General features: G+C 38.0%; 2 protein-coding genes and 1 pseudogene across 2 annotated transcripts; all 3 read right to left on the minus strand.

Moving 5' to 3' along the window:
- Nucleotides 1-3,295: 3,295 nt before the first annotated feature.
- On the minus strand, nt 3,296-66,950 carry LOC136144080 (olfactory receptor 5J3-like). Its single transcript, XM_065901753.1, has 4 exons — nt 66,944-66,950; nt 57,818-58,746; nt 4,939-4,995; nt 3,296-3,652 (listed from the first exon to the last, which is right to left on the minus strand). The coding sequence occupies exons 1-4, from the start codon at nt 66,948-66,950 to the stop codon at nt 3,296-3,298; spliced, it is 1,350 nt and encodes a 449-aa protein (XP_065757825.1).
- A 23,135-nt stretch (nt 66,951-90,085) lies between these two features.
- On the minus strand, nt 90,086-91,372 carry LOC136144151 (olfactory receptor 5J3-like). Its single transcript, XM_065901852.1, has 2 exons — nt 91,363-91,372; nt 90,086-91,047 (listed from the first exon to the last, which is right to left on the minus strand). Exons 1-2 carry the CDS (start codon nt 91,370-91,372, stop codon nt 90,086-90,088), a joined length of 972 nt encoding a protein of 323 aa, XP_065757924.1.
- Nucleotides 91,373-110,453: 19,081 nt separating this feature from the next.
- On the minus strand, nt 110,454-119,077 carry LOC136144222 (olfactory receptor 5J3-like; annotated as a pseudogene).
- Nucleotides 119,078-144,179: the final 25,102 nt, after the last annotated feature.

Below are 144,179 nucleotides of genomic sequence, written 5' to 3' on the forward strand. Positions count from 1 at the left end.
TTCCTGGCCCAGGGATCGAACCTGTGTCCCCTGCACTGGCAGGTGAATTCTTAACCACTGAACCACCAGGGAAGTCCCATGCCCTTGATTCTAAATCTGTGGTCACAAAGTGTTTGTTTCCCTATGGTACTCGACAGTGAATTCTAGGGATCAGAGAAGGATCTCTCCTTTTCTATGTGAATGTGTTTGCATTCTGGTTTATCAGTCATTTCTAAAAGGAATTTCTTACTTGAGGCTTGAACCTGTACTGACAGAGTTCAAGCGCAGTTCTTGGACTCGTGGTGACTTTCCCTCTCCCCTTGCTATAATTCAGACGAGATGCAGCTACGTGGAAAGAGCCTGTCAGAAAGAGCTGAGCATCTCTCACTACATAGAGAGCAACAGCAGTAATTTTCATCATGACCATCACCATCATAATAGGTTAATAGGGCACGAATACATTAAGGACAAATGTGAGCCATAAATATAAGAATAATAATTTAAAAGAAATAAGATCATTCATTTTAACTCTACTCCCTACTCTCTTGAGCTTTGCTGAATTTATACAACCAAACAAGCAGCAGGCAGACACCCAGTTGAATATGGTTACCAGAAAAAACTCCCTGCCTTTACCTTGTGATTGGCTGAGCGTCTCCTGAGGGCCGAGAGCTTTTTAAGCAGCTGGTGCAAATGGATGCCTTTCTGAAATTAACCAGTTGATGAATGTCACAAGCAGCAGGCTCCATTCTAGGGTTGGGCCAGGCTGTGCTCAAAGTGCCTGTTTCCCTCACAGCCTCCAGGGCCTGTGACCAAGGAGGAGATGGATGGTCCAGCGTGGGTGGAGTGGGATGGGGGTCCGGGGCAGTTTGAAGGGAATTGTGAGATGCTCACCCCTTGCGGGCAGGTGCGTCTCTCTCCTGTACATCCTTGGATCTATGCAATCCCTGCTGAGACCACAATTTCTGGATATTGGTTCACATAAGGTCTCAGTCCAGGAGGTTTATGTGTATGGTATAACGGCCGTGTCTTGGCTCAGGTACTTTGTGAACGTGTGTGGTTTTACCCACCCTGGGTTTGAGTTTTCTTATCTCCTTATGGAGAAAATAAGACCTGCTTCCCCTGTGCCTTGAATGATGCATATGCTTCGCGCCACCTGGAATGTGCTGCCTGTGTATGCGTGCTTAGCTGCTCAGTTGTCTGACTCTTTGAGACCCTATGGACTGGAGCCCATCAGGCTCCTCCGTCCATGGGATTCTCCAGGAAAGAATACTGGAGTGGTTGCCATTCCCTTCTCCAGGGGATTTTCCCGACCCAGGATCAAATCCATGTCTCCTGCCTTGCAGGTGGATTCTTTACCATCTGAGCCATCAGGGGAGCCCTGGAATGTACTGGGTACTCAGTAAGTGGTCGGTCACTGATGATGATGGTGGTATTGCTTAGCATTATTACTACTGTTATTGAAGAAGTTGAGGTCAGATAACTTCAGCTATCACAGACCGAAAGTGCTATTGGCAGAGACCTTCTTTTTGGATTCATGTCCTCATGTGTGCCTTTTTAAAAGATGGATTCACGTTTTGCATATGCTGAGGTATTAGCAATGCATTTTAGTCACATATCTCAGTGTATTTAATTCCTTCTTGACATGAAAGAGGTGAGAGGTTATAAGACTAGCTTTATTTATATCATGATTTTGCCAAAGGTTGGACCCATGCCTGAGAGCCACTAAAATGAGTCTGGTATAAAGCTATATTTTAAAAATGAGTCTGGTAACTGTGTGTTCCTAGAATTAGCCATTGAAATGGGATCTACACAGGTAATGCTCTGTAGTCCTGGTTGTTCTGTCCTTACAGAGCAACTGGGTTGGACCAGGAGGCTGGGCTGGTCCTAGATCTCCCACCCTCTACTAGGTTTTGGCTAAGTCTCTCTTTGGACCTCAGTCTCCTCATTTGCAAAATGAGAGGGTTGCATTTTATAGGTGACAGACACTAGGAATGAGAAAGAAGAGTGCTTAGAAGAACAGAGAGAGATGAGTCCAGGCCAAAGTTGCTAAAGAGAGAAGCACAGGGCTGGTAAATCTGTTATGAAGAGTAATTCCTGGTCCCCAGAGGACTGGCACTCGGGAAACTAGACTCAACATCTCCGAGCCCACCTTGGGAATGTCATAGCCCACTGCCGGGTAGGCAAAGCTGTGTGTAGCCTAAAGAGGCAAAGGTTTCATAAGGCTAAACAGCCACAAGGAGAGGGAATTAGATTTCAAAGCCTTTGCGTTTGGCCCACTGTTTAGCCACAAGCTGCACCTGTCTTCCTCTTTCTATTAACACAGGCTGCCCCTCAAACACCTATTGACTGTTCCTTAATGGCCAGCAAGTCAGCCAACCTGTTAGTACTAACTACTGTTCACAGCCCAAGAATTTGTGCAATAAGTTGTATTCTTCTTAGGGGTTGTTAGCATGAATATCCCAAGGCCAATTGTTGAACCTGGCAAGGTAATCTTTTAAGTGCTTACTTACTATTCTGGCCACAAGGCTCTGTTGCCTAGAAGAATCCTTAATGAAAATAGTTACATAAACAAAGAGTTGATCAACGTAGGCATAGTTTTAGGAACACTGCTGGACATCAGCTGGTTGGTGGACATTTGTTATGACAAATCGGTCCATCTAGGACTCCCCTGTTCTTTCAGCTCTTGACCCCGGCCGTGGTGCACTTATGATGTGCCCTGGACCTCTTCCCAAGTTCAAGTCCTCTGTATGTTGCTCAGTGATAGGGGAGTAGGAGTCCTGAATCAGAAAACCTGGTTCCTATGCCTGCCCTGCTGTTTTCCTGCTGTGTGACATTGGGCAATCAGATATTGCCTCTGAGCCTCAGCTGTCTCATCTACAAAATGAGTAAGAAACAATACTCTTCCAGGCTGGTTGTGACGGTCCATCAGTGTTACCTGCTGGGGGGGAAAAAAACAGCACATTGCAAACTATAGGGCTCTGTGACACCGTGAGTTCTGTGAGGTCTGGTTGGTGATTCTCTCTCTCTCTCTTTTTTTGTATGTATAATATCTCATACAGTGATTCGCAACCACAGAAGAATTATCCTGAGAGCTTTTAAAGAATACCAAGGCCTGGGCTCCACTCCCAGATATTCTTACTTAATTGGTTTCGGGTGGAGCCCCGGCACTGGTATTTTTAAAAGTTCCCAGGTGATTCTAATGTGTCAGCCAAGGTTGAGATCTACATTTGGCTCATAGCTGGAGGCTCAGTTCTGGTGGATGAATGAATGATTCACATTCTGACTTCCTCTCCCTGCCCCTGTGGAGGAGGGTGTTTTACACCGGATGGAAGGGTGCTTCCTGTGTCGGGTTGCACTCAGGTGCCTGGCTATTTCTGGAACTGCTCTGTGACAGCATCTGGATGGTTATGCTCAGAAGATGCCCACAATGACTAACGTGCCGGTGGGCAGCACCCCTGGAGCCCAGGGTGGGGATAGCCTTGCAGCTGCTGCACTTGGCCACTGGGGCTAGCATCTTTACATGGCGGCTGGCCAGGTGGGGGATAGAGGGGCCAGGGGCGGAAGTGAGCTGGGATTCCCTGGCCTCTGATCTACTCTGGTCAATTAAGTCAGGCCAGCCTTCGGCTGTGTTAAATGCTTTAGGAAGTTCCTGGAGTCTTTCCCATTGTTTACCCTGTGGAGACACTTCCGTCAGGGTTTTTTTAATAGAACAGTCCAACATGAAATTAATTTCCTGGGTGAGTTGGTAGTGAAGCACACTGGTGTTACAACTCCAACTTAAGATTTTTCACTTCAGCTTTTGATCCTACTTCCTTCCAGGAAGTATTCTTTTCTAGAATTCAATCAGCCTTAGAGTGTATGTGTATGTGTCTTTGTCTTTTTCTTTCTTTTATATACAAAATTCACCATGATTCAATACATCAGATTTCCTGCACATAGACGTGTAGGAATTCCTTCTTTTCCCGCCTCCCCGGCAGTCATTTTCCCTGGAATTCCTTTCTGATCCTCTCAGAAGTTTCCTTCGGAACTCCAGTAGCCTTCTTTTTACAGCACTTCCCATGTTCTTGTGTTTTTACCTTGTAAGCACGTTAAAGAAAAAGGGGACACAGTGAAAGCAGAGGCGGAGTTGAGCTTAAATTCCAGCCTTCCCACTTGTTTGCGAGAACTCTGACAAGTTACTTAACTTCTCTGAACCTCAGTTTCTAAAATCAAGCCAATGATGCCTGACTCTCAGGTCTCGGGACTATTGTGGGAATAAATGCAGAAAGATAAATTGTGGAAATAAATGGAATAAGATAAATAATGTGACAAAGGCAATACCTGGAGCAGAATGGTTCAGGTATTTATTATTGCGGGCAGGATTTGTGTGTGTGTGTGTGTCTGTCTGTCTCCTCGGCACACTCCTTTGCCCATTAGAAGTACTCTACAAACATTCACTGATTGGGGTTGGATGAAGCGACCTGGGGATCCAAATCCTAGGACGTTGGCAAGGAAGCTGCTTTATTTACCCCAGCTCCTTGTTAAAGATAAATACACCTCCTACAGTTTTGTTTGTTTTTAAGTGATACTCAGTGCCCTTTATACACATCAACATGCGGCAGAGTATTGTCACCAGATGGAATCATTTGGATTCATTACTAAAAGCTGCTTCATGAAGCTGAGCTAGTTCAGAGAGGAACCAGGGCCCCAGCTATAAGGGGAGGGCCTGACCAGTGTTGACTAAATGTCACACCTCTCACCTCTGCTGACTTACTGATATAATATGATCCATAGCATGGCAGAAGCACTGTCACCCACAAAACACGAGGACACAGAGGTTCAGACAAGTTAGGAAATTTGCTCAAGTACCCAAAACAAGGCGCAGGGGATTCTTGGCTCTAAAATCCAGGTACTGGCTGTTACATTACATTGGATTTTGAATCAGAGGACTTGTGATGGAATTGTGGTTCTGCCACTCACCACCTGGGTGGCCTTGGGAGTGCCACTTAATCTTTCTGAGGCTCCAATTTCCTCCACCTAAAGGGAGATTGGCCCTCTAGGTGATGGCCGTCTGTGACCGTCTCTGCTAGTCTCTGCAGCCCTCTAGTGGTGCTTTGCAGGTCACGGAGTGGTGCCTTACCTTTCATCACCACAGTCACAAAGGGCTGATGCAGACTCCCAGGGCTCCTGGGAGTCAGACACCCTGTTGGTATTCACTTATGACCAAGACAAATGGGGTTCAGATGAGCCTTAGAGATAGAGATGAACAGCCTGGTTCCCAGAAGACATTATTTTTTAAAAACTTTTGGTCCTATTGGTTCTATGCTGCACCTAGAATTCTCACTCTTGAATGATAAAGAATGAAAATCTCAAATATGGATTGAAATTTTAAGTTTAAAATTATTTATGGAATAGATATACTCCTGACCTTGTTTGCAGTCTGCTGACTCTAATATCATCAGGCACATGCTATCATCTCTACGTTGTTGTTCTGGGAGCCCTATTTGGATCCTTTCTTTCACTCATATTCCCACATCTAGTTCTTCAATAAACCCTTCATCTCTACCTACAAGGTAAATCTCAAAGTTGACATTTCTCCCATCTTCACTGTCTGCTGCAGCACATCACCCCCTTGACACCTAGATGACAGCCACGGCCTCTTAATTGGTCTTTGGTGTCCACTCTTTCCCTTCTAATCCATCCTCCACAGTGATCATTCAGAAGAGAAGAGCAGATTGTACCACCCCCTTGCTTAAGTTCCTCTAATGGTTTTGCCTTACGTGTATGGTCAGATCCAAATGCCTTACCACGGCCTACCAGGCACTTGCTGGTCCCACCCTGCCACTCTTGCCAGCCTCCTTTTTGTCTGATTGCTCCTCACTCACCTCATGTTGCTCTGGCCACCCTGGCCTTCCCTCTTCCCTAAGATTCCAAAGTCCTTCTCATCTCAGGACCTACCGGTTCTTTTTTATTAACTACTTTTATTTTTGGTTGCACAGGTCTTTGTTGCCGTGAACGGGGTTTCTCTAGTTGTGGCAAGTGGGAGTGAATGGGCTGCTCATTATGGCGGCTTCTCTTGCTGCGAAGCACAGGCTCTAGACACACAGGCTTCAGTAGTTGCAGCACATGAGTTCAGTAGTTAACCGCTCATGGGCTCTAGAGTGCAGGTTCAATAGCTGTGGTGCAGGGGCTTAGTTGCCCCACAGCATATGCAATCTTCCTGGACCAGGGATTGAACCCATGTCCCCTACACTGGCAGGTGGATTCTTATCTACTGTACCAGCAGGGGAAGTCCTCAGGATTGATTCTGACCTTTCTGCCTGAAATGCTTTTCTCTTAGAGCTTGGCCTGTCTTCCTCTTTTTCATTACCAGTATCACCTCCTCTTGCAATCGTGACTCCTCTAAGGGGCCATCCCTAGTCTAACTGGAGTAGTACCATAGTCACACTGCTATTTTTAACATACTTTTCTAGCCTTTACTCATGTATGATATTATTTATTTGTTTAGGAGTTATCAGAACCCTTCACCGTAGAATATAACCTCCTTTAGGGCAGAAAATGTATTTCTCTTGTTCATCGCTGATTCTCTGGAGCCTTAAATTGTACCTGAAACATGCTTTTGTCATCCAGAAGAAAACATTTTTCTGATCATGGCACTTTGGTTGCATTCTCTAGTCTTAGTTGAACACAGTGCTCAAGAAAACCTGTAGGTGTGATTTATTTCCCCCTCTCATGGGTTGGGGTATAAAGAAACAGAATGCAAATAAAATGCTGTTTTGGGCCAGCAGAGATGGAGGCAATGAGAGAAAGTATATATATGTGTTGGGTGGTGAGTGGGTGTGTATTGACATGTGCCCGCATGTGTGTTGGAGAGCAGGATTTCATTTTATAGTTGAGCATGGTAAATGATTTTCAGTTGCATTTTCTATGATTCTGAGCCCAACTTAGTGGAAATAAAGCAGCAGGTGGCAGCAGGAGAGTATTACTACATTTTCTTAGCACTTAAAAGCACTTTTCCAGTGGATGAGAGGCTTTACAAAATGGACAATTAGACACAGCCCCTGCACAAAGAGCTTGCAATCTATAGATGGATCGGTTGTCATTATATAAAAGTCTGTATCTTCATTACCAAAAACACATGTGCTGAATGTCCTTCTTTGCAAGACGTTAGGCAAAGTCTGCAGAGTCTTCAACCAGGGTGGGCCTTGCATTGTGGAGATTACAGTAGAAAACAAAAAATAAAGGAAATATAGATGGTTGCATGAGCCCTGAACAAGTTAAGAAGTGATCATGTATTGCAATTATTTGTCTACTTGTTTTACAGTTTATTGCTTCCTCCTTCAGACTAAAAGCCCCTTGAAGGCAGGGACTTTTTTCTTTTTTATTCTTGAGGGCAGGTCTTTTGTATCTTGGAATCCTGAAACACTTAGCAAAGAGCCTATCACAAAAATGAAGCTTAATGAATGTTTGTTGAAAGCATGAAAAGAAGAGTTTAAAAAAACAAGACAGAAAAAAACCCCGGTATATGTTACTATGTAGAAAGAAATTAGGAGCATGTCTTGTATAAAATATTTGAGTTGCATGCTCTTAATCCTAGTTTATGGTCATATTCATCTTTCTTCATTTTCTGCTCTTCAAGAAAAGTTAAGAATCCTTCCACGCCTCACTTCAGTGGAATATTAGCCATTGAGAGCTCTTTAGACCAGGAAATCTGATTGAATGGGTGAGCTTACTATTCAGAGAAAACTCTTAAGACATATTCCCATTAAGTTGATTAGCATTGCCCACTATTTTTATAGCTGAAAAGCATCTCTGTGGACCTAGAGACCATGTTCTGTGTTTTATAATCTCCAACATCTTAGGCTCTGTATTGTCACCCAAGCAATGAAAGGCAAGAGCCATGTCTTACAACTCAGTTCCAGAGCTTCTCTTGAGATGAAGAGAAGCTCACCATGCCACCAACCTTTTCCATGCCAGCTCACCGCCCCTGCCCCACAACAGAGGGGACCTGGAGCAATTTCTCCCTCCTAGGGTGGCAGGATGGTGGGATGGGAAGAAGACTGGTAGGCACCAAAAAGTGGAAAGGCACAAAGGAGGAGCACCCCAGGACAGAGCCAGCTGCGGCACAGGGGCAGGGAGGAGGAGAGCTCTGTGGAGAAGGGACTTGCAGTGTCTTAGGCAGGTTAATACAGGGAGGTCAGTTTTCTCCAGGTCAGACTAGCTGAGCCTGTGCATGCAAGTTAGATCTCAGATGAGGTTAGGGTTATGTTGGAGTTCCTTCCTAAGCATAAATTCTAAGGAGAAATCATTCTTATATATCTTCTCTATGTATCAAATCCAGTATCTGCCACTAGTCCAGGGATTTCCCAATCTTTATTTCCTTTAACAGAGGGAAAGTCTTTCCTTCTACACTGATAGATTAAAAGTTTTAAATGGAAGCCGCACATTTGTGTGAATGAATGTCAACGTATACCTGATAGTCAGTTCCTTTCCTGTTTTGTTTGAGGGGAGGGGAGAAAACCATAGAAAAGTAGGTGCTGGAGACCAGCCAAGGGTTTTTTTTTTTTCCCTTCATTCTCATGCAGAGAAGAGAAGCTGCTGGACCAACTTTACAAGGATCGATATAGGCATTTTAGCAGCTTCTAATCTCTGTTTTTCCAATGATCTGTTCCATGTTTATGATAACCTCTAAAAAGTAATATAAATGTACTCTGAATTATAGATGACTGTCTTAAAGACTGAATATGGCCTCCTATTTTTTATATCCCAGTTTGTGTCTGTTTCTGATCATATTCCTGCCACATGAAGGACAAATAACATCTCCACCTCATCTGTAGATGAAAGTTTTGTACTGGTTCAAGAAAGTGAAACTGCTGGGAGAATTGTCATCACTATTGTGTGACAGAGAATAGAAATGTCAAACTTGAAAGAATCTGTGCATGTCAGTGAGTACAGCATGTGTATGGTATCAATATTTTAAGTGTTTTACTTGTATTCTTTGTTCATACCAACATGCTGCAGTTCAACAGGAAGAAATAAATGTGCAATAAGTAATTTTTTGCTTAAAAGATTTTTAAAAAATTACAATGTTTTATTTGGAAGGGGTGCACCCTTAAATTGAGTCACTCACCCATCAGAGAGTAAAGAATCTGCCTGCAAGGCAGGAGAACTGGGTTCGATTCCTGGGTTGGGATGATCCCCTGGAGAAGGGAACAACTACCCACTCCAATATTCTGGCTTGGAGAATTCCATGGACAGAGAAGCCTGGCAGGCTACAGTCCATGGGGTTGCAAAGAGTCAGGCATGACTGAGTGACTTTCACTTCATTTCACCCAAAAACAAATTTATGGTTAAATGAGCTCTTTTTTTTTTTTTTTTTAAATTATCAGCAATGATATGACAATGATTTAAATGCACATCCATTGTGCACAAAATCAAAAGAATCAAGTCAATAAGATGTTACATTTTTATCAATAAACCCTGCATTGGTGATTTTGCTTAAACAAAATAGTATTACATGTCACATTAACTTAATGAGGTCAATCTGAATTTTATTGTTGTGCCTATATTTAATTTGTAAATTGATTTGGTTTTATGGTTGCTTACATAAGAACTGTACGTATAAGGAGTGGAGTTTACGTTTAGTTTCATGATTGTACCTGTTTACACTTTATCCCTTTTTACCTGTTTTACTCCTTCCCCACCCGTTCCTCTGCCCCTTCTGTCTGGTAGCCACTATGCTATTCTCTCTATGTGTCTTGCTTTGTTTATTGTTTGTTTTTTCTGTTCCACATATGAGTGAAATCTTGTGGTATTTGTCTTTCTCCATCTCAATCAGCTAATTATTTTTGAAAGTGAATGTTATACTTTATGACATTTATAAAATAAATGTTATATTTTATCATACAGATAATTTAACACTTATTCCACTTGGATCACATATCTTTGAATATAGTTCTTTTCAGTTTTATTAGCCATTAACAGCAAATATCTAAAACTTAGATCTTAGAGACAGTATGTCAGAAAGTACTAAATCAAAAATTTCCAAATCAGAACAAACTTGTGGTTGCTGAGGGGGAGCGGGTTTTGGAGAGGGATGGATTGGGAGGTTGGGGTTAGCAGATGCAAACCATTATATATAGAATGCATAAACAACAAGGTCTCACTATATAGCACAGGGAACTCTATTCAAGATCCCATGATAAACCATAATGGAAAAGAATATGAAAAAGTTTATTCAGATATGTGTGTGTGTGTATGAATCAATCACCTTGCTATACACAGAAACTAATACAACATTGTAAATCAACTATAGTTCAGCAAAATAATTATTTTAAGTCTCTAAATCAATAAGGCATATTCAATGATGTTGCTGCACTAAAAATAACTCATTATTGTAAATTTTATAAATATTTGAGAGTGAGCATGAAGGCTTTTGCTCTTAATACTTAAAAAAAACTATTTAAAAGGTTTAATTTTAAAAACTTTTGATATTGGAGTATAGGTATCCATCAGCTAATTTTTTAATGCTTTCAGTTTCTCTCTTCCTATTCACTCATAAGCTCACTCCAATCATTTTTCTACCCTGACTATTCTATCAAACCTTTCTCTTGTCAAGATCACTAGTGACTTTCACATGGCTGGACTCAATGGGCGCATCTCAGCCTGCATCTCCCTTGACTTATCTGCAGCATCTGACATTACTGGTCATTTTTTCCTCCTGGAAACACTTTGCACACTTGGTTTCATGGTCAACACACTTTTAGTTTTCTTTCTATCTCACTGTCTGCTCCTTCTCAATTACTTTGGCTCATTCCTCCTCTCCCTCCAAACCTCTTAAATTTGGCACACTTCAAGGTTCAGGTTTTGTACAACTACTCTTCTGATTTCCCTGGTGTATCATCTAGGCTTTTAAAAAAAAATTAGGTGTAATTTATATATAACATTACCTAGTGTTACAGTTTTTAAATTTCACCCAAATGCTGTTGAATTTCTATAACCCAGGCTATGGAAAAAAAAAAAGGTGTATGTTATTATGTGTGTGTGTGTTTTTTTTTCCCCCCTCTCATTTGGCTAAAGCCCAGGCCTTTCTCTTGAGCTTGAAGATTTTATACCCAAATGGCTACCTAACTTCTCCACTTGTTATCTGTGCACAAGTGTCACAAATGTAACAATACTGAGCATCAGACCTTACGTGGTAAATGCTGTTCTGCACTGCCCACATCCCCCTTCAGGACTGAGGCCCACAGAAAGGTCTGTATGAGAATTACTCTCTGCTGAAAGGAGCTGTCTTGCCTATGGTAACACCCTTATTGGGGGTAGCTCCCATCCAACACCTGAGAGGCCTGGTCCCCTCGCCTCAACTGGAGACAAGGCTTATGAGTCTTTCCAGCTCCACATGCATCAACTGGAACCTCTGTCAAAGCTGGATCATAGCAACTTCTCTGTCTGCCCGTTTCTACTTCTCTCATCCTCTTTACCAGGCGTATTCCAGAGAGCAGTCTTGGGCACAGTAATCTGTCTCACATCTGCTTCCTGGGGAACATGCCTCAGATAGTGAATACTGAGAATGGTCCTTATATATTGATAATTGCCTTAAATGTAAATGGATTTTGGCTGGAACATTTAATCCATTTACATGTATGCACTTCCACTTACCACATCACTCCACATGATCCTCCAGTTGTATGTAATCATTTTATATTGTCAGGTTAATCATCTTCCCTTTATGACTTGCAGTTGTAATGATCTTTTATTTTTTTGTCTAGCTATTGATTATGAAACTGATAAACATCTTTTATTATTGTGATTATGTAACTATTATGTAAATCACTCATGATTGGTCAACAGAAAAATAATAGAATTCCATATCACCCAAACTACCATTTAATAGAAAAACCTGTAATCACTTAAAAAAATCTAGATGCGTATCAGAATCATCTTGGAGATTTTTGAAAAATACAAATGCCCAGGTGTTGCTTTTTCCCTCCAGAGCTCCAGATATGTTTCCAATGAGCAGCCATGTTTAAAAACAACTCTATGAGAATGGTCCTAGGGAACAGAATTTTAAAAAAGCGTTTTGGAACTGGATCACCAGCCTATTGACTGGAAATGAAAGCCTCATCACTAGCAGTGGATGGGATACTCATAGTTCTTGGTTTTCTGTTGTGTTTTTAAAATAATGTAGTGTCTTATTATCATCAATTTTTCTATTGACGATTGAGAGGGATGTTGATACAACAATATTGGATTTATATGTTTATCCATTCAGTTATTTCATTTTTTTCATGTTCTGCTATTAAGTACATGCACATATAGGCTTGGTATAGCTTCTTGAGAATTAACCTTTTTATCATTATAAATAATCTTGTCTGTATATTTTATCCTGAGTAAGAATTTTGTTTCTTTGTATACTTTGCTTCACTTTGGTTAGGTCAGCAATTTATATATGTCTGTTCTCAGTTATTCAGTTATTTCCAACCCCTTGTGACCCTATGGACTGCAGCCCATATGAGTCAATAAACTTTGTTTTCAGTCTCAACCATATTTGCAATAGGTTTCTTTTCTCCTCCCTTGTTCAGAACCCCATTTAGTTATATCTTTTCTGAAGCTTCTTAAGACAAAATTTGTTGTTACCTCTGGCAATCATACTGAGCTTGGAATCCATTGAGCACATATTGCATGTATTCTAATTTTATTGAGCATGATTGCATGTATTTTTTTTACTTGTAGATTGGCTGCTCTTGGGTTAGTCATCAGTTGTCCAAAATAGGTAGAAGGTGGGATCATGTGATAATATGACTGTCCAGGGATGTTCCTTGATTATGGAATATCCATATGGATATTCTATATGGATGTACCACTATGGTACATGTATGTACCACTATGGATGTGCCATGAATGTACCACTCCCTTGATGAAAATTAGAGAACATATACACCATTGATGAAAAAATGTAAGGTAAGCCTAAAATATAAGATAGTCCTCCTGATATTTTTAAGGTTTATCCCTGTTGTTGCATATATCTCTGGTTCATATTTTTTTTAAGTTGCATTGTATGGATATACTATAATTTATCCATTTTCTATAGATATACATATGGAACCCTATTGCTTTTCAAACTGATATTTAAAATGTTTATTTATACTGTCATCAGATAAAATTGTGAGGTCATGCTTCTAGGAAAATTACTATATCTATAAATTTCTCTTCCTCTTTCTTTCTCCCTTCCCTCCCTTTCTTTCTCTCCTTCCCTTCTTCTCATGATTTCAGTCAGGATACCTCTTGAATATCCAAATAGTTTTATTTGTTTGATGTCATTTGAAGCTGATTAATCTTTCCCCATCAGAAATACACTTGGAAAAAAAAATACACTTGGTAGTTCAAAATAAAATAATTAAGGGTATCCTGTAACATGAGAGACTTTGCAAATTTTTTTTTCTAATTGAGTGTTGCAAGAAATAAAAATATATCCATAAAATGCTTGTACACAAATATTTATAGTAGTTTATTCATAATAGACTCAACTGGAACTGATCCAAATTTCTATCAACAAAGTGAATGAATAAACATGTCATGGTATATTTCTAAAATGGAATACTAATTGTATTAGTATATGTAAAATAGCAGTTATTGATGCACAGAATCTCAAAAATTTTGATCATATTTGGAAGATCCATATTTACATATCCACCTTCGATAGGTTGTGAAAGTAAGAGAAGGCATAAAGGGGAGTAGGTTGGGGTAAGGTGTAAGGCCTGGCTATGTTAAAATGGAAATTACAGTCTCTTTGAGGTGGGAACATCTGAGATAAGATCTTAATGAGAATGAGAAAGACTGGAGACAGAGGTAGGAAACAGATTATGTACAGTTCTACAACCTATGGAAAGAAATATACTTTAATAATCAATTTGATGGGGTATCATGTATATATTCTATATAAATATATATAAATTAATATTTTATTTATAAATTTATATCAATACACTATATATTTATAAATATATTAACAATTATACAAATTATATATGTATAGTTTACTTATTATATGTTAGGGCAATATATATTATATGTAGAATAATACATAAATACATTTGCTATTAATTTATATATCATATATTGGGATATAACATATATTACATCAGTTCAGTTACTTAGTCATGTCCAGCTCTTTGCGATTCCATGGACTGTACCATGCCAAGCTTCCCTGTCCATCACCAACTCCTGGTGATGCCATCCAACCATCTCATCCTCTGTCATCTCCTTCTCCTCCTGCCTTCAATCTTTCCCAGCATCAGGTTCTTTTCCATTGAGTAAGTTCTTTGCATCAGGGGACCAAAGTATTGGAGTTTCAGCTTCAGCATCAGTCCTTCCAATAAATATTCAGGACTGATTTCCTTTAGGATGGACTGGTTGGATCTCCTTGCAGTCCACAGGACTCTCAAGAGTCTTCAGCACAGTTCAAAAGCATCAATTCTTTGGCGATCAGCTTTCTTTATAGTCCAACTCTCACACCCATAGATGGCCACTGGAAAAACCATAGCTTTGCCTAGACAAATTTTTGTTGGCAAAGTAATGTCTCTGCTTTTTAATATGCTGTCTAGGTTGGTCATAGCTTTTCTTCCAAGGAGCAAGTATCTTTTAATTTCATGGCTGCAGTCACCATCTGCAGTGATTTTGGAGCCCCCCAAAATAAAGTCTCTCACTGTTTCCATTGTTTCCCATCTATTTGCCATGAAGTGATGGGACCAGATGCCATGATCTTAGTTTTGTGAATGTTGAATTTTAAGCCAACTTTTTCACTCTCCTCTTCCACTTTGATCAAGAGGCTCTTCAGTTCCTCTTCGCTTTCTGCCATAAGGGTGGTGTCATCTGTATATATGAGGTTATTGATATTTCTCCCAGCAATCTTGATTCCAGCTTGTGCTTCATCCAGCCCAGCATTTCCCTTGATGTACTCTGCATACGTGCTGCGGTTCATGGGGTCGCAAAAGATTGGACACGACTGAGCAACTGAACTGAACTGAACTCTGCATTTAAGTTAAATAAACAGGTTGACAATATACAGTCTTGACGTACTCCTTTCCCAATTTGAAACCAGTTTGTTGTTCCATATTCCGTTCTAACTGGTGCTTCTTGACCTGCATACAGATTTCTCAGGAGGCAGGTAAGGTGGTCTGGAATTCCTGTCTCTTTAATAATTTTCCACAGTTTGTTGTGATCCACACAGTCAAAAGGTTTGGTGTAGTCCATAAAACAAAAGTAGACATTTTCCTGGAACTCTCTTGCTTTTTTGATGATCCAGAGGATGTTGGCAATTTGATCTCTGGTTCTTCTGCCTTTTCCAAATCCAACTTGAACATCTGGAATTTCACGGTTCATGTACTGCTGAAGCTGGGTTGGAGAATTTTGAGTATTACTTTGCTAGTATGTGAGATGAGTGCAATTGTGTGGTAGTTCATACCTTCTTTGGCATTGTCTTTCTTTGGGACTGGAATGAAAACTGCACCTTTTCCAGTCCTGTGGCCACTGCTGAGTTTTCTAAATTTGCTGGCATATGAGTGCAGCACTTTCACAGCATCATCTTTTAGGACTTGAAATAGTTCAACTGGAATTCCATTGCCTCCACTAGCTTTGTTTGTAGTGATGCTTCCTAAGGCCCACTTGACTTCACACTCCAGGATGTCTGGCTCTAGGTGAATGATCATACCATCGTGATTATCTGGGTCATGAAAGATCTTTTTTGTATAGTTCTTCTGTGTATTCTTGCCACCTCTTCTTTTTTTTTTTTGAATTTAAAAATGCTACTTAGTAAATAATGACAAATGTTGATTTAAGTGTATTACAAAATCTTTATGTCTAAGAAAAATAATATTAAACAACTAAATATTAAAAATTCTGATAGTTAAATAACATTTCAAGAGATGTATCTATTGTATTGATAATTAGCATAATATTTGTTTGTTTGTTTAAAAATTTTTTTTTATTATTTGGAGGCTAATTACTTCACAACATTTCAGTGGCTTTTGTCATACATTGACATGCATCAGCCATAGAGTTACACGTATTCCCCATCCCGATCCCCCCTCCCACCTCCCTCTCCACCCGATTCCTCTGGGTCTTCCCAGCCCACCAGGCCCGAACACTTGTCTCATGCATCCCACCTGGGCTAGTGATCTGTTTCACCATAGATAATATACATGCTGTTCTTTCGAAACATCCCACCCTCACCTTCTCCCACAGAGTTCAAAAGTCTGTTCTGTACTTCTGTGTCTCTTTTTCTGTTTTGCATATAGGGTTATCATTACCATCTTTCTAAATTCCATATATATGTGTTAGTATGCTGTAATGTTCTTTATCTTTCTGGCTTACTTCACTCTGTACAATGGGCTCCAGTTTCATCCATCTCATTAGAACTGATTCAAATGAATTCTTTTTAACAGCTGAGTAATATTCCATGGTGTATATGTACCAGAGCTTCCTTATCCATTCATCTGCTGATGTTGCCACCTCTTCTTAATACCTTCTGCTTCTGTTAGGTCCATGCCATTTCTATCCTTTATTAGAACAGATCTGATCTATATATTTATGAGTTTGTTTGTTTTTGAAGTATAGTTGACCTACAAGGCTATGTTAGTTCTTGGTTCACAATGTAGTAATTCGGTATTTCTATACATTTCAAAATGACCACCCTGATCAGTCTAGTTACCATTTGTAACCATACAAAGATATTACATACCTATCAACTGTATTCCCCTCACTACACATTTCATACCTTGGCTCATTGATTTTGTAACTGAAAGTTTGTACCTCTTAGTCCCCCTCAGTTATTTTTCTCTTCCCCTCATTCATCTCCTCTCTGGCAACCACCTTTTTAAAATCTCTGTGTCTATAACTCTGTTTCTATTTTGTTATGCTTGATCATTTGTTTTGCTTTTTTGGATTCCACATATAAGTGAAATTCATATAGAGTTTGTTTTTTGTCTGACTTATTTTACTAAGCACAGTACAGTGTAGGTCCTTTGTGTTGTCACAACTGGTAATATTTCATTTTTTTTTAAGCCTCTTCATTTTTAAAATATATTCCATTGAATATATAAGCCACATCTTTTATTAATGAGCACTTCGGTTGCTTCCATATCTTGGCAATTGTAAATAATGCTGCAATGAACATAGGGGTGCATGTATCTTTTCTAATTAGCATTTTTATTTGCTTTGTATATATACTCAGCAATAGAATTGCTGGATCATATGTTGAAAGTGAAGTTAAAGTGAAAGTCACTCAGTTGTGTCCAACTCTTTGAGACTCCATGGACTATACAGTTCATGGAATTCTCCAGGCCAGAGTACTGGAGTGGGTAGCTTTTCCCTTCTCCATAGGGCCTTCCCAACCCAAGGACTGAACTCAGGTCTCCCACATTGAAGTCAGATTCTGGACTTTCCTGGAGGCTCAGATGGTAAAGAATTTGCCTGTAATACAGGAGACCAAGTTTCATTCTCTGGGTCAGGAGGATCCCCTGGAGAAGGGAATGGCAACCCACTCCAGTATTCTGGCCTGGAGAATTCCATGGACAGAGGAGCCTGGCAGATTATACTCCATGAGGTCACAAAGTCAGACACTACTGAGTGACTAACACACACACACACACACACATAGTAGTTTTATTTTTAATTTTTTGAGGAATCTCCATACTGTTTTCCATAGTGGCTGCACCAATTTACATTCCCACCAACAGTACACAAGTGTTCCCTTTTCTCTACATTCTTGCCAACACTTGTTATTATTGTCTTTTTGATAAGAGCCATTCTTACAGGTGTAAGAATGGGGGATTGATGCAGGTTCAACCCCTGGATTAATGAGATCCCCTGGAGAAGGAAATGGCAACCCACTCCAGTATTCTTGCCTGGAATATCCTATGGACAGAGGCGCCTGGTGGATTATAGTACACGGGGTCTCAAAGAGTCAGACACAACTGAAGTGACTTAGCACGATGTAATTATTGATAGGTATATACTTTTGCCTTTTTGTTAATTGTTTTTGGGTTATTTTGCAATTCTTTTTTGTTTTCTTTTGTGATTTCATGACAACTTTTAGTGTTATGTTTGGTTTCTTTCTCTTTTGAGAATGAATCTATTATTTTGGTTTGTGCTTACCATGAGGTTTATGTGTAGCAATCTCTATTCATATGTGATTATTTTAAGTTGGTAATCTTTTAAATTCAAACATATCTTAACAACCCTATCTTTAACTTTTGCCATTTTAATTACAATGTGTCTTTTCTTTTTTGTTGTTGTTACAATGTGTCTTGATGTGGTCCTTTGTGGGTTGATCCTGTTTGAGACTCTGCTTCCTGAACCTAGATAATCTGTTTCCTTTCCCAGGTTAGGAAACTCTTCAGCTGTTATGTCTTCACATATGTTCTCTACCCCTTTTTCTGTCTCTCCTCCTTCTGGGACTCCTACAACAGGAATGTTAGTATGCTTGATGTCATCCTAGAGGTCTCTTAAACTGTCTTCATTTTTGTTTTTCTTTTTTCGGTTCAGCTTCAATGATTTCCACTATTCGGCCTTCTAGTTTATTGATTTGTTCCTCTGTATCATCTAATCTACTGTTGATTCCTTCTAGTGTATTTTTAAATTTCATTTATTGTATTCATCACCTCTTTTTGGCTTTCCTTATATTTTCTAACTCTTTGTTTAAAAATTCTAACTTCTCATTCTGTTCATTCAGTTTTCTCTCATGGTCTTTGAGTGTCTTTTTGATTATTACCTAAAGTTTTTATCCAATAGATTTTTTATCTCCAATTTACTTAGTTGCTCTGGAATTTTATCTTGTTTCTTTGGAACATACTTTTCTATTGCCTCCTTTTGTCTAACTTACTGTTTTTACTTCTATGCTTTTGTTAAGTTGGTTATGTTTCTCAGTTTTGGAGTAGTGGCCTTATGGAGGAAATGAACAGTGTACACCCTTTTGTTTTCTAAAGACTTATGCTCAGGGTGTCATCTATGTGGGTTGCGTGGTTCCTTCTGTTGTGGTGGACTGAGTACGATGCATGTGCTGGTAGATGTGGCTGACCCCCATTCCAGTTAGTTGCAAGGCCTTGCCTTTTCAAAGCCTGCCAGCTACTGGTAGATGGGTCCAGGTCCTAGCATGGCTGGTCGCATGTCCAGGGGAGTTCAGTTCTGGTTTTGTGCTATTAGTGGGTCAGGCTAAGTGATGAGGAAGCTGGCTATGGGGCCCTGGAGGGTCCTAGGACTAGTGCTGGCCAATTGGTCTGCAGAGGCAGGTCCCAGAGCAACTGGCTACATTTCCAGGGATCTTGGACTTACTGTTGACCCACTATGGGTGGACTGATGGGGTCTAGAGTGTCCTGAAGCCTGATCATCGATGGGGGTGGGTTCAGAGTCTCTGGCTTCAGGGTTTTTGGAGTCCTGGAGTTGGTGTTGACCCACAGGTGGGCAGGGCCAGCGCCTATGGGGGTCCCACTACTAGTGCCAACCCACTGGTGAGTGGCTCAGTCCCTGCCTGACAAACCTGGCCGTATGACCTCAGTGGTCCTGAGGTGGTGTCTGCACGTGAGTGGGTGAGGCCAGGTTCCAGGGCCAGGGCTGACCCACTGATGGGTGGAGCTGGGTTCTGGATTCTCTGGCTATAGAGCTCTGGTGTCTCAGAGTTGGTATTGGCCGATAGGTAGACAGATTGGGGCCTAGTAGGTCCCAGGGCTATTGCTCACCTCCTGGTGGGTAAGGCTGGGCCTCAGGGGATAGTGTCAGCCCTCTGGTGGTTGAATCTGGGTGTTAGGTCCTCTGGTGGGTAGAACTAGGTCCCAGGGTAGCTGAGGACTCAGGGCACCCTATTGCAGCTAGCTTAGTGATGGATAGGCTGTCTCCCTGACCAGTTATCTGCTTGCTCTGGGGTGTTCCAGGACTGGTACCAACCATCTAGTGGACAGGGCCAGGTTCTGGCACTAATTAGCTAGAAGGAGGATTCCAAATTGTCCTTCCAGTACCAGTCTCTTCATGGTGGAATGAGCTCCTCAAAAAGGCTGCTGCCAGCAACTGTGTCCTTAAGGTGAGTCCCTGTAGCCTCCTACCTTTCCAGGAGGCCCTCCAAGATCAAGTGGGTTTGACCAAGGTTCCTTTCTAATTACTCCTTCTGCCCTGGGTCTCAGAGTTTGTGAGATTTTGTGTGTTTTAAGGGTTGGGTCTATTTCCTGCAGCCTTCTAGCTCTCCCCAAAGTAAGCCTTATTGGCCTTCAAAGTCAAATGTTCTAGGTGCTTGTCTTCCTGGGGCAGGACCCCTAGGCCGGGGAGCCTGATGTGGACCTCAGAAGAACCTCTGAAGTTGAAATTATTCTCCCATTTATGGTCACCTTCCCAGGGGTTTAGGTCTTGACAACACTGTATCTCCACCCTCTTGCATGACTCATTGTGATTCCTTCTTTATATCTTTAGTTGTAGAAGATCTTTTCTACAGTTTTTAGGTGTTTCTCATCTATACTTGCTCTGTACTTAGTTGTAATTTGGGTGTGCTGATAAAAGGAGGTGAGATCAATATTTACTGTCTTCCTATTCCACCATCTTTTAAATTGGATGCTGAAAATAATAAATTTTATATTCTTGATTTCTATATTTTGAGTTTTTCAAAAACTGTTTGATTTTTTTTCTGTCCATCAGCTTAGTTAGTTTCAAGGCCTATTATTTTAGGACAGATCTACAGGAGTCTTTCTCTTTTTTCTTTATTTTAATTGGAGGTTAATTACTTTGCAATATTGTAGTGGTTTTTGCCATACATTGACATGAATCTACCATGGGTGTACATGTGTTCCCCTTCCTGAACCCCCCTCCTCCTCTTTCCCCATCCCATCCCTCAGGGTCGTCCTAGTGCACCAGCCCTGAGCACCCTGTCTCATGCATCGAACCTGGACTGGCGATCTGTTTCACATATGATAATATACAAGTTTCAGTGCTCTTCTCTCAAATCATCACCCCCTCGCCCTCTCCCACAGAGTCCAAAAGACTGTTCTATACATCTGTGTCTCTTTTGTCGTCTCGCATATAGGGTCATCATTACCATCTTTCTAAATTCAATATATGTATGTTAATGTACTATATTGGTGTTTTTCTTTCTGACTACTTCACTCTGTATAATAGGCTCCAGTTTCATCCACCTTACTAGAACTGATTCAAATGCATTCTTTTTAATGGCTGAATAATATTCCATGGTGTATATGTACCACAGCTTTCTTATCCATTCGTCTGCCAATGGACATCTAGGTTGTTCCATGCCCTGGCTGTTATAAACATGTGATGAACATTGGGGTGCACGTGTCTCTTTCAATTCTGTTTTCCTTGGTGTATGCCCAGCAGTGGGATTGCTGGGTCATATGGCAGGTCTATTTCCAATTTTTTAAGGAATCTCCACACTGTTCTCCATAGAGGAGTCTTTCTCTAGGACTAATTTTGCAATACTCCCAAGGTATGGATATTCTTGTATCTCTACTGACTACTCTGTTGTTCAGTGTATCTATACTTCAGATGGTAAAAATCGGAATGACATCTGGCCCTGGGAAAACTTTAGTTTACATTCCTTTTAGTAGTGCCTGTGTGCTCAGTCATGTCCAACACTTTGCGACGACCCTACGGACTGTAGCCCACAAGGCTTCTCTGTCCATGGTGTTTTCCAGCCTAGAGTACTGGAGTGGGTTGCCATTTACTTCTCCAGGGGATCTTGCCAACCCAGGGATCAAACCCATGTCTTCTGCATTGGCAGGCAGATTCTTTACCACTTGTGCCACCTTGGAAGTCCACAATCCTTTTTATCCCTCTAATAATTGGTCTTCCCCAAGAGTTACTCTTGCCCAGCTTCATGAAGTTTTACCCTATACATGTACAAATTTGTATTCAGTCAGACTTGAAAGGAAATGCTAATGCAAATTTCTGAAATTCATTCTCTGTTCTCTCTCTCTTTTGAATATCTTGTCCCCACAAATTCTAACCTTCTTAAGTTTCTTGTATAATACTTCTATGTCTCTTCAAATGAGTGAGATAACTAGTCTTTGTTTGGATTCTTTCTCCTTGTACTGTGATTGAGAAATTACCTCCTGGCAGGAAACTTTGGAATGGTAGAACCTATCTTTTTTGTTTTCCTTCTTTCAGGGATCTCAGACCTGCACTGCCTCATGTCCAATGTCTGAAAATGGTTGTTTCCTGTGTTTTATGACTGCATACCCTCTTACTCATTCATGTCTGGAAGAGAGATTCCAGGAGTATATTTTATTTTATTGTAAGAAAAATAAGACGTTAGGGAAGGTTGTTTCCTTTTGGTGGGTGAGGGGTGGTGGGCAGAGGAGTGATGTGATTTATGATTGATATTTTCAAAATATTATTTTGATTACCTTATAGAAAATTGAGTGACATAAGAATGGAATCAGAAAAAACAGTGAAGAATATTGCAGAAATCTGAGTAAGGAGTATGTCACTTTCTGTCTATCTCTACAAGGATTAAATCATGTTTGCTGTAGCCGCTGACTTTAAACACCACCTTAAAGGAGTTAAGGATGAAGAGTAGAAATGAGATACTTTGTGCTCTGGGAAAAACTGACAAAATAGATCTTCAGAGAGTTAGATATTTTCAGGAGAAGATTTTATAAACCCATTTTTTGTATCTCCTCATATCTAGGAAAGCACTAAAACCCTTCATGGTGAGGTCTGCTCCAAGTGACTGGCAGTAACCTTCACAAGACTAGCAGAGACTTTCTGCAAAAATGTCTTGATTGCATGTACTCCTCCTTCACCAAAATCATATATATACTGATCTTGCCCCTGTATCTTTGGAGCAGTTTCTCAGAGCTATCTGAGATGTTGTCTTCCAGGCTATAGTCTTCATTTTGTCCCGAATATAACTTAACTCACAACTCTCACTTGTGCTTTTTTTTTTTTTTTTAAAGTCAGCAGCTAGTAGTTTTTAGGTCCAGGTTATGTTCAAATAGATGACATAGTCTTCAGAAATACAGAACTTAGTCAAAGATTGAATGTTAAGTGTGGTTTGGAAATTTGGTGATTGGTGGAAGAGATGAATAGAGGATCAGATAAAGGGCAGGAAAAATCAAGAATTGTTTAAAATAGTATTTTGAACATAGTGAATTTGTGATTCCTATTAGACATTGAAGAGAAGATGGCAAGTAGTCAGTCGAATCTGTACGTTTCAAGTTCAAAAGAGACCGGAGATATAAACTCCAGAGTTGTAGACATATGGGTTTTAAAGTTATGGGAATAGATAAAGTAATCCTCAGAGGGTGAGTGGTTAAAGTTACTAAAACTCGACATTCCTTCAGGAAAGGTATATGGTTGATTTCTTAGTTTATTTATAAATATTTAACTCTGGAAAATGAGAGAAGGTCAAGCAGATATTGGCCTTATGTATGTGGAATGTTCAGTGCAGATCAGGTTGGTAGTAGATATGTAGCAGATGCCAATAAGTTCAGATTCCTGGGGAAATCATTTATTAGAGTGTGGAGGCAATCACTATGAGCTGGTGGCTGTTACTATGAGCATGTTCCCAGGTAAATGATCAGAAAGACCAGGAAGAAAAATCCCTGTAGGTTGGTGGTTAGAAAATTTCATGAAAATGAATTCAGTTACAGCTGTTTGGTTGTTCACTTCAAATTATGTCACAGTGGCAAAACGATGAGAAAAAAGACACCATAGTGCACAAAACTTTGCCTTCTAATGCAGGGAGTGAGTCAGAGAGCTAAGATCCCACATGCCTTGCAGCCAAGAAACCAAAACATAAAACAGAAGCAATATTGTAACAAATTCAATAAAGACTTTAAAAATGGTCCACATCCAGAAAAAAAAAAATCTAAAAAAAAAAACAAAAACAAAAACAGTGCAAGTGCAGAAAGTGAAAAGTGAAAATGTTAGTTGCTTAGTTGTGTCCGACTCTTTGTGACCCAATGGATTGTAGCCCTCCAGTTTCCTCTTTCCATGGAATTCTCCAGGGACGAATACTGGAGTGGGTTGCCATTGTCTTCTCCAGGAGGTTTTCCCAACTCAGATCAAACTCAGGTCTCCTGCATTGCAGGCCAATTCTTTTATCATCTGAGCCACCAGGCAGAGAGCACCCTAAGCAGGCTTGTAAACTTGTGGGTTGTGTCAAATGACTTGGGTTACAAGACAGCCTGAACTGTGGAGGGAAGAGAGCAGGGTTGTCTTTGGGAGACCATCATGGCTCCTTACTGAATAGACCTTGGTGGCTCAAGCACAGGCACCTCCCTGGGCTTCTGCAGCTGCCAGAGAGTGGGAATGATTGGAGACTTGGTTCAGACCTGCATGCCTCTGCATTAGAGTGAGCTCATTGACTGCTAGTTATGCAAAAACTTCACTCCTAGCATTGCCTTCACTATATTATTTAAAGGTATTCATGAAAATGTATTTTATTATTATGCTTATAATAGATATTTATGAATAAAAAATACAAAAAGATGCTTAACACTCACAGAATCTGTGCTTCATTTCAATACTTTTCTTTCTATTCTCATTCTCTTTTCCACCTCCTCACCATTCTGTTTCTCTTCATATCTTCACAAAATACAGATCTTAATTTATACTCAATTTTATAACTTTTAAAAACTAATCTCATACCACAAACACTTTCCATAGCTTTCAATATATATTTGAATATATAATTTCCTATGGCTGCATAACATTCCATTATGGGGAAGTACTGAAGAAGGAAATGGCAACCCACTCCAGTGTTCTTGCCTGGGAAATCCCATGGACAGAGGAGCCTGGCAGGCTATAATCCATGGGGTAACAAAGAGTCAGACACAGTGACTAAACAACAAATGTGGAAGTACACATAAAAATGTATTTATGAATGTTTAGGTTGCTTCCTTGATTTTGCCATTACAGAAGTCCTATGATGAGCATCCTTTACATAATTATAGATGATCTTTTGCTAGTTTCTTCAAAGTAAATGTTTAGGTTCCATTTTTTAAACAGTTTTTTTGAGAATTCTTTTTTTGAGGAGAGTACTTTTTGTTTTGTATGGATTTTCTTTTCTTTTTTTTAGGTTTTGTTAGAATATCAACATTTGAAAAACAATGGTGTTTTATAAGCCTAAAAATAATATTGAATTTACTGATTCTTTTATAAAATCTATCTCCCTCCTGGAAAACATATAATGTAAAATCTTTGCAAGGTTTTGGTAGTCTGGAATAGATTTTATTTTTCTTAATAAGAATATTTTTCTTTTCAGAGTTTATAAGTATCTAGAAAATTTAATCAACCCATTAGTTTTAGGTCAACTTCTTTGATATATTTCCTAATTGATAAAACTGTTATTAACCTCTTTTTATATTTTATATTCAGTCAGTTCAGGCCCTCAGTCATGTCTGACTCTCTGTGACCCCATGAATCGCAGCACACCAGGCCTCCCTGTCCATTTTTAATGTTTAATAAAAATTAAGATTTATAATATTTAATATTTCCTAGAGAGTAATTTAAATGAATGCCAATTTTCTGTTTGTTTATTTAAACTTTGAGCCAATGCTGGCTTCTTTTCCAATGTATCTGTTCTAGATTTAGAGTCAGTTAACTATAGTGGAAAGAGTAGGCTTTGATGCCAGGTAGCTTTTAATCCTGGCTTTACCACTCTGTATATCTCAGTTCACTTATCAAAGTGATAAGTATTATAGTATCTGCCTCATAAATTTGGGGAGAAGAATTAAATTTGATTATTAATCCATGTAAAAATCTCTTAAGATACAATGTTCTCCCCATCTCTCTTCCTAATGCTCCCCACATACCATCTCACCAGCTCTACTGCTCACTCCTGGGTCCAGGCAACCACCATCTCTCCCCTGGACTATGCAACAGCCTCTGCACTGATCTCCTAGCTTCCACTTTTGGCTCTACTAGTCAATTCTCATAGCAGCCAGAGTGATTCTTTATAGATACAAATCCCATTGTGTCACTCCTGTCGTCAGTCTTCCAATGCTTTCTCATCACATAGAGGAAAAAAGCCTCAGACATGATCTGGTCCCTGACTACTAAGAGACTAATTCTTACCACTCTTTCTATTCTCACTTGGCTTCACTCATACCAGACTTCTTGCTGTTTTCAGCACATCCCCACTTGCTGTTCCTTCTGCCTACAACTTTTTCTCCTTCAATATTTGCATAGTTCTTTTGCTCTTGTCTTTTAATCACAGCCATGAAATTAAAAGATGCTTGCTGCTTGGAAGAAAAGCTATGACCAACCTAGACAGCTTATTAAAAAGCAGAGACATTGCTTTGCCAGCCAAGATCTGTCTAGTCAAAGCTATGGTTTTTCCAGTGGTCATGTATGGATGTGAGAGTTGGACTATAAAGAAAGCTGAGCGCCAAAGAATTGGTGCTTTTGAACTGTGGTGTTGGAGAAGACTCTTGAGAGTCCCTTGGATTGCAAGGAGATCCAACTAGTCCATCCTAAAGGAAATCAGTCCTGAATATTCATTGGAAGGACTGATGTTGAAGCTGAAACTCCAATATTTTGGCCACATGATGTGAAAAACTGACTCATTGGAAAAGACCCCAGTGCTGGGAAAGATTGAAGGTGGGAGGAGAAGGGGACAACAGAGGATGAGATGGTTGGATGGACTCGACTCAATGGACATGAGTTTGAGTAAACTCCGGAGTTGGTGATGGACAGGAAGGCCTGGCATGCTGTGGTCCATGGGGTCACAAAGAGTCGGACATGACTGAGCAACTGAACTTAACTTTGCTCTTGTCCTTCAGGCCTCTCACCACAGGCTACCTCCTTGAAGAGGCATTCCCTAATCTTTCCAACTATAATATAAGAGAATCCCTTCCTGTTCCCTTATTCTGCTTTTTCTCTGTAACAATAATCATTATGTTAACATTTAATAAAATATATAGATGTTTTTTAAACTTCTGTCTCCCCAAGTAGAATGTAAGCTCAGTGAAGCCAAGAGACTTCCTCAAGATTGTCACCCTCTAGTCTTAGGGTCCAGTACAATATCTGTCACACTGAAATGTGTTCAGTTTTTTTCTGGAATAAATGAGTGAATGAACAAGTAAATCAATCACTATACATTTTAAAAATGATTTTGGGATCCAGTGTATTTTCTTGAGCAAAGTCTAGCTTAATTCTGTTTTATCTTATTAGTCTTCCTGGGTGTGCCTCCTTTATTTTAGGAAAGCTGTTAAAATGTGTATTTTAATCTTTAAACTGAAAGTATTACTAGTTTTACTAGCTTAAGTATTATCTTCCATATCAGTTGTTTTGTCATCACCATTCTAACTGTTCTTCCAACTGGACTTTTTCTTCTTCCTAAATGAACTGACCCGCACAGTTTGTCCTTTTCAGTTTTGACCTTATGTGAATATTATGGTCATTAGAAGTACCTCAAACTCATTTATATGAATGACAGAAGAAACAGATCAATATATTAAGTGTCTTAATGTAAACTTACTTGGCAACTGAAGAGTTGTTGTTTAGTCTCTGAGTCATGTCTCTCTCTTTTGCAACCCCATGGACTGTATAGCCCACCAGGCTCATCTGTCTATGGGATTATCCCAACAAGAATACTGGAGTGGTTTCCATTTCCTTCTCCAGGGGATCTTCTCAACTCAGGAACTGAACCTGTTGTTTCCTATATTGGCAGGTTGGATCCTTTACTACTGAGTCATCTGGGAAGTCCAACTAAAGAGTAGCACTTAAAAACTGTCTGATCAACATAGAAATGAAAGCCATTCTAATGATGCTATCTTCCTGCTACCAAATTTAAGATTAAAAGTGAATTATTTCCCTCTTCAGCTTAAAATAACTTCAGGGACTTCTCATTCTCTATAACAGTAGTTCTCAAACCTCCGTGCATATCAGAGTTGCTTGGAGGACTTGTTAGAATAGATTGCTTGGTCCATGCTCAGTTTCTGACCCAGCAGGTCTAGGTGGGGTCTGAAAATCTGCGTTGCTAACAAGTTCCCAGGTAAGGCTGTTGCTGCTGGTCTGGGAACCAAACTTTGAGAACTACTGCTCTGTACTGTACAAATACCTTCACAAAGTGTGCAAATTAGGTTATCATGTTAAAAGGTGTAAGAGATTCAGGCCAGTCCAGCTGTACCATTCCCTAGCTATGTTACTTTAGGAAAGGTATGTTATTCCCTTTCAGTGTAATTGCTTCATCTGTATAATGAGGACAAGTTTCATAGTAGTGCTTTCCTCACAGATTTGTTGTAAGATTAAATGAGATAATACCTATAAAGGGTCATGCAGAGTAATCAGCCCCCAAACATTAACAGTTCTGCAGGGTCCTCTAGAAAACTGTCTCTGTTTCTTCAGCCTCAAAGTACTATGTGGAGGTCTCTCAAATACACTACTCTGTTTCACTCTTTTGTTCCTTGGGTCATGGCTCTTTACTGTTTGGTATGCCTTTGCCTTCATTCTACTTTGCCTGGTTAAGTATTACTCTTCCTTTAATACTAAAGTCTGACATCACATCTACCCAAAGCACCTCCTGAGGTTCTTAAATGGGGCTCAGTGTTCCTCTGTGTGGACTGTCAGCTCTCTGCCTTATATTGTATATTTGGGATGATGGCCCCATGACAAAGACTGTCTACTTTGCTCAGTTGACTGTCTCTGAGACAGACATGTTAACTGTCCATTGAACTATTAGAGATAGAAAACTTTCAATGATAGAGAATAGAGAAATTTCAATGATAGAAAATAGAGAGATTTCAATGATAGAAAATAGAGAAATTTCAATGATAGAGACATTTCTAGGGCTCCGTGGAAGCTCAGAGGAAGGACAGCATCTCTTACTTCCATTTACAAAAATCCACAAGAGAATGACATAAACTACCAAAAACAGACTCACTAATTCCATATTGTCTCTTTCAAACCACATTAATTAAGCTTTTTATTTTTGTCAGTTCACTGAAGCACACCTACGAGTCACCAATGACTTCCATGTAACCAAATCCAATCCCCATTTCCTAGTGCTTATTGTACTTGATTTACTTGATATAAATGATCACTCAATTTCATTTGTCCTTGGGACAATACTCTTGATTCTCCTCTTACCATATTGTCTGATTTTTCTCTGTCCTTTTGCTTCTTGCTATGGTCTGAATGCTTGTGTTCCCCCAAAATTCATATTAAAATTCACATTTTAATTAGGGGCCTTTATGAGGTGACTGGGCCATGAAGGTGGAGCCCTTATGAATGGGATTAGTAAAAGGACTTTCTAGCCTCTTCTGCCATGTGAGGCTATAACAAGAAATCTGTAATCTGGGAGAGGACCCTTACCCAACTCTGTTGGCACTCTGATCTGGGACTTTCAGCCTCCAGAACTGCAAGGAATGAACTTCTGTTGTTTATAAGCTACTGAGTCTGTGGTTCTTTGTCATTAGCAGCCTGAATGGCCTAAGACACTTTTCATCTTTTTAAGCTAAATGTTGGACTGCATAGAATTCAGTTCTCAGAATCCTTTTTTTCTTCTGTTGACACTCATACTCTATGTATTCTTATCTACTCCCAACCCTTACGTTTATGTACTGATGTATATATCATGGGTTTCCAGGTAGGAAAGAATCTGCCTGTCAACACAGGAGATGCAGGTTCAATCCCTGGGTTGTGATGATCCCCTGGAGGAGAAAGTGGCAACCCACTCCAGTATTCTTGATAGCAGTGGAGATGGTAAAATGTAGTCTGATTCTGAATATATATTCATGTTAAAGAAGTGAAGATATGCTGGTGGATTTACTGTGGAGTGTAGCAGAAAGAGCAGAGTCAAGGATGGCTTTAAGATTTATGACAGGTAAAAATAAACAATATATATATATATACACACACATACATATGTGTGTGTATATATATATATATATATATATGACAAGAGAGTCCTAAAATATATGAAACAGAACTTATAGAATGAAAGAGACAATTCAACAATAATCATTGGAAATCTCAATACTCCACTTTCAATAATGTATAACAAGACAGAAGATCAACAAGGAAACAGAAGACTTGAACAATATTGTAAAGTAACAGGAATTAGCAGACATCTATAGAACATTCCAGCTGTATTAGTTTGCTTGGATTGCCATAATAAGATACCACAGATTGGGTGGCTTAAATAACATATGTTAATTTTCTCACAGTTCTGGAAGGAAGAAGTCTAAGATCAAGGTGCCAGAAAATTGGGTTTCTAGTGAAACCTCTCCCCCTGGCTTGTATATGGCCACTTTCTCATTGTGTCCTCACTTGGCTTTTCTTCTGTGCACACATGGAGAGAGAGAGAGAGTTATAATGTATCTTCCTTCTTCTTATGGGTCTACCACACTATCAAATCAGGGCCCCATCCTTATGACCTTATTTAACATTAGTTATCTCCTTAAAATTTTTGTCTCCAGATACAGACACACTGGGGGTATGGCTTCAACATATGAATTTTAGCAGAACACAGTTCAGTCCATAATATTACCTACTAACAGCAAAATACGCATTCTTTTCAGGTGCACGTGAAACATTCTCCAGTATAGATCATATTCTAAGCCACAAAACATGCCTTAATAAATTTAATTTTTTACTGAGGTTTAGCTTGTGTAAAATATTGTGTTGTTTTCAGGTATACAGCAAAGTGATTCAGTTATACAAATATAACTTTTCAGATTTTTGTCCCATTATACGTTACTATAAGCTGTTGACTATAATACCCTGTGCGTGTGTGCGTGTGTGCTCAGTTGTGTCCGAATCTTTGCCGCCCTATGGACTGTAACCTGCCAGGTTCCTCTGTCCATGGGATGTTCCAAGAAAGAATACTGGAGTGGGTTGCCATTTCCTCCTCCATGATGTCTTTACAACCCAGGGATTGAACCAGCGTCTCCTGAATTGACAGGGAGATTCCTTAGCACTGAGCCACCTGGGAAGTCCCATATACTTTCCTATTGTTGTTGTTCAGTCCCTCAGTTGTATCCAGCTCTTTGTGACCCCATGAACTACAGCACGCCAAGCTTCTCTATCCTTCACTATCTCTGGGAGTTTGCTCAAACTTATGTCCATTGAGTTGGTGATGCCATCCAACCATCTCATTCTTTGTCGTCCCCTTCTCCTCCTGCCTTCAATTTTCCCCAGCATCATGCTCTCTTCCAACGAGCAGCTCTTCACATCAGGTGGCCAAAGTATTGGAGCTTTAGCATCAGTTCTTTCAATGAATATTCAGGGTTTTCCTGATTTCCTTCAGAATTGACTGGTTTGATAAGGGCCTTCCAAGAACCTTTTCCACCACCACAGTTTGAAAGCATCAATTCTTCAATGCTCAGCCTTCTTTATGGTCCAGCGCTCACATCTGTACATGACTACTGGAGAAACCTTGCCTGCAAAGAGAAACTTTCTCCTGCCTGGAGAAACTTTTATCTGCAAAGTGATGTCTTCACTTTTTAATATGCTGTCTGAGCTTATCATAGCTTTTCTTCCAAGGACCAAGCATCTTTTAATTTCATGGCTGTAGTCACGATCCACAGTGACTTTTGGAGTCCAAGAGAACAAGGTCTGTCACTGTTTCCATTATTTTTCCTTATCAATTTGCCATGAAGTGATGGGACTGGATGCCATGATCTTAGTTTTTTGAATGTTGAGTTTTAAGCCAGCTTTTTCACTCTCCTCTTTCACCTACATCAAGAGGCTCTTTAGTTCTTCTTCATTTTCTGCCATTAGGGTGGTGTTATCTGCATATCTGAGGTTATTGATATTTCTCCCTGCAATCTTGATTTCAGCTTGAGCTTCATCCAGTCCAGCATTTCACATGATGTGGTCTTCATAGAAGGTAAGTAAGTAGGGTGACAATATACAGCTTTGATGTATTCCTTTCCCAATTTGGAGCCAGTCTATTGTTCCATGTCTGGTTCTGACTGTTTCTTCTTGACCTGCACACAGGTTTCTCAGGAGGCAGGTAAGGTGGTCTGGTATTTCCATCTCTTGAAGAGAGTTTGTTGTGATCCACACTGTCAAAGGTTTTAGTGTAGTCAATGAAACAGAAGTAGACGTTTTTCTGGAATTCTCTCGCTTTTTCAGTGATCCAGTGGATGTCGGCAATTTGATATCTGGTTCCTCTGCCTTTTCTAAATCCAACTTCTACCTCTGAAAGTTCTTGGTTCACATACCTTTGAAGCCTAGCTTGGAGGATTTTGCTAGCATGTGAAATGAACGCAATTGTGTAGTAGTTTGAACATTCTTTGTCATTGCCCTTCTTTGGGATTGGAGTGAAAACTGACCTTTTCAAGCCCTGTGGCTTCTGCTGTTTTCCAAATTTGCTGGCATATTGAGTGCAGCACTTTCACAGTATCATCTTTTAGGATTCAAAATAGCTCAGTTGAAATTCCTTCACCTTCACTAGCTTTGTTCGTAGTAATGGTTTCTACGGACCACTTGACTTCACTCCAGGATGTCTGGCTCTAGGTGAGTCATCACACTATCACGGTTCTCCAGGCATTAAGACCTTTTTTGTACAGTTCTGTGTATTCTTGCCACCTCTTCTTAATCTCTGTTGCTTCAGTTAAGTCCCTACCTTTTCTGTCCTTTTTTGTGCCCATCTTTGCATAAAATGCTCCCTTGGTATCTCGTATATTCTTGAAGAGATCTCTTCTTTCCCATTCTATTGTTTTCCTCATTTCTTTGCATTTTTCACTTAAGTCTTTCTTATCTCTCCTTGGTATTCTTTGGAACTCTGCATTCAATGGTATATCTCTTTCTCCTTTGCCTTTTGCTTCTCTTCTTTTAGCAGTTATTTTAAGATCTCCTCTGACAACCGTTTTACCTTCTTTAATTTTTCTTGAGGATGATTTTGGTCACTGCCTCCTGTACAATGCTACAAACCTCCATCCATAGTTGTTCAGGCACTCTATCAGATCTAATTCCTTGGATTTATTTCTCACTTCCACTATATAATCACAAGGGATTTGACTTAGGTCATACCTGAATGATCTAGTGGTTTTCCCTACTTGCTTCAATTTAAGTCTGAATTTTGCAATAAGGAGCTAATGATCTGAGCCACAGTCAGCTCCTGGTCTTGTTTTTGCTGATTGTATAGTGTTTCTTCATCTTCGGCTACAAAGAATATAATTGATCTGATTTTGGTATTGATCATCTGGTGATGTCCATGTGTATAGTCATCTCTTGTGTTGTTGGAAGAGGGTGTTTGCTATTACCAATGTGTTCTCTTGGCAAGAGTCTGTTAGCCTTTGCCCTGCTTCATTTTGTACTCCAATGTCAAACTTGCCTGTTACTCCAGGTATCTCTTGACTTCCTGATTTTGCATTCCAGTTGCCTGTGATGAAAAGGACATCTTTTTGGTGTTAGTTCTAGAAAGTCTTGTAGGTCTTCATAGAACCATTAGACTTCAGCTTCTTTGGCTTTAGTGGTTGAGGGCATAGACTTGGATTACTGTGATGTTGAATGGTCTGAATGGTTTGCCTTGGAAACAAACTAACATCATTCTATTGTTTTTCAAATTGAGCCCAAGTTTTGCATTTTGGACCCTTGTTTACTAATGAGAGCTACTCCATTTCTTCTAAGGGATTCTTGCCCACAGTAGTAGATACAATGTTCATCTGAATTAAATTTACCCATTCCCATCCATTTTAGTTCACTGACTTCTAAAATGTTGATGGTCACTCTTGCCATCTTCCATTTGACCACATCCAATTTACCTTGATTCATGGACCTAACATTCCAAGCTTCCTACGCAGTATTGTTCTTCAAAGCTTCAGACTTGACTTACACCACGAGATGCATCCACAACTGGGCATCATTGCCACTTTGGCTCAGCCTCTTCATTCTTTCTGGAGCTATTTCTCCACTCTTCCCCAGTAGCATATTGGACACCTAGTGACCTGGGGGGCTTATCTTCCATCTTCATATCTTTTTTGCCTTTTTGTACTGTCCATGGGGTTCTCAAGGCAAGAATACTGAAGTGATTTCTTTTACTCTGCTGTACTTCCCTGCACTATACAGTAAATTCTTATTGTTTTATCTATTTTATATATAGTGCTGTGTACCTGTTAATCCCATACTCCTAATTTATCTTTCCCCATCTTTCCCCTTTGGTATCCATAAGGTTGTTTTCTAGGTCTGTGAGTCTGTTTCTATTTTGTAAATAAATTTATTTGTATTATTTTTTTAGATTCTACATATAAGTGATAGTATATAATATTTATCTTTCTCTGTCTAACTTACTTCATTCTGTATAGTCCATCTAGGTCCATCCATGTTGTGCAAATGGCAACATTCCATTCTTTTATGGCTGAGTAATATTCCATTGTAATACATACCACATCATCTTAAACATTCAATTCTTGATGAACAGCTAGGTTGCTTCCATGTCTTTGCTATTATAAATAGTTCCATTATGAACTTTGGGGTGTATATATCTTTTCGTAAGTTTAATAAATTTTAAAAAGGTGAGATTATGCAAAGTATATTCTCCAACTACAATCAAATGAAATTAGAAATCAATAACAGCAAGATGTTTGAGAAATTTATAAATACGTAGAAATTAAGGAACACACTTTTTTTAGCAGCTTTTTCAATGAGTTGATGCTTTTCTTAAAATTTTTATTTGTTTATTTTTGATTGCACTGGGTCTTTGTTGCTGCTTGCAGGCTTTCATTAGTTACAGTGAGAGAGGTCTGCTCTCTAGTTGTGTGTGCAGACTTCCCATTGCTCTGGGTTCTCTTGTTGTAGAGCACAGGCTTGATATGTGTGGGCTTCAGTAGCTGTGGCATGGGCTCTAGAGCATGGGCTCAGCTGTCCTGAGGCATGTGGGCTCCTCCTGGCCTGGGATTAGACCCTTGCCCCTGCATTGGCAGCTGAACTCTCAACCACTGGACCACCAGAGAAGTCCGTAAGTAACACACTTTTAAGTAACAAATGAATCAAAGAGGAACTCAAAAGTCAAGTCAAGTCAAGATGAATAAAAGTGAAGACACCAAATACAAAAAGTGATTGCCAAGGGGGAGGAGGTCAGGGGAGGGATGAGTGAAAGGTTGGAGTTAGCAGATGTAAGCTTTTATATATAGAATGGATAAACAACAAGACCCTACTATAGAGCACAGAGGACCATATTCAATATCCTATGATAAGTCATAATGGAAAAGAATATTTTAAAAAGGGTGTATATTTAACTGAATTATTTTGCTGTACAACAGTAATTAACACAACGTTGTATACCAGCTGTAGTTCAAAAAATGTTATAATACCGTGTTCATGGATTGGAAGAATCAATATTGTCAAAATGGCTATCTATTTTGGCTATCTACCCAAAGCAATCTATAGATTCAATGCAATCCCTATCAAGCTACCAACGGTATTTTTCACAGAACTAGAACAAATAATTTCACAACAAACAATTTCACAATTTCCACAATGTGGAAATACAAAAAAACCTCGAATAGCCAAAGTAATCTTGAGAAAGAAGAATGGAACTGGAGGAATCAACCTGCCTGACTTCAGACTCTACTACAAAGCCACAGTCATCAAGACAGTATGGTACTGGCACAAAGACAGAAATATAGATCAATGGAACAGAATAGAAAGCCCAGAGATAAATCCACGAACCTATGGACACCTTATCTTCGACAAAGGAGGCAAGGATATACAAGGGACAAAAGACAACCTCTTTAACAAGTGGTGCTGGGAAAACTGGTCAACCACTTGTAAAAGACTGAAACTCGAACACTTTCTAACACCATACACAAAAATAAACTCAAAATGGATTACAGATCTAAATGTAAGACCAGAAACTGTAAATCTCTTAGAGGAGAACATATGCAAAACGCTCTCCGACATAAATCACAGCAGGATCCTCTATGACCCACCTCCCACAATATTGGAAATAAAAGCAAAAATAAACAAATGGGACCTAATGAAACTTAAAAACTTCTGCACAACAAAGGAAACTATAAGCAAGGTGAAAAGACAGCCCTCAGATTAGGAGAAAATAATAGCAAATGAAGCAACAGACAAAGGATTAATCTCAAAAATATACAAGCAACTCCTGAAGCTCAATTCCAGAAAAATAAATGACCCAATCAAAAAATGGGCCAAAGAACTAAACAGACATTTCTCCAAAGAAGACATATAGATGGCTAACAAACACATGAAAAGATGCTCAACATCACTCATTATTAGAGAAATGCAAATCAAAACCACAATGAGGTACCATTACACGCCAGTCAGGATGGCTGCTATCCAAAAGTCTACAAGCAATAAATGCTGGAGAGGGTGTGGAGAAAAGGGAACCCTCTTACACTGTTGGTGGGAATGCAAACTAGTACAGCCACTATGAAAAACAGTGTGGAGATTTCTTTAAAAACTGGAATTAGAACTGCCATGTGACCCAGCAATCCCACTTCTGGGCATACACACTGAGGAAACCAGATCTGAAAGAGACACGTGCACCCCAATGTTCATCGCAGCACTGTTTATAATAGCCAGGACATGGAAGCAACCTAGATGCCCATCAGCAGATGAATGGATAAGGAAGCTGTGGTACATATACACCATGGAATATTACTCAGCCATTAAAAAGAATTCATTTGAATCAGTTCTAATGAGATGGATGAAACTGGAGCCCATTATACAGAGTGAAGTAAGCCAGAAAGATAAAGACCATTACAGCATACTAACACATATATATGGAATTTAGAAAGATGGTAATGATAACCTTATATGCAAAACAGAAAAAGAGACACAGATGTACAGAACAGACTTTTGGACTCTGTGGGAGAAGGTGAGGGTGGGATGTTTCGAAAGAACAGCATGTATATTATCTATGGTGAAGCAGATCACCAGCCCAGGTGGGATGCATGAGACAAGTGCTCGGGCCTGGTGCACTGGGAAGACCCAGAGGAGTTGGGTGGAGAGGGAGGTGGGAGAGGGAATCGGGATGGGGAATATGTGTAACTCTATGGCTGCTTCATGTCAATGTATGACAAAACCCACTGAAATGTTGTGAAGTAATTAGCCTCCAACTAATAAAAAAAATTAAAAAAAAAAAAAGGTTGTTAAGGAAAGACCTCATGCTAAATGCTTTTACCACAATAAAATATACATACATATGTAAAAAAAAAAAAGTTATAAATCCCACAAAAATCCCAAAACATAGGATTCAGTAAAACCAAAGGTAAAAGGAAATTTGAGAAAGAAAAACTTTATTCTCTTGCAATTGATTTGGAGACATGTTGAAAACAAGTGATTAAATACTGCCCAAGGGCCCATGGGATATCAGCATAGATAAGTATATTAGCATGTTTTATGAGTAGATCCTATCAAAAGGTCACTTAAAATGCTGTTCGTTGTGAAAGGAAATTGGTTGGGATGTTGCAGAACCCATGATGTTGCAGACATCATGGTGAACTCATACAATAGGCACATATCTGGAAGGCTGTCTTCCACTCCCTGAATGAAGATGAAGTTAAAGCTATCCCATGAATCTAATTTCATGAAGATGGTACTTTCTGTCCTAGGATCTTCATGGAAACCAGGCTTGGGTGTGTGAGTGGGGCGTCTGCAAGGGGACCAAAGGAGACTAAACAGAGAACATCTGGAAGAACATTTAACCTGGGATGTGTACATTTACTGGGTCATGATTTGCTCTGAAGATGTGGTAAAATCCAAAGACTAAGAAAAATTAATTTCCCTACATTCATGGAATTTATCATATCATTTCAAGAAGAAATTTCAGAATCATGAAACCCATAGTGGTCATTGAATCCTGAGGTTCAAAAATTTCTCATTCCACCCTAGAAAGTAGGTAGATTAGAACTATATTTGAGGGGAATGGCCTGTAATGTGAAGATTGAAGTTGTGGAGCTTGGAGAGAATTCCTGAAGCAATAGCTTATGGTGAGGGAGTGATTTTTAGAACATCCTGGAGCTCATGAGATTTGTTTGCTAAGTCAATTTTGATCGTCAAGGAGAAAGGAAATGTCATCAGATGACATTATTATTGGAAAATAATTGAGGAAGAACCGGTTTCGGAATGAAGATAATTAAATCATTTTGGAAATTTAAGGTGTTTTGGGATATCCAACAGCCTGAAATTGAAAACACAGGATTTATCAAGGCTTCAGGGGAAAGGCTGAAGTTAACAGCTTATAGGTCTTTGGCATGATATTAGAAGCTGAAGCCATGGTTGTCTGTGACATACATCAAGAAGGGTACTTAAAATGAGTAAAACACAGTTGAAGATGGGATCCTCACACATTTGAAAAACAGAAAAATTTGTTAAGGAAGGATCTGCAACAGACTTTCAGATGTTCACGTCTATCTCCAGAGTGGTTACAGGCACTGAAATCTCCAACTTTCTGGCATTGATTACTTTCAGTGAATTCATATCTGAAATGGGTCAGGAATCAGTGTGAACTTGAAATAAATTCCTCTGTAATGAGGGTACTGCTTTCTGTGATCTTTATCATCTCTCTAGATGAACCTCAAATTCCTCCTACCTTGGTAGCTGGTATATGACTTTATCTCCTGATATGGGAAAACCCAACTCAATATCCCAAATTAATCCAGGTATATTTGTAAAAGGAAAAGAAGGTCTCTCATATAGGACATTCTTTACAGAGTTACTCTGAGACGCTTGCCTAGTTCTTGATTAGCCAAACTAACGCAAAGGGCACAAGTTTTTAGGAGTCAAAGTTGGTTGCCTTTTAGGATTGATCACACTGATTATTTCACTTTAAAACAATTTTTTTATTGTTGTATAGTTGATTTATAATGTTGTGTTAGTTTCAGATGTACAGCAAAGCAAATCAGTTACACAGGTACATATATCCACTCTTAAAGTGAATGTTTTCCCACATAGAGTTATTACAGGATATTGAGTAGAGTTCTCTGCTATGTAGTAGATCCTTATTAGTTATCTATTTTATATATAGTAGTGTGTATATGTTAATTCCAACCTCATTTATTCCTCTTCTTCTTTCCCCTTTGGTAACCATACATATGTTTTCTACATCTGTGACTTTATTTCTATTTTGCAGGTAAGTTCATTTGTACCATATTTTAAGATTTCATATATAAATGATATCAATATGACTTTTGTCTTTCTCTGATTTACTTCACTTAGTATGATGATTTCTAGGACCCTCCAGGTTGCTACAAATGGCATGATTTTGTTCTTTTTTTTATGGCTGAGTAATATTCCGTTGTATATATGTACCACATCTTCTTTATCCATTCCTCTGTCGGTGGACATTTAAGTTGCTTCCACGTCTTGGCTATTGCAAATAGTGCATCAATGAACATTGGGGTGCACGTATCTTTATGAGTTATGATTTCCTCTAGATATATGCCCAGGAGTGGGGTTGCTAGATCATATGGTAGTTCCCTGTTTAGTTTTTTAAGGAACCTCCATACTGTTCTCAATAATGGCTGTGCCAATTTACATTCCCACCAACGGTGTAGGAGGGTTCCCTTTTCTCTACACATTCTCCAGCAATTTTTGCTTGCAGATTTTTTTTTTAAGAAGAATGGAAGTCAACACTGCTTTTATTCTTTTTTTTTTAAAGTAACTTTATTCTGGCTGTACTGGGTGTTTGTTGCTATGCAAGCTTTTCCCTAGTTGTGGCAAATGAAGGCTACTCTCTTGTGCTGTGTGGGCTTCTCATTGTGGTGGCTTCTCTTGTGGAGCATGGGGCACATGGACTTCTATAGTTGTGGCACATGGGCTCAGTAGTTGCAGCTCCTGGGCTCTGGAACACAGGCTCAACAGTTGTTGCACACGGTCTTAACTCCATGACATGTGGAATCTTTTTGGATCAAAGACTGAACCTGCATTGGCAGGTGGATTCCTTACCACTAAGTCACCAGGGGAGCCCCTGTTTGTAGATATTTTGATGATAGCCATTCTGACCAGTGTGAGATGACACCTCATTGTAGTTTTGATTTCCATTTCTCTTTAATTAGTGATGTTGAGCATCTGTTCACACTGCTTATTTTAAATATCTTAAAATATGACTTCTATTTACTTAAAGATAGGTCCTGAAAAATAATAGTAGACCTAATAATTAGAGTGCTGTCCTCAGTCGTGTCTAACTCTTTGAGACCCCATGGACTGCAGCACGCCAGGCTTCCCTGTCCATCACCAACTCTTGAAGCTTGCTCAAACTCATGTCCATTGAGTCGGTGATGCCATGCAACCACCTTATCCTCTGTCGTCCCCTTCTCCTCCTGCCTTCAATCTTTCCTAGCAGCTCTTCTTCACATCAGGTGGCTAAATTATTGGAGCTTCAGCATCAGTCCTTCCAATGAATATTCAGGACTGATTTCCTTTAGGATTGACAGGGTTGATCTCCTTGCAGTCCAAAGAACACTCAAGAGTCTTTTCCAACACCACAGTTCAAAAGCATCAATTCTTTGATGCTCAGCCTTCTTTATGGTCCAACTCTCAAGTCCATGCATGACTACTGGAAAAACCATAGCTTTGACTAGATGGACCTTTGCTGGCAATGTAATATCTCTGCTTTTTAATATGCTGTCTAGGTTGGCCATAACTTTTCTTCCAAAGAGCAAACATCTTTTAATTGTATGGCTGCAGTCACCATATGTAGTGATTTTGGAGCCCAAAAAACATAAAGTCTCTTATTGTTTTCATTGTTTCCCCATCTATTTGCCATGAAGTGATGGGAGCAGATACCATAATCTTACTTTTCTGAATGTTGAGCTTTAGCCAACTTTTTCCACTCCCCTCTTTCACTTTCATCAAGAGGCTCTTCAGTTCCTCTTCACTTTCTGCTATAAGGGTGGTGTCACCTGCATATCTGAGATTATTGGTATTTCTTCAGCAATCTTGATTCCAGCTTGTGCTTCATCCAGCCTGGCATTTCGCATGATGTACTCTGCATATAAATTAATTAAGCAGGGTGACAATATGCAGCCTTGACATACTCCTTTCCCAATTTGGAACCAGTCTGTTGTTCCATGTCCACTTCTAATTGTTGCTTTTTGACCTACATACAGATTTCTCAGGAGGCAGGTGAGGTGGTCTGGTATTCCCGTCTCTTGAAGAATTTTCCATGGTTTGTTATGATCCACACAGTCAAAGGCTTTGGAATAGTCAATAAAGCAGAAGTAGATGTTTTTCTGAAACTCTCTTGCTTTTTTGATGATCCAGTGGATGTTGACAATTTGATCTCTAGTTCCTCTGCCTTTTCTAAATCCATCTGGAATTTCACTGTTCATGTACTGTTGAAGCTGGCTTGGAGAATTTTGAGCAGTACTTTGCTAGCATGTGAGATGAGTGCAACTGTGCAGTAGTTTGAACATTCTTTGTCATTTCCTTTTTTAGGGATTGGAATGAAAACTGACCTTTCCCAGTCCTGTGGCCACTGTTGAATTTTCCAAATTTATTGGCATATTGAGTGCAGCACTTTCACAGCATCATTTTTTTTTTTTTTTCTTTACAGCATCATCTTTTAGGACTTGAAATAGCTCAACTGGAATTCCATTGCCTCCACTACCTTTGTTTGTAGTGATGCTTCCGAAGGCCCATTTCACTTTGCATTCCAGGATGTCTGGCTCAAGGTGAGTGATCACACCATTGTGGTTATCATGAAGATCTTTTTTGTATAGTTCTTCTGTGTATTCTTGCCACCTTTTCTTAATATCTTCTGCTTCTGTTAGGTCTACACCATTTCTGTCCTTTATTGTACCATTCTGTCATTTGATAATAATATATCTTTTTAAAGTACTTCGAATTATCCAAAGTTTATAAACAAAACAAGACATACTTCTTATCCTTTATTCTAAGAATTCAGGACATATGATTAATAAGTAGACAATTTTTACTAAAAATTTCAAATCTCAGCACCTCAAGGATATTAAAGTATTTATAATTCAATAGAAACTTGATACTGAAGTTAAAATTAATTCCTAAAACCAAATTCAAATGATGAAAATGCTATAAGCCTAGAGGCCTTAATTAGAAATAAATAATCTGCTTTGCCAAAATAGGAAATGCCTGTTGCATAAGCAAAGGGGGTTAAACTTCTCCATATTAATGTCAGTATATTCAGATTCATAGTCACAACTTATTTTGTTAATTTGGAAATCTACATATTCTAGGGAATATTAGGTGATTATCACTACTTGCAGAAGCTCATGTATTCTTACAGAGTTGTAATAATCTCATCCTCTTGGTTAATTGAAACAAAGTGAATCTGGAAGATCCCCTGGAAGGAGGGCATGGCAACCCACTACAGTATTGTTGCCTGAAGAATTCCATGGACAGAGGACCCTGGTGGGCTACAGTCCATGCAGTTGCAGAGTCAAACATGACTGAGCAACTAACTATCTCATTGTATATATATGTACTATCTATCTATATGTTGGCATGAAATTTGGTTTTATGATTTGTTTCTATTGTTGCTGTTGCATTTGTTTTCTGCTTTTCAATTCCATGTTTTGCTAATTTAATCTGAGCAAGCATTTTATAGCTTCTAGAGAGTAATGAGTTCCTCATCACTGGAGATAATCAAGTAGAGGCTGGACTGCCACATCGGTTGAGATGACTTTTATGGTTCCTAACAACCATTAATTTTTACTGTCATTCTTAGATGTGTATGCAGTGTAAATATGGTATCATGAAGAGTTTGAGGATTCACCATTTCTCCTGAATGGTTCAAATCAGTTACACCTGAGGAGCAGTAGACAATCCCTGGAGTCAGACATTCCTGACTGATTTCAAATCATCCTGATTTGTTATTCCCAAGACAAGCAATCCTCTGATAAACTCTTGTATATGCAAGTATCTCAGAAATTTTCTTGAGATTTGGGCATCTTAAGCACCCAGTGAACAGATCTATCTTTCTGTCTGGGCAACCCTGAAGTTCTCCCTCTGTGCTCTAAGAAGAAAGAGACTGTTATTATAAACCACTTTCTCAAACGGTGCATTTGATAAAGAATTTGCCTGCCAGTGCAGGAGACAGAAGAGGTGTGGGTTTGATTCCTGGGTTCGGGAGATCCCCTGGAGGAGGAAATGGCAACCCACTCCAGTATTCTTGCCTGGAAAATTCCATGGACAGAGGAGGCTGGCGAGCTTTAGTCCATGGGGTCTCAAAGCATTAGCCACAACTGAACAGAAACACACTCCTCAATTTAGCTTTCAAATCAGACTTCTTTTGAATGGTTGCTTACTGAAGCTCATTTGTAAAGTCTTGGTCAGGCTACCTGCCTTGTCACCATGTTGTGACTCTTTCCCTAATATGTGCAAACTTTCTGCCTTACTGCATCGCTTGTTCAGTCATACACCACCAAGTGTATGACTATTGGGTATTGATAGTGAGTACCGTTCAGTGGACAAGTCACTTCACCCCCATGGCTGTAATCGTCAACTTTAGTCATCTGCAGAGTACTGCTTCTCCCTGGAGAAATTCATGCATCTAACAATCCTTAGACATTCACACTAAAAAAGGGCTTCTAAGCCTAGGAGCAGACAACCTCTCTGTTATGAACATTCATTTATTCCACAGCATGCATTGTGTGCCTGTTTTAGAACTGTAGTACTAGAAATGAGAAGACACAATTCTCACTCTCAAGAATCTCATGAACGTGGTGTATTTTTGTTGTTGTTAATAGATATTCCAAATAGTACATTTATTTTCAGCTGTGCATTATCATCCATACTAACATGTTGATAAATAGATGAAATTATTGCTTACTCTTTTAAAAATAGCTTCCTGCCTGCTTTTTTATTTTATTTTATTTATTTTTATTGAAGTATAGTTGATTTACAGCTTTATGTTAGTTTCAGGTATACAGCATATTGATTCAATATTTTTACAGATTGTGGTTTTTCTTCAGTTGCTAAGTTGTGTCTGACTCTTTGCAGCTCCATAGACTGCAGCATGCCAGGCTCCTCTATCTTCCACTATCTTCCAGTTTCCTCAAATTCATGTCTGTTGAGTCAGTGATGCTACTTAACCATCTTATCCTCTGCCACATCCTCTCCTATGGCCGTCAGTTTTTTCCCAGCATCAGTATTTTTTCCAATGAGTCGTCTCTCTACATCATGCAGTCAGAGTACTGGCGTTTTGGCTTCAGCATTAGTCCTTCCAATGAATATTCAGGATTAATTTCCTTTAGGATTGACTGGTTTGGTCTTCTTGCAGCCCATGGGATTCTCAAGAGTCTTCTCCAGTACTACAGTTTGAAAGCATCAGTTCTTTGGTGATCAGCCTTCATTATGGTCCAACTCTCAGATCTGTACATGAGTACTGAGGAAACCATAGCTTTGACTATTTGGACCTTTGTCAGCAAAGTGATGTCTCTGCTTTTTAATACACTGTCTAGGTTTGTCATAGCTTTCCTTCCAGGGAGCAGGCGGCTTTTAATTTCATGGCTGCAGTCACCATTTGCAGTGATTTTGGAGCCCAAGAAAATAAAATCTGTCACTGCTTACACTTTACCCCCTTCTATTTGCGTGAAGTGATGGGACCAGATGCCATGATCTTAGTTTTCTGAATGCTGAGTTTCAAGCCAGATTAAATTTTTGTGGATTATACTCCATTAAAAGTTATAACAAGATAATGGCTATACCTCTCTGTGCTATGTGATATATTGCTTTTCTATTTATACATAGCAGTTTGTATCTCTTAATCCCATACAAGCTATCTCTCGCTTTCTCCCTCCATCTCCCCAAAGGTAACCACTAGCTCATTTTCTATATCTGTGAAATCTGTTTTGCTTTATACATTCATTTGTTTTATTATTTATATTCAACATATAAGTATATTCAGTATTTGTCTCTCTCTGTGTGACTTATTTCAGCAAGCGTAATATTCTCTAGGTCCATCTGTGTTGTTGCTAAAGGCAGAATTTTGTTTGTATGACTAATATTCCACTGTATATATATATACCACATCTTTATCCATTCATCAGTTGATGAACACTTGAATTGTGTACATTATTTGGCTGTTGTAAATAGTACTGCTATTGTGGGTACATGTATCTTTTTGAGTTAGTATTTTCATTTTCCCCAGATATATAGGGAATTTCTGGGTCAAGAGTGGAATTTCTAGATTTTACAGTAGCACTGTTTTCAGTTTTCTGAGGAACCTCCATTCTGTTTTCCATAGTGGCTGCAATAAATATACATTCCCACCAAAGTATACAGGGGTTAGTTTTCCCTCCATGTCCTCACCAACATTTGCTATTTGTAGACTTTTTATAATAGTCATTCTGATAGATGTGAGGTAATATCTTATTGTGGTTTTTATTTACATTTCTCTAATAATTAATTCTGTTGAACATCTTTTCATGTGCCTTTTAGCCATTTATGTATGTTTTCTTTGAAATAAATGTTTATTCAGGTCTTCTGCCCTTTTTGATTGGGCAGGTTTTTTTTATATTGAGTTGAATGAGCTGTTTATGTATTTTGGATATTAACACTGTGTCAGTCATATCATTTGTAAATATTTTCTCTCATTCTGTAGGTTGTCTTTTCATTTTGTTGATGGATTCCTTTGCTGTGCAAAAGATTTTAAGTTTAATTAGGTCCCATTTGTTTATTTTTGCATATATTTCTTTTGCTTAGGAGACAGATATAAAAAATATTGTTTTGATTTAATCAAAGAGTTTTTTGTCTGTATTTTCTTCTAGAACTGTTACGGTTTCAGGTCTTCTATTTAGGTCTTTAATCCATTTTGAGTTTATTTTCATAAATGGTTTGAGGAAATCTTATCACTTTACATGTATCTCTCTTGTTTTCCCAGGCCCACTTATTAAAGAGACTGTCTTTTCTCCATCATAGATGTGTAAATTTACTTTTGGGCTCTCCATTCTGGTCCACTGGGCTATGTGTTTGTTTTTATGCCAGTACCATGCTGTTTTTTAAATTCTATTTGTTTGTTTTTGGCTGCATTGAGTCTTCATTGCTGTGTGAGGGCTCTTCTCTAATTGCAGTGAGTGGGCGTTATTCTGTAGTTGTGGTGTGTAGGCTTCTCATTTCAGTGACTTCTCTTGTTGTGGAGCACAGGCTCTAGGGCACATGGTCTTCTGTAGTTGCAGCACATGGGCTCCGTAGTTGTGGCACACAAGCTTAGTTGCCTTATGACCTGTGAGAGCTTCCTGAACCAGGGATCAAAACCATGTCCCCTTCACTGACAGGAGAATTCTCAACCACTGGACCACCAGGGAAGCCCCCCATGCTGTTTGATTACTGTAGCTTTGTAGTACAGTCTAAAGTCAGGGAGCATGATAGCTCCAGCTTTTTTTCTTTTTTCTCAAGATTGTTTTGGCCATTTGGGGTCTTTTGTGTTCGATATGAATTTTAGGATTATAAGTTCTATAATAAATGTCATGGATATTTTGATAGGGATTATATTAAATCTGTAGAGTATTTTGGGTAGCATGGTCATTGTAATGACATTAATTCTACCAATCCAAGAGCACAGGCTATTTTTTGATTTTGTTGTATGATCTTCAATTTTTTTCATGACTGTTTTGTAGTTTTCAGAGCATAGGTCTTTCATTTCCTTACTTAAGTTATTCCTAGATATTTTATTCTTTTTGATGTAATTTTAAACAGGACTTTAAAAACATTCTTTTTCTGATAGTTTGTTATTAGTGTATAGAAAAAGCACTGTATTTCTGTTTGTTAATCTTGTATCCTGCAACTGTACTGAGTTTATTTATTCTAATAGTTTTTTGATGGATACTTGATGGAGTTTTCTATATATGGTATACAATATCATGTCATCTGCAAACAGTGACTCTTTTATGTCTTCCCTTCCAATTTGGATTCCTTTTCTTTTTTTTATCTAATCGCTATGGCTAGAACTTTCAATACTATGTTAAACAGAAGTCATGAAAATGATTGTCTTTTTCCTGAAATTAGAGAAAATGATTTCAGTTTTTTACCATTGAGTATGGGATGTTAGCTATGTGTTTGTCATAAGTGGTCTTTATTATTTGAGATATGTTTCCTTTATACCCACTTTGACGAGAGTGTTTATCATGAATAGATGTTGAATTTTTGCTTTTTCTGCATCTATTGAGGTGATCATGTGATATTTATACTTACTTTTTTAATGTGTATCATATTGATTGATTTACAAATATTGAACCATCCTTGTGTTCCTGAAATAAATCCAACTTAGTCATGGTATGTAATCCTTTTTATGTATTGTTGGATTCGATTTGTTAATATTTTGTTGAGGATTTTTGCATCTATATTCATCAAATATTGATAATATTAGACTGTAATCTTGTAGTGTCTTTGTCTGATTTTGGTATCAGGGTAATGGTGGTTTCATAGAGTAAAGTTGGGAGTGTTCCATTCATTTCAGTGTTTTGAAATTTTTGAGAAGGATAGGTATTTACCTCTTCTTTATATTTGGTAGATTTCTCCTATGAAGCTGTCCAGTACTGGACTTTTGTTTGCTGGGAGTTTTTTAAATTACAAATTCAATTTCATCACTAGTAATTAGCCTGTTCAAATCATCTGTTTCTTCTTGATTCCATCTTAGCAAGTTGTATATTTCTAGAAATTTGTCCATTTCTTTTAGGTTGTCCAGTTTGTTGGCATATAACTCTTCATAGCATTCTCATGTAACATTTTTTTTTTTTTTTAACCTCTCTAGAATTGGTTGCTATTTCTCTTTCATTTCTTATTCTGTTTATTTGGGTTCTCTATCTTTTCTTTTTGGTGAGTCTGGCTAAATGTTTATCAATTTTTTCCCCCAAAAAACTAGCTCTTGGTTTCATTGATCTTTTTCTCCTTTTTTTGTCTGTTTTATTTATTTCCTCTCTGATCTGTTCTATTCTTTTCCTTCTGCTATCTTTGGGATTTGTTTGTTCTTCTTTTCTGTTTTCTTTAGATGACTTATAACATCCTTTAGATGCTAGGTAAAGTTGTTTATTTGATATTCTTCTTGTTTCTTGATGTAGTCCTGTGTCACTATAAACTTCCCTCTTAAGACTGCTTTTTCTGCATTCCATAGATTTTGGAGTGCTGTGCTTGCACTTTCATTTATCTGAAGGTATTTTCTGATTTCCTCTTTGATTTCTTCAGTGACCCACTGGTTTTTAAATATCATGTTGTTTAGTCTTCATATGTTTGTATTTTTTCCATTTTTCTTCCTGTACTGATTTCCACTGTGGTTGGGAAAAAAGATGATCAATATACTCTCTATCCTCTTAAATTTTTTTGAGACTTCTCTTATGGGCTAGCATGTTCTTCTGGAGAACATTCCATGAGCACTTGGAAAGCATGTTATTCTACTATTTTTGGATGGACTATCCTTTAGAAATCTATTAACTCCAACTAGTCTTCTGTGTCATTTAAGACCACTGATGCCTTATTGACTTTCTGTCTGGATGATCTGGCCATTGATGTAAGTGGAATGTTAAAGTTCCCTATTACTATTGTGTTGTTGTCAATTTCTCCATTTAAGTCTGTTAATCTTTGCTTTGTATATTTAGGTGCACATTTTTGGGTGCATATATGTTAATGAGTGTAATTTCCTCTTCTTATATTGATCCTTTTGTCATTATATAACGTGATTCTTGGTCTTTTGTTAGATACTTTGTTTTTCATTATTTATTTATTTATATTTTTTGTTTCAGAAAATTTAGTTGTTTAAAAATTTTTATTTATTATTGTTGGCTTGCTAGGTCTTCCTTGTGTGCAAGTTTTGTCTAGTTGTGGAGGGTAGGGGCTGCTCTTTAGTTGTGGTGTGTGAACTTCTTATTGCGGTGGCTTCTCTTGTTGCGGAGCACAGACTCTAGGGCATGAAGTCTTCAGTAGCTGCAGTGCAGGTTCAGTAGTTGTGGTTCCTGGGCTCTAGAGCACAGGCTCAATAGTGTGGTGCACTGGCCTAGTTGCTCTGTGGCATGTGGGATCTTCCCGGATCAGGGATCTTCCCACTTCTACTGCAGTGGTAGGCAGATTCTTTACCACTGAGTCACCAGGGAAGCCCAGAAAATTTAATTTTTAATGATTTAGAAATTTAGTCATAATTAAAATTTTTTATTTTACATTGGAGTGTAGTTGATTAACAATATTGTGTTAGTTGAGACTTTGCTTTAAAGTCTATTTTGGCTCATAGAAATATTACTACCCCCACTTTTTCATCATTTTCATTTGCATGAAATATCTTTTTCCATCTCCTCACTTTCAATCAGTGTGCATCTTTAGTTTTGAAGTGAGTCTCCTGTAAGCACTATATAGATGGGTCTTATTATTATTTTTTAATCCAATTAGCCACTCTGTCTTTTGATTGGAGCATTTAGTCAATTGATATTTAAAGTGATTATTGATAGGTATGTACTCATTGACATTTTACTATGTGTTTTCCAGTTGTTTTTTTTAAAATACTTTTCCCTGTACTTCTTTTGATTTCTTTCCTTGTAGGTTTGATGATTTTCTTTAGTGATATGCTTGTGTTCCTTTCTCTTTAGTTTTTGTGCAGCTATTGTAGGTTTTTGATTTGTGATTTAATGGAGTTCATATATGTTGACCTAAAACTACATCTAGTTGTTTTAAACACATAGTCCTTAAAGTTTAAACACATTCTAGAAACTCCCATAGAGTTCCAAACAAGATGAACCCAAACAGACCCATGCCAACAGTAAACTCTGCATGTTTTACTCTCCTCCCCCTCACTTATGTATTTGGTATTATATTGTACACTTTATGTTTATCCTTTTACTGACTATTGTAGTAATAGTTGATTTTACAGTTTTTTGCCTTTTAATCTTCCTAGTAGCTTATTTAAGAAATTGATCTTTAGACTTAACTGTATTTTTGCCTGAACTAGTGTTTTTCTTCCCTTCCTATAGATTCTTTTTTTTCCCTAGCTTTTCAGCCTCTTAGACAAGATCGTTTAAAATTTTTTTTATGGTAGATTTAGTATCAGTAACCTCTTTTAGTTTTTGCTTGTCTGAGAATTTCTCTATCTCTTCTTCTATTCTAAATGATAATCTTTCTAGGCAGAGCATCCTTGGTTGCAGGGTTTTCCCTTTCAGCACTTTGAATATATCATGTCACTCCTTATGGCCTTCAAAGTTTTTGCCTAAAAGTCATCTGAAAGCCTTATGGGTTTTTCTTTTTATATGATTCTTTGATTTTCTCTTGTTGCCTTTAGAATTCTCTCTTTAGCTTTTGCTGTTCTATTTAAGCTGTCTTGGCACAGGTCCGTTTGGATTCATCTTGTTTGGAATGCTCTGTGCTTTCTGAACTTGGTTATCTTCCTTCTTCAGGTTTGTGAATTTTTTGGTCAAACTTTCATCAAATACATTTTCAACCCCTTTATCTTCCTCTTCTCCTTCTGGGACATCTATCATGTTCACATTGGTTTGCTTGATGTTGTTTCATAGATCCATTTTCATTTTAAAATATATATATATATATATTTTTTTTTGCTGCTCTGGTTGAACAATTTCCATTATTCAGATTAGGTATACATTCTTCTGTATCAATTAGTCTGTTATTAATTCCTGCTAGTGTGTTTTTCATTTAAGTTATTGTATTCTTTAGTTGTGATTGGTTTTTATATTTTCTAGTTCTTTAAAATTCTCAATTGTATTAATCTATCCTTTTCTGTAATTAAGCTAGCATGTTTATTACTAGTGCTTTGAATTCTTTATCTGGAAAATGGTTTATTTCTGTTTCATTAGTTGCTTTTCAGGGATTTTCTCCTGTTCTTCCAAATGAGCCAGATCTCTCTGTCTTATTTTATGTAATTTTCTCTTTCTCTATGAAATTAGCTGAAACAGTCACCTCGTATGGTTTTAATGCATTATGTGGGAACATCCCTATACAATCAGCATGTGTTCAGTGGCTTTGGTGGGAGAGCTGGATTTAATGTGAGCAGGAATCACATTTTTCCTTAAGGTGTGCCAGCAGCTATCATCTTGGTAGGAGGTTGTGCTGGAGATGGAGGGGTTAGAGATGGAGCCACATGTGAGCCAGGGCTTACTCTCTGTTCAGTGGCTATCACCACCCTATTGTGGGTGGGAATGGGTTCCAAGTTGCTGGAGCAGAATCTCTAGGGGTCAGGTTCAAGTCATAGGACAGGCACAGTCCACATGGCCTCCCAACATCGGTTGCACTCTGGGCTGTTGCAGTCTAGCTTCAGACAGAGATGTGCTGCCTAAGTGCCAGTAATGGCTTCCACTGCCTTGCTCAGCACTGCTTTGGGTCAGAGCCACCTCTGTTTTCTTGCAGTCATGCTTATAAGTGGGGCTGAAATGTGTGCTCAGCTCAGGCTGGGGCACATATCAGAGCAGACATGGGAAACCGGCCACTTATGCAATTTTCAGTCCATGCTCTCTGTCCTGCTTCAGGAGCAAGCAAGCATATGCACACCCCTTACAAGCAGAGTCCAGGCTTCCTCAGACTTCCAGTCTTCCTGTTAATACCTCTGGCCCTCTAAGCAGTCAAGGAGGCTCATATTCCCTGTGTGGACCCCCAGGGGGGAGGTGCCCAATATGTGGCTCAAACTACTCTTCAGGGAGGGTCTCCACATGTGCATGCACCCTTTTCCAAAGCACAGGGCTCAACCTGATCACTTCCTTTCCCTTTGTACACAATTTTGTGTGAATATTTCTTACAGCCTTGGTTGTACAGGAATCTTTATGTAAGTCTACAGTTATTTTTCAGTGAGAATTGTTCTACATGTTGACTATTTTTGATGTGTTCATGGTGGGAGATGAGTTCATTGTCCTCCAACTCGGGCATTCTTGGTCTAGTCTCCAAAAACAGTAAAACCTTTAAACTAAAATTTTGGTGTGAATATTAAAATCTCCAGGATTATATCTTGTGCTACTATCCTGAGTTATTCTGGGTTTGGGCCCCAGTTAGGTGTGTAGATGTAATAAGGGATGGTGGGTGAGCTTTTTAAAGGAATATCCATTACTTGTAATGATCTCAGGTGAGATCATTATAGTTTCAACTGAGAGGAAGATAGTTTCAGATAGGGGAGGAAGGGCTGTTTCTATTGACATGAAAGGTTAATTGAGATTTAAGGGTTCAAAGTCCTAAGATTTTCCCAAGTTCTCTGTATTTTCCCACTTTTAACTGTCAGTCATTACCAAGCCAAGGTCCTAATCAGCACATAAGACACCTAGAGAAACCATGGACTTATAATTTTCTTTGATATTATGCAATTGATAGAATCAGATTTTTGTTCTAATATTAAGCTTCACTTAATATAAGATTTAAAATAAGATTTACTGAGCATGGCCCTGCCCATCAGTCAAGACCCAGTTTCCCCCACAGTCAGTCTCTCCCGTCAGGAAACTTCCATAAGCCTCTTATCCTTACCCATCAGAGGACAAACAGAATGAAAACCACAATCCCAGAAAACTAATCAAACTGATCACATGGTCCACAGCCTTGTCTAACAATGAGACTATGAGCCACGCAGTGTAGGGCCACTGAAGACAGACGGGTCATAGTGGAGATTTCTGACAGAATATGGCCCACTGGAGAAGGGAATGGCAAACCACTTCAGTATTCTTGCCTTGAGAACCCCATGAACAGTACGAAAAGACAAAAAGATATGACACTAAAAGATGAACTCCCCAGGATGCTAGATGCCCCATATGCTACTGGAGAAGAGTGGAAAAATAACTCCAGAAAGAAAGAAGAGATGGAGCCAAAGCAAAACCAACACACAGTGTGGATTTGACTGGTGATGGAAGTAAAGTCAGATGCTGCAAAGAACAAAAATGCATCGGAATCTGAAATGTTAGGTCTGTGAATCAAGATAAATTGGAAGTGGTCAAACACGAGATGGCAAGAGTGAACATTGACATTTTAGGAATCAATGAACTAAAATGGACTGGAATGGGCAAATTTAACTCAGATGACCATTATATCTACTACTATGGGAAAGAATCCCTTAGAAGAAATGGAGTAGCCCTCATAGTCGACAAGAGAGTCTGAAATGCAGTTCTTGGGTGCAATCTCAAAAATGACAAAATGATCTCTGTTCATTTCCAAGGCATACCATTCAATATCATAGTAATCCAAGTCTATGCCCCAACCAGTAATGCTGAAGAAGCTGAATGATTCTATGGAGACCAATAAGACCTTCTGGACTAGCACCCAAAATAGATGTCCTCTTCATTATAGGGGATGGAATGCAAAAGTAGGAAGTCAAGAGGTCAAGAGATATCTGGAGTAACAATCAAAATTGGCCTTGGAGTACAAAATGAAGCAGGGCAAAGGGTAACAGAGTTTTGCCAAGAGAATGCACTTGTCTTAGTAAACACCCTCTTCCAACAACACAAGAGAAGACTACACATGGACATCACCAGAGGGTCAATACTGAAATCAGATTATATTATATTCTATATATTCTATATTCTATATATTCTATATATTATATTATATTATATTCTTTGCCGCCAAAGATGGAGAAGCTCTATACAGTCAGCAAAAACAAGACTGGGACCCGACTGTGGCTCAGATCCTAAATTCCTTATTGCAAAATTCAGACTTAAATTGAAGAAAGTAGGGAAAACCACTAGACAATTCAGGTATGACCTAAATCAAATCCCTTATGATTATACAGTGGAATGACAAATAGATTCAAGGGATTAGATCTGATATACAGAGTACCTGAAGAACTATGGACAGAGGTTTGTAGCATTGTACAGGAGGCAATGATCAAGACCATCCCCAAGAAAAATAAATGCAAAAGGCAAAATAGTTGTCTGAGGAGGCCTTACAAATAGAGAAGAAAAGAAGAGAAGCTAAAGGCAAGGGAGAAAAGGAAAGGCATATCCATAACTTGCAGAGTTCCAAAGAATAGCAAGGAGAGATAAGAACGTTTTCCTCAGTGATCAATGCAAAGAAATAGAGGAAAACAATAGAATAGGAAAGACTAGAGATTTCTTCAAAAAAATTGGAGATACCAAGGGAACATTTCATGCAAAGATGGACACAATAAAGGACAGAAATGGTCTGGACCTAACAGAAGCAGAAGATATTAAGAAAAGATGGCAAGAATACACAGAAGAACTATACAAAAAAGATCTTCATGATAACCACGATGATGTGATCACTCATCTTGAGCCAGACACCCTGGAATACAAAGTGATGTGGGCCTTCGGAAGCATCACTACAAACAAAGGTAGTGGAGGTTATGGAATTCCAGTTGAGCTATTTCAAATCCTAAAAGATAATGCTGTGAAAGTGCTGCACTCAATATGCCAATAAATTTGGAAAATTCAGCAGTGGCCACAGTACTGGAAAAGGTCCGTTTTCATTCCAATCCCCAAAAAAGGCAATGACAAAGAATGTTCAAACTACTGCACAATTGCACTTATCCCACATGCTAGCAAAGTAATGCTCAAAATTCTCCAAGCCAGCTTCAACAGTACATGAACAGTGAAATTCCAGATGGATTTAGAAAAGGCAGAGGGACTAGAGATCAAATTGCCAGCATCCATTGGATCATTGAAAAAGCAAGAGAGTTCCAGAAAAACATCTACTTCTGCTTTATTGACTATGCCAAAGTCTTTGACTGTGTGGATCACAACAAAATGGAAAATTCTTCAAGAGATGGGAATACCAGACCACCTCACCTGCCTCCTGAGAAATCGATGTAGGTCAGGAAGGAACAGTTAGAAGTGGACGTGGAGCAACAGACTGGTTTCAAATTGGGAAAGGGGTATGTCAAGGCTGCATATTGTCACTCTATTTATTTAACTTATAGCAGAGTACATCATGCAAAATGCCAGGCTGGATGAAGCACAAGCTGGATTCAGGATTGCTGGGAGAAATATCAATAACCTCAGATAAACAGATGACACCACCCTTATGGCGGAAAGCGAAGAAGACCTAAAGAGCCTTGATGAAAGTGAAAGAGGAGAGTGAAAAATTTGGCTTAAAGCTCAACATTCAGAAAACTAAGATCATGGCATCCAGTCCTATCACTTCATGGCAAGTAGATGGGGAAACAATGTAAACAGTGAGAGATTATTTTTTTGGGCTCCAGAATCACTGCAGATGGTGAATGCAGCCATGAAATTAAAAGACGTTTGCTCCTTGGAGTTTTTCCAGTAGTCATGTATGGATGGGAGAGTTGGACTATTATAAAGAAAGCTAAGCACCGAAAAATTGATGCTTTTGAGCTGGGGTGTTGGAAAAGACTCTTGAGAGTCCCTTGGACTGCAAGGAGATCCAACCAGTCCATCCTAAAGGAAATCAGTCCTGAATATTCATTGGAAGGACTGATGCTGAAGCTGATACTCCGATCCTTTGTGAAGGATGCTCCAATCCTGATGTGAAGAACTGACAAACTGGAAAACAGCCTGATGCTGGGAAAGATTAAAGGCAGGAGGAGAAGGGGTCGACAGAGGATGACATGGTTGGATGGCATCACTGACTGGATGGACATGAGTTTGAGCAAACTCGGAGTTGGTGATGAACAGGGAAGCCTGGCATGCTGCAGTCCATGGGGTCACAAAGAGTCGGACATGACTGAGAAACTGAACTGAACTGAATTGATTAAGCTTCATCAGTTTTGAGAGAAAAAAATATTTTCTGGTTGTTTGACTTTCCCTTGAACGAGAAATTTAATGCCTGAGCCTATCATTTTCTTCCTGTAAGCTTTCTGTTGTAATCAGTAGTAGTAGTCAGTAAGCGATCTTTACAATCTTCGTTCTCAGTATAAAGGTCAATTGCAGCACTAATTTGGTGCTCCAAAGCCTGGTTTTCAATAGACATTTTATTTCAGACAGTGACTGTTGATAATTTTAAGAATCTGTTTTGTTGCATACCATGAATGATCATATTTCCTATTTCCCATTGGCTATGATGTTATCAGTACTTTTAAACTCCAGCAGATCAGATACCTAATCCAAGATTTCTACCTTTGAGGGTGTGCTTCCTAGAACCACTCCTGATAGAAAATGCTGTCACAATGAGTGTTCACAGAGGAAATGAAAAACTACTTTATGTATTTCAACCTATAGGAATTTAGCATAGAAGATAAGTGATAAAATTGTTTAAAGGGCTTGAAGAGCCAAAAAAGGGGAGGGAGAGAAGATATTATTACTCTCTGTGGAAGCCTCTATCCTTCCTAATAGAGACACTTATTTCATACTTGTGGGTTTCCCTGGTAGCTCAGCTGGTAAAGAATTTGCCTGTAATGCAGGAGATCCTTATTCAATTCCTCTGTTGAGAAGGTCCTGGAGAAGGGATAGGCTATCCACTCCAGTCTTCTTGGGCTTCCCTGGTGACTCAGATGGTAAAGAATCTACCTGAAATGCAGGAGACCTGGGTTCAATCCATGGGTTGGGAAGATCCCCTGGAGAAGTGAACAGCTACCCACTCCAGTGTTCTGGCCTGGAGAATTCCCTGGACAGAGGAGCCTGGCAGGCTACAAGTCCATGTAGGCTACATTCCACACTTGTATGACCTTTTGTTTCAAAAGCAGTTGGTACAGAAAACTGCAAACTTCTGGTACCACAGGACTGTTTCTGCCACTGCAGTGCTAGTGTTGCTGCTACCAGATCCAGAAAAAGAAAATTTCTCCTTTATCCTTTTTCTTCTAATCTCCCATGTATGACTCTTACATTGGTAGAATATAAGATGGGGTCTTAGTGGCAAGGGAGCCTGAAAACTACAGTTTCCAGGCCTTCAGCCCTTGTGATGTGGGGAAAACTTTAAAGGATTGAGAGAGTATGGAGAACCAATACAAAGTATCTGACACACCTTGATTCTGCAAACTGGAAAAAGAGTGTTTGTGGAAAGAGAGGAGAGAAAGGAGTTCCTGGGAAGGTTATGAGCAACTAGCTGGATGAAGCACAAGCTGGAATCAAGATTGCCAAGAGAAATATCAATAACCTGAGATACGCAGGTGACACCACCTTTATGGCAGAAAGTGAAGAACTAAAGAGCCTCTTGATGAAAGTGAAAGAAGAGAGAGAAAAAGTTGGCTTGATGCTCAACATTCGAAAAACTAAGATCATGGCATCTGGTCCCATCACTTCGTGGCAAATAGATGGGGAAACAGTGGAAGCAGTGGCAGACTTTATTTTTTGGGCTCCAAAATCACTGCAGATGGTGATTGCAGCCATGAAATTAAAAGGCATTTACTCTTTGGAAGAAAAGTTATGATCAAGCTAGACAGCATATTAAAAAGCAGAGACATTACTTTGCCAACAAAGGTCTGTCTAGTCAAGCCTATGTTTTTCCAGTAGTCATGTATGGATGTGAGAGTTGGACTGTAAAGAAAGCTGAGTGCCGAAGAATTGATGCTTTTGAACTGTGGTGTTGGAGAAGACTCTTGAGAGTCCCTTGGACTGCAAGGAGATCCAACCAGTCCATCCTAAAGGAAATCAGTCCTGACTATTCTTTGGAAGGATTGATGCTGAAACTCCAATACTTTGGCCACCTTATGCGAAGAACTGACTCATTTGAAAAGTCCCTGATGCTGGTAATGATTGAAGGTGGGAGGAAAAGGGGACGACAGAGGATGAGGTGGTTGGATGGCATCACCAACTCAGTGGACATGAGTTTGAGTAAACTCCGGGAGTTGGTGATGGACAGGGAGGCCTGGTGTGCTGCAGTCCATGGGGTTTCAAAGAGTTGGACACAAGTGAGCAACTGAAGTGAACTGAGACAGCATATTAAAAAGCAGAGACATTACTTTGCCAACAATGGTCCATCTAGACTGAGCAACTGAACTGAATTGATATGCAGGAATTGAAGATCTGGATACAGACTTTCTAAAACTATCTATGTTATAAATACTTTGAATTTTTTTTCAGATGGCTGCATACCCTAGTTTGAAGACCATTGACCTCTAGAGAAAATATTGCCAAGGAACACATACTTCAACCAGCTTCCTCAGGGCACATTTGACCTCCTTGTTTCTCAAGCTGTAGATAATAGGGTTTAACATGGGAGTCATAACACAGAAGAGTACAGAGACTAGGATGTCCATGTCTAGGGAGTAGCCTTCTCTGGGTCTGTCATAGTTGAAGTTGGCTGTTCCATAAAAAACCACCACCACAGTGAGGTGGGATGCACAGGTAGAAAAGGCCTTGTTCCTGCCCTGAGCAGAGGGAATCCTAAGGATGGCAGAGACGATGAGTATGTAGGAGACTGCAGTAAAGAGGCAGGGGCTCAGGCCAATGATGGCGCTGGCCACATGGAGCACAAACTCATTGAGAGAGGTGTCAGAGCAGGACAGCTTCAGGAGGAATGGGATGTCACAGAGAAAGTGACTGATCTGGTTAGGCCCACACAGAGTGAGTGTGGCTGCCAGCACTGTGTGTGTCACAGAATTCACCAGCCCACATAGCCAGGACCCAGTCACCAAAAAAACACAGACCTTTACACTCATGAGGACTGGATATTGAAGAGGGTGGCAGATGGCTACATAGCGATCATAAGCCATAGCTGCCAGTAATACACATTCAGCACCAGCACATGTCACGAGGAAAAAGACCTGGGAAAGGCAGCTGTCATAGGAGATGGTCTTCTTCTCCCGGAAGAAGTTCATTAGCATAACTGGAATGGTGGTGGATGTGTAGCAGATGTCCAAGAAGCTCAAGTTGCTCAGAAAGTAATACATTGGAGTGTGGAGAGCAGAACTGATCCTGGTAGATGTTATTATGAGCGTGTTCCCAAGGAGGGTTGTCAGATAAATGACCAGGAAGATCAGGAAGAACAAGCCCTGTAGGTTGGGGTGGTTGGAAAATCCCAAGAAGATAAATTCAGTGACATCTGTTTGATTGTTCATTTCAAGTGGTGTCACAGCTACAAAATAATGAAAAAAAAGCTGTAATGAGAAATGTACAAAGAGCACCCCAGATTGGCATGTCTTGAGGGAGAACATAAGTTCTCACTCAACACATCTGGCCAGCTCAGGCCCAGGGACAATTTTTCACATGGCTGCTGGTACATGAGAATACATAGAGATTTGGATTTGGTCTAAACCTACCTACCACAAGCTGCTAGAGTAAGAGTGAGAGTTAGAGTAAGCTCATTTCTTAATGGTTCTGCAAAATCTTCATCCTAACATTATACTTAGCTCCTTTAAATACTTTTTTGGAAATATTTTATTTTTAATAAATTTTCATTGTGGAAAGATGCAGAGAAAAATAGAACCATCCACAGAATCAACGCTGCCTTATAGAGTATTCCATTTTAGTTTCATTTTCTATATATGAATCTTGATTTCTATAGGCTTGAAATGTAAAAATGCATTATATTCTACTATATAAGTGTAATTACTTTCTTTGAGCATCTAGTTTTCTTCTGTTCCTTTTGCTATTATAATATAGACACTAGCATGAACAATTTCATAAACAAGTGTCTGTGAACATCTCTCATTTCTTCAGAATAAAATTTTCTTTTTGGCATATTTTTAAATAAAATAATCTTATTTTTCTCAATAGGAACAATTATCTTTTAGGACTCATATTTTTAAAAGTAACCAATCACACACTTAGGTATTTTTCCTCATAAGAGAATCTTTAGCATTTCAAAATTTAACCTCAGTTAAATATTACATGTTTTCTGAAAAGATAATTAATACAAGTACCAATTTTCTATTAAATCGTCCATTCTAATCTCTGAACTATTGTTACGAACTTCAATTTCCATTTCATTTTTACTCTGGGAGGCAAGATAATGAAGAGTGAGCTCTTGAGACAGATAGATGTGAATTATAACCTTACATCTGCTGCTTACTAGATGCAGAGAGTGGATAAATTAACTGATCTCTCTTCCTTAGTTTCCTCATTTTTTTCTGATATCCATAGTGCCTATCTCATGGTTGTTGGAAAAAGTAACATGAGTAAGTTATATGCCTCGCACTTATTTGCTCAATGCTCTTTATCAGGTTAGAAATTCCCTTCTATCTCTACTACTGATCATTTCTATAATGATGGACATCAAATTTTGTTAAATAATTTTTCTGCCTCTTTTGAGATTATATATACATATTATATAAAATATTTAGTCTATTATTGTGGTAAATTACATTGACTAAATTTTTGAATGTTGAACTAGCCTTGCATTCCTGGAATCAATCTCAATTAATTTTAATGTGTTATCCTTTCAATATACTAATGGGTTCAATTTGCTAATATTTTGTTGAGGAGTTTTTTATCTATGTTCTGAGAAATGACATTGGTCTATAGCTTTCTTGTAATTTCTTTATCTAGTTTTGTTATCGGTTCTCAGGGTAATGCTAGCCTTATTGGATGTATTGGAAAGTGTCTCTCTTTTTTAATTTTCTAAGAGAGGGTGTATAGAATTGGTATTATTTCTTCCTTAAATGCCTGGTCAAATTCAACAGTGAAACCATATGTCACTGGGTTTTTAATTTTTGTTTGGTTTGAATTTATTTATTTTTAATGGAAAGATAATTGCTTTACAACCTTGCGTTGTTTCCTACCATACAGCAATGTGAATCAGCCATAGGTACACATATTCTTTGAAAGATTTTAAGCTACAAATTTAACCTAAAACTATTCAGATTATCTATTTTCTTTTTGAGTGAGTTGTGGTACTTTTTGGTGTCTTTCAAGAAAGTGGTGTATTTCATTTTGTTGTTGACTTTATAAGCATAGAGTTTGTAGTATTCCATAATTATCCTTTTAATATGGGGTCAGTATTGATATCTCCTCTTTTATTTTTGATATTGATAATTTAAGCCTTTTGTCTTTTTTCCTTAGTCTGGCAATGAATTTATCAATTCAAATATCTTGTCAAAGAACTAGTTTTTAGCTTCATTGATTTTCTCTGTTGTTTTCAATTTTATTGATTTCTTCTATAATCTTTGCTATTTCCTTGATTTTATTTGCTTTGGTTTAATATACTCTTGTTTTTCTACTTTCTTAAGGGAGCTTAGGTCATAATTTTAAACAAACTTTCCTAATATATTAATTAAATAGTATATAGTAAATATAAATTAAATATACATTTTGCTCTAAACTCTACTTTATTGTATCCCACAAGTTTTGATATACTGCATCTTAATTTTGTTCAAATAATTTTTTATTTCATTTAAGACTGTCTCTTTGTCCCAAGAGTTATTTAGAAGCATGTTGACTAATATCCAAATATTAAGGGATTTTCCAGATATCTTTCTATTATTTTATTCTCTTATGGTTAAAGAATATGCCTTATAACATTATTTTCAATTTGTTTTTAATAGTCAGAATATGATCTGTCTTAATAAATGTTACATGTGCACTTGAGTAGAATATATATGTTGGAATTGTGGAGTCAGGAATTTTATAAATGTTAATTAAATTAAGTTAGTTGATTGTTGTTCAGGTCATTTGTGTTATTACTGAATTTTTGCCTACTTATTATCTCAGTTAATGAGAAGGTAGTGTTGAAGTCTCCAACTGTAGTTATGCATTCATCTATATCTCATTTCAGATCTATTCTTTTTTTCCCTCATGTAATTTGAAGTTCTTTTTCAAGGATATAAGGTTAAGTCTTCTTGAAGATTTGACTGCTTTCATTATGTAATATTCCTTTTAATCTCTGATAATCTTATTTCTTTTGAAGTCTATTTTATCTGAAATTAATACAGCTACCTCATATTTAATTTGGTTTGTGTTTGCAAAGTATATCTTTCTCTAGTCTCTTACTTTTAACCCTTTTATCTCCTTATATTAAAAGTGAGTTTCTTCTGACAGTGTATAGTTGAACATTACTTTTTAAAAAATTCAGTCTGACAATATCTGCCTTTTAACTGTTGTATTTAGACCATTTCACATTTAAAGTAATTATTGATATTTTGGATCATGATATATCATCTTACTAGCCATTTTCTGTTCATTCCATTTATTCTTTATTTCTTGTTTGCTCTTTTTCTGTGTTCTATCTGCTTAATTGAGCATTTTTATGATTCTATTTTTATCTCCTTTATTTACTTATCATTTACCTCTTTGTAAAATTTTCTGGTTGTTGCCTCAGGAATTATAATATACATTGTAAATGATCCAAGTCTGGATTCATATAATATACCACTTCAATGTAGCTGTAAGACCTTATGTTTCCAATTTATCCCTTGCTTCCTTTTTGCTATTATCATCACATATTTTACTTTTACATACACTACAAACATGTACTTCATTGTTACAATTTTTGGTTTAAAGTGCCAATTTTGAGTATTAAGAATAAAATTGATTTTATTTTACTGTATTAGTTTCCTATGGTTGTCATAACAAATTGACCACAAGCTTGATGACTTGAAACAAAAGAAAAGTGTTCACTCACAGTTCTGGAGGCTCAGAAGTCTGGAATCAAAATGTCAACAGAGCTATGCTCCCTCTGAACACGCGAGAGGAGAAACCTCTCTTGACCCTTCCTAGTTCTGGTGTCTCCTGGAAATCAGTGATGCTTCTTGGCTTGTTGCTACGTCACTTCAATCTTTGCCTCTCAAAACATGACCTTCTTTTCTGTGTGTGTCTGTGTGTCCTCTCCTTTTCTTGTAAAGACACTAGTCACAGAATTTAGGGTCCACTGTAATTCAGTAAGACCTTATCTTAATTAACTTAAATACTTACACATTCAAGTGTAATTTGGAAATCAGGTCACATTATTATTGGATGAGATGTTTGGATGGCATCACTGACTCAGTGGATATGGGTTTGGGTGGACTCCAGGAGTTGGTGATGGGCAGGGAGGCCTGGCATGCTGCGGTTCATGGGGTCACAGACAGTCGGACACAACTGACTGACTGAACTGAACTGAACTGATGAGATTTTTGGTAGACATAAACTTGGGAGTGATACTATTTAACCCAGTACGTTTGCCCTCACTTAATCCACTTCTAGTACTCTTTATTTCTTTGTATAGACCCAAGTTTCTGACTTAGAAACATAATCTTTTTCCCTGAAGAACTTCATTAATCTTTCCATTAGAGTATATCTTGGTAATGTACCCCCTAAGTTGTTTTTTTTGGTCTGAAAAAATGTTTATTTTTCTTAATATTTGAAGTGTATTTTCTGGGTTGACAATTTTTCTCTTTTTTTAGGACTTTAAAGATGCCACACCATTGTCTTCTTGCTTGCATAGTTTCTGTTGAGAAGTTTGTTTTAACTCTTATTCCTGGTACTCTGTCAGGTTGAGTTTTTTCCTCTAGCTAATTCTTATTTGTCTTTCTTTGAAGAAGTTTGAATATAATATGCCTAGGGTTTTATTTTGTTTCATATGAATCCTGTTCTGTGTTCTCTGAAGGTCCAGATCCATCTTAAATTTTGGAAAGTTTTCAGCCATTGTTTCTTAAAATATATACGTTTAACCTTTCCCTTCTCGCTCTTCTTTCTGGGATTCTAATTATGTGTATGTTAGACAGTTTCATATTATGCCATATCTCTTGGATGTTCAATTATTAAAAAAAATTTTTTTTCTCCTTATATTTTCGTTTGGGTAATTTCTGCTTACTTATCTTGAAATTTAAATTCTATCTTCAACTATGTGTCAAATCTACAGATAAGCCTATTAAAGGGCATTCTTCATCATTGTTATGTTTTTATTTCTAGAATTTCTATTTTATATTTTCCTTTAGTTTCCATCTCTTTGCTAAAATTAACTGTCAGATTTTGTATATTATTTACCTTTTCCACTAAAATCTTAGCCTATTAATGATTGTTATTTTAAGTTTCTTGTGCAATAATTTTAATATTGCTTTCATTTCTGAGTCTGGTCCTAATATTTGCATTGCCTCTTCATAATGCACTTTTCCTATCTTTTTCTATGCCTCATAAATTTTTGTCGAAACCTGGACCTACCATATAGGATAATAAATATCAAAGTAAAAAAATTTAAATTTTTTGTTTGGAGATGAATATGTCTTTCCTCTTACAATACCTTGAGTGTTAGGGTTAATTTAGTGAGTGATTAAACTATGTTTGAGTTTGTGTTCCTCTAGGATACCAGTGGATTCAAATTACCCTACTCATGCATTGTATCTAGAGTATGGGCTACTGTGTCCACATTTCTGCTCCCTGATTCACTTTGGGTTTTCCCTTTTTCTGTTCTCTAGAAATTATTTTCTTCAAGATCCCCTAGGTGTATTCCACTATTATTGTTACTTGATGCTTGTTAGTGAGCTGGTGGGGAACAGAGGAGAAGTATTCTCTGATGTTATAGTTAAGCCTTAGTCTTAGGTCCTGTGAGCCTGGGTCTTGGGGGTGTTGCCTTCACAAGTGATCCTGTTCCTCCTCCAGCTGTAGTGCTGAGCCTAGCATTTATTACTGTTTTCTAAAACCCCAAACAGTAGAATTTTGCCCCTGTTCCTGTTCTAGACTGTAATAGGTTTCCATTGTGCCCTAAGGTGACAGTTTTTATTTTTCTAGTCCTTGCAGATTTCAGCATTTATTCTGTAGTAGAGATAGAAGAAATGGATCTCAAAAGTTTAGACAGTTTCTTTTTTTTTTTTCCATTTATTTATTTTAGCTGGAGGCTAATTACTTTACAATATTGTAGTGGTTTTTGCCATACATTGAAATGAATCAGCCATGGATTTACATGTATTCCCCATCCTGAATCCCCCTCCCTCTTCCCTCCTCATCCCATCCCTCTGGGTCATCCTAGTGCACCAGCCCTGAGCACTTGTCTCATGCATCAAACCTGGACTGGCAATCTGTTTCACAATTGATAATATACATGTTTCAATGCTATTCTCTCAGATCATCCCACCCTCGCCTTCTCTCACAGAGTCCAAAATTCTGTTCTATACATCTGTGACTCTCTTTCTGTCTTGCATATAGGGTTATCGTCTACTGCTCCTTTCCCCCACTCTTCACCCCCTAGCTCAGTCCTGCTGCAAATAGCATCATTAGGAAAGCTTTCTCAGAATATGTCCTGGTCTTCCTTATAAGCATCTGATAGAGATCATAGAGAAAATGCAAAAGGGTGTGCACTTTCTTAGGTCTATGGTCCTCAGGGACTTCACACTCTCATGATAGCATACATTTAGTCTCTCGCAATTCATTAAATATTTTAAGCTGAATCTTCTTACCATCTTATGAGGCAACTACTGGTTTATGTTCCAGGTTAAAAAAAAACATGAATTCTTGTGGTTGTCTATTTCTCTTCAGATTTTTTTAGTTGTTTGACTTGAGACCTCAGTTCTTAATAGGTTAAGAAATTTGCATTTCTCCTGTTTTTTGTTGTTAATGTAATGGTGGGAGAAACAAGCTTTCCAGTTCTTTAAATCTTCAAGCTGAAACTCACAAGCTATATAATTACTTTTGAGAGCTATTTGGTAGTTTCTAATAAAATTAAACATGTTTTATTCTATGACCCAATTATTCTATTCTTAGGCATATTCTCAATAAAATAGATGCATAGTTCACAAAAAACACTTGTATGAAGATATTCAAAACAGATTTTTCATAATAGCTCAAATAGTATGCCAGTAAAAAGGAGAGTACTAAATAAATTGTGACATTTCATATGGTACAATGCTACACAGATACATGAAGTAACATTAAATTTAAGAAAAAACATTTTGTTGAATGAAAGCCAGATATGAAAAAATATATAATAAATATGAAGTTCAAAAATAAGAAAAGCTAAACTATGATATTCAAATAAGAATAGTGGTTACTTCCATGGGTTGGGTGTTGTATTTCCTGGAAAGAAGAATGAAAAAATATCATGGGGGTGATTGAAGTGTTCTATATAGTTGATTTTGGTAGTTTGTATATATGTGTAAAAAATCTATCAACCTGTGCACATAGATTTGTGCATTTTATTGAATGTGGATTATAATTCAGTTTTAAGAATAAGAAAAAACATAAAAGCAAGAAGCATTTTCAATGCAATTTTTATCTCAGGATTCATCAGAACCAGATCTAAATACTTTTTAAGTCACTAAGACTTAACTATAACATTTTCCAATTTTGTGTCTCTCTACTTCTTCTCTACCACAATGATATTTCAGTACATATCACCTTTACAAATCGTATCAAATCACATTTTTGACATGTTTTATGTGGAGGCATGAATATGATTGCTGGGTACGTGAAGCTTGAACCACGGATACAAAGTCATGCTCACGATAGAAGTAAATGTATTTGTATGTGTGAGTGTATACCTATGTATATATATATATGTGCATGTCTTAATGAGAGAGATTAATGTATGAGAACACTATTCCATAGGTAACTGAATGTCAGGTTGGTGTCCCAGGTAACACTGGTGGCAGAAATCTCAAGTAAAATATACAGCAGTTGTTCTGTCTAGCCAAGACAAAGCAAGTTCTGAGAACTTGTGTTATCCTACTGGCACAGGAGAAAGAACCTGGAGATCTCTAGAGCACTAATGAACTTCTCTGAGAGCTGCATTGCTACTAGGGGAAGGAAAGTTACTGGATGCTGAGTTCTGCTAGAAGCCCTCTCACCTACAGCTGTAACCCATATCTCTAGTAATTCCTGCTAGGTTGCAAGGACAGGTGGGGCAATCCTAGTTGGTTGCTGCCAAATTCTAGAAGATTAATTCTGAAGAAGCTGGTGCTTTTTACTTCAAGTAGAACTTCATTAGCTACCCTAGAGAAGGTGGCAGGGCATTGGTTGCCTCTGGGGTACAGTCTGGGTTGTATGAAGCTGTGTCAGACCTTCCTTTCTGGACAAAGTCCTTGAGGTTAAAAATAACAAAGTCATTCTGCAACAGAGACCTCAGAAAATACCCTTCATCCCTTCGCAGGCCATCAGAGAGCCCAGATGTCTGCCTGGAAACCAGACTTTGGTATGAGAATGTGCAGAAACTATTGCAGAGTATCAACAGTGGCCCACAGACCACAATCTAGGTGAGGGAAGACTGGAACCAGGGACATCTGGAGGGTAAATAGCCTGGGTTTTAGAAAATTGTCAGTTTTGAAAAACTAGTAAAAATCTATAGATCCAGAAAATATATATATATGCCCATGTACAGAGTGTTTATACAATAGCAAATTGGGAAAACCAACCCCAGAGTCACTTACAGGCCATGTGCCTTAGATTAAAACACCTTTATTTAGTCCAAAAGAGTAGTCTGAGAACTAAAACCAAAACAAACAAAAAAAATGACATGTTGTATTAACAGAAGACATAGAGTTTTAGGGCTTGGGGAAAATTCCTGAAGCAGCAGTTCCCAGAGAAGAATATGTGTGTGAGCACTTTGAGGCTGATAGATGGTGAGGACATGGTGAAGACACCAAATCAGCTTAGGCAGGCTAGAATCATTAATTAAAAGCGGAAATAAATGATGTGCAGCAGGTATGGGGAGAGCAGACAGTGGATTAGATTTGAGTAATGTTGATTGTTAGATACCTATGTGATATCTATGGAAATGCCCAATAGACAATTGAAACTAATTTGTCCTTAGGAGACAGGCTAGAACCTCAGATACAGATTTGGGAGTCATTGTATTGAAGGTGGCTGTTGAAGCCATGGGTGTATATGAAATCAACCAAAGATAATAGATAAAGTGAGAAAAGATGACCAAGGCAGGACTCTTGTGATCCTCAATGTTTATAAGGAATGTGGTGGAAGATGTATCCAGGAAAAGATTCTAAAATGCTCACAACCCTGTGTAGGTTAGCCTTAGGTGCTGCTTCTCCTAAGTCTTATTAGTATTGATTTTCAGTAAGTCAATATTGGAATTGAGTTGGGAACTTCTGAGTACTCTTAGAAAGTTCTTGTTATTGTGTGTGTTGATAGGGAATATCAACTACACAAACGAACTTCAAGTCATTAAAAAAAAAATTAGTGATGTTCCAGGGGAGGGAGCTCAGGGTTTTTGAGGTAAGAGACAGACAGGCTTCAGGTTGGACATTTACAGTCAGCCAGCCTCCTCTTTGCATTTCCTGAGGCAAGAGATAGGTGGGCTCCAGTTGAGGAATTTATGACCAGCCCCCTCTTTGCTCCCCGAAATGGAAGTAACAACAAAAATGGTAAATAACCAGTCTTTGTTTCTTGTAAACACCTCAAGGGAATAATCATGGCAAGGACAAACAGAGGGAAAAAACCTGAGTAAAGGACAAGGGAGACACTACACACACACAGAAAGTCTCCTTGGAATCAAAAGTCAGAGGATAATTCCAGGTCAAAATGAGTCTTGCTCCTCTCAGAAGCCTTCACTTTGAGATTCATCTTAGCTGAGGTGTGCGGGCACACCCCAGGGGAGGGTCCTCAGACCAATTAAACCCCGGCGTGGTGGGGGTGGGGTGAAGTGGGAGACAAAGCAAGATGCTTGGCCTGAGGGAAGACAAAGATCTGAAAACTGCCCCTTTATAAATGATTTAAAACAATTGAGTCATTTAAAGGTACGTGGATGGACTTGGATATCTGTATTTCTAAATGAAGTGTGCTAAATAAACATTCTTTTCTTTTTTTTCTTTAAAAAAAAAAAAAAGCCCCAAAGGCCTGACTCTCTCTGAGCTTGCCCTTGTTCCTTTCCACACGTACTTTTCTTCTCAATAAATTGTTTACTTTACTCTTTATCTTCTGTCTCCTTGCCTGAATTCATTCTTGACTAGGCAGGCAAGACTAGGGACATTAGCCTTAACTGCTGGCTCCTGTGGTCCAGGGGTTAGGACTCCCAGTCTGGGAAACTAAGACCCTACTTCCAGCTACCACTTGCTGCTGCCTGCTGCAAGCTGCGGTTTTACAGCTGCACGCGAGCAGAATCATTTCTATTGCAAGCAGAGACTTTCAGTAACTAATTGACAAGAAGAACATTCAAGAGAGGAGTTAATAGAAAAGGAGTGGAGGAGTCAGGATATAACAGATGCTTCATTCTCACTATACTTTTCCTCTTACAAGTATAGAAACTTCCAGACTCCAAAAGAAAGGACTTGCAGTACATTAACAATTCAATAATGCCTTCATGGTCTTCCTGAATAGAATACTTTTATGTGTGGGTAGAAATTATCAAGAGTTCATAGTATCCCTGTGACTGCTAAGAATATAAAATAGCTTTCCTCCTTTTCTTTTTCATTTCTTTTAAAAAGTCTTCTAAAAATTCCCCAAACCCCAACCATCAGTAATATATATTTTTAAATCCTGCTATGCCAATCTCTTTTATTGATATCTAGATTTATCTATAGAAAGAAATGAAATTCCTTAGGGAAGGTGATCCCAGAAGAGTTTACTCTGGGTAACTGATGCACAGTCTATGGATATCCAATTGTAAAACTGAATTTTCAAGGGTCAAGAATTTAAAATAATATGGTTTCTGAAGTTGCATACATTGTTTTTAGTATAAAGTCCTTGAAATGTGACTTTTAATTACTTGAAGTCCCTGAGTAACATTCCTGAGGCACACTATAGATAGATAGGGAAATCAAAACCATAATAAAATTTTTTCTTGGTCTAACCAGCTAGACTAATTCCTTGTGAGGCAGGAAAATGGGGTAGGTTGTAGAGTAATGTCCAGTCCATTTTCCTAATCCCTGATACTCATGCTGTCAGTACAGAGCAGCTATATTAAATCTTCCTTCTCCTTACCATAAACACCATCAATATCTATCATTAATAAACACCATTCTACTACACCAAAGTACTACACTTTGCATGATACAACAGGTTTTTGCTCTCTCAGGATTTACATTATGTTCCATATGAATTTGTCGTTCAGTCACTAAGTCATGTCTGACTCTTTGCGGCCCCATAGACTGCAGCACACCAGGCTTCCCTTTCCTTCACCATCTCCTGGAGTTTGCTCAGACTCTTGTCCATTGAGTTGATGATGCCATCCAGTCATCTCGTTCTCTGTCATCCCCTTATCCTCCTGCCCTCAATCTTTCCTAGCATCAGAGTCTTTTCCAATGAGTTGGCTCTTTGCATCAGGTGGCCAAAGTATTGGAGCTCCAGCATCAGTCCTTCCAATGAATATTCAGGACTGATTTCCTTTAGGACCGACTGGTTAGATCTCCTTTCTGTTCAACGGACTCTCAAGAGTCTTTTCCAGCACCACAGTTTGAAAGCATCAATTTTTCAGTGCTCCACCTTCTTTATGGTCCAACTCTCACATCCTTACATGACTACTGAAAAAACCATAGCTTTGACTAAACAGACTTTTGTTGGCAAAGTGATGTCTCTGCTTTTTAATGTGTTGTCTAGGTTCGTCATAGCTTCTTTTCCAAGGAGCAAGTGTCTTTTAATTTCATGACTGCAGTCAGTGTCTACAGTGATTTTGGAGCCCAAGAAAATAAAGTCTGTCACTGTTTCCACTTTTTTTCCTATCTGTTAGCCATGAGGTGATGGGACCAGATGATATGATTTTTGTTTTTTGAATGTTGAGTTTTAAGCCAGCTTTTTCACTCTCCTCTTTGACTTTCATCAAGAGACTCTTTAGTTCTTCTTCATTTTCTGCCATTAGGGTAGTGTTATATGCATATCTGTGGTTATTGATATTTCTCCTAGCAATCTTGATTCCAGCTTGTGATTCATCCAGCCCAGCATTTTGCATGTTTACTCTGCATATGAGTTAAATAAGCAGGGTGACAATATACAGCCTTGATGTACTCCTTTCCCAACTTTGAGCCAGCCCATTGTTCCATGTACGATGCTAGCTGTTGCTTCTTGACCTGCAAACAGGTTTCTCAGGAAGCAGATGAGGTGGTTTGGTATTCCCATCTCTTGAAAAATTTTCCAGTTTGTTGTGATCCACACAGTCAAAGTCTTTAGCATAGTCAATGAGGAGGCAGTAGATGTTTTTCTGGAATTCCCTTGCTTTTTCTATGACCCAATGGATGTTAGCAGTTTAATCTCTGGTTCCTCTGCCTTTAAAGCCAGCTTGTACACGGAAGTTCTCTGTGCTCATACCGCTAAAGCCTAGCTTGAAGGATCATTCAAACCCTTTGCCTAAAGACATTTTCTACAATCATATGGAGAAGATTATATAGGAAAAATAGTTTAAGGATAAATTTTCTTAATGCTGTTTTTATACTAAAAAATATAGGGCTTTTAAAAAATCTCACATAATGCATTTTTTTTTAAATGTGCCTTTCTTTAAAGATTAAGTTTAGTATAACCTACTCAATCAAAAAACAAGATTAATACTCAGTGAGTTACTTTGAGAAGATGAAACAGTTTTACATATCTGAATTCAACCAAGGTTTCCCAAGCTGAATAGCTAGTAGAGACACACATTAGATAATAATAGCTAACACTTATTAAATGCCTATTACGTGCTAACTTTTTAACATGTATTACATCTAAACTTTGGGTGTGTGTATATATATATATATATATATATATAAATTATCTTGGTTTACATAACAACCTATAAGGCAAGCTATTTTGCCCATTTTGCAGACTAAGAAACTAAGGCCCAAAGAATATAAGTCATATAATAATAATTATTAATAACAACAAATTGCCAAATGATAATGATTATCTTATCATAAGTCAAGGCATATTAATAAGGCAAGCACAACTTTTATTAAAAATTCTAAATCTCAGGGTTTCAAGACATTTCAAGCATTTAAATTTCAATAGAAAATTGGTACTGAAATTAAACATAAATAATTTTAAAAATATAAACTGTGGAAAATAAAGACTAGAGGTCTAAAAGGGGAACTTTTTTTTTTTTGCTCTGGTAATAAATGAAATGTTCTGTTGACTAACCTTAAGGAGTTTATTTCCTCCAAGGAAGCAAAATGGGGATAGACTAAACCAGGGTAGCTGATATAATTATGAAAACTCTTACAGCATATATGGGAAGTGTCTATTCATATTTAATTGCAATATTGAAAGAAAATGATTAAAAGCAACCAAACAAAGCAATGGTTAAAATTTTTGACCATGGGCTTCCCAGGTGGCTCAGTGGTAAGAATCTGCCTGCTGATGCAGGAGACTCAGGACACCCAGTTTTGACCCCTGGGTTGGGAAGGTCTCCTGGAGAAGGAAGTGGCAACCCACTCCAGTATTCTTTTTTTGTGTGTGTATGTGTGTGTCTCTTTTTCTGTCTTGCATATATGGTTATCGTTACCATCTTTCTAAATTCCATATATATGCGTTAGTATATTGGTCTTTATCTTTCTGGCTTACTTCACTCTATAATGGGCTCCAGTTTCATCCATCTCATTAGAACTGATTCAAATGAATTCTTTTCAATGGCTGAGTAATATTCCATGGTGTATATGTACCACAGCTTCCTTATCCATTCATCTGCTGATGGGCATCTAGGTTGCTTCCATGTCCTGGCTGTTATAAACAGTGCTGTGATGAACACTGGGGTACACGTGTCTCTTTCAGATTTGGTTTCCTCAGTGTGTATGCCCAGGAGTGATATTGCTGAGTCATATGGCAGTTCTATTTCCAGTTTTTTAAGGAATCTCCACACTGTTCTCCATAGTGGCTGTACTAGTTTGCGTTCCCACCAACAGTGTAAGAGGGTTCCCTTTTCTCCACACCCTCTCCAGCATTTATTGCTTGTAGACTTTTGGATAGCAGCCATCCTGACTGGCGTGTAATGGTACCTCATTGAGGTTTTGATTTGCATTTCTCTGATAATGCCACTCCAGTATTCTTGCCTGGAGAATATCAGGGACAGAGGAGCCTGATGGGCTACAGACTCTTCATGTGTCTCAAAGAGTCAGACACAACTGAACATGCACCCATGTAAAATTTTTGAAATCTAATTTTCATGTGCCCAGTAAATTGCTCATCTACTTAAAATACACTCAACACACACACACACAGTATCAGCATGTAGGAGAATTTATCTAAAAGAAAGTCAAAGCAACTTCAGGTGCTTGTGGACAAAGTTTATTGCTGTGGAATATATGAGGTATTTTCACCTGGTCCAAATTTCTATTTGTACAGTTCCCCATAATATGGGTGCCTGGGACTAGAATGAATAATCTGAGGTCATTGTATAGGCCAGGGCTTCTCAAACTTTAATATTTATGTAAATAATCTACATTTCCAACAAGCTCCTAGGTGAAGCCATGCTGCTGGTCCAGGAACCATGCGTTAGTGGCAAGTATGAAAGTGTTAGTTGCTCAGTCGTGTCTGACTCTTTGTGATCCCATGGACTGTAGCCTGCCAGGCTGTTCTGTTCATGGAATTCTTCAGGCAAGAATACTGGAGGGGGTAGCCATTCCCTTCTCCAGGGGATCTTCCTGACCCAGAGATTGAACCAGGTCTCTTGCAATGCAGGCAGATTGTTTACCATCTGAGCCACCAGTCTAGACTGTTCCCACCTAATAGGCAGAGTTGCTGTAACCCCTAACCACTAGTTTAAAAGTCCTCTCTTAACCCATGTACCAAAAAAAAAAAAAAAAAAATTCTATATCTTATCTCAGAAACTCATTGCAGCATTAACATTTTTTTTCAACCTTTTAAATCTCATCTGTTTCTCCTAGTATAAAGGGGGAAGGGAAGACAAGTGAACTACTACCTTTTTTAGTATGTAAGGGCCTTCTAGCTATAAGATTCTACAAGCTATGAAATTCTCATTTTTCCAACAGTCTTTTCTTCATAGTGGCTAGTTTTCAATTCAAGCCAATTTAATTCCTCTATCAGGTCCAATATAGCCCTAGGTTAGGTATTATGAAGGAATCCAAAAGGGAGTAAGATTTGATTCCTGTCCTTAATGAACTTACCATTTCCTGGGAAGATAAACTATAGCATGAGGCAGAAAGCTTTGTAACATTCTGTTTACTTTTAAAATTATCATTTTACTTGGTTGGATAGCCTCTGCTTGAACAACTCCAGGAATAGTACACTCACTACTTGTTCAAAGCCCTCATTCCACCTTGAATATGAGCTCCTTGAGGTTATGGTCTGGGCTTTTCAACTCTGTGCTAAAAACTAGTTAGGGGTCACTCATAGAGTATGTAGTTAATAAATGTTTGATAAGGAAAAAAGGGCTGTAAAGAACATCTGTGGAAGTAGACATCAAAAATTTCTTTAAAGAAGTGGCATTGTCATGGGCCCTAAAGGATCTAAACAGATGAAGCTTTGAGAATGGGCATTTGGGGCAGAGAGAGCAGGGAAGCAAAGGAATGGAGGTTGAGTGCCCAAAGTTCGTTCTTTTCTTCTGAGTTGCTTTGTTTTGTTCCTCTCATGTTTGTCCCAAGTCATACATCCCTTTAAAAACAGAGAGTAAATATATAGGGCTTCCCTGGTGGCTCAGATAGTAAAAAATCTGCCTGCAATGCAGGAGACCTGAGTTCGATCCCTGAATTGGGAAGATCCCCTGGAAAAGGGAATGGCAACCCACTCCAGTATTCTTGCCTGAAAAATTCCATGGACAGAGGAAACTGGCAATCGCAAAGAGTCCATGGAGTCACAGAGTCAGACACGACTAGCAAATAACACTTTCAGAGCATGACTAAGGCTTCTTTTTCCTTATTTCCAAAACAAAGACCCAGACTGATATACCTGTGAGGTCTCTCCCATCTCAAACAACCTATAGTGATGATATAAAGATGACCTAGTTTTTGCCACCTGCTTAATTTTAGAAACCTTTCGACCAAGTTTGACTCACCAGTCAAGGCTACTCCAAAACAGGGCACAGCATTTTCCTATTCATTTGTACATATTACAAATACCATTACTGCTCTTCTCATTTAATACTTGTTGAGCATGTGCTATATGCCAAGTATTCTTCATACATTAGCTCATTAATTCTCAAAGCAACTTGAAAGTGTTAAGTCTACTATCAACCCATTTTGTCGAGAAAACTAAGGCCTTTGAGAGATCATACCAGTAGACTGAATTCAGAGCTTCAGCTTTGACCACTGAGCAGTACTCCTTCCCCATATTAATGTATGAATATTCAGGATCTGCTCACAACTCTGCTTACTGGATTCATTCCAAGCATTTCATGATAATCCACTTGGCATATTGAATTGAAATTTCACCTTTCTGCTTAAATGACATATATGAATATCAAGACCTTATATTCGTTTCTTTTAGAATCTTGTGGCTTCTTATTTCACAAAATCATCATCATGTATCTGAAAACATGGCATGATTAGGACCATGAAAATTTCATATTTCATATGACTAGGTCAAGCCCAATATATCAATGCATTTCTTAGTAGTCACCTATCTAGGAAAATTCTCTTTTAGCATTTATGAACATCTTTTCAGTTTGGTAAAGATTTTACAATGCCTGAAAGCCTCCTTGGCTCCAATATTACATAATAAAATATGTTAATAATATATATGTCCATTATTTTCTATTATTTATCTTATTTAAGGATTTCAACTTTTCTATTGTGTAACAATTATAGATACACAGGAAATTGCAAAGAAATGTACAGGGAGTCCAGTCATTACATTTTTTAAACATGAAATTACAGAACTTTAAATTTCAAATGTAACCCATGCCCTCTGAAAAACTCTACGAAAGTCAAAAGCACAGAAGATGTAAATGGGATATCTTCAACTTCACACAACACTCTGCCCACACCACTGTCAACAGTTTTACGTATGTCCTTCTAGTTCTTTGTTTATATATAATTGACCATATAAAAGAAGCCAAATTATAAATAATTCCAGCTTCCTTTTCATAGTTTTACCCAAAGTCCTATAATTGTCAATAACAGTAGCCCCAAATATAATAGTAGTTACTGTTTATGGAGTATTTATGATGTACCTGAGTGCTTTGTACACATAATTTCATGTATCAACCACAGCAATTGTATTTAGAAAGCATTTGGATTTGCAAACAAAGAAACTGATACTTAAGGTCATTCAGTTACTAAACTAGAGCCTGGAATTTAATGCAGACACCATCTGACTTTGAAGGCTACAATCTTTCCAATTTCCTGTCCTGCTGAACATTCCATGGAATAAGAGCGAGAGAGAGAACCAAAGAGGGGAAATACCTATACTTTTAAAATTTCCTGAGAATTCAGTCAAATCAGATTTAAAAATACAAAAAAACCCAAAAACAACATTAATGGTAATATCAGCAGACCAATTTCTTGGAATTCTTCAAATAAAAAGACTCAAATAATTGACTATTTACATTTCCACCCAACTGTCCCTACCCCTCAGCAACCCAAGCATGAGAGCATGAGGTGTTTATCTGGCAAGGATTTCTCAACATACATCTCTGCTTCAAATGTGATCTAGATGGTCATTTCTTACCAGTGCATTTAGTCTGAAGTTTGAGAAAAGGGTGACTCTACAGGGATCCAACAGGAAATTGCACCTGTCCACCAACCTATCTCATGGACAGCACAGAGCCATTGTTAAAATCTGAGTTCCTTCTCATGAATGTGATTGTCAGGGTGGAGAAGGGCTGGCCTCCACTGATGACCTCCCTGAGAGGGAGCCTCAGGTCCTTGACCCCACCATCATGGAGCCTCATATTCCCAGTGGCAATTGATCCCCTTGCCTGCTGAAGCTGAAAGGGGAACCAAGCCTTGGTTGGGAGTGGGGGGTGGGTACAAAGACTGCTTACAAACAACTGTGGTTAAAATCGGTGGTAAAGAAAAAATACAAAATCCAGTACTGTGGTCATGCACAGAGAGAAAGAAGAGATCAAGAAGGAGCCAAATCAAGAGGCCATTTCTGTCCCAGTGGTTCTGGTGCAAACAGCTTTCCTGGCCTAAGAAAATTAACACTATGTGGGGACATAAATGGGGCACCACAGTCCTTTGGCCTGTGGTGGTCTTTGTGTTCTCCTTTCCCGTAAGAGCAATGGTCCCAATGGGGACTGTGTGGTGACTATGGCTCAGTTCTCAACCAGAGAGCAGAAACTCTTCTTTTTATCCCAATCAATAAATCATCTCAATGACAAAAAAGTGAGATTGAAATTATCAAGGAATAACTCTGAATCTATGAGATTTCTTTTGAAAAATGGATGGTAGGGGAAGTAAATGATTCAATTTCAAGGCTTTATTACAGTTAATAAGTTGTTTGCAGCACATCTCCCAGACATCAGTGTGTTGCAACATAAAGGTAAGAACCTCTAGTTACTGAATAAAAATTTTTCTAGATATGCATTATGGAAATTTAATTATATTAATTTAAACAAGTATTTTGTGTGTACCAATTGTCACATTGTAATATATCATTGGATAAATGTGTCCCTGTGTTTCCTCCCTGAAAATTTTTCCTTTCTGTCCTGCTTGTCAAAAGTAGGGGAATAATACTTTGCATTCTATATTATTTACTATAAGCAAATTTTCCACTCCTATTATTTCACTTAAGGAATTCAAACATTCATCAGGTTTTAGAATAGATAATCCCTAAAATAATTCTACTCAATGATCATGAAAATATACCCCATATTTTATAATGTTCTCTGAAGAGGTAGGTATATTCTGACACTGGGCAGTTTTTCTCAATTGTGATAGTATGTAAGCTACTTACCACTGACTGTTGGCAAAAGCCTTGGATTTCTGGCTTTGGTGGCAGGACTTGCGGCTGTCACTGTAGTTCCTGGAGTGGAAAGGACACTCTTTGTAAAACAGGTTGTTGACTGCCGTGCCTCATAAGGTGGGTCTTGAGTATGCTCATTGCCTAATGCAAGAGTTGAAAGTCCTTTGGTCTGTCTAGAATTCATTTTTCTGGAATGGACATTTATAAATGCCTGTGGACTGACCTTTTGGGATTACCCATGTCATCAGTCTCTAAGCAGCTGTTCTGGGACTCTTCAGAGTGCAAACACAGCTCAAGGGCAAAAGCCTGACTAGAAACTGTAGAAATTAAGAGCAGTTAATTATCTTGTGGATTCATCAAAGTTATGGCACTCATCTTCTCCCAGCATGCAAAGAGGAGATAAACTTCCTAAATTTGGGAGATTTTTTTAAACTTAATTTTTTTAAATTTATTTTTTAATTGAAAGATAATTGCTTTACAGATTTTTGTTATTTTCTGTCAAACCTCAACATGAATCAGCCATAGGTATATATATGTCCCCTCCCTTTCGAACCTCCCTCCCATCTCCCTCCCCATCCCACTACTCTAGGTTGATACAGAGCCCCTGTTTGAGTTTCCTGAGCCATACAGAAAATTCCTGTTGGCTATCTATTTTACATGTAGCAACGTAAGTTTCTACGTTACTCTTCCCATACATCTCACCCTCTCCTCCACTTTCCCTATGTCCATAAGTCTATTCTCTATGTCTGTTTCTCCATTGCTGCCCTGTAAATAAATTCTTCAGAACCATTTTTCTAGATCCCATATATGTTTGTTAGAATACAATATTTATCTTTCTCTTTCTGACTCACTTCACTCTGTATAATAGGTTCTAGGTTCATCCACCTCATCAGAACTGACTCAAATACATTCCTTTTTATGGCTGAGTAATATCACATTGTGTATAGGTACCACAACTTCTTTATCCATTTATTTGTCAATGGGCATCTAGGTTGCTTCCACTTTCTAGCTATTGTAAATAGTGCTGCAATGAACAATGGGATACATGTATCTTTTTCAACCCTGGTTTCCTCAGGGTATATGCCTAGGAGTGGGATTGCTGGGTCATATGGTGGTTTTATTCCTAGTTTTTTAAGGAATCTCCATACTGTCTTCCATAGTGGCTATATCAGTTTACATTCCCACCAACAGTGCAAGAGCATTCCCTTTCCTCCACACCCTCTCTAGCCTTTATTGTTTGTAGACTTTTTGATGATGGCCATTCTGACTGGTGTGAAGTGATATCTCATTGTGGTTTTGATTTGCATTTCTCTAATAATGAGTGATGTTGAGCTTTTTTTCATGTTTGTTAGCTGTCTGTATGTTGTCTTTGGAGAAATGTCCATTTAGGTCTTTTCCCCACTTTTTGATTGGGTTGTTTGTTTTCCTGGTATTGAGTTATATGAGCTGCTTGTATATTTTGGAAATTAATCCTTTGTCAGTTGTTTCATTTGCTATTATTTTCTCCCATTCTGAGTGTTGTCTTTTCACCTTGCTTATAGTTTCCTTTGCTGTGCAAAAGCTTTTAAGTTTAATCAGGTTCCACTTGTTTACTTTTGTTTTTATTTCTGTTACTCTAGGAGGTGGGTCATAGAGGATCTTGCTTTGATTTATGTCATCAAGTGTTCTACCTATGTTTTCTTCTAAGAGTTTCTGGTCTTACATTTAGGTCTTTAATCCATTTTGAGTTTATCTTTGTGTATGGTGTTAGGAAGTGTTTTAATTTCATTCTTTTACATGTAGCTGTCCTGTTTTCCCAGCATCATTTATTGAAGAGGCTGTTTTTGCCCCACTATATATTCTTGCCTCCTTTATCAAAAAATAAGCTACCCATGGGTGCATGGGTTTATTTCTGGGCTTTCTATTTTGTTCCATTGGTCTATATTTCTGTTTTTGTGCCAGAACCATACTGTCTTGATGACTGTATCTTTGTAGTATAATCTGAGGTTAGGAAGGTTGATTCCTCCAGCTCCATTCTTCTCTCTCAAGACTGCTTTGGCTATTTGGGGTCTTTTGTGTTTCCATATGAATTGTGAAATTTTTTGTTCCAGTTCTGTGAAAAATGCCATTGGTAATTTGATAGGGATCACATTGAATCTGTAGATTGCATTTGGTAGTATAGTCATTTCCACAATATTGATTCTTATCCAGGAATGTGGAATATCTCTCCATCTGTTTTATGTCATCTTTGATTTCTTTCATCAGTGTCTTATAATTTTCTGTGTACAGTTCTTTTGTCTCCTTAGATAAGTTCATTCCTAGATATTTAATTCTTTTTGTTGCAATGGTGAATGGGATTGATTCCTTAATTTCTCTTTCTGATTTTTTATTGTTAGGATATAGAAATTCAAGTGATTTCTGTGTATTGACTTTGTATCCTGCAACTTTGCTAAATTCACTGATTAGCTCTAGTAATTTTCTGATACTATCTTTAGGACTTTCTATGTACAGTATTATGTCACCTGCAAACAGTGAGAGTTTACTTCTTCTTTTCTGATCTGCATTCCTTTAATTTTTCTTCTCTGATTGCTGTAGCTAGGACTCCCAGAACTATGTTGAATAATAGTGGTGAAAGTGACACCCTTGTCTTGTTCCTGATCTTAGGGGGAATGCTTTCAGTTTCTCAGCATTGAGAATAATATTTGCTGTAGGCTTATCATATATGTCCTTTACTATGTTGAGGTAGGTTCCTTCTATGCCCATTTTATGAAAAGTTTTAATCATAAATTGGTGCTGAATTTGTCAAAGGCTTTTTCTGCATCTATTGAGATTATCATATGGTTTTTATCTTTCAATTTATTAATATGGTGTATCACATTGATTGATTTGCATATATTGAAGATTCCTTGCATTCCTGGAATAAACCCAACACTATCATGGTGTATGAGCTTTTTGATGTGTTACTGTATTCTGTTTGCTAAAATTTTGTTGAGGATTTTTGCATCTATGTTCATCAGTGATATTGGCCCGTAGTTTTCTTTTTTGTGTGTTGTCTTTGTCTGATTTTGGTATCAGGGTGATGGTTGCCTTGTAGAATGAGTTTGGAAGTGTTCCTTTCTCTGCAATTTTTTGAAAGAGTTTTATTTAGAAGGATAGGTATTAGCTCTTCTCTAAATGTTTGATAGGATTCTCCTGTGAAGCCATCTGGTCCTGGGCTTTTGTTTTTTGGGAGATTTTTGATCACAGCTTCAATTTCAGTGCTTGTAATTGGGTTGTTCATAATTTCTATTTCTTCTGGTTCAGTCTTGGAAAATTGAACATTTCTCAGAATCTGTCATTTCTTCCAGGTTATCCATTTTATTGCTATACAGTTGTTCATAATAGTCTATTATAATCCTTTGTATTTCTGCATTGTCTGTTGTAACGTCTCCTTTTTCATTTCTAATTTTGTTGATTTGATTCTTCTCTCTCTCTTTATTCCCCCCCTGGCTAGAGGTTTATCAACTTTATCTTTTCAAAAACCCAGCTTTTAGTTTTATTAATCTTTACTATTTTTTCTTTCATTTTTTTTCATTTATTTCTGCTTTGATCTTTATTATTTTTTTCCTTCTACTAATTTTTTCTTTTGTTGTTGTTGTTCTTTTTCCAGTTGTTTTAGGTGTAAAGTTAGGCTGTCTATTTGATGTTTTTCTTGTGTCTTGAGGTAGGATTGTATCCCTCTTAGGACTGCTTCTACTGTATCCCATAAGTTTTGAGTTGTGTTTTCATTGTCATTTGTTCCTAGAAATTTTTTGATTTCCCTTTTGATTTCTTCAGTAATCTGTTGGTTATTTAGAAACATACTGTTTTAATCTCCATGTGTTTGTGTTTCTTACAGTTGCTTTTTTTTTGTAATTGATATCTAGTCTCATAGCATTTGGTTGGAGAAGATGCTTCATACGATTTCAATTTTCTTAAATTTACTGAGGTTTGATTTGTGACCCAAGATGTGGTCTATCCTGGAGAATGTTCCATGTGCACCTGAGAAGAAGGTATATTCTTCTGCATTTGGATGGAATGTCCTTAAGATATCAATGAGATCCATCTCACCTAATATATCATTTAAGACTTGTGTTTCCTTATTAATTTTCTGTTTTGATGATATGTCCATTGGTGTGAGTGGGGTGTTAAAGTCTCCTACTATTATTGTGTTACTGTCAATTTTTCCTTTTATGTCTGTTGGTGTTTGTCTTATGTATTAAGGTGCTCCTATGTTGGGTGCATGGATATTTACAATTGTATGTCTTCCTCTTGGATTGATCCCTTGATCATTATGTAGTGTCCTTCTTTATCTCTTGTAATCTTCTTTACTTCAAGGTCTATTTTGTCTGATATGAGGATTGCTACTCCAGCTTTCTTTTGCTTCCCATTTGTTTGGAATATATTTTTCCACCCTCTCACTTTCAGTCTATATGTGTCTTGAGGTCTAAAGTGGGTTTCTTGTAGACAGCATATATATGGGTCTTGTTTTTGTGTCCATTCAGCCAGTCTGTCTTTTGTTTGGAGCATTTAATCCATTTACATTTAAATTAATTATTGTCATATATGTTACTGTTGCCATTTTCTTAATTGTTTGGGGTTGATTTTATAGATCTTTTTTCTTCTCTTGTATTTCTTGATTATGTAAGTCCACTTAACATTTGCTGTAAAGCTGGTTTGGTGGTACTGAATTCTCTTAACTTTTGCTTGTCTGAAAAGCTTTATATTTCTCATCAGTTTTGAATGAGATTCTTGCTGGGTATAGTAATCTTGGTGGTAGATTTTTCCCTTCCAGTACTTTAAATATATCCTGTCATTCTCTTCTGGCCTGCAGAGCTTCTGCTGAAAGATCAGCTGTTTAGCATGTGGGGTTTCTCTGGTATGTTACTTGTTGCCTCTCCCTTGCTGCTTTTAATGTTATTTCTTTATGTTTATTCTTTGTTAGTTTGATTAGTGTCTTTGTGTCTCTTGGACTTGATTGATGATTTCCTTTTCCATATTGGGGAAGCTTTCAACTACAATCTCTTCAAAAATTTTCTCATACCCTTTCTTTTTCTCTTCTTCTGGGACCCCTATTATTTGAATGTTGGTGAATTTGATATTGTCCCAGAGGTCTCTGAGACTATCCTCAGTTCTTTTCATTCTTTTTACTTTATTTTGTTCTACAGAAGCTATTTCCACCATTTTATCTTCCAGCTCAATGATTCATTCTTCTACTTCAGATATTTTGCTATTGATCCCTTCTAGAGTATTTTTAATTTCAGTAATTGTGTTGTTTGTCTTGGCATGTTTATTCTTTAGTTCTTCTAGGTCTTTGTTAATTGATTCTTGCATTTTCTCCATTTTTCTTTCAAGGTTTTTGATTATCTTTACTATCATTATTCTGAATTCTTTATCAGGTAGTTTGCCTATTTCCTCTTCATTTATTTGGACTTCTGTGTTTCTAGTTTGCTCCTTCATTCATGTAGTATTTATCTGCATTTTCTTTTTTTTTTTAACTTAATTGTGTTTGAGGTCTTCTTTTCCTGGGCTTCAAGGTTGAATTCTTTCTTCCTTTTGCTTTCTGCCCTTTAAGGTTGGTCCATTCTAAGTTTTTGTTTGTTTGTTTTTCCTCTGATGGGCAAGGCTGAGTGAGGTGGTAATCCTGTCTGCTGATGACTGGGTTTGTATTTTCATTTTGTTTGTTTAGATGAGGCATCCTGTACAGGGTGCTATTGGTGGTTGGGTGATGCCCGGTCTTGTATTACGGTGGTTTCCTTTGTATGAGTTCTCACTATTTGACACCTCCTAGGGTTAGTTCTCTAGTAGTCTAGGGTCTTGGAGTCAGTGCTCCCACTTCAAAGGCTCAGGGCTTGATCTCTGGTCAGGAATGAAGATTCCACAAGTGGTTTGTTATGGCATTAAGTAAGATTAAAACAAATATCCAAAAATGAGAAATCAAAGATGAACCCCATACAAATGGCAGTTACAGAATCAGGCAAATAATAATTAAAATAATGGAATATACACATATACACCCATGAGCAAAGTCAAAACAGTCCAACAGAAATAAAGTATAATAGATTGACCCAGTGAACAAAGGAAATCAAAAATTATATTTACCAGTTAAAAACAAAATTAACTAAAGCACAAGCTGGAAAACAAAACTAAAGCAACGTGCCAATTGGGGAATAAAGCAATGAAAAAAAAAAAAACTGAAAAATATGTTGAGAGGAAAGGAAAGAAAGAATAGCTATGCAAAGTTAAATAGAGGTAGATGAAGAATATTTATATAGATTGAAGATTAGCTGCAAGGGGAAAAGAACAGTAGGAAAAGCAAACAAAGGAATAAGTATAGAAAAAATAATAATCGGTTTAAAAAATTAAAAAAAGAGAGAAAAAAAAAACCTCCCCAGAACTGCAAAAGCCCATTATAGAAGCAGAGGTTTATAGCAACAACAAAATACGTGACTGAGAAAAAAAAAAAAAGCTCAAAAGCTAAGTTAGATTTCATAGTGCCAACAAAATTGACAACTGCAACAGAGGTGGGGGAAAGGAAAAAGAAGAAAAAGTCCAAAAGAATCTACAGAACAAGTCAAAACATAAGAACAATAAATGTTTTTCTTGAGTCACAGCTGTCAGGTCCCTTTTCTTCGCTGGGAGTCACAGTCCACTTCACCTCCCTAGGATGCCCTTTAACACTATGCTGATCTCTGGACCTGCTGTGGGGGCAGCTCAGATTCTAATCTGCTCCTTCTCTGTGTTCTTGCCTCCAATGTCCACAGCTATCAGAACTAGCACGTTTTCTTTTGTGGGAGCTCTCAGTGACCTTTTATATATTCCACAGACACAGAGTCTGCCTAGTTGATCGTGTGGATTTAATCTGCAGCTTGTGCAGCTGGTTGGAAGGGTTTTGGATCGTCTTCCTTAGTCACACTGCCGCTGGGTTTCAATTGTGGTTTTATTTCCACCTCTGGATATGGGTCATCCACTGGGGTTTGCTCCTGAGGCTGCCCTGGAGGACTTGGGTTTGCCCATGTGAGGGCCAGGTGTGGAGCTGGTGCAGCTGCTTGAGTCTCAGGGGTTCTGGCAACACCAGGTACTCAGAGGAGTTTGCGGCTAGGGAAGTAGGAAATACAGCGCTCTATAAGAGTATGGCAACCAGTATTGGCCAATACACTCCAGTATTCTTGCCTGAAGAACCGCTCTCCCTGACAGAGAAGCCTGGCAGGACACAGTCCACAGGGTCTCAGAGTTGGATACTACCAAAGCAACCCTGAGCGCATAAGCGCAAGACTTTCTTTGCATGTGACAGTTCTGCCCCAGTGAGAGCTGAGGATGAAGGTAGCACAGCTGCTTGGCTTGTGGGGACCCTGGCAGGTGTGCAGGGACACAGACTGCCTCTGCCGCAGGAGTTATGGCCCTATCAGAGTCTTTTTTTCCGAGCTTCTTGTAGCTGGCGATCAGAAGGCCTCTTTGGTCAGTCTTGCTCTGAAGCCCCGCCCATTCAGGCACTTAGAGGGCTTCCTTCCAAGGGTCTTTCTCTGTTGTTCCACACATCAGGCACATACAGGGGTCCCCAGCCTCGGGTTCTACTCTGTAGTTCAGTGCATCAGGCATTTCATGGGCCAGCCTCTCTATTGTTCAACTGCCAATGCATGGGGGATGCATGAGGGGAGAGAGACTATGGTGATGACTCCACCCCCTACACGTGACTCAGCAGTATTACCTTGCTTCCATTAATGCCAGGCTTTCCTCCACAGGCATTTCCCACCACAATCTCCTCTTTCATATCCCCTCGATCAGTCTCTCCGCAGTCAACAGCAGCGCTTGCCCTGGGATTACTCCACAATCCCTAAACTCCAGCTCCCAGCCGCTGCGCTGTCTAGGGTATGTATGGCTGCAGAAAGGACTGTCTGATTCTCATTCCATTTAGGCTGCCACAGATCAGCTGCTTCCTTTTCAGTCCTAAATGTTTCTCCTCTGACTCACACAGTTGCCACAATGTGGGGATCGGACCCACCAAGGGCAGGTCCAGTCCTACTAACACTCCCATTTTACCCCCTAGTTCCTTCATCCTACCGAGTTTTGCCTGAATTTATATATTATTTTCTGCTGGTCAGGTACTCCTGTCTGTTCTCAGCTGGTGTTCTGCATGCCCTTCTGTGTCTGAAGACATATTCCTGATGTATCCGTGGAGAGAGATGTATTCCACGTTTACTTACTCCTCCACCATCTTGTTCTTAGCTGGGATATTTTTGAGTGAAGTTCAATACTAGAGTTCTACTAAGAAGTCATGGGTGGCAGAAGCCTATGATACTGGCTTATCCTCCTGTGGGCTTATTTGTTTGGATTCCAACAGTATGGGGAGTTTCCCCTTAGACTTGGACTCCTCATGCTGCATGACCTGCCTGTTGAATGTGTATCCGGAGCTACCGTTTTAGCAACCTATCTGTTCTCTTGGTGCTAAGCACTCCCAATTAGGTCTGCTCATCTGAGCGTGATGCATCCTTCCTTCTGTTAGTGGAAGGAGGGTCTGGAGACCCTCCTGCGGGCCTTGGTTCTTAGTAAGGATGCAAGAAGAGTCTAAGGTCTTACCCATTGCAAGAAAGTTTATTAACAATAAGGAAAGAAACAACAGGTGGCAAAGAGTTGGACAGGACTGAGCACACATGAAGAAAGAACAGAGAGAACACCTCAAGAGAGAGGTGGGCCACACCAAGGGAGGTCAATGGCCCTGCAAGGCTAGGGTACAGGGTTTTTAAAGCAGGGTCATTTGTATAATCTTCGGGGGAAGGGGTGTCATTGACTGACAGCCTTGACTGACAGCTGGTGGTGGTTTAGTCACTAAGTCGTATCCTACTCTTGCGGACCCCATGGACTGCAGCCTGCCAGACTCCTTTGTCCATGGGGTTCTCCAGGCAAGAACACTGGAGTGGGTTGCCATTTTCTTCTCTAGGAGATCTTTCTGACCCAGGAACCAAACCCAGATCTTCTGCATTGCAGGCAGATTCTTTACTGACTGAGCTACGACAGCTGCAGATTCTATAACAAGATGCTCTACTGTGCATGTCCTTCCCATAATTCAGTCTGTTATAATTAGATGTATGCATGGAATATTTATGAGCAGTTAATGAGTCCAGTGGCTGCTAAAATCCTTAGTACAGGATAGTGTGAGGTGTGCACCTACTAAAATAGGGAAAGTCTCTCGAGTTGGCTGGTGGCAGGGTTTTATAGCCTCCTGACTGTTTCTGGAGTATTGGTGGGCACTTTAGGAGCAAAGTTGGTAAATTGGCTGGTGGGATTAGGTGGCTATTGGATGGCTACCTGAAAGGACTGTCTCTGGTTGCTCTCAGCTAACTTGCATCCTTATATCTTCATATCCCCTGAGGTATTGTTATGGCATTTCTCATGACCTGGTCATGACACTGTAGATTTGGGGTCTAAAAAAGAATAAGTCAGAGTCATCAAACACCTCTGTAGGGCACAGATAGGAGAAAGACTCCAAGTCTGAAAATCTAGCAGTATTTTGTCTCACCAAAATTAGAGTAAAAAGTATCTATAGCTCAAAAACTTCCTTAGCAAGGTAAATTTTTCCACATGTGAAGTAGTTCGGTTCACTTGTGTCTGACTCTTTGTGACTCCATGGACTGCAGCATGCCAGGCTTCCCTGTCCATCACCAACTCCCAGAGCTTGCTCAGACTCATATCCATTGAGTTGGTGATGCCATCCAACCATTTCATTCTCTGTCATCCCCTTCTCCTCCTGCCTTCAATCTTTCCCAGCATCAGGGTCTTTTCAAATGAGTCAGTTCTTTGGACCAGGTGGCCAAAGTATTGGAGCTTCGGCATCGGTCCTTCCAATGAACATTCAGGGTTGATTTCATTTAGGATTGACTGATTTGATCTCCTTGCAGTCCAAGGGACTCTCAAGAGTCTTCTCTGACACCACAGTTCAAAAGCATCAATTCTTTGGTGCTCAGCCTTCTTGATGGTCCAACTCTCACATCTATACAACTACTGGAAAAACCATAGCTTGGACTAGATGGATCTTGTCAGCAAAGTAATGTCTCTGCTTTTTAATACACTGTCTAGGTTTGTTCATAGCTTTTATTCCAAGGAGCAAGTGTCTTTTAATTGCATGGCTGCAGTCACCATCTGCAGTGATTTTGAAGCCCAAGAAAATAAAGTCCGTCACTGCTTCTATTGTTTCCCTATCTATTTGCCATGAAGTGATGGGACCAGATGCCATGAACTTAGTTTTCTGAATGTTGAGTTTTAAGCCAAGTTTTTCACTCTCCTCTTTCACTTTCATCAAGAGGCTCTTCATTTTCTGCCATTAGGATGGTGTTATCTGCATATCTGAGATTATTGATATTTCTCCCGGCAATCTTGATTCCAGCTTGTGCTTCCTCCAGCCTGACATTTTGCATGGTATACTTTGCATATAAGTTAAATAAGCAGGGTAACAATAAATATCCTTGATGTAGTCCTTTCCCAATTTGGAACCAGTCTGTTGTTCCATGTCCAGTTCTAACTGTTGTTTCTTGACCTGCATACAGATTTCTCAGGAGGCAGATGAGGTGGTCTGGTGTTCCCATCTCTTGAAGAATTTTCCATAGTTTGTTGTGATCCACACAGTCAAAGGCTTTGGTGTAGTCAATGAAGCAGAAATAGGTGTTTTTCCAAAATTCTCTTGCTTTTTTAATGATCCAACAGATGTTGGCAATTTGATATCTGGTTCCTCTGCCTTTTCTAAATCCAGGTTGAGCAACTGAAATTTCATGGTTCACATACTGCTGAAGCCTAGCTTGGAGAATTTTGAGCATTACTTTGCTAGCGTGTGGGATGAGTGCAACTGTGTGGTAGTTTGGACACTCTTTGGCATTGCCTTTCCAATCTTGGGATTGGAATGAAAACTGACATTTTCCAGTCCTGTGGCCACGGCTGAGTTTGCCAAATTTGCTGGCATACTGTGTGCAGCACTTTGGCAGCATCATCTTTTAGGATCTGAAATAGTTCAACTGGATTTCCATCACCTCCACTAGGTTTGTTTGTAGTGATGCTTCCTAAGGCCCACTTGACTTCAGACTCCAGGATGTCTAGCTTTAGGTGAGTAATCACACCATCCTGGTTATCTGTGTCATGAAGATCTTTTTTGTATAGTTCTTCTGCATATTCTTGCCACCTTTTAATATTTTCTGCTTCTGTTAGGTCTATGTCATTTCTGTCCTTTATTATGTTCATTTTTGCCTGAAATAGTCCCTTGGTATCTCTAATTTTCTTGAGGAAATCTCTAGTCTTTCCCATTCTATTGTTTTCCTCTATTTCTTTGTACTGATCACTTAGAAAGGCTTTCTTGTCTCTCCTTGCTATTCTTTGGAATTCTGCATTCAGATGAGTATTTCTTTCCTTTTTGCCTTTGCTTTCACTTCTTTTCTCTCTTATTTGTAAGACCCCCTCAGACAACTATTTTTCTTTTTTGCATTTCTTTTTCTTGGGGATGATTTTTATCACTGCCTCCTGTACAGTGTTCACTGCCTCCTGTATAATGTTACAAACCTCTGTCTGTAGTTAGTTCTTCAGACACTCTATCAGATCTAATCCCTTGAAACTATTTGTCACTTCCACTGTATAATTGTAAGGGATTTGATTTAGGTCATACCTGAATGGTTAGTGGTTTTCCCTACTTTCTTCAATTTAAGTCTGAATTTTGCAATAAAGAATTCATGATCTGAGCCACAGTCAGCTTATGGTCTTGCTTTTGCTGACTGTATAGAGTTTCTTCATCTTCTACTGCAAAGAATATAATCAGTCTGATTTTGGTATTGACCATCTGGTGATGTCCATGTGTAGAGTCATCTCTTGTGTTGTTGGAAGAGGGTGTTTGCTGTGACCAGTGCATTCTCTTGGCAAAACTCTGTTAGCCTTTGCCCTACCTCATTTTGTACTCCAAGGCCAGACTTGCCTGTGAAGTAGTAATGTTGCTTATTAAAGACCTTAGAGTCATTAGGCATCTGGGAAGTGCAAGTCAAAATGATAACAGTACTTTACACATACTAGGATGGCTATAAAACAAAAAGTACATATAACATGTCGGTCAGGATGTGGAGAAATTAGAACCTACATACACTGCCCTTGATAATGTAAAATAGTGCCTCTGCTTTGAAAAAATTTAACAGTCCTTTTAAAGTTTATGATGTGATCCAGCAATACCACTCAAAACTATAGACTCTATATAAATACAAATATTTCTCCTAAAACTTGAATGTGAGTGTTCATAGCAGCATTATTCATAATAGCAAAATGTGAGAATGACTAAAATGTCTATTGAGTCAGTAAGTAAAATGTGGTATATCTGTAAAATGGAAATCATTCAATGAGAAGAAGGAATGAAGTACCACAACATGGTATGTGTATGAACTTTGAAAACGTCCCAAGAAGCCAGACACAAAAGGCATATGTTGTAGAATTTTATTTATATGAGACATCCAGAATAAGGATATCCAAGGACCCAGGAAGCAGAATAGTGGTTTTCTAGTGCTTCAAATTTGGGAGGATATGGGGAGTGACTGCTAATGTATACTAGGATTTATCTAGGAGGTTACAAAATGCTCTAAGTTATCAGTGGATTGGAGAACACACAGTATTTAGGATCACAATGTGTGAAATGCTCAGTACAGGTGTACATATTTGTTCTGGTGGAACCAGTCATCACAGTTGTCAAGAGATCATATATAAAAAGAGTGCTGTTTAAATTGTAGCTAGAATACTCAATTTTTCTCCAATTAATAAATTTTCCAGAATGAAACTGTTTAACCACTGATCTCACTAGAGAACCAGCATTCTTTAGCCAGCTTCCTCAGGACACCTTTGATCTCCTTGTTTCTCAGACTATAGATGATGGGGTTAATCATGGGGGTCCCAACACAGAAGAACACAGAGACCAGGATGTCCATATCCAGGTTATAGCCTACATTGGGTCTATCATAGTTAAAGTTGGCTGTTCCAAAGAAGATAACCACCACAGTGAGGTGGGATGCACAGGTAGAAAAGGCTTTGCTCCTGCCCTGAACAGAGGGAATGCTAAGGATGGCAGAGATGATGAGTATGTAGGACACAGCAGTAAACAAGCAGGGACTTAGGCCAATAGTGGCACTGGCCACATGGAGCACAAACTCATTGAGAGAGGTATCTGAGCAGGAGAGCTTCAGGAGGAATGGGATGTCACAGAGAAAGTGACTGATCTGGTTAGGCCCACACAGAGTAAGTGTGGCTGCCAATACTGTGTGTGTCATAGAATTCACCAGTCCACATAGCCAGGACCCAGTCACCAAACAGACACAGACCTTCACGCTCATAAGGCCTGGATATTGAAGAGGGTGGCAGATGGCTACATAGCGGTCATAAGCCATAGCTGCCAACAATACACCCTCAGTGCCAGCACAGGTCACAAGGAAGAAAATCTGGGAAAGGCAGCCCTCATAGGAGATAGTCTTCTTCTCCTGGAAGAAGTTCACCAGCATGCCTGGGACAGTGGTAGATGTGTAGCAAATGTCCAAGAAACTCAGGTTGCTGAGGAAATAATACATTGGGATGTGGAGGGCAGGACTGACCCTGATGGCCATTATTATGAGTGTGTTCCCAAAAAGAGTTGTCAGATAAATGACCAGGAAGACCAGGAAGAACAAACTCTGTAGATTGGGATGGTTGGAAAATCCCAAGAAGATGAATTCAGTGACGTCTGTTTGATTGTTCATTTCAAGTGGCACCACAGCTACAAAACAATGAAAAAAAGAAGCCATAATAGGAAACATACAAAGAGCACCCCAAATGGGCTTGAAACCTTATAGGGCCATGTGAAATAATGTTGGATATAGACAGCTTGGACTGTGGAAGGAAGTGAGCAGAAGTGTCTTCAGAGAAACTGGAACTTCTCATTTAGCAGATCTAACCAACTCAGGCCCAGGGACAACCCACACATTTGCATGGCTACCTGTGCGTGAAAATAAATGCAAACTTGGTAAAACCAACAAGCTACTAACCTCTTCATTGGAATGAACTCATTTTTCACTACTTTGGTAATACCTACCTCCTATCATTGCCCTTTTTAGTAAACACCTTAATTTTTTTCTAAGAAATATAATTTCATTACAAAAAATTAGGAAAATGTCGAAAAATATAAAGAAATTAATCACCTGCTGAATCAGAATTAGTGCTACTTTTTAGTGTACTCCATTGTAGGTTTTTTCAGTTATGTAAATCTTGAGCTTTGCTTATAGTTTTAGACTGTTAGGAGTACAATTTCCCAAATTGGAAAGAAAGAAGTAGTACTATCTATTCACAGAGGACATAATCTCATATAGAGAAAATACCAAAGAAACCACTAGAAAGGTACTAGAGCTTATAATCAAATTCAGCGAAATTAAACATGCAAAAATGTTTTGTTTCTGTACACTAAGAATGAACAACCTAAAAAGGAATTTTAAAAATCACTTCTATTTATAATATCTACAAGAATTAAGTACTTATAATAAGTCTTCCTAAAGGGTGAAAAGTCTTTTTATATCGAAACCCATAAAGCATTGCTGAACGAAATTGAAGGAGACATTAAAAATGGCAAGTCATCCCATGTTCATGGTTAAGACTTAACATTGTTAAGATGTCAGTATTCCAAAATGATCTACACATTTTACCCAATCAGTATCAAAATTCTGTTAGATTTTTCCCATAGAAATGGAAAAGCCAATCCTCAAATTCATATGAAATTTCAAAAGGCCCTGAATAGTCAATACAATCTTGGCAAAAAACAATAAAGTTGGAGTACTCACATTTCCTGACTTTGAAACTTACTACAAAGCAATGGTATTATTGTACTAGCATTAGACGGACATATAGACCAATGGAATGAATAAAGAGCCTAGAAATAAACTCATACATACATTTTAATTGATTTTCAGCAAGAGCGCCATGACCATTTAATGGGATAAAAAGTTTCTTCAACGAGTGGTTCTGGGAAAACTGAATATCCACATGCAAAAGAATGAAGTGGTCCCTTAGCTTATATAATAAACAAAATTAACTCAAAATGTTTAAAGACTAACACTTAAAAGCTAAAATTATGGTTTTTTATAAGAAAACATTGGAGGAAATCTTGATAATATCTTGCTATTGATAACTTATGTAGGAGAAATAAAAATAAAACATGTTTCATCTTTATTCTTACTAAGAATTATTATGTAAAAACACAAAATTGAATGATATGAATCTATCAAAGAAATTTCATCTGCAATTAAAAACCTTTCTAAAAAGAAATCCAGGCCCAGATTGTTTTGTGGTGAATTCTACCAAACATTTTAAGAAGAAATAATATAGTATTACAAAATCTCTTCAGCAATAAAATCAGGGAATACTTCCTAACTTGTTTTATAAGGACATAATCTTGACATGAAAATGTAGTAAGGTATTTATAAGAGAAGAAAATTATAGCTGATATCCCTCAGGAACACAGACACAAAAGTCTGAACAAAATGCCATCAAATCAAATCCAGTGATACTTAAAAAATATACAAGAGTGTGTTTTGGCTTATTACAGGAATGTAAGTAATCATCGCCATCCTCTATTAACAGAATAAAGGAGAAAAACTGTAAACATCTCAATAACTGCCGAAAAAAGCATTTGACAAAGTTCAATACCCGTTCATAATAAAAAATAAACATATAACAAACTGGGAATAAATGGAATTTCCTCAACCTGATAAGATATTTAGCTTGTATTATACTTAATAGTGACACATTCTGTGTAACACATTAAACAATAATGGCCATTCTCAGAGTTTCTATTCAAAATTGTACTAGAAGTCCTAACTAATGCAATAAGGCAAGAATAGTAAAAGGCACAAAAGTTCGAAAGATGTCAACCTACCTTTATTTACAGATGTCATGATTGTGTATGTAGAAAATCAAAAGGAATTAATGAAGTAATATTTAAGAAAATCTCAGGAAGCAAAGTCAATATACAAAGATTAATTATATTCTATAATCAATAAACTCTGGAAATATAATTTAAAACAATACTATTTGCAATAGCTTTAGTTATCAACAACTTTAGCAATAATTCGCAATAATAAGTTTAGCAAAAAATTCGCAAGATCTCTTCATTGTAAAGCACGAAATATTGCTTAGGGAAATTAGAGGCAAATATCATCCTATAGTTTCAATACAACTCAAATGAAAATTTCAGTAGTCCTTTTTGAGCAATTTACAAACTGATTCTAAAGCTTATATGGAAATTTAATGGCTCTAGAATATCTTCCAAGATAATCTTGGAAGATAAAGTTGGAGAACTTACCCTTTCATATTTCAAGAATTAATAATTATAAATAATTAAGATAGTGTGGAACTATTGTAAGGAAAGACAAACAGATCAGTGGAACATAATAGAGTTCAGAAATGGACCCATAACATACACTGGCAATTGATTTTCAGTGTAACTACCAAAGCCATTCAATATATTAAAGATTTTTCAATAAAAGGAGCTGGAGCAACTGAATATAGGTATGAAAAATGAATAGTCTTAATTCTCAGCTTGTATGAAATTGATAATCCTACTTTTTATCAAAATTAAGAACTTTTGCTCTTCAAAAAGCACTATTAAAGGTTAAAGAGCAGTATAGAGACTGGCAAAATATATTTATCTCACAAAGCAGTAACATTAAAAATATATTTTAAATGCCTATAAATCAGTAACAAAAACACAAAAAGCAAATGAACAACCCGATTGAAAATTGGGAGACATGAATACACAATTCACAAAAGACTATATCTACATAGCCAGTAACTTAAGATGCATCAACATCAGGTAAATTCAACTTAAAACAATGTGAATTAGGAGGGGTTAAAAAGGGCATCCTTGTCTGTTCCTGAACTTGTGGGGAAGTCTTGTAGCATTTTACCATTAAATATGATGTTAAGGGTAGGGTGTTTTTTGCTTTTTGCTTTTTAAAAAAATGCCCTTAACAGTTAAGGAAGTTCCATCTATACTTACTTTATTGAGAGTTTTGTTATAAATGAATGTTAAATTTTGTTGAGTTTTTCCTACATCTATTGAGATGTGTGATATTTTTTTTTTTATTATCCCACTTCTGAGATTCCAATTATGTTTATGTTTGGTACTATAAGATAGCTCTTAGATACTCTGAATATGGGGAGGGGTGATTTTTTACTTTTATTTCTCTTTGTCTTTTGGTTTGAGTAAATTCTTCAATGTATTTTCAAGTTCACAGATTCTTCAGCTGATCATCCCATAAAGGTCATTCTTTCTCTCTATGTCGCTGTGTTTATTTCTAGCATTTCTATTTTATCTTTTCTTATTGTTTCTATCTCTCTGATGATGTTACCCCAATTTTGCGTGTTGTTTACTTTTTTCATTGAATGCCTTAATCTATTAACCATTGTTATTTTAAATTCCTTGTCTGGTTTTAACATTTGTCATATCTGAGTCTGATTCTGATGTTTGTTTTTTCTCTTTAGAATGTTTTTTACCTCTTAATATGCCTCATAACTTTTTGTTTAAACTGAACAATTAAGACAGTAGAGACAGAGGTAAATTTGGGGGAGATGAGGCTTGGAGATGAGCCTTCCCTTGTGCTAGACCTTTAGTGTGGGAGTTAGAGTTAATCTATTGAGGAGCTGGCCTGACTTTGGAGTTTGTTGTTGCTATGGTTACCTTCAGTGCGCTACAGGCTTCAAATTTCTCCACTGATATCTTGTACTTAGGGTTAAGCCAGTTTGTCAGAGGTTTTATTTTTCTCAGTTGTTACTCTCCCTATCTGCTGTGTGTCTTCCTTTCACACTACTACCCCCCAGAGATAATCTTTTTCTTGATTCCACTGTAGCAATGGTATTCCACTGTTAATTTCACTCATTGTTTGTTGGGGGGTGGAGGGTGGGGAACTGGGAGTGGGGTGAGACGTGGGGGAGTGGGGAGATTTCCTGTGATGTTACACTTAAGCCTTAATCTGAGGTACTGTGAACCTGGGTCTTGGGGGTATGGCCTTCCCAAATGATCCTGCCGCTCTACCAGCTATAGTGTTGGTCCTTGCACATATTCCTGCCTCTCCCTGAGTAGTGGAATTTTTGTCCCTGTCCCTTCCCAGCTACAATGGTTTTCCACAATGTCCTAAGGTGACAGTTTTTTTGTTGCTTTTGCCTGCAGATTACAGTTTTACTTCTGTAGGAAAAAATATGGTAAATGGGTTTGGAAGAAGTTTTTGCATTCACTGCTGTTCCCTCCAACTTCTTCCTCCAGACAGCCCCATTTAGGGAAGCTTTCTCAATGCTTCTTGCTCTTCGCTGTGAGCATTTGGTGGAGTTCATGGAGGAAAGCAAGAGGGTGCAAGCTTTCCTATCTGTGGTACCTAGGGACTTCACACTCTCATGCAGGCCTACTGTTTGTCCTTTCGTGGCCAAGTCGTGTTCAAGTCTTCTGTGACCCCATGCACTGTAGCCTGCCAGGCTCCTCTATCCAAGGTATTTCCCAGGCAAACGTACTGGAGTGGGTTGCCATTTCCTTCACCAGGGGATCTTCCCAACCCAGGGATTGAACCGGAGTCTCCTCTTTATCATTGAGCCTCTAGGCCCATACTTAGTGTTTTGTAATTCTTTAAATTCACAAAGAAATTGAGTCTTATCAACTTACATGGCAACTGATGGATTCTGCCCCAGGTTAAAAAAAAAATTTGGTTCCTGTTCCTCCCTGCAAGAGTCTATGCCTCCCCAGTTTTCTGTTTAGTTGTTTACCCTGAAATTTCTATTCCCTAAAGCCTTCAAGAAAAGTCATTAATTTGCATTATGTCCAGCTTTACTGTTGTTGTTACACTGCTGGAAGCAAGAATCCAGCTCTCTAAATCTCTGAGTTGAAGTCGGAAGTCTGTATAACTGCTTTTGAAAACTATTTGGAAGTTTTTAATAAAGTCAAAAAAATAGAGAAAAACAATAGAAAGGTAATCAGTCCTGAATATTCATTGGAAGGACTGCTGCTGAAGCTCCAATACTTTGGCCACCTGATTCGAAGAACTGACTCATTGGAAAAGACTGAGAAAGATTGAAGGCAGGAGGAGAAGGGGATGACAGAGGATGAGGTGATTGGATGGCATCACTGACTTGATGGACATGAGCTTGAGCAAGCTCCGAGAGTTGGTGATGGACAGGGAAGCCTGGTGTACTGCAGTCCATGGGGTTGCAAAGAGTCAGACACGACTGAGTGACTGAACTGAACTAATAAAGTCAAGCATCCAGTTACCCTATGACCCAGAAACACCTAGGCACATTCCTAGGCACCTAGAAACATTCCTAGGCACATATCTGAGGAAAGTAGGTGCATATGCTCACATGGTTAATAGTGATCTAAGCCAATTTGTTCGTAATATTAATAATATAAACTAGACTCTGCCTATGAACAGGAGTGTGGATACAAAACTGTGGTATATTCATACGTTGGAATACTACCCAGTTATTTAAAATACTGATACATGTATAAACATTGAATGAATCTAAAATATATATTTTTTTAAATAAAGACTTAATTTGTACCATAGTAGCCATTTAAAAGAAGTTCACAAATAGTCAAAACTAATCTATGGTGATAAAATGGACATAGTAGTTACCTCTGAATAACACTGATGGGAAAGGAGTAGAAAGGAATTTTCTGAGGTGATGGAAATATTCTATATCTTAACTTGAATAGTGATTACATGTATGCATATATCTAAAAATCAGTCAACCTATAACCTTAAGGTTTGTGCATTTTATTGTGTGTGAAATATAATTCCCTTTTTAAAAATAAAATAAGAGATAAAAACAGACATTTTTCATGCAATTTTCATTTCTGACCATATCTGTCAGACCCAAATACAACCAGTCACTAAGACCACCTAAATATTTTCTTCCATTTTCTCATCTTTCTGCTTTTCCTTCTACCGAGTTACAGTTCAGAAACTTATCACATTTTATCTGAACCATTGTAACTGCCTTCAGATTGTTTCCCTGTCTACAGTCTTGTCTCTTTAGGCATACACAAGAGTAACGATGATTCACAGTGATTAATTTGGAGTGAACCTGGTTGTTAGTCCCATGGGTTTTGGACCATTGATGAAAAATAATGCTCACAGTGTGTGTGTGTGTGTGTGTGTGTGTGTGTGTGTGATTGAGGGAGGTGCTGTGTGCAAGAACAATGTCCCATATACAGGTTTGCATCCCAGGCAATATTGATGGCGGAAATCTCAAGTAAAACAGAAAGCATGGGTCTGTTCAGCTAAGGGCAAATAAACTTGTGGGATCTCTGTTGTCTTCCTGTTTATAGGAGTAAGGATCCAGAGGTCTCTGGGACCCTAGTGAACTTCCCTGAGAGCATCCCAGAAGAAGGAAGACTGCAGGATTCTGAGCTTTGCTGGCAGCCACCTCACCTACAGCCGCCTCCCTGACCCCTGGAGGTTCCTGTTAGTTGCAGATACCTGGTAAGTCAGCCCTGGCTGGTTACTACCAAGCTCCATCATTAGTTCTAAGAAATCTAGTGATTTTGCACATAAAACACAACCTCATTAGCTACCTCAGAGGAGGTGTTGGGGATGCAACTGCTTTGGGGACTAGGACTGTCTTGTGGAGGCCGTATCAGACCTGCCTCTGAGCCGGCTTCTTGGGAAAAAAACAAAAACTGAACACTCCTTCAACGAGGGTTTCAGAAAATATCCTCTCTTTCCTCATGGGCCTCAAGGGGTCCAGACATCAAGGCTGCCAGGCTTTGGTGTGAGAATAGATAGGATTGGTTGCAGAGTAGCAGCAGTGGCCCACAGACCATGTTTTAGGTGAGGGCAGACTGGAGGCAGGAGACATCTGGAAGGTAAGAGCCTGGGTTTTAGAAACTGATGAAAGTCTCTAGATCCAGAAAATGCATTTATGCCCATGCACAGAATCTTCCATATAATTCCAGTGGGGTCATATAATTGTGAAACCCATCCCCAGAGTCCTTCATCGTTCATGTGCCCTCAGTTAGAACACCTTTGGTTGTCCAAGAGAGAAGTCTGAAAACTAAAACCTTATCAGCATGAAACCGTAACTGAAGATGTAGAGTTTTGGAGGTTGGAGAAAATCCATGAAGCAGTTATTCACAGGGAAGGAGACATACTTGGAGCACTTTGAAGTTGATGGGTGGTAAGGATTCGAATCAGTTTGGACAGGCTGAGATCATTCATTAAAGTAGGAAATAAATGAGGTGCACTAGGCACGGGGAGGTGAGACAGTAGATTAGATCATTAATAGAGTAATGTTGAATGTTAGATACTTATGGGATATCCATGTGGAAGTGCCCAATAGGCAGTTGAAAATAAAGGATTTAACCTCAGGAGACGCTAAATCTGTTTAGAAACAGATTTGGGAGTCATTGTCTTGAAGGTAGCTTTTGAATCCATAGGTGTACATGAAATCAACCAAGGAGAATAGACAAAGTAAGAGAAGAAGGCTAGGGTGGGGCTCCTGTGATCCCCCCAAATTCACAGTATGATGGAAGATATATGCAAGAAGGTTTACTGATATTCAACATTCTCTCCAGATTGACTGTAGGCATCCTTTCACAGTAAAGCAATGTTAGAGTTGGGCTGACAATCTGCATGTTCTTTAAGAAAATCCTTGTGTGATATGTATGTTCTATGATTTACTTTCTCTATCAACTGCATAGGTAGATTTCATTTCATTAAAAATCAGTAATGAGCATTTTCTCTTAAGTCATAATATCAAAAAGGTAGATAACAACCTTTTTTGTAGGTAGATATCTAGGTTTATTCATAGAAAGACATCTTTCATGGAAGGAGGTCCCACAAAGAGAAAGCAATGCATCATTTGTATATAGCTAAATTACAAAAGTGAATTTTAAATGTTTAGTGATTTTTAGAAATTTTGTTTCTGAAGTTGCACATACTGCTTGCTTTAAATGTTTTACAATTATTTGAAGTCCATCCCTGAGGAGTATATTAATGGGGCAAGATATATAAATGCAGTGGAATCAGAACCATGGTGAGATTTTTTGTTTGATTTGGTCTGACAGGCTAGTCTAATTTTTTTGTGAGCTAGGACTATGGGTCAAAGAGTGATATTTATTTCATTTTCCATACTCCTGATGCTTACGTTGTATAAGGTAACAATGGTGAATCTTCATCAACATCAAAATCCATCATAAGTAGGCACCACTTCCACACTAGAGCTTATGTGACATCCCGAATCCTTGCCTCTTGGAGTTTCCATGCTATTGCACACAAACAGACAGTCTCAAACTCTCTGCTTTATGGCAATAACTTTCTACTCTTCAGTAACGATAGGTTTTATGGTATAAATAGGTTGAGGAGGAGGTTTTTAATGCTGGTTCTATATACAAAAATGTGTATCTTGAAAGAAATTTTACTGAATTTAGTTTAAAACAGGTGTATTTTTCTTTAAAGATTAAAATAAGTTCAGTATAACATACCCAATGAAAAAATAAAGCTCATTGAAGTACTTTGAAAAGAAGTAACACTTTTACATACCTGAATTTAATCGTTTTTCTAAACAAACAAGTAGACACACACATTAGCTAATAATAGCTAATGAAGTGTTTTGTTGATTAACCTTGGGGGTTTATTTAGGAAACAAAATGGGCATAATATAAACAAAGGTAATTGGTGTAATTGTGAAAACCCTTAAAGCACATAAGGAAAACATCTCTTCATATTTCTAGTAATACAAAGCAATGATGAAAAATTTAAATACCATTTTCATGTGGCCTAGTAAATTGTCCACCTACTTAAAACACATGCACACAGTTACACAATGATTAGTAAATAGACTCAAGATAAGTTTTCTAAAAGAAAATCCAGAAGATCTGGGGTGTCTATGTCAAAGTTAATTTATTGCTACGGAATATAAACTATTTTTGCTTTGGCCCTGGTTTCTTTTTGTACCCTTCCCTATTGTATAGACATGTAGGAAACCAGATGAAATATTCAGAAGTCATCAAATAGGCAAGTGCTTCTCAAATTTTATGTACATATAAATCACGTGTATTTCCATCAGGTAAGATGAATGAATTTTGCTTTCATCTCATCCTATGGTAATGATGGAAACATGACCTTGCTCTTACCTGTTCAGCTTTGGAATCCTTCCTACTAAATCGTGATTATCAGTCAAGGCTGCCTCAAAGTGAACACTGTGTTTTCTTCTCCGTTTGTCCACACTGTAAATACCATCACTATGCCTCTCATTTAATTTTTAATCATGTCCTATGTGCCAGGCACTCTTCATGAATTACTCCATGAAATTGAAAGTACTGTTAATGGCTCCAGAAGCTCAAACCTTCAAAATGTTATCCCGGTGGTCTGAATTCAGAGCCTCAGTGTTACCACTGAGTGATATTCCTTCACCTACTAATGGATCGAGGATGAGGTACTGGTTCACACTCTGTTTCCCTGTTTCATTTCAAGTATTTCTTGATGGTCCACTTGACTACTTTGACAAACACATGTTGAAGTGAAATCTCCTCACTCTTGTATTTAATTGGCCTGTTTGATATCTGCTTTTCCTTTGTCTTCTTTAGCCTTGCAACTTCTTGTTTCTCTAACTTAACTTTGCCTAGATAAGCAAGCATTTTATCATGTATAAAGAGCAATGAGATCCCATCATGGTAGCTGTTCAAGGAAAGGCTAGATTGCTACATCTCCTGCAAAGACGATTGATTGAAATCTTAAGTAAAGATCATTTACACAGTTCCTTTCAGCCCTCCGACTCCATTATTCTACCAATGTCATTACACATCTGAAAATATGACATTACCTTAACCTTGAAATTTTCATATTCCTATGACTGGGTCATACTTAAGTTATTAAGTACTCTTTCTTTTTTGCCTACCTTTTACCTGGAAAATTCATATTTCACATTTATGAACATCCTTTGGGATGATAACATTAAACGTGTCTGAGAGCCTTCCTAGCCTAACGCTATGTCAGATAGATAAGTAGATCCCATATTTTACTTAATATTTACGTTTTACATTTTAGGAAACTTTATTTTGAAATACTTAGAGAAATACAGGAAGTTACAAAGACTTACACAGGCAGGTCTCCTCATTATCTCTTTAAATTTAAAATTTTATTGGATTCTAAATTTTAAAAAAAGCACATGCTAAAAATTTCCCTGAGTCAAAGACACATCAAATGAAAATGGAATATCTTCACCTTTATACCACTACTTGCCCAGCACCACTGTCAACACTTTTGTGTGAGTTTTCTAGTCCTTTTTTTATATGCATATATGGTTGACCATATAAAAGAAGCCAGAGTACAGATAATCCCAACTTCCTTTCCATCCTTGCATAGTTTTAGCCAAAGTCTTATAATTGTCAATAACAACAGCCTAGCTACTGTTTAGGTGTACTTATGATGTACCAAGTACTGGGTAGGATGCTTAGTATACATAATCTCATGTATTTATCACAAGCTTATTTATTTTATTAGGATAGGATTTATAAAGAAGGAAACTGATGCTTAAGGTTACACAGCTACAATTATCATAGTTTGGAATTTAATCCTATCCATCTGACCGTGAAAGCCATAATCAAAAGTTCATCATACTGCTAGAGCATTCTATGGAAAGAAAAAAAAAAAAAGAGCCAAATAGGAAAAATATCCACACCTTTACAATTTCCTGACAATTCAGCACGCAGATAAAAACCCCCACAGAGACAAAAAAGTTACTGATAACATTAGCCAAACCAATTTCTTGGATTTACCCTTACAGAAAGAGTTGAGTGACTGACTTTTTAACTTTTCTACCATTATCCCTATTTCTGAACAGCCCCAGCATGAGAATAGGAGGTGTTTATCTGGCAAGGATTTCTCAACATATATTTCTGCCTCGAAAGTAATCTAGATGGTCATTTCTTAACCAGTGCATTTAGTCTTAAGTTTGAGAAGAGTGTGACTCTATAGAAATTTGATAGGAAATTGTACCTGTCCACCAGCCTATCCCATGGATAGCACAGAGCCATTGTTAAAAACCTGAGTTCCTTCTCATGAATGTGATTGTCAGAGTGGAGAATGGCTGGCCTCCACTGTTGACTTCTCCAAGAGAGGGAGCCTCAGGTCACTGGCCCAGGCTCAGTACTCCCAGTGGCATCTGATCCCTCTGCCTACTGAAGCTGAACAGGGGAACCAAGCTTGGGGTACAAAGACCACTCACAAACAACTTAGGTTGAAGTCAGTGGAAAAGAAAAACACAAAATCCAGCACTATAGTCAGGCCCAGAGAGAAAGAAGAGGTTGTGATGGAATATCTCAGCCAAATCAGGAGGACATTTCTGTGCACACAACTTTCTGACCTGAGAAAACTAACATTATTTGGGGACATAAATGTGGTGCCATGGCCTCCTGGACTGTGGTGGTCTTAGTGCTCTGCTTTCCCATAAGAGCAGTGGTTCCAGTGGAGACCAATGGCTCAGTTCCGAACAAGAGACCAGCAACTCTGCTTCATTCTTTCCCAACCTATAAATCATCTCATTGGCAAATGAGTGAGAATGAAATTATCTAGGAATCACCCTGAATTGATGAGATTTCTAAAAAGAAAGGGACTATAGGAGAAGCAAATGATTCACAAAATACAAGACTTTCTTATAGTTAATAAAGATATGTTCCTTGCAACACATCTCCCAAATGTCAGTGTGCTGCAACATAAAGATGAAAATCCCCAAGGTAGTGAACAAAAGGAGTTCCAAATATATTTTATGCAAATTTAATTACATTTTATTTAAACAAATATTTTCTGTGCCCTTAATGTCATACTATGGCATAGCCTAGGAGATATGCTTTCTCCCTGAAAATTATTTCTATCTTCTCAAATTAGAATAGGAGTAATACTACACATTATATATTATTTACCATGAACAAATTTCTCCTTCATATTATCTTACTTAAGGAATTCAAGAACCCCTCAGGCTTTCAAACAAATGATCACTAAGGTTATTTCAACTCTGGTTTTACTATTACCATTATAGACACAGACACACTAAAATGATTCTAAATTTATGTCATTACACAGATGTCATGAAACTGGTATTGAAAATATGTGTTTAATATTTTATAATATGCTTTTAAGAAGTATATATATCCTGACACTTAGCAGCATATTTCTCAACTGTGATGGTAAATGAACAACTTACCACTAACTCTTGCTGAAAGTTTTAGAAAGGACTTGCTGCTCTCTTTGTAGTTCCTGGACTGGAAAGACACTCTCTGTAAAACAGGCTGTTGACTGCCATGCATCATGAGGAGGCCTTCCATTCTAGGAGCTACCTTGAACATGTTCACTGTCTACTGCAAGAGTTGAAAATCCTTCTATGGTCTCTCTAGGAAATCATTTTTCTAGCATGGACATTTATAAACACCCGTGGACTGACCTTTTGGGAGTACCATGTAATCTTTCTCTAAGCAGCTGTTCTAGGACTCCTCAGAGTGCAGACACAAGGCAAAAGCCTGAAGAGAAACTGTAGAATGAAGAGCAATTGTTTCTCTTGTGTATTCATTAAAGTCATAACAATCATCTTTTCCCAGCATGCAATGAGACCAGCTTCTTATCTCTTTTGGGACATTTTTGGGTGCATTTTAGTGACAGATTTTTTTTTGTTAGGATGTGAGTGGTTAAAGCCTGAAAGACTGCCTTCTCCTCCTTTCCATTAGGGAAAGAAAAGAGATGCAAGGATGTAGGTTTATTCAGGTTGGGATTCTACAAGGAAATTTTGTCCACTTGTTCTGGTAGCCATGGCCTTGGATCTTAGAACTAGATTCTTCATGTTTCATGCTCAATTGAACATGTATTTGGAACTATAGTACTAACAGTGTATCTGCTCTCTTGGCATGAAATCATCCTAGTTAGTCTGCTCACTTAGACATGGTGCTTCACTTCTTTCTCACCAGCATCCTTTTGTCTTCATGTCCCCTGGTTTCTAATTCTGCCATTGCCATGACCTGGTGATGACACTATTGATGTGGCTTCTAAGGGGAAAAATGCAGAACCATCAAACAGCTCTGTAGGGCAGAGAAGGGGAGAAAGTTATATGTTTAAAAATTTTGCAGTATTTTACCTCATCAAAATTAGAATATAAACATTAGATAGAGTAAAGAGTTAAGTCTCTAAAGTTAAAAAGATCTTCTTAGGTTAAGGAAGAATCAGTACCAATTCTCAATTCTTCCAAAAAGCTGAAGAGGAGGGAGCACTTCCAAACTCATTTTTACAAGATAAACATTACTCTCATACCAGAACTAGACAAAAATATTACAAGAAAATTATAGGTCAATATCCTTCTGAGCATAGACACAAAATCCCTCAAAAAACTACTAGCAAGCCAAATTTAATAGCACAGTGCAAAGGATCATACCCCATGAACAAGTTGGATTCATTCCTGGATGCAGTGATGGTTTAATATATGCAAATCATTAAATGTGATATACCACATTATAGAATGAAGAACAAAAATTATACGATCATCTCAATGGATGTAGGAAAAGCATTTGACAAAATTCAGCACACTTTTGTGATAAAAAGTCTTAACAAACTAGACATGGAAGGAATGTACCTCAACATAATAAAAGCTGTATTGATAAGCCCACAGCTAACATATTCAACAGTGAAAAGCTGAAAGGTTTTCTTCTGAAGATCAGTAACAAGACAAGGATGCCAACTCTTATCACTTCTTTTCACTATAATACTAGAAGTCATAACCAGATCAGTTAGGCAAGAAAAAGGAAGAAAAGACATCCAAATGGGAAAAGAAGGAGTAAAATTGTCACTGTTTGAAGATTACATAATATTATACATATAAAACCCTAAAGACTTCACCAAAAAACAGAAATTATAAACAATTTAATAAAGATTCAGTGTACAGAATCAGCCTATAAAAGTTAGTTTCATATCTATATACTAATAACAAATAAAATGAAAAAGACTTTAAGAAACAATTCTATTTACAATAGCATCAAACATACCTAGCATAAATTTTGCCAAAGAGGTGAAAGATCAGTACATTAAAACTATAAAACATTGATGAAAAAATTTAAGGCACAAATGAATGGAAATATATTTATGTTTATGGATTAGAAAAGCTAATATTGCTAAAATATCCATATTATGCAAAGTGATCTACAGATTAATTACAATCCCTACCAAAATACTACTAGCATTTTTCACAGAGATAGAACAAATAATTATAAAATTTGTATGAAACCACTAAAGGTATCAAATAGCCAAAGCAATCCTGAGCAAAAAGAAGAAGCTGAAGGCATCACATTCAGTTCACTTCAGTTCAGTTCAGTTCAGTCACTCAGTTGTATCCAACTCTTTGCAACCCCATGGACTGCAGCATGCCCGGCTTCCCTGTCCACCACCAGCTCCTGGAGCCTACTCAAACTCACATCCATTGAGTCAGTGATGCCATCCAACCATCTCATCTCTATCATCCCCTTCTCCTTCTGCCTCCAGTCTTTCCCAGCATCAGGGTCTTTTCCAGTGAGTCAGTTGTTCAGCATCAGTCCTTCCAATGAATATTCAGGACTGATTTCCTTTAGGATTGACTGGTTGAATATCCTTGCAGTCCAAGGGACTCTCAAAAGTCTTCTCTGACTCCACAGTTCAAAAGCATCAATTCTTCAGCACTCAGCCTTCTTCATGGTCCAACTCTCACATCCATACGACTACTGGAAAAACCATAGCTTTGACTAGATTGATCTTTGTTGGCAAAGTGATGTCTCTGCTCTTTAATATGTTGCCTAGGTTTGTCATAGCTTTTCTTCCATGGAGCAAGTGTCTTTTAATTTCATGGCTGCAGTCACTATCTGCAGTGATTTTGGAGCCCAAGAAAATAAAATCTGTCACTATTTCCATTGTTTCCCCATGTATATGCCATTAAGTGATGGGACCAGATGCCATGATCTTAGTTTTTTGAATGTTGAGTTTTAAGCCAGCTTTTTCACTCTCCTCTTTCACTTTCCTTAAGAGGCTCTTTAGTTTTTCTTTGCTTTCTGCCATAAGGGTGGTGTTATGTGCATACCTGAGGTTATTGATATGTCTCCCAGCAATCTTCATTCCAACCTGTGCTTCATTCAGCCCCATATTTCATATGATGTACTCTGCATATAAGTTAAATAAGCAGGGTGACAATATACAGCCTTGGCGTACTCTTTCCCAATTTGGAACCAGTCCATTGGTCCATGTCTTGTTCTAATTGTTGATTCTTGATCTGCATTCAGATTTCTCAGGAGACAGGTAATGTGGTGTGGTATTCCCATCTCTTTAAGAATTTTCCAGTTTGTTGTGATCCCCACAGTCGAAGTCTTTGGCATAGTCAATAAAGCAGAAGTAGATGTTTTTCTGGAACTCTCCTGCTTTTTCTGTGATCCAGTGGATGTTGGCAGTTTGATATCTGGTTCCCCTGCCTTTTCTAAAACCAGCTTGAACATCTAGAAGTTCATGGTTCATGTATTGCTGAGGCCTGGCTTGGAGAATTTTGAGCATTACTTATCTAGTGTGTGAGATGAGTGCAAAGATGCAGTAGTTTGAACATTCTTTGGCATTGCCTTTTTTTGGGATTCGAATGAAAACTGACCTTTTCCAGTCCTGTGGCCACTGCTGAGTTTTCCAAATTTGCCAGCATATTGAGTGTAGCACTTTCACAGCATCATCTTTTAAGACTGAAAATGCTCAACTGGAATTCTATCACCTCTACTAGGTTTGTTTGCAGTGATTCTTCCTAAGGCCCACTTGACTTCAGACTCCAGGATGTCTGACTCTAAGTGAGTGATCACACTATCATGGTTATCTGGGTCATGAAGATCTTTTTTGTATAGTTCTTCCATGTATTCTTGCCGCCTTTTCTTAATGTCTTCTGCTTCTGTTAGGTCCATACCATCTCTGTCCTTTATTGTGCCCATCTTTGCATGAAATATTCCCTTGATATCTCTCATTTTCTTGAAGAGATTTCTAGTCTTTGCCATTCAATTATTTTCCTCTATTTCTTTGCATTAATCACTTAGGAAGGCTTTCTTATCTCTTCTTGCTATTCTTTGGAACTCTGCATTCAGATGGGTATAGCTTTCCTTTTCTCCTTTGCTGTTAGATTCATGAACCCCATGAACAGTATGAAAAGGCATCACATTACCTGATCTCAAAATAGGCTACACATTTGCAGTGACCAAAATAGCATGATCATAAATAAAACATATAGACCAGTGGAATGGAATAAAAAGTCCATAAATAAATCCATATGTTTATGGTCACTTTATCATTGAGATGAAGTTCCAGATGTTCAGGCTGGTTTTAGAAAAGACAGAAGAATCAGAGATCAAATTGCCAACATCCACTGAATCATCGAAAAAACAAGAGAGTTTCAGAAAAACATCTATTTCTGTTTTATTGGCTATGCCAAAGTCTTTGACTGTATGGATCACAATAAACTGTGGAAAATTCTGAAGGAGATGGGAATAGCAGACCACCTGACCTGCCTCTTGAGAAACCTGTATGCAGGTCAGGAAGCAACAGTTAGAACAAGACATGGAACAACAGACTGGTTCCAAATAGGAAAAGGAGTTCGTCAAGGCTGTATATTGTCACCCTGCTTATTTAACTTATATGCAGAGTACATCATGAGAAACGCTGGGTTGGAAGAAGCACAAGCTGGAATCAAGATTGCCAGGAGAAATATCAATAACCTTAGATATGCAGATGACACCACCCTTATGGCAGAAAGTGAAGAAGAACTAAAGAGCCTCTTGATGAAAGTGAAAGAGGAGAGTGAAAAAGTTGGCTTTAAGCTCAACATTCAGAAAACTAAGATCATGTCATCTGGTCCCACCACTTCATGGCAAATAGATGGGGAAACAGTGGCTGACTTTATTTTTGGGGTCTCTAAAATCACTGCAAAGAGTTGACTCATTGGAAAAGACCCTGATGCTGGGAGGGATTGGGGGCAGGAGGAGAAAGGGGTGACAGAGGATGAGATGGCTGGATGGCATCACCGACTCGATGGGCATGAGTTTGGGTAAATTCCAGGGGTTGGTGATGGACAGGGAGGCCTGGTGTGCTGTGATTCATGGGGTTGCAAAGAGTCAGACACAACTGAGTGACTGAAATGAACTGAACTGAAAATCACTGCAGATGGTGATTGCAGCCATGAAATTAAAAGACTCTTACTTCTTGGAAGGAAAGTTATGACCAAACTAGACAGCATATTAAAAAACAGACACATTACTTTGTCCACCAAGGTCCATCTAGTCAAGGCTATGGTTTTTCCAATAGTCATGTATGAATGTGAGAGTTGGACTGTGAAGAAAGCTGAGTGCTGAAGTATTGATGCTTTTGAACTGTGGTGTTGGAGAAGACTCTTAAGAGTCCTTTGAACTGCAAGGAGATCCAACCAGTCCATCCTAAAGGAGATCAGTCCTGGATATTCATTGGAAGGACTGATGTTGAAGCTGAAACTTCAATACTTTGGCCACCTGATCCAAAGAGCTGACTCATTGGAAAAGACCCTGATGCTGGGAGGGATTGGGGGCAGGAGGAGAAGGGTATGACAGAGGATGAGTTGGTTGGATGGCATCACCGACTCAATGGACATGGGTTTGGGTAGACTCTGGTAGTTGGTGATGAACAGGGAGACCTGGCTTGCTGCGGTTCATGGGGTCACAAGGAGTTAGACACAACTGAGCAACTGAACTGAACTGAACTGATCTTCAAGAAAGGTACCAAAACACAAAACAGAGAAGAACAATATCTTCCATAAACAGTATTAGGAAAACTTAATTATCCACATGCAGAACAATTAAATTTGACACTTACCTCACTCCATATATAAAAATCAACTAAAAAGGATTAAAAACTTAAATGTCAAACGTGAAATTGTAAACTGCAAGAAGAAAACTGGGCAAAAGTTTTTGACATTGGTTTGGGCAATGATTTTCAGATATGACCCAAATGCACAAGCAACAAAAATAAAATAGACAAATGGAATTGCATTCAGCTAAATACACTTCTGCACAACAAAGAAAACAAACAGAAGAGAGAAATCTACAGAATAAGAGAAAGTATTTTCAAGTCATATATATGACTAGGAAGCTCATACCCAAAATATATAAGGAACTCATACAACTCAGTAGTGAGAAAAAGACCTAATTAAGAAAAAGTCAAAGAGGGCTTCCCTGGTGGTCTAGTGGTTGAGATTCTGCCTGCTGGTTTGGGGGACATGAGTTCGATCCCTGCTCTGGGTGGATCCCACATGCCATGGAGCTATTGAGTTTGTGTGTCACAACTACTGAGACTGTGCTCTAGAGCCCATTAATCTCAGCACCACAACTACTAGAGCCTATGCATGTAGAGCCCTCACTCCACAACAAAAGAAGGCACTGCATATGATAAGCCTGCTCACTGCAACAAAGAGTAGCCCCCACTTGCCCTCGTTTTTCAGATTGTACCCAAGTACTGCATTTCAGCCTCTTTTGTTGACTATGAGGGCTATTTCATTTCTTTTAGGGATTCTTGCCCACAGTAGTAGATATGACAGTCATCTGAATTAAATTCATCTGTTCCCATCCATTTCAGTTCACTGATTTCCTAAAATGTTGATGCTCACTCTTGCTATCTCCTATTTGAACACTTCCAATGTATGGACCTAACATTCCAGGTTCCTATGCAATGGATATATTCAGCCTTAAAAAAACTGCCGGGAGCCAGCACATGAGATCCCACCCATGACAAGGTCATGAGAAGACCTGACAAGCAAGGCAGATCAGGATTTCAGGGATTTCGACAAGCTTCCCTGTCGCTCACCTTAAAGATGATATCTGTCTTTCTGATACTAGCTATATTAGACTACTTCCTAATTTCTGTGACACAGGTAGAAGGCCTTCCCTGATCTCTCCCCAAACAGAATCAACTTAGAACTTTAATCAATATGTCCCCTGGATGGTGGTATCCTATAAGATTATCTGGGATGAAAGGAGTGTTTCAATTTAGACCCCTCTGCTGGCATTCTAGCCTGCTCGGCAAATGTGTATTAATGCACCTGACTGCTCACAACACCTTAATCATAAACAGCATAAAGAACCTGATCACACAAAAGGCCCTAATAGGCACTGAGCCTTTCGGGGGGTGAGGAAGCCCTATTAGAGAACACAAAAATATTATTCTAAAAGTGGTTAAAGATTTAGAAAAATAGGAGTTTAGAATTGTTAATTTTAACCAGGAATGCTAAACAGGGGCTGCCTCACTGGAGCTGCAGAGTCTTTGTGTGGTAAACCTTTTAGATAAATTTAACTGATAACTTCTGCAAAGGGACTGACCTTTGTGTCAACAGGATTGTATTTCTACTCTGTTGCAACCTGCTGTACCATGAGACTGCAATCTTTTCTGTTTTCTGTTAAGCTCAAGGCAAAATGGAACAATAAAGAATAGATTACAGAAAACAGCTTTGCATTCACCTAGGTCATAAAATGTCAATAGGCCCCAAGGTCAGAAGATAATGTACAAGACTCTCATAAGCAAAGAAGTATGCAGAAAACACCCTGGTTTCATGAAGGACAAGCTGATGTAATGTTAAACTAACTCTGTGTGCTTATCTTCCCCTTAGAAATGTACTAATTAAGGTTATAAAAGCTTCGGTAAAAAATAAAGCACCACCAGACCCTGCTGCACCCCCCAGTCTGCGCGCTCTCTCTCTCTCTCTCTCACCGATGCCGTTCATCCTGAGAGTACCCCTGGATCCTGCTGAGGCTGGACCCTGGCAAAAAACAAAGAAGAAAATTGTGGCATTTTTGACACTACAGACGAACCAAGAGGACATTATGCTAAATAAGCCAGGTGCAGAAAGGCAAATACTGGCATTATCTCACTTACATGTAGAATCTAAAAAAATTGCACTTGTGGAGAGCAAAATGATGGTTACCAGAAGCTGGGGGTGAAGTGTGGTAGGGGAAATGGGGAGATATTGGTCAAAGAGTGCAAAGTTATAGTTGCGTAGTTTGGATGAGTAACTTAAGAGATCTAATGTGTTTCATTATGATTATACTTAATAATACTGTATTGAACATTGAAGATATGCTAAGAGAGTAGATTTCAGGGGCTCTTATTGCAAAAGAAATGATAACTTTATGAGGAGATGATATGTTCTTTAATTTGTTTTACTGAAGTGTAGTTGATTGTATTAATTTCTGCTGTACAGCAAAGAGGTTTGATGATTTATACATGTACATTCTTTTTCATATTCTTGTCCATTATGGGTAATCACAGGATATTGCCTATAGTTCCCTGTGCTCTACAGTAGGACCTTGTTGTGTATCCATCCTACATATATTAGTTTGCATCTACTAATCCCAAACACCCAATCCACCCCTTTCTGACCTTCTCTCTGCCTTGGCAACTAAATGTCTGTTCTCTATGTCTGTGAGTGTGTTAGTTTCATAGATAAGTTCATTCGTCTTTTTTTTTTTTTTTTAAGATTTCATATGTGATATCATATGGTATTTATCTTTCTCTTTCTGACCTACTTCACTTCACTTCTAGATTCATCCATGTTGTTGCAAATGGCATTATTTCATTCTTTTTTATGGCTGAGTAGTATTCCATTGTATATATTACCACATTTTTATGCATTCATCTGTCGATGAACATTTAGATTGTTTTCATACCTTTGTTGTTGTGAATTGTGTTGCTATGAACAGAGGGGTGCATGTTTCTTTTTTTTTTTTTTTCTTATTTATTTATTTGGCTGTGCTGGGTCTTAGTTGCAACATGCCAACTCTTAGTTGTGGCATGTGAGATCTAGTTCCCTGACCAGGGATTAAACCCAGGCCCCCTGCATTGGGAGCATGGAGTCTTAGTCCCTGGGTCACCAGGGAAGTCTCATGCATATATCTTTTTAAATTACAATTTTATCCAGATATATGCCCAGGAGTGGGATGGCTGGATCATATGGCAACTCTATTTTTAGTGTTTTGAAGAACTTCTATAGTGTTTCCATAGTGGCTACACAAATTTACATTCCCAATAACAATGTTCCCTTTTTGAGGAGATGATATGTTAATTGTAGTAATCACTTTGGGCCTCCCTGGTGGCTCAGTGGTAATGAACACAGGTTCAATCCCTGGGGTGGGAAGATACCCTGGAGAAGGAAACAGCAACTCATTTCAGCATTCTTGCCTGGGAAATCTTATGGACAGAGGAGTCTGGCAGGTTACAGTCCATGGGGTTGCAAAAGAGATACAACTTAGTGACTAATCAGCAACAACAACAGTAACCACGTCACTATGTATATTTGTATCAAATCAACATGTTGTATGCCTTAAATACACACAATTTTAAAATTGTTTAAAAAGAATTATTTAAAATGATATTTTAATAAAGAACTAGCATACAAATAAATGTGAAAAGCTGTAAAAAAGAGAAAAAGAAAAGATTTTCCAGAATGAAAAATATTGATCTATTCACTGATACAACTAGAGAATCCACCTTCTCCATCCACTTCCTCAGGGCACCCTTGATTTCTTTGTTTCTCAGGCTGTAGGTGACAGGGTTAATTGTGGGGATCACAACAGAGAAGAGCACAGAGACCAGGATGTCCAGGATATAGCCTGTATTGAGTCTATCATAGTTAAAGTTGGCTATTCCATAAAAGACCACAGGGAGGTAGGATGCACAGATAGTAAGGTCTGTTTCCTGCCCTGAGCAGAGGGAATCCTAAGGAGGGCAGAGATGATAAGCAGTAGGACACTGCAACGAATAGGCAGGGGCTCAGGCCAATGGTGACACTGGCCACATGGAGCACAGACTCACTGAGAGAGGTGTCAGAGCAGAAGAGCTTCAGGAGCAAAAGTATGTCACAGAGAAAGTGGACGATCTTGTTGAGTCCACACAGAGGGTCAGCACTGTGTGTTTCACAGAATCCTCTAGCCCACACAGTCAAGTTCCAATCAACAAAATACACACAGACCTTCAGACTCATGAGCAGCAGATATTGAAGAAGGTGGCAAATGGTTACATAGTGGTTGTAAGTCACAGTAGCCAACAAGACACCCTAAGCACCACACAGGTCACAAGGAATAAGGTCTGGGAAAGACAGCCCTCAAACAAGGTGGTCTTCTTCCCTTAGACGTTCCCCAGGATGACCAAAATGGCGGCAGATGAGTAGCAGATGTCCAAGAAACACAAGGTGGTGAGAAAATAATGCATTGGAATGCAGAGGGCAGGACTGACTCTGACAACTGTTAATGCGAATGTGTTTCCCAGAAGAGTTATGAGATAAATGATCAAGAAGGCTGGGAGGAACAACACTTATAATTCAGGATGGCTGGAACATCCTAGGAAGATAAATCCAGTGACCACACAATAATTTTTCATTTCTTTGAGTTCTTTCTCAATTGAAATGAAAATTAGGAAATAAAAAGACAACAAGATACTAGAACAAACACTGGGAGAACTAACACTTACTTATCCTTTATTACAAGATGATATCTTTTTCAGATAGTGTAGTTTGACACTTTAGGATATATGCATTCCCCCTCACTCCCCATCCTCTTTTGCTCCTGTGTTTACTTGCCATGTCTTCACTATTACCTATTAGTTTATTTGATTCCCCTACCAGTCTGTAATTTCTATTAGGCAAGGGATTTATCTCTCTCTAATCCATATGTACTCTATAAAACTTTCATTAGAATTAAGGAAGGAAAGAAAGAAATTCAGTCTTAAACACTGACATTGAGAAGCAGTAGCTGATGAAATAAACTAGAACCAAAATACTTTTCTTCTCAACCTCCTTCTTCCCTGTAAGAAGTCACAGTACCAAATTTTAAGTTTACTGGGTCTGAAACAGCTTTCATGATCTTTGCAATCTGTTGTTATTCAAGAGAATATGCTAGTCTATGCCAAAAGGGGATTTGCAGATGTCGTTAAGGTTATTAATCACCTGATTTTACAATATAAAGATTATCCTGTATATTCAAGTGTGCCTAATCTAACCACATGCATGTGTGATAATTGCTTCCGTCATGTGCAACTCTTTGTGACTCTATGGGCTGTAACCTGCCAGGCTCCTCTGTCCATGGGATTCTCCAGGCAAGAGTACTGTAGTGGGTTGCCATGTCCTCCTCCAGTGGACCTTCCCGACGAAGGGATCAAACCTGTGTCTCCTGAATTGCCGGTGAATTACCCTGAACCACCAGGGAAGCCTGAATCTAATTACATGTGTGCTTAAGATTCACAGTAGAAGGTGAATTCAGAGATTCAAATCACAAGTAGGATTCCATGTCATTGTTAGCTTGAAGATAAATGGGGCCATGTGTTAAGGAAAGGTAACAATTGGTCCTAAGATCATATGAAACTAACTTTTGCTAACAACTTGAATATATGTGAAGGTGGAATCTTCCCCCGAGTTTCCAGATAAGAACCCAGCCCAGATGACACACAGTGATTTCAACTTGACTCAGCTTCACACTGTGCCTGTACTTCAGTGAAGCAGAGGACCCAGCTGAACTATGTTGTACCAACCTTCTGTCCCACAAAAAATGTGAGATAATAAGTAACTGTTTAAACCATTATTAAATTTGTTATTAAAATAGTACCATGGAGTGTAAAAGTCAAGGATAGGATAAGCATTTTCACCTGCACACTTATGTGGTAAACCAAATAATGGCACCCCAAAAATGCTCATGCCCTCATCCCTGGAGGCTGTGAATATGTTATGTGATAAAATACACTTTACAAATATAGTGATCTTTTTTTCTATAGCTGCTGTTTATTCTTCTTGTTTAATTGAGATACAATTGACATGCAGTAGTATGTGCACAAGAGTTCCCTTATATCCTTGACAACACTAGTTATCTCTTGTCTTTTTATAATAATCATTGCAACAGGTGTGAGGTAGCATCTCATTGCGGTTTTGATTTGCATTTTCCTGATTATCAGTGGTCTTGAGCACCTTTTCATGTACCTGTTGGCCATTTGATCTCTTTGAAAAAAATGTGTATTTAGAGCCTCTGCACATTTTTAATCAAATATCATATGATATTCCTTATATGTGGAATCTAAACAAATGATACAAATGAATCTATTTACAAAACAGAAACAGTATCACAGACATAGAAAATATACTTGTGGTTACCAAAGTGGATAGCAGGGGTGATTGTTGGGGACAGATAAATTAGAAGTTACAGATTAGCATGTGCACAATACTATATATAAAATAGATAACCAACAAAGACCTACTACATAGCACAGGGAACTAGATCAATATTTTGTAATAACCTGTAAAGGGAAAAGAATCTGAAAAAGAATATTTATATATAACTGAATCACTTTGCTGTACACCAGAAACTAACATATTATAAATCAACTATATTTCAATTAAAATTAAAAAACAAAAATAATTTAAAAAATTTTTATTGGAGCATAGCTGATTTACAATGTTAGTTTCAGGTGTACAGCAAAGTGAATCACTTATACATGTATAAATATCTTTTTTTTCCAGATCCTTTATCTATAGGTGATTACAGAATATGAAGTAGAGTCCCTGTGCTTTGCAATAGATCCTCATTAGCCATCTATTTTATATATAGAAGTCTGTATATATTAATCTGAATCTCCTAATTTGCCACTTCCCCCTATGTTTCCCCTTTGGTAATAAGTTTTATTTCAAGAGCTGTGGAGTCGGTTCCTGTTTTGTAAATAAGTTCATTTGTATCATTTTTATTAGGTTCCACATATTAATATAAGTGATATCACATATTTTTCTTTCTCTGAGAAGTGGAATGCTTCTAAACTGTATATACACACCATACCTTCTTTATACACTCATCTGTTGATGGACATTTAGATTGTTTCCACATCTTGGCTATTGTATTATACAGTGCTGCAATGAATATTGCAGTGTGTGTATCTTTTCAAATTACAGTTTTCTCCAGATATATGCCCAGGAGTGGGGTTACTAGATCATACGTTAGCTTCTCTTTTAGTTTTTTAAGAAAACTCCATTTGTTCTTCATAATGGTTCTTCCAACTTATATTCCCACCACCAGTGTAGGAGTATTCTGTTTTCTCCATACCCTCTCTCGTGTTTATTGTTTATAGATTTTTTTGATGATGGCCTTCCTCACTGCTGTGAGGTGATACCTGATTTTGATTTGCATTTCTCTATAATTACTGATTTTTGGCCATCTGTATGGGCTTCCCTACTGGAGAAGGCAATGGCGACCCACTCCAGTCCTCTTGCCTGGAAAATCCCATGGACGGAGCAACCTGGTGGGCTGCAATCCATGGGGTCGCTACAAGTTGGACACGACTGAGCGACTTCAGTTTCACTTTTCACTTTCATGCATTGGAGAAGGAAATGGCAACCCACTCCAGTGTTCTTGCCTGGAGAATCCCAGGGACGGGGGAGCCTGGTGGGCTGCCATCTATGGGGTCTCATGGAGTTGGACACGACTAAAGCAACGCAGCAGCAGCAGCAGCAGCAGCAGCATGGGCTTCCCTGGTGGTTCAGTAGTAAAGAACCTGCCTGCCAAAGCAGGAGACACATGTTCAATCCCACAGGAAGATCCCCTGGAGAAGGAAATGGCAACATAGTCCAGTATTCTTGCCTGGGAAATCCCATGGTCAGAGGAGCCTGGTGGGTTACAGCCCATGGAGTTGCAAAGGAGTGGGTCACAACTTAGCAACTTTTTTCCCCCCCATTTTATTTATATTAGTTGGAGGCTAATTACAATATTGTAGTGTTTTTACCATACATTGACATGAAGCAGCCATGGATTTACATGTATTCCCCATCCCGATCCCCACTCCCACCTCCCTCTCCACCCGATCCCTCTGTGTCTTCCCAGTGCACCAGGCCCGAGCACTTGTCTCATGCATCCAACCTGGGCTGGTGATCTGTTTCACCATAGATAATATACATGTTTTGATGCTGTTCTCTCGAAACATCCCACCCTCGCCTTCTCCCATAGAGTCCAAAAGTCTATTCTGTACATCTGTGTCTCTTTTTCTGTTTTGCATATAGGGCTATCGTTACCATCTTTCTAAATTCCATATATATGCGTTAGTATATTGGTCTTCATCTTTCTGGCTTACTTCACTCTGTATAATGGGCTCCAGTTTCATCCATCTCATTAGAACTGATTCAAATGAATTCTTTTTAATGGCCGAGTAATATTCCATGGTGTATATGTACCACAGCTTCCTTATCCATTTGTCTGCTGATGGACATCTAGGTTGCTTTCATGTCCTGGCTATTATAAACAGTGCTGCGATGAACATTGGAGTGCACGTGTCTCTTTCAGATCTGGTTTCCTCGGTGTGTATGCCCAGAAGTGGGATTGCTGGGTCATATGGCAGTTCTATTTCCAGTTTTTTAAGAAATCTCCACACTGTTCTCCATAGCTGCTGTACTAGTTTGCATTCCCACCAACAGTGTAAGAGGGTTCCCTTTTCTCCACACCCTCTCCAGCATTTATTGCTTGTAGACTTTTGGATAGCAGCCATCCTGACTGGCGTGTAATGGTACCTCATTGTGGTTTTGATTTGCATTTCCCTGATCATGAGTGATGTTGAGCATCTTTTCATGTGTTTGTTAGTCATCTGTGTGTCTTCTTTGGAGAAATGTCTGTTTAGTTCTTTGGCCCATTTTTTGATTGGGTCATTTATTTTTCTGGAATTGAGTTGCAAGAGTTGCTTGTACATTTTTGAGATTAATTCTTTGTCAGTTGCTTCGTTTGCTATTATTTTCTCCTAATCTGAGGGCTGTCTTTTAACCTTGCTTATAGTTTCCTTTGCTGTGCAAAAGCTTTTAAGTTTAATTAGGTCTCATTTGTTTATTTTTGTTTTTATTTCCAATATTCTGGGAGGTGGGTCATAGAGGATCCTGCCGTGATATATGTCAGAGAGTACAACTTAGCAACTTAACAACGACAACAAATGCTTTCTTTGGAGAAATGACTGTTTAGATCTTCTGCCCATTTTTTGCTTGGGTTGTTTTTTAATATTGAGCTGCATGTGCTCTTTGTATATTTTGGAGATTAATCCCTTGTCAGTCACATAATTTGCAAATATTTTCTTCCATTATGTGGGTTGTCTTTTGGTTTTGTTTATGTTTTTCTTTGCTGTGCAAGAACTTTTAAGTTTAATTAAGTTCCATTTGTTTACTTGTGTTTTTATTTTCATCATTCTAGGTAGTGGATCAAAAAAAGATATTGCTGCAATTTATGTCAGCAAGTGTTCTGCTGTGCTTTCCTCTAACAGGTTTATAGTATCTGATCTTACATTTAAGTCTTTAACTCATTTTGAGTTTATTTTTGTGTATGGTGTTAGATAGTGTTCTTTTTTTTTTTTTTTTTGGCTGCCCAGTGAAGTGTGCAGGATCTTAATTCCTCAATCAGAGATGGAACCCATGTATTCTGTATTAGAAACTGAGGGTCTTAACATTGGACCACTAGGGAAGTACCAGGGAGTGTTCTAATTTCATTCTTTTACATATAGTTGTCCAGTTTTCTCAGCACCAGTTATTGAAAAGACTGTCTTTCCTCCATTGTATAGTCTTGCCTCTTTTGTCATAGATTAATTGACCATAGGTACATGAGCTTGTCTCTGGATTTTTTATCTTTCCCCATAGATCTATATTTCTGCTTTTGTGACAATACCATACTGTTTTGATGACTGAAGCTTTGTAGTGTAGTCTAAAGCCATGGAACCTGATTCCTCCAGCTCCATTTTCCTTTCTCAAGATTGCTTTAGCTATTTGGGGTCTCTTATGTTTCCATATAAATTTTAAAGTATTCTAGTTCTGTGGAAAATGTAATTGATAAAGATTGCATTGAATCTGTAGATTGCCTTGGATAGTATCATCCTTTTAACAGTATTAATTTTTCAAATCAAGAACATGTGCTGGGGTCCAGTCCCAGCAGGATCCAGGGGAACCCTCAGGATGAATGGCGTCAGCGAGAGAGAGACACATAGGACCGGCCTTGATAGGGCCAAGTCTGCGAGGGACGGAGGGACGGAGGGAGGGAGGGAGGGCCGATCAGAATATGCGACAGAGTCTGACAGTTGCTTTATTTTTCACCATCACCTTTATACCCTAAGTTGGTACATTTCTAAGGGGCAGATAAGCATACAGACTTAGTTTAACATTATATCAGCTTGTCCTTCATGAAACCAAGTGTTCTCTGTATATTTTTGTTTATGAGAGTCTTTTCCCATAGATTTTTTTGTACATTATATTCTGGCCTTGAGCTTAGCAGAAAACAAAAAAGTGGCAGTCTCATGATACAGCAGGTTGCAACATAATAGAAATACAATCCTGTTAACATAAAAGTCAGTCTTTTTGCAGAAGTTCTCAGCTAAATTTATCTAAAAAGTTTAGCACACAAAGACTCTGCAGCTCTGGTGAGGAAGCCCCTGTTTAGCACTCCTGGTTAAAATGAACAATTATCTTATTGTTTTTACACTAGGGCTAAACTCTTATTTTTCTAGATCTCCAATTATATTAACAATAGTTTCCACTGCACAGCCTCAGTACCTTAACATCAATCAAACGTTGATCTAATAACCAGTTTTAAAGCAGTATTTTTTGTATTCTCTAATAGGGCTTCCTCACCCCCCAAAGGGCTCTGTGCCTATTAGGGCCTTTTTTATGGTTAATCTCTATGTATAATATCTTTTGGCTTTCAGACCTGTTGACAGTTTATGGCTTGCACCTGGTATAATTTTAAGCAACTTCAGTAGCTGACCCTCTCTTTTTTGTGGTTAATCTATTTTCTTTCTATTAGGTGTCATCTCCATGGGAACTAGATAGGATTACATTTTTTACAGAGCAGAAATGCAAAGGATTGCAAAAACAGCAGATATGGCACAAAACAGGCTCTTAGTCCAGAAGTTAATTACCTGTAAGAAGTCACCAGCTAATCTCTATCTAAACTATTTTTTTATTAGGCACATTTGTGGCTATAATATTTGTGGAGTTTTTCTCACCCCGAAGAGGGACCTATGTTTAATAGTTTCTTTTGTTAGCATACTGTGCTTAGGATGTTTAGAACAATCATGAGCATTTTGTGCAATGAGAGCACACATTTATCAAACAAGCCAGAATGCCAGCAAAAGGGTTTGAATTGAAGCATTTCCTTCATTCCTGGCCTCTTCATAGGGTACCAGTGTCCAAGAGATTTATTAATTAGCTTTTAAGTTGGTCTTTATTCAGTGAAAGAGGAGCAGGAGAGCTCTCGGCAGGCAACACAAGAATCTGCAGCAGGGCAAATAAGAACAACAGCAGAAAAGGGGGAAGGATATAGCGTAGGGTAGAGGCCGAGGCCAACCTGGAGGGTCCCTTATCCTAGACGGCCTTGCCTGCCCGGTATTTTCTTCATGACCTCGTCATGGGCGGGACCACCCATAATGGCTCCTGACAATGATGTATCTTTCTATCTGTGTTACCAAATTCTTTCATCAGTACCTTATAGTTTTTTGAGTACAGGTATTTTACCTCCTTAGGTATGTTTATTCCTAGATAATTTATTCTTTTAAATGTCATTGTAAATGGGATTGTTTCTTTAATTTCTCTTTCTGATTATTTACTGTTAGTATATAGAAATGCAACAGATTTTTGTATATTAATTTTGTACCTTGAAAATTTACCAAATTTATTGATGAGCTATAATAGTTTTTCATGGCATCTTTAAGATCATCTATGTATAGTATCATGTAATCTTCAAAGAGTGACAGTTTTTCTTCTTTTCCTAGTTGTATTATTTTATCTCTTTTTCTTACCTGATTGGTGTGATTATGTTGTCCAATATTGTAGTAAATAAAAGAGTTGAGAGTGGGCATCATTTTCCTCTTTCTGATGTTAGAGGAAATGCTTTCAGGTTTTCACCATTTGAGTATTATATTAGCTTTGGGCTTTTAATATAAGCCTTTATTATGTTGAGATGTGTTCCTTCTATATGCACTTTGTTAAGAGGTTTCTTTAAATCTTAAATCTATATTGAACTTTATAAAAAATATTTTCTGTATTGATCGAGATGATCAGATGATTTTTTTTCTTCTCAGTTTTTAAAAAATTTGTTTATTACAATTGGAGGCTAATTACTTTACAATATTGTAGTGGTTTTTCGCCATACATTGACATGAATCAGCCAAGGGTGTACATGTGTTCCCCATCCTGAAAATCCCTCACTCCTCCCTCCCCATCTCATCTCTCAGGGTCATCCTAGTGCACCAGCCCTGAGCACCCTGTTTCATGCATCGAACCTGGACTGGTGATCTTTTTCACATATGATAATATACATGATTCAATGCTATTCTCTCAAATCATCCCACCCTTGCCTTCTCCCACAGAGTCCAAAATTCTGTTCTTTACATCTGTGTCTCTTGTGCTATCTCACATAAAGGGTCATTGTTATCATCTTTCTAAATTCCATATATATGTGTTAATATACTGTATTGGTATTTTTCTTTCTGACTTATTTCACTTTGTATAATAGGCTCAGTTTCATCCACCTCATTAGAACTGATTCAAACGCATTCTTTTTAATAGCTGAGTAATATTCCATTGTGTATGTGTACCACAGCTTTCTTGTCCATTCATCTGCCTATGTACATCAAGGTTGCTTCCATGTACTGGCTATTGTAAACAGTGCTGCAATGAACATTGGGGTACATGTGTCTCTTTCAATTCTGGTTTCCTTGGTGTGTATGCCCAGCAGTGGGATTGCTGGGTCATATGGCAGTTCTATTTCCAGTTTTTAAAGGAATCTCCACACTGTTCTCCATAGTAGCTGTATTAGTTTACATTTCCACCAACAGTGTAAGAGGGTTCCCTTTTCTACCCACCCTCTCCAGTATTTATTGTTTGTAGACTTTGATAGCAGCATTCTGACTGGCGTGAGATGGTACCTCATTGTGGTTTTGATTTGCATTTCTATGATAATGAGTGGTGTTGAGCATCTTTTCATGTGTTTGTTAGCCATCTGTATGTCTTCTTTGGAGAAATGTCTGTTTAGTTCTTTCACCCATTTTTTGATTGGGTCATTTGTATTTCTGGAATTGAGCTGCAGGAGCTGCTTGTATGTTTTTGAGATTAGTTCTTTGTCAGTAGCTTTGTTTGCTGTTATTTTCTCCCGTTCTGAAGGCTGTCTTTTCACCTTGCTTATAGTTTCCTTCATTGTGCAAAAGTTTTTAAGTTTAATTAGGTCCCATTTGTTTATTTTGCTTTTATTTCCATTACTCTGGGAGGTGGGTCATAGAGGACACAGCTATGATTTATGTCGGAGAGTGTTTTGCCTATGTTTTCCTCTAGGAGTTTTATAGTTTCTGGTCTTACATTTAGATCTTTAATTCATTTTGAGTTTATTTTTGTGTATGGTGTTAGAAAGTGTTCTAGTTTCATTCTTTTATAAGTGGTTGACAAGTTTTCCAGCACAACTTGTTAAAGAGATTATCTTTTCTCCATTGAATATTCTTACCTCCTTTGTCAAAGATAAGATGTCCATAGGTGCATGGATTTATCTCTTGGTGTTCTATTTTGTTCCATTGATCTATATTTCTGTCTTTGTGCCAATATCATACTGTCTTGATGACTGTTGCTTTGTAGTATGGCCTGAAGTCAGGCAGGTTGATTCCTCCAGTTCCATTCTTCTTTCTCAAGATGGCTTTGGCTATTCGAGGTTTTTTGTATTTCCATACAAATTGTGAAATTATTTGTTCTAGTTCTATGAAAAATACCGTCAGTAGCTTGATAGGGATTGTATTGAATCTATAGATTGCTTTGGGTAGTGTACTCATTTTCACTACATTGATTCTTCCAATCCATGAACATGGTATATTTCTTCATCTCTTTGTGTCATCTTTGATTTCCTTATAGTTTTCTACATATAGGTCTTTTGTTTCTTTAGGTAGATTTATTCCTAGGTATTTTATTCTTTTTGTTGTAATGGTGAATGGAATTGTTTCCTTAATTTCTCTTTCTATTTTCTCATTGTTAGTGTATAGGAATGCAAGGGATTTCTGTGTTGATTTTATATCCTGCAACTTTACTATATTCATTGATTAGCTCTAGTAATTTTCTGGTGGAGTTTTTAGGGTTTTCTAGGTAGAAATTCATGTCATCTGCAAACAGTGAGAGTTTTACTTCTTTTCCAATCTGGATTCTTTTTCTTCTCTGGTTGCTGTGGCTAAAACTTCCAAAACTATATTGAATAATAGTGGTAAGAGTGGGCATCCTTGTCTTGTTCCTGACTTTAGGGGAAATGCTTTCAATTTTTCACCATTGATTTTTTTGCTGTGGGTTTATCATATATGGCTTTTATTATGCTGAGGTATGTTCCTTCTATGCCTGCTCTCTGGAGAGTTTTAATCATAAATGGATGTTGAATTTTGTCAAAGGCTTTCTCTGCATCTATTGAGATAATCATATGGTTTTTATCTTTCAATTTGTTAATGTAATGTGTCACCTTGGTTGATTTGCAAATATTGAAGAATCCTTGCATCCCTGGGATAAAGCCCACTTGGTCATGATGTATGATCTTTTTAATATGTTGTTGGATTCTGTTTGCTAGAATTTTGTTAAGAATTTTTGCATCTATGTTCATCAGTGATATTGGCCTGTAGTTTTCTCTTTTTGTGGCATCTTTGTCAGGTTTTGGTATTAGGGTGATGGTGGCCTCATAGAATGAGTTTGGAAGTTTACCTTCCTCTGCAATTTTCTGAAAGAGTCTGAGTAGGATAGATGTTAGCTCTTCTCTAAATTTTTGGTAGAATTCAGCTGTGAAGCCGTCTGGTCCCGGGCTTTTGTTTGCTGGAAGATTTCTGATTACAGCTTCAGTTTCCATGCTTGTGATGGGTCTGTTAAGATTTTCCATTTCTTCCTGGTTCAGTTTTGAAAAGTTGTATTTTTCTAAGAATTTGTCTATTTCTTCCAACTTGTCAATTTTATTGGCATATAGTTGCTGATAGTAATCTCTTATGATCCTTTGTATTTCTGTGTTGTCTGTTGTGATTTCTCCATTTTCATTTCTAATTTTATTGTTTTGATGCTTCTCCATTTTTTTCTTGATGAGTCTAGCTAATGGTTTGTCTATTTTATTTATCTTCTCAAAGAACCAGTTTTTAGCTTTATTGATTTTTACTATGGTATCCTTTGTTACTTTTTCATTTATTTCTGCCCTAAGTTTTGATTCCTTTCCCTCTACTAATCCTGAGGTTCTTCATTTCTTCTTTTCCTAGTTGGTTTAGGTGTAGAGTTAGGTTATTTATTTAATTTTTCTCTTGTTTACTGAGGTAAGCTTGTATTGCTATGAACCTTCCCCTTAGCACTGCTTTTACTGAATCCCATAGGTTTTGGATTGTTGTGTTTTCATTTTCATTCGTTTCTATGCATATTTTGATTTCTTCTGTGATTTGTTGGTTATTCAGAAGCTTGTTTGTTAGCCTCCATTTGTTTGTATTTTCTATAGTTTTTTTTTCTTGTAGTTGACATCTAAACTTACCACATTGTGATCACAAAAGATGCTTGAAATGACTTCAGGTTTTGTTTTTTTTTTTTAATTTACCAAGGCTAGATTTATGGCCCAGGATGTGATCTATCCTGGAGAAGGTTCTGTGGGCACTTGAGAAGAAGGTGAAATTCATTGTTTTAGGGTGAAATGTCCTGTAGATATCAATTAGGTCTAACTGGTCCATTGTATCATTTAAAGTTCGTGTTTCCTTGTTAATTTTCTGTTTAGTTGATCTACCCATAGATGTGAGTGGGGTATTAAAGTCTCCCACTATTATTGCATTACTGTTAATTTCCCCTTTCATACTTGTTAGCATTTGTCTTACATAATGCGGTACTTCTATGTTGGGTACATATATATTTATAATTGTTATATTTTCTTCTTGGATTGATCCTTTGATCATTATGTAGTGGGCCTTTATTTCAGTTTGGTTTCTCTGATGTGAGTATTGCTGCTCTTTCTTTCTTTTAGTCTCCATTTGCATGAAATATCTTTTCCAGCTCTTCACTTTCAGTCTGTATGCGTCCCTTGTTTTGAGGTGGGTCTCTTGTAGACAGCATATATAGGGGTCTTGTTTTTGTATTCATTCAGCCAGTCTTTGTTTTTTGGTTGGAGCATTCAACCCATTTACATTTAAGGTAATTATTGATAAATATGATCCCATTGCCATTTACTTTGTTGTTTTGGGTTCGAGTTTATAAACCTTTTCTGTGTTTCCTGTCTAGAGGAGATCCTTTAGCATTTGTGGAAGAGCTGGTTTGGTGGTGCTGAATTCTCTGAGCTTTTGCTTGTCTATAAAGCTTTTGATTTCTCCTTCATATTTGAATGAGATCCTTGTTGGGTACAGTAATCTGGGTTGTAGGTTTTTCTCTTTCATCATTTTAAGTATGTCATGCCATTCCCTTCTGGCCTGAAGAGTTTCTATTGAAAGATCAGCTGTTATCCTTATGTGAATCCCCTTGTGTGATTTGTTGTTTTTCCTTGTTGGTTTTAATATTTGTTCTTTTTGGACTTGGGTGGCTATTTCCTTCCTCATTTTAGGGAAGTTTTTAACTATTATCACCTCAAGTATTTTCTCAAGGCCTTTCTTTTTGTCTTCTTCTGGAACTCCTATGATTCAAATGTTGGGGTGTTTGACATTGTCGCAGTGTTCTCTGAGGTTGTCCTCATTTCTTTTAATTCTTTTTCCATTTTTCCTTTCTGCTTCATTTATTTCTACCATTCTATCTTCCACCTCACTTATCCTATCTTCTGTCTCTGTTATTCTACTCTTTGTTACCTCCAGAGTGTTTTTGATCTCATTTATTGCATTATTCATTATTGATTTACTCTTTTTAAAATTTCTTCCAGGTCCTTATTAAACATTCCCTGCATCTTCTCATTCCTTGTCTCCAGATTATTTATCTGCAACTCCATTTTGTTTTCAAGATTTTTGATCATTTTTACTATCATTATTCTGAGTTCTTTTTCAGGTAGACTCCCCATCTCCTCATCTTTTGTTTGGTTTGGTGGGCATTTATCATGTTGCTTTACCTGCTGGATATTTCTCTGCCTTTTCATCTTGTTTAGATTGCTGTGTTTGGGGCGGCCTTTCTGTATGCTGGTAGTTTGTGCTTCCTCTTTATTGTGGAGGTTCCTCCCTGTGGGTGGGGTTGGACGAGTGGCTTGTCAATGTTTCCTGGTTAGGGAAGCTTGTGTTCGTGTTCTTGTGGGTGGAGCTGGATCTCTTCGCTCTAGAGTGCAATGAAATGTCCAGTAGTAAGTTTTGAGGTGTCTGTGGGTTTGGTGTGACTTTTGGCTGCCTGTATTTTAATGCTCAGGGTTTTGTTCCTGTGTTGTTGGAGAATTAGCTTGGTATGTCTTGCTCTGAAACTTGTTGGCTCTTGGGTGGAGCTTGGCTTCAGTGTAGGTATGGAGGCTTTTGGATGAACTCTTGTTGATTAATGTTCCCTGGAGTCCGGAGATTTCTGGAGTTTTCAAGTTTTGGATTTAAGCGTCCTGCCTCTGGCTTTCAGTCTTATTCTTACAGTAGCCTCAAGACTTCTCCATCCATATAGCACCAATGATAAAACATTTACATTAATGGAGAAAAGATTGTCCATAGTGAGGCACACCCAGAGAGGTCCACAGAGTTACATGGAGAAGAGAAGAAGGAGGAGGGAGATAGAGGTGACCAGGAAGAGAAGAGGGGGAATCAAAAGGGGGAGAGATCAATCTAGCCAGTAATCAAATCCCTATGTGCTCCCCACGGTCTGGAACACTCAGAGAGGTTCACAGAGTTCCATAAAGAGAAGAGAAGAGGGAGGAAGGAGATAGAGATGACCAGGAGGAAAAGAGGGGGAGTCAAAAGGAGAGACATAGATCTAGCCAGTAATCAGTTCCCTAAGTTTTCTCCACAGCCCAGAACACCCAAAAAGGTTCACAGATTTGGGTAGAGAAGAGAAAGGAGAGGGAGGAGATAGAGGTTACCTGGGGGAGAAAAAGGAGAGTCAAAAGGGGGAGAGGGAAATCAAGCCAGTAATCACACTCTTAAGTAAAAATGGGTACTGAAGATTGGATTCTTAAAGGTACAAAATTGATAACAAAAACCAAAAGGCAAAGATTAAAAATCTAGAGTAGAGAGGGGTTAGACTCTGGGAAATACAATATTAAAAAAGCAAAACAAAATCACAAAAGTTATTAAAAATATATATATGATATTTGCTTTAAAAGTAGACTCTTTTTTTGGCAAGGTAATAGTAGGTTATAAAAATGAAAATTAAAGGAGTGATAAAGAACTTAAAAATGAAAAAATGAAAAAATGATAATAGTAAAATATATCTAGGAATTTCTCTGGAGCTGTTGAGGGCAGTGTGGGGTCAGTTCAGTTTTAGATAGTTCCTTGTTCCAGCTTTTACTTCTCCTCAAGGTCTACAGGTCCCTTCCAATCTAGCCAATGCTAACTCCAGGGTTTTAATCTGTTGCACCTGTCACTTCCAGAGCAGTTCCCTCTTGTTTGTTTATTTTGGCTTCCTCTGTTTGCAAATCTCTTCAGTGTCTAATTTCCACCCTGACACCAGGGGGTGAAGGTGGTCACTTATTTAGACTAACTTGTTCAGTTGTGCTGTGGGGAGGGAGGAACACTGCAAAGAAATATAACTGACCTGTGTGGGGAGTGTTTGCAGTATCTGGGCCGCACTGGGTTTGCCCCCGCTCACAGCATGTGTGCTTTCCCAGTCTACACTGCTCAGGCTCCAGGTTGCTCTGCAGGGGCACTGTCTAAAGCAGGCCCTGGGTTGCTTGCTCTTCCCGGGTCTTCGCTGTCCAGGTTCAGGTTCTTGAGTACTCCACAAAGGCACAGACTCTGTTGGGCCTGTGTTTTGTGCCCTTCCCAGGTCCAAGCAGTTCAGGTGACCAGGTGCTTGGTTAGTGCACTCTCCCAGCTGGGCAGTGCATCTTGTCACCTTCCTGGTCCCAGCCTCTTGGTTTCCTGGGTTTCTTGGCTTCTCGTGGCACACCGCGAGAGTGCCATCTCAGGTTTGCTGTGTGTCTTCTCTGGGGAGCTGATCTCTTGACTGTGACCCTCCTGGCGGATGTCAACCATCCAGGATCCCAGGAAGACTTGGTTATTAACTGGGAGCCTGCTCACAGTTTGGTACAGGTTGCCATCTCTGGGGTCAAGATTGCCCCTTGCCTTCTGGCTTGGGCTGTCGCCCACCTGACTCTCTGCCTCCAGTGGGAGGAGTGGACAGTCTGCAGCCGGCTAGCTCTCCTCCTATGTTTGCTCTGTCCTTTGTTCTGTGAATGGGCCAGGCTGTCGCAAAAGTTCTCTCTCTCTCTCTTTTTTTTTCCCTCTCTGGCTATCCCACAGTTTGGGTTGCTATCTCTTGTTAGCTCTCTCAGATTGTCCTCAGGGCATTCAGGCCTGGTCCGGACCCTAAGCACATCCTGCGCCCTGCTTACTGCTGGCGGACTTGAGTAACCAGGCTACCTCTCCGCTGGGAGTCGCAGCTAGGCGCATAATCTGTGGGTTCTTTTCTTTTTTTTCCACCTCCCGGTTATGCTGCCTTCCGAGATTCCAAAACTCCTCACAGACCCACTGGTGAGAGGGTTTCTTGGTGTTTGGAAACTTCTCCTCCTTCACAATTCCTTCCCTGGGATGGGTCTCTGTCCCTTACTCTTTTGTCTCTCTTTTTATCTTTTATCTTTTGTCCTACCTCCTTTCGAAGAGAATGGGCTACCTTTCTGAGTGCCTGGTGTCCTCCGCCAGCATTCAAAAGTTGTTTTGTGGAATTTGCTCAGCGTTCAAATGATCTTTCGATGAATTTGTGGGGGAGAAAGTGGTCTCTCCGTCCTGTTCCTCCACCATCTTAGGACCACTGCCTCTTCTTAGTTTTTTATTGTGGTATATCATATTGATTTACTTTCAGATATTGAACCATCCTTGTATCCCTGTGATAAATCCCACTTGATACAGGTATATGATCATTTTAATGTATTGTTGTATTTAGCTTGCTGATATTTTGTTAAGGAATTTTGCATCTATGTTCATCAGTAATATTGGCTTATAATTTTCTTTTTTGTGTGGTATCTTTGTCTGGTTTTAATATTAGGGTGACATTGGCATCATAGAATGAGTTCAGAAGCACTCTTTCCTCTGACATATTTTGGAATATTTTGAGAAGGATAGGAATTAGCTTTTCTCTAAATGTGTGTCAGAACTCACCAGTGAAACCATTTGGTCCTGCACTTTCATTTGTTGGAAGCTTTTTGTTTTATTTTTACTACTGCTTCAATGTCATTATTGATGATTGGTCTTTTCATATTTTCTATTCTTCCTGATTCAATTAGGAGATAGTATATTTCAAGAAATTTGTCCATTTTTTCTAGATTTTCTATTTTATTGGCATATAGGTCTTGTAGTAATCTCTGATGATCCTTTGTAGTTCTGTCTTGTTAGTTGCAACTTCTCCTTTTGCATTTCTGACATTATTTGGGCCCTCTCTCTTATCTCTTGAGTCTGGCTCCAGGTTATCAATTTTGTTTATTTTTCAAAGATATATCTTTAGGTATAAGATTAGGTTGTTTAATTGAGATTGGCTTGTTTCCTAAGGTAAGCTTGTGTCATTATGAGCTTGGTTACAGACTTGGATGTCTGTCTAATCTCTCAAGTTAGAGAAATTTTCAGATATTATGTCTTCATTTGTTTCCTATTCCTTTCTTTCTCTCTTCTCCTTCTAGGATTCCTATAACACAATACTTATGAATACTTAATGTTGTTCTAAAGGTATCTTAAATTGCCCTCATTTATTTTTATTCTTTTTTCCACTCATCTTCAGTGATTTCCACTTCTCTGTCTTCCAGTTCACTGATTCATGCCTCTGTATCATTTAGTCTCCTGTTTATTCCTTCTAGTGTATTTTTATTTCAGTGTTGTATTCTTCATCTCTGTTCAGTTTATATTTTCTAATTCTTTATTACAAGCTTCTAACATCTTGCTATGGACATCCACTCTTCTCTGAAGTTCTTTGATCATCTTTACAATCATTACCTTCAACTCTTTCTCAGGTAGATTTCCTATCTCCACTTCACTTAGTTATTTTTCTGGGGTTTTATCTTGTTCCTTCATTTGGAATATGTTCCTCTGTCATCTCATTTTACCTAGCTTGCTATTGCTATCTCTATGTATCTAGTGTGTTGATTATGTTTCCCAATTTTGGAGAAATGACATTTTGTAGGAAATATCCTATGTACCCCAGCAGTACACTCCTCTTTGGTCATTTGAACTAGAGGTGTCCACTATGTGGGTTGTGTGGGTCCTTCTTTTGTGGCTTGCTGACTACTGTGAGTGGTTTAATAAGCATAGCTGGCCCTGGTTTAGTTGGTTTCCAGGTCTTGCCTGTGTGGGGCTGCAAATCACTGGTTGGTGGGGCTCGGTCTTGAGGCAGCTGTCAGTGAAACCCCAGGAGGCTCCCAAGCTAGTGCTGGCTCACTGGTCAGCGGATTCAGGTTCCAGGGAGTCCCAGGGCTGGTGTCTGCTGACCAGTATGTTAAGCCAGGTCCTGGAGCTAGTTCTGGCCACAGGTGAGCAGAGATGGGCTCTGGGACCTTAGTGCAGGCCCCATGGCTCATTCAGACTGCTGGTAGGTAGGGCCAGTACTTGACACAGCAGGCTGTAGTGTTTGGGGTATCCCAAAACTTGTGTTGCCCTTCAGTGGGTGGAGCCAGGGCCAACCAGTTACAGGGATGGTGAAGGCCTGCTGATGGGTGTTGGTTCTTGCTATGACAGGCTGTGGGGCTGCTGTTGTCCTAGGTTTTTGAAATAGTTCTTAACATATATAGAGGAAATATTTAACATAATTGTGTAATATATGGGTGAGAATAAAAGAACGTTAAGCATGGTAAGATTTCTGTGTATCACTTGATACCTGTAGACTGTGATAAGTTATGTGTATATAATGTTATACCTCTGTGTGCGTGCTCAGTAGCTCAGTCTAGACAACCACTAAAAACGTTATACAAAGTGATATACTCTAAACACTGTAGGTAAATCAAAGTGGAATTTTTAAAAGTTCAAGTCATGAGAAAAACCTCTAGGGGAGTAAACAGAGAGAGCAAATATGAAACCAAAAAAAAAAAAAAAAAAAGACAAAATTAATCCTTAACATGTCAAAAAGTATATAACATTTAAATTCTATTGGTCTACATATACCAATAGAAGACAGATTGGCACAGTAGATTTAAAAACATGGCCTAACTGTATGTGTTTATAAGAACTTAAAAGTGACAACAAAGAGACATTTAAAGTAAAAGAATGAAAATAAATATACCTTGCCAATAATAACCAAAAGGCAGCAGGAATGGCTGTATTATTATATTTCAGAGAAAAGAAAATTACCAGAAGTTGAAAGGAATATTGCATCATGATAAGTCAATCATGATAAGTTGGTCTTCCTGATAAGGAAGACCAACTAATTCTAAATATGCATGCACCAAAAAACCCAGAGCTTTGATAAATAGCAAACAAAAACTGTTAGAACTAAAAGCAAAATAGGCAAGTCCTATACAGTTATCTCTCAACAATTGATTGAACAACCAGACAGAAAGTCAGAACTCAGGAATATAATCAAACAACAGGATCTAACATACATATATGGAACAATCCGTCCAAAATCAGATACCACCTTCCTTTCAAGTGCCCACAGAACATATACTGGGATAGACTATATCTTTGGTATAAAACAAACTTTAGTACATTTACGAGAATTGAAATCATTCAGAGTATGTTCTCTGTCCACAAAAGAATCACATAGAAACCAATTATCAGAAAGATACTGGTAAAATTTCCAAGCATTTGGAGAGCAAACAATACACTTTAAATAGTCCATGAGTAGGACTCTCAAAGAAAATAAATACATTGATGGAATAAACATAAAGATATACATATCAAACTTTCTGGGATGCGTCTAAAGCAGTACTGAGTGGGAAATTTATACACGAAATACTTAATTAGAAATAAGTCTAAAATTATTAATCTAAAGTCTACACATACACACAAACTAAAAAAACAAGAGCAAAATGAACCCTAAGTAAGAAAGAATGACGTATCAAAGAATAGAAATCAATAAAATTGAAAACAGGAAATAATAGAGAAAATCTATTAAAAACAAAACAAAACACCTGGTTTTTGAAAAGATTGATAAAATTGGCAAACTTCAGTGCACACAAGCAAAGTTGTGTCCAACTCTTTGTGACCCCTTGAACTGTAGCCTGCCAGGCTCCACTGTTCATGGAATTCTCCAGGCAAGAATGCTGGATTGGGTTGCCATTCCTGTCTCCAAAGATTATTAAAGATAGAAATTGCCAATATCAGTGACGTAACAAAGAACATTATTCAGACTCTGCAGACATCAAATAGGCAATAAGGGAATACTACAAATAACTCCAAACATATAAATTTGACAACTTAGATAAAAATGGGTCAGTTCCTGAAGAAGTATAAACTACTGTGGCCTATCTGATATTTTAAAAATAATTAGTCCCATCTATAATTACGAAGGAAATTAAATTCTAACTTTAAAAAATCCAAAATAGGAAAGCTCTCTTTCCCTATAGGTCTACTATAGAACTCCACCAAACTTTTAAAGAAGAATTAGCATACAATTCTTTTAGAAAATAGAAGAGGAGGGAACTCTTAGCAATTCATTTTATGAGGTATTACTCTAACACCAACAGTAGACAAGACATCACAGTGAAAGAAAACTATAGATCAATATACTTTATGAATATAGATGGGAAAATGGTTAACAATATCAGCATATAGAATTCAGAAATATTTATATAAGAAGAATTATACACTAATACCAATTGGTTTTTTTTTTAGTGGTACAATATTGAAAATCAACCTGTGTGACTCACTATATTAACAGCAAAGGCAGAAAAATTACAAGATTATATCAATCAATGCAGAAAAGGCATTTGACAAAATCCAAATCCCATTTATGATAAATTCTCAGGGAAAAAAAAAAAAAACGGAAATATAGGGGACCTTACTCAACTTCCTCTTTATCAAGTGATAATGAGAAGCTACAAAAAAAAACTACATATAACATTATACTTAGTGGTAAAATACTGAATACTTTTCCCTTAAGATCTTGCCCTTAAGGCAAGTTAAGGATGCCTACTCTCTACTCTTATTCAACATTTCACTGTAAGTTCTAGTCAGAGCAACAAGGCAAGATAAGGAAATAAAAAACAGGTGCATTGGGAAGGAAGAAACAAACTGTTATTTTCTGCTGATACAATGATCTGAGTACAAAGAAGTTAATAAGACATCCTAAAATTAATAAGTGAAATGAGTAGTGTCATAGATTAGCAAACAGAAATAAATTACATTTATGTACTATCAATGAGCAAGTGGAAACCAAAATTTAAGATATAATAAATACCATTTGCAATTTTTCAAAAAAAGCTTAGCTATAAAATTTAACCAAAGATATGCAAAGACTTTTATGCTGAAAAGTAAAAAATGAGTATGTTTTCATGATTGGAAGACTCAACATAGTAAAGACCAGATGGACCTTTGTTGGCAAAGTAATGTCTCTGCTTTTTAATATGCTATCCAGGTTGGTCATAACTTTCCTTCCAAGGAGTAAGCGTCTTTTAATTTCATAGCTGCAGTCACCATCTGCAGTGATTTTGGAGCCCCCCAAAATAAAGTCTGACACTGTTTCCACTGTCTCTCCATCTATTTCCCATGAGGTGATGGGACCAGATGCCATGATCTTAGTTTTCTGAATGTTGAGCTTTAAGTCAACTTTTTCACTCTCCTCTTTCACTTACATCAAGAGGCTTTTTTGTTCCTTTTCACTCTCTGTCATAAGGGTGGTGTCATCTGCATATCTGAGGTTATTGATATTTCTCCCAGCAATCTTGATTCCAGCTTGTGCTTCTTCCAGCGCAGCATTTCTCATGATGTACTCTGTGTATAAGTTAAATAAGCAGGGTGACAATATACAGCCTTGACGTACTCCTTTTCCTTTTTGGAACCAGTCTGTTGTTCCATGTCCAGTTCTAACTGTTGCTTCCTGACCTGCATACAGGTTTCACCAGAGGCAGGTCAGATGGTCTGGTATTCCCATCTCTTTCAGAATTTTCTAGTTTATTGTGATATACACAGTCAAAGGCTTTGGCATAGTCAACAAAGCAGACATAGATGTTTTTCTGGAACTCTCTTGCTTTTTCGATGATCCAGCGGATGTTGGCAATTTGATCTCTGATTTCTCTGCCTTTTCTAAAACCAGCTTGAACATCTGGAAGTTCACGGTTCATGTATTGCTGAAGTCTGGCTTGGAGAATTTTGAGCATTACTTTACTAGCATGTGAGATGAGTGCAATTGTGCGATAGCTTGAGCGTTCTTTGGAATTGCCTTTCTTAGGGACTGGAATGAAAACTGCCCTTTCCAGTCCTGTGGCCACTGCTGAGTTTTCCAAATTTGTTGGCATATTGAGTGCAGCACTTTCACAGCACCATTTTTCAGGATTTGAAATATCCAGTTAGGAAAACTTGTCAAAGGGCACATAGGACCTCTCTGTACTATCATTACAACTTTTTTTTTTAAATGCAATTATTTTAAAATAAATAGTTTAAAAAATTTTAATGAAGAAGAAATTGAGACATCCTCAGATTAACGAAGCAGAGCTAATTAATCACAAAGAGTCCTATCCTACAAGATGTACTAAAGAGATTTCTTCAGGCTTAAAAGACAGGACACTAGAGAGCAACTCAAATCCACATGAAGAAATAAAAGCGTCAGTAAAGGTAATTAATACGTAAATACAAAAATATTATAAAATATTTTAAATTTACTCTTCTCTTAACTGATTTTGACTTCTGTATAAAATAATAATTACAAATCTGCACTAATGGGCTTACAATGGAAAGTAAGAGAGTTATAGTGAAGCAAAGTTTCTGTATACCACTTGAAATAAATTAATATTAATCTGAGATAGTTTGATTTAAATTAAGATATATATTGCAATCCTCATAGCAAACACTAAGGAAATAGCTTTAAAATATATAGTAAAAAGGCCAGGTATATGAAAGTGTCTGTGCCTTCCAATAAATTTTGCTGTGAAACTAAAACATCTCCAAAAATAAAGTCTAATTTTTTAAAAACAAATTACCAAAATAAAAGAAAAAAAATTTAAATATACACTTGATAATATTTACACAAAAGATGGCAATAATTAAAGAACGACAAATATATAAAACATATTGCAAAATGGCAATGTAAACCCTACCATTTCATTTAGTACATCTAATGTAAGTGTATTAAGCACTCCAAATAAAAGGTAGGAGTTGTCACGATGAATTAAAAGTAGGATCCTATTTTATATATCCAATTATAAATAAAGTGTGTTTATACAAGAGACATACTTTAGATTCAAAAACACAAATAAAGTAAAATAATGGAAAAATATTTCTAATCACTAAATAAAACACCATGCAAACAGTAACTAAAAGAACTGAAATGACTATATTATTATCAAGAAAAATAGGCTTTAAGACAAAAAAGCTTCTGAAGACAAAGAGGGACATTCTATATGAAACAAAGTTCAATTCAGAGGGAAGCTATAATAACAATAAATATGTAAATATATGTAGATATGTATGTATTTGACAGAGCCCCAAAATATATGAAACAAAAATTGACCGAATTGAAGAGGGGAATAGATGATACAATAATAATTGGAAAGCTCATTTTCAGTAATGGATAGAACAACTAGACAGCAAACCAACCAGGATATAGAAGACTAATGACAATTTTGACCTATCAAAATATTTCTTGGAGCTTACAATGTTTCATTCAATGACAGAAGAATTACACATTATTTTCAATGTACATGGAATATTCCCCAGGATACACCACATACTAAGCCATAAAATAAAGATAATTTTCAAGGATTGAAATCATACAAAGTGTGTTCCCTAACCAAAATGGAATTAAATTAGAGACTAACCACAGAATAAAATATTTGGAAAGTTTCCACTAATATCTGGAAATTAAGAAACACATTTCTAAATGATGTGTGAATCAAGAAATTATGAAATAAATTAGAAGTATTTTAAAATAAGCATGAAAAAAAACACCTCAATATTTGTGAGATGCAGCTAAAATAATACTTAGAGGAGATTTTATGATTTTAAATACCATATTAGAAAAGAAAATATGTCAACTTGAAATCATGATAAAGGAATATTATGAAAAAACTTTATGCCAACAAATTAGAAAACTTAGATGAAGTGGCCAAATTCGTAGAAAAACACAAACTATCAAAACTAACTCAAGAAGAAATAAAATATCTTAGTATACCTAGTTAACAGTCTTTTCACAAAGATAAGTTCAGGCCTACATAGGCTCACTAGCAAACTGTATCAAATACTCAAAAAGAAATAATACCACTACTCCACAGGCTCCTCCAGAAAATAGAGGCAGAAGGAACACTTTTCAACTTACTCTACAAGGCCAGTATCATTCTCATACCAAAGTTATCACAAGAAAAGAACACTACAAACCAGTGTCTGTCTGACTATAGATGCAAATATTAGAAAACAAAATCCAAGAACATATAAAAATGATTATACACCATGAACAAGTGGTATTTATCCCAGGAAAGCAAGGTTGGTTTAACGTCAAAGTATTGATTAATATAATACACCATGTTGAAACAGTATAGGACAAAACCCACATGATTATTGCAATATACATAGAAAAAACATTTGACAAAATCTAATACCTATTCATGATAAAAATTCAGCAAGTGTGGAGCAAGATAGGTTTCCTCAACCTGATGAAAGTCATCTATAAAATAACCTGCAGGAAACATTAGTTTTAATGGAGAAAGGCTGACGGTTTTACTTCTAAGACCAGATAAAAGACAAAGATGTCCACTCTCATCACTTCTATTCAAATTATACTGGAGGTTCTAGCTGGCACAAAATAAAAGGGAAAAGAAAAGGCATACAGATCAGAAACAAAAAAGCAAAACTGTGCCTACATGTGGATGACATGACATGTTCATACAGAACATCCTAGAGAATCTAAAAAACCATAACAACAACAAAATAACTCCTAGAACTAACAAATGAGTTTAGCATGATCACAGGATACATAATCAGTACACAAAAAAATATTTTTTATGTGCCTGCAATTAATAATGTGAAAATAAAATTGAATATATTTCATTCATAAAAACATTAAAAAGAATACTATGTTTAGAAATAAATTTAATAGAAGTGTAAATCTTATACACAGAAAGTTAAAAACATTGCAGAAAGATTTTTTCAACATCTAAATGAATGGAGATACAGTCAATATTCTTGCATTGGAAGGTTCACTATTGTTAAGACAGCATTTCTTTCCAAATTGATCTATAGAATTTATGCAGCTCCAGCAAGTTTTTGCAGAAACTGTAAGTAAATACTAAATGTTATATGAAAATGCAGAAGATTCCAAACAGCCAAAGCTGTTTTGAAAAGAACAAAGTTGAGGATTAATTTATGTATAAGATGAGTCAATATTGTTTAGATGTTAATTAGCCACCCAAATTTCTCTATAGATTCTACCTAATCTCAATCAAAATAATAGAAAGTTAAGAAAAAGACATTGACAATTTTAAAATTTATATGGAAATTCTAAAAACGTAAAATAGTGAAAACAATTTATGCGTACCATGTAAAACGTGATCTTGTAATGGATCATAGTCCTAATTATAAGATTCAAAATTATTAAATTATAGCTCAGTGGGTAAAGAATCTGTCTGCAATGCAGGATATGCAAGTTCCATCTCTGGGTTGGGAAAATCTCCTGGAGGAGGAAGTAGCAACCCACTCCAGTGTTCTTGCCTGGAAAGTCCCTTGGATGAGGAGCCTGGCGTGCTACAGTCCAAAGAACTGCAAAGAATCAGACACGACTGAGCAACTGAACACATACACACAAAATAAAGCATAGGAGAAATCTCAATGACATTGGCTAGGCAGATATTTCATAAATAGGATACAAAAAGCAAAAGCTATAAAAGAAAATGTTCATTTATTTGCCTTCATCCAAATTTTACCATTTTTCTTTTCAAAAAGACACTAGAGACTCAAAGCAAAGCCACAGCCTGGGAGAAAACATTTGCAAACATATATCCAAGAAAGGACTTGTATCTAGATTACAAAAACCTTTTTCAATTCAACAACAAGAAGACAAACAACCCAATCAAAAAATGGGCAAACATTTGAACATTTCATCAAAGAGGATGTATGATAGCAAATAAGTACATGAAATATATTCAACATCATTAGTCATTAAGGAAATGAAAAATAAAACCAAAATGAGACACTAATATACCTCCTCTAGAATGGCTAATATTAAAGACTGAGCAAGCCAAGTTTGGGCAAGCATGTGTAGCAACTGGAACTCTAATACACTGCTAATAGAAATGTAAAATAACAGCCACGTTAGAAAACAGTTTGGCAGCTTCTTAAAAAGTTATTTTTAAGTTGATCTGATTTTTAAAACTATAATTAGTTTTTCTTTTTTTAACAAATTTTTATAAATGGAATAATACAGTAGCCTTTAAAAAAAAAATCTGGCTTCTTACACTCAACATAATTATTTGAAGGTTCATCTGTAATACCCAATAAATCACCTGTAGGTATTTACCCAAGAGAAAGAAAATGTATGTCTCCTCAAAGACTAGTACATGAATTATTTATAGCATCTTTACTTGTAAAGACCCCAAACTGAAAAAAAACTTAAATACAACTTAAATATTTATCAACAAGTAGATGGTTAAATATATTATGGTATTATCCCCACAATAGAATATCCATTCTAAGAGAAAAAGAACAAAAATTACAAACCATGGATACATGCAACAACACAGATGAATCTCCAAATAATTATATTGAGTGTAAGAAGGCAGTTTTTTTTAAAGACTACTTTATTATTCCATTTATAAAAATTTGTTAAAAAGATGAAAACTTATCATAGTTTTAAAAATCAGATCAATGGTTGCCCGGGTTTGGGAAAGTGATACTGGCACGGGAAATCTTTTGGGCATGATGAAAATACTCATTATTTTGGTGTAGTGATGGCTTCATTTGTTTATGTAGCTCAGTCAGTAAAGAATCCACTTATAATCCAGGAGACCCAGGTTCAATTCCTAGATTGGAAGGATCCCCTGGAGATGGAAATGGCAATCCACTCCAGTATTCTTGCTTGGGAAATTCCATGGACAGAGGAGTCTGGTGAGCTACATTCCATGGGGTCACAAGAGTCAGATACAGCAGAAAGACTAAAGCACCACCACCATCAAGGAAAGCCAGGGGACATATGTATACCTATGGTTGATTCATGTTGATGTATGGCCGAAACCAACACAATATATAAAGCAATTATCCTTCAATTAAAAATAAGTAAATTTTTTTTTTTTTTTAAAGTGCACTTGGTGTTGCCTGGGGACTTGGATGTCTTTAGCCTGTCCCTGTGATCTTTATTTCACCGAAGTGAGCCTGACGTTACCTCAGTGAGTTCAAAAAGCAATCAGAAAAAAAAGCAATCAATAATTAAGTGTTCTATGTGAATTAGCAGCAAATTTCTTGTCTAGATGTTTGATAGAATGTTAAGAATGAAAATCAGGGACTCTCTAGTCCACTTTTGTACTTTGTTGTATTAAACAGTGTGTTAGGAGTCTGAAGAATTGCATCTATAATTTTCATTTATGAAAACTCCTGTGGGAATTCAATAAAGAACAGAAATGGTATGGACCTAACAGAAGCAGAAGATATTAAGAAGAGGTGGCAAGAATAGACAGAAGAACTGTACAAAAAAATCTTCACGACCCAGATAACCACAATGGTGTGATCACTCACCTAGAGCCAGACATCCTGGAATGTGAAGTCAAGTGGGCCTTAGGAAGCATCACTACAAACAAAGCTAGTGGAGGTGACGAAATTCCAGTCAAGCTATTTCAAATCCTGAAAGATGATGCTGTGAAAGTGCTGCACTCAATATGCCAACAAATTTGGAAAACTCAGTAGTGTCCACAGGACTGGAAAAGGTCAGTTTTCACTCCAATCCCAAAGAAAGGCAATGCCAAAGGACGCTCAAACTATCGCACAATTGCACTCATCTCACATGCTAGTAAAGTAATGCTCAAAATTCTCCAAGCCAGACTTCAGCAATACGTGAACCGTGAACTTCCAGATGTTCAAGCTGGTTTTAGAAAAGGCAGAGGAACAAGAGATCAAATTGCCAACATCCGCTGGATCATCGAAAAAGCAAGAGAGTTCCAGAAAAACATCTATGTCTGCTTTGTTGACTATGCCAAAGCCTTTGACTGTGTATATCACAATAAACTAGAAAATTCTGAAAGAGATGGGAATACCAGACCATCTGACCTGCCTCTGGTGAAACCTGTATGCAGGTCAGGAAGCAACAGTTAGAACTGGACATGCAACAACAGACTGGTTCCAAAAAGGAAAAGGAGTACGTTAAGGCTGTATATTGTCACCCTGCTTATTTAACTTATATGCAGAGTACATCATGAGAAACGCTGGGCTGGAAGAAGCACAAGCTGGAATCAAGATTGCTGGGAGAAATATCAATAACCTCAGATATGCAGATGACACCACCCTTATGGCAGAGAGTGAAGAGGAACTAAAAAGCCTCTTGATGTAAGTGAAAGAGGAGAGTGAAAAAGTTGGCTAAAGCTCAACATTCAGAAAACTTAGATCATGGCATCTGGTCCCATCACTTCGTGGGAAACAGATGGGGAAACAGTGGAAGCAGTGTCAGACTTCATTTTTTTGGGCTCCAAAATCACTGCAGATAGTGACTGCGGCCATGAAATTAAAAGACGCTTACTCCTTGGAAGGAAAGTTATAACCAACCTGGATAGCATATTTAAAAGCAGAGACATTACTTTGTCAACAAAGGTCCATCTGGTCAAGGTTATGGTTTTTCCAGTAGCTATGTATGAATGTGAGAGTTGGACTGTGAAGAAAGCTGAGCACCGAAGAATTGATGCTTTTGAACTGTGGTGTTGGAGAAAACTCTTGAGAGTCCTTCAGACTGCAAGAAGATCCAACCAGTCCATCCTAAAGGAGATCAGTCCTGGGTGTTCATTGGAAGGACTGATGTTGAAGCTGAAACTCCAATACTTTGGCCACCTGATGCGAAGAGTTGACTCATTGGAAAAGACCCTGATGCTGGGAAGGATTGGGGGCAGGAGGAGAAGGGGACGAGAGAGGATGAGATGGCTGGATGGCATCACCAACTCAATGGACATGGGTTTGGGTAGACTCCAGGAGTTGGTGATGGACAGGGAGGCCTGGCGTGCTGTGATTCATGGGGTTGCAAAGAGTTGGACACAACTGAGTGACTGGACTGAACTGAACTGAACTGTGGGAATTCAATGTATTGCAAGTTGCCATATTTCCTTCCATTCTAAAGCAAGATGGTTAGTGTACTCAGTTGTTCAATACTTTAACAGAAGTAGCCTATTGGGACAAGAGCAATGTGCTTTCTGCAAAACAAAACCTTATTTGCTAATTTATTATTTTCCAAGTAAGGAATGAGGCAAACAAATGAGAGAAACCCATGATTCAGCTAACAGAAATTTATCAACCATCCAATATATCCTTGATAATTAGAAAATGGAAACTATTCTGGTTCTAAAAATGCCTTTGAAAAGTTTGTATCAAAGAGTATTAAAAATTGAACTATTTTGGAGCTATTGTCACTTTGACATCGGCACAGAATAAAGGAATGCTTCTCAGAGTGGAGAAGTTTTGACTTAGGATTTGTTGACCAACTGTGCTTGTGTGTGTAAGTTGCTTAAATCATGTCCCACTCTTTGAGACCCTATAGATTGTAGCCTGCCAGGTTCCTCCGTTCATGGGATTCTCCAGGCAAGAATTCTGGAGTGGGCTGCCATGCCCTTCTCTAGGGCATCTTCCCAACCCAGGGATTGAACTCGCGTCTCTTATCTCTCCTGCATTGGTAGGCAGGTTCTTTACCACTAGTGCTACCTGGGAAGTCCTGAGGACCTGTGCTTGCACTGATCTAATTTAACATCTTCAGGTTTATTCTACAGCACAGTAGATGGTGCATAACTTTAGTTTCTAAGCCCAAGAATGGCATGAAACTCTACCAGGAAGCTAAGAATCAAACTCTTTATCAGGTATTGAGATAAACTTCTGAAACATTTCACATGTTCTTACCACATGTAGATGATTCAGTAGAACCATGTATAAATAAAATATTGATCATCTACAAAAAGGGAATTAGAAACGAAATATTACAGTGCTGTCAGAGATAAGAGCCCCTGGAATAGTGTATGAAGTTCTGATTACTGAGCCTCAATAAAAGTGGAGCAAGTGAAAGACAAGAAAAATAAGCAAGGGGATGAATAGACAAAAAAGATTGGAAAGATTAAGGAAGAAAAGGGACACTGAAAGCTATTAAATAATGAAAGGCGTGGATAAGATATACATAGGCTCATTTAACATTTGTGACTTATAGAAATCTTGTAAGGAAGACAGACTAAGTATTATTAACCCCGGTTTAGAAATAAGGAAACTAGGGCTTAGATAAATGAACAGGGTCATACAACCATCAAATAATATAGCCATGTTTTCTATATTGTGCTTTTTATTCTACTACTCAACCTCTGTGACTTAGTGCAACTCATAATAGTCTCATTACCCAACAGAGTAACACTTAAAGGAAGTGTAGGTAGACAAAATGAAAAATGGTTAGAAAAGTTATTTAAAAAATTCAACCTTACCCTACTGTAGAGCACATTGCTCAATGTTATGTGGCAGTCTGGATGGGAAGGGAGTTCAGGAGACAGTGGATACCTGTGTATGTATGGCTGAGTCTCTTTGCTGTTCACCTGAAACTATCATAACATTGTTTGTTAATCGGCTATTCCCCAAAACAAAATTAAAAGTTTAAAAAATAAAAATAATTTTTGAAAAGTTAAAAAAGTGACTGCAGTTAAAGATGATATCCTTTTTCTGACAATTATCATTTGTGTGTGTGTGTGTGTGTGTGTGTGCTCTGTCATGTCTGACTCTTTGCAATCCCATGGACGGTAACCCTCCAGGCTCCTCTGTTCATGAGATTCTCCAGGCAAGAATACTGGAGCGCATTGCCATTTCCTACTCCGGGGGATCATCCCAATTCAGGAATCAAACTCTTGTCTCTTGTATCTCCTGCATTGGCAGGCAGATTCTTTATCACTGCATCATCTGGGAAGCATCATATTCTTATACATGCTAATAAAGATGGTTTCTTATAAAAAATTGAACCTTAAATTCTTTCTTTTAATAACCAGGATATAATAACTGAATAAGGTGGAGCAAAAGTCTGAGGACCTCTCAGCTGAGTACCAAGAAGTAAAGGAAATACCATTGAGATTTTTTTAAAAAGGGGGGTCAAAGAAGGAAAATTTTACATAAAGCTGATCATCTGTATTCAAAAGGTATAACAGACCCTTTGGAAAACTATACACCAATTGTAACAGCACTTAAAACCAGTCTGGATTTTCTCTTTTCAAAAATTTTCAGAAACTGCAATCTTTTCTTTGAAATATGAAAAAATATGATTCTTTGTAAATGGAGATGATCTTTGGAAATATCTCAAAGTTATTCCAAACAAATCGTTTTTAGAATAAATCTAGTGAATCATGTGATCAATAAAGTTGGGTAATGCTATCTGAGCCTATATGGTCCTGAGACTTGTATTCTTGTGTGGTTAGAAAATTGGCTTGAAAAGAAATAGGGC

The sequence above is a fragment of the Muntiacus reevesi genome, chromosome 1 (assembly GCF_963930625.1).
Source record: "Muntiacus reevesi chromosome 1, mMunRee1.1, whole genome shotgun sequence".
NCBI classification, from domain to species: domain Eukaryota; kingdom Metazoa; phylum Chordata; class Mammalia; order Artiodactyla; family Cervidae; genus Muntiacus; species Muntiacus reevesi.

Coding starts and splice junctions, on each gene's coding strand:
- LOC136144080 (XM_065901753.1), bottom strand. Junction 4,996..57,817: donor CCCTGAGGAAGCTGGTTGAA/GTATGTGTTCCT, acceptor ATCTCCCTTTAG/GTGGAGGAAATTGGAGCCTC. Junction 3,653..4,938: donor CTCCCAAGGCCACCCAGGTG/GTGAGTGGCAGA, acceptor GTGTCTCCACAG/GGTAAACAATGGGAAAGACT.